This window comes from Aquarana catesbeiana, linkage group LG03 (genome assembly GCF_042186555.1).
Source record: "Aquarana catesbeiana isolate 2022-GZ linkage group LG03, ASM4218655v1, whole genome shotgun sequence".
In the NCBI taxonomy this organism is placed as follows: Eukaryota; Metazoa; Chordata; class Amphibia; order Anura; family Ranidae; genus Aquarana; species Aquarana catesbeiana.
This window is the reverse complement of record NC_133326.1, coordinates 29,901,002-30,045,180: the sequence shown is the minus strand read 5'-3', so window position 1 is coordinate 30,045,180 and position 144,179 is coordinate 29,901,002.

Below are 144,179 nucleotides of genomic sequence, written 5' to 3'. Positions count from 1 at the left end.
CTGTGCATCCCCTATTTGTTTAACGATTTCTACAGAATAGAAAATTATTGATTTTATAAGTTGTTTTTGACCTCTTGCTGAGAGACCACCCACCTTTAAAATCCACTTTTGTGATTACAACGGGTTTCCTGAGATCTAAATACTATTAAAGGGATTATGTAGAGATAATGTTCATATTTTTTCCTTTTTTGCCAATTTTTATTTCCACTTTGTGCCTATCGTACTGGTATAGGACTTCACATTAGGGAACCCTCACTCACTAACAGGACATGTAGAATTCGGAAATCCACAGATGCCTGACAGCAACAAAAGGACCTTGGAGTTTGAACAGTATAAATCAATCAATATAAAAACATCTATGAAGAATACTGGGATGGACTGGACTAGAGATGATGGGTTGATGGATCTACTTTGGTTCTGTGCTTTTTCCTTGGAATGAGGCGGTAATGTTTGATACATACTATGTGGTGAATTACTCTACCCTTTGCAGCTGTTGATAGGAGCCAAGAAAAGCCAAATCTTTCTTGGTGCCAAGTGGATCTCTCCTATAGGCTCCTGCAACGGGAGCAACGATGGGAATAGATGTCCTCAATATTTGGGTTGATGATGACTTTTTACCCTACCAGAGGTCTTTTAGATAGCAGTGCCGCATCTGACCTACACTCACTGTCTGCTTTATTAGGTACATCTTTGCTAGTACTGGGTTGGACCCCCTTTTGCCTTCAGAACTGCCTTAATTGTTCATGGCATAGATTCTTCATGGCATGTTGGAAACATTCCTCAGAGATTTTGGTCCATATTGACATGATAGCATCACAGAGTTGCTGCAGATTTGTCGGCTGCACATCCATGATGCGAGTCTCTATTCCACAACATCCCAAAGGTGCTCTATTGGATGAGATCTGGTGACTGTGGAGGCCATTGGAGTACAGTGACCTCATTGTCATGTTCAAGAAACCAGTGGTGAGATGATTGGAGCTTTGTGACATGGTGCATTATCCTGCTGGAAGGAGCCATCAGAAGATGGGGACACTGTAGTCATAAAGGGATGGACATGGTCAGCAACAATACTCAGGGAGGCCGTGGGGTTTAAACGATGCTCAATTGGTACTAAGGGGACGAAAGTGTGCCAAGAAAATATCCTCCACACCATTACACCACCACCACCAGTCTGAACTGTTGACACAAGGCAGGATAGATCCATGCTTTCATGTTGTTTACACCAAATTCTGACCCAACCATCTGAATGGTGCAGCTGAAATCAAGACTCATCAGACCAGGCAACGTTTTTTACCAATCTTCTATTGTTCAATTTTGGTAAGCCTGTGCAAATTGTAGCCTAATTTTCCTGTTCTTAGATAACAGGAGTGGCACCTGGTGTGATCTTCTGCTGCTGTAGCCCATCTGCTTCAAGGTTTGATGTGTTGTGCATTCAGAGATGGTATTCTGCATACCTTGGTTGTAACAAGTGGTTATTTAAGTTACTGTTGCCTTTCTATCATCTCAAACCAGTATGCTCATTCTCCTTTGACCTCTGACATCAACAGGGCATTTTCCTCCACACAACTGCCGCTCACTGGATATTTTCTCTTTTTCAGACCATTCTCTGTAAACTCGAGAGATGAATGTGTGTGAAAATCCCAGTAGATCAGCAGTTTTTTTAAATACTCAGACCAGCCCGTCTGGTACCATGTGATTGGCTGATTAGCAATTTGTGTTACCAAAGAGTTGAAGAGGTGTACCTAATAAAGTGGCCAGTGAGTGTATTTTCACTTGCTGCTTGGTAAGTAAAGATGACTTTACCATCTGATGTTTCCTCCCTGGGCCTTTTTAGGGTTTTAAATCTCAGAAAGGTAAGCACAACATTAGTAAAATTCACTACATAAAGAAATGGCCCGACCTTTGCAAGAGATACAACCAGCTGCACTAGAAGTAGATTCACACCAGCCTGGTCTGCTGCGGTGCTTTAAATTCAAATGAATTAATGTGCATTGCATTAGGGCTACATTCACACCAATCTGAGTCTTCTGATAGCCGCTCTACATTCACACCAATCTGAATCTTCTGATAGCCGCTCTACATTCACACCAATCTGAGTCTTCTGATAGCCGCTCTACATTCACACCAATCTAAGTCTTCTGATAGATGCTCTACATTCACACCAATCTGAATCTTCTGATAGCCGCTCTACATTCACACCAATCTGAATCTTCTGATAGCCGCTCTACATTCACACCAATCTGAGTCTTCTGATAGCCGCTCTACATTCACACCAATCTAAGTCTTCTGATAGATGCTCTACATTCACACCAATCTGAATCTTCTGATAGCCGCTCTACATTCACACCAATCTGAATCTTCTGATAGCCGCTCTACATTCACACCAATCTAAGTCTTCTGATAGATGCTCTACATTCACACCAATCTGAATCTTCTGATAGCCGCTCTACATTCACACCAATCTGAGTCTTCTGATAGCCGCTCTACATTCACACCAATCTAAGTCTTCTGATAGATGCTCTACATTCACACCAATCTGAATCTTCTGATAGCCGCTCTACATTCACACCAATCTGAATCTTCTGATAGCCGCTCTACATTCACACCAATCTGAATCTTCTGATAGCCGCTCTACATTCACACCAATCTGAATCTTCTGATAGCCGCTCTACATTCACACCAATCTGAATCTTCTGATAGCCGCTCTACATTCACACCAATCTGAATCTTCTGATAGCCGCTCTACATTCACACCAATCTGAATCTTCTGATAGCCGCTCTACATTAAAACCAATCTGAATCTTCTGATAGCCGCTCTACATTCACACCAATCTGAATCTTCTGATAGCCGCTCTACATTCACACCAATCTGAATCTTCTGATAGCCGCTCTACATTCACACCAATCTGAATCTTCTGATAGCCGCTCTACATTCACACCAATCTGAATCTTCTGATAGCCGCTCTACATTCACACCAATCTGAATCTTCTGATAGCCGCTCTACATTCACACCAATCTGAATCTTCTGATAGCCGCTCTACATTCACACCAATCTGAGTCTTCTGATAGCCGCTCTACATTCACACCAATCTAAGTCTTCTGATAGATGCTCTACATTCACACCAATCTGAATCTTCTGATAGCCGCTCTACATTCACACCAATCTGAATCTTCTGATAGCCGCTCTACATTCACACCAATCTAAGTCTTCTGATAGATGCTCTACATTCACACCAATCTGAATCTTCTGATAGCCGCTCTACATTCACACCAATCTGAGTCTTCTGATAGCCGCTCTACATTCACACCAATCTAAGTCTTCTGATAGATGCTCTACATTCACACCAATCTGAATCTTCTGATAGCCGCTCTACATTCACACCAATCTGAATCTTCTGATAGCCGCTCTACATTCACACCAATCTGAATCTTCTGATAGCCGCTCTACATTCACACCAATCTGAATCTTCTGATAGCCGCTCTACATTCACACCAATCTGAATCTTCTGATAGCCGCTCTACATTCACACCAATCTGAATCTTCTGATAGCCGCTCTACATTCACACCAATCTGAATCTTCTGATAGCCGCTCTACATTAAAACCAATCTGAATCTTCTGATAGCCGCTCTACATTCACACCAATCTGAATCTTCTGATAGCCGCTCTACATTCACACCAATCTGAATCTTCTGATAGCCGCTCTACATTCACACCAATCTGAATCTTCTGATAGCCGCTCTACATTCACACCAATCTGAATCTTCTGATAGCCGCTCTACATTCACACCAATCTGAATCTTCTGATACCCGCTCTACATTCTCACCAATCTGAATCTTCTGATAGCCGCTCTACATTCACACCAATCTGAATCTTCTGATAGCCGCTCTTAGCGGCTAGTTGTGGCTGCCGACCCTGTTCACTGTAATCATACATCCCAACATTATGAGATGGGAATTAGGGACACCTACTAGCAAACGTATGTAGGCATAGGACACGCCCCATGCCACACCCCCTTAAAGGAGAAATAACCAATAAAAAAGGTTAATTAAATCCACAAGGGCTTTATTTTTACCACTACTATTCCTTTATATTGGCTTTTAAAATTTACAAATGCAGCAATTTAGACTTTGGAAGAAAGGTTTAGCACTGAGAAACACTTTTTGAAAGATAAAAAGTGCATTTTATATATAACTATATAGATCAGACCAAAATGAGGGACAAATGAGGAGGAAAGAGGGACAGAGGGACATTGCTCGAAATTAGGTACAGTCCCTCGAAATCAGGTACAGTCCCTCGAAATCAGGGACAGTTGGGAGCTATGACTATAATGACAGGTCACTGGGGGCCACAGCTTTCTGCACAGCCAGTCATTATCTGCAGTGATCACTGCTGGGTGCACTTTTTTGTGAATCCAGCATTGATTTCTGCAGTTAAGTGCTGGCTGTGCGGACAGCTACGAATAACCGCAGCCAATGTGACATGTCATTATAGTGAATGGGGCCAGCGGCTGCATCTGGCCTGTAGGCAGGTGCAGTCTACTTTCTCCACTGCAGGTGGAGGTGGTACCAAAGCTGGAGAGGAAGTCGAAAGGAACACAGTTCCTTTATGGTTTCCTTGGTCACTGGGGAAGCATGTCAAATAAAACCAAGGAATTTCCAAGCTCAACTTACAAACCAGCCTGCAACCAACCAAATAGACCTGTCTAACAGTATGCTTTAAAAACAGGGGTTTAGTTGCACACATTTGCAAATACGTGTGTAAGCTGCAGGCCTCGGCAAGGCACCCTGTATCCTGCAGACCCTAACTCTAACTTTGAAGAGTCTCCACAGTGAGAGCACATGTATTCTAATGGATAGATGAAGGGCAGGTGACTGGAGGGAGCCCAACCCTCCTTAAAGGTGCAGGAACACACTGAACACCCAGCACATTGCACTATGGCAGCAAAGGTGTCAGTACGTTGCCTGACCAATATGTCAACAGTACAAAAAAAGGTGACTGCCCCCACCTATAACTGGTCAACTAAACCCCTGTTTTTAACCAATACTGTTAGACAGGTCAATTCAGTTGGTTACAGCTTGGTTGGTAAGTTGAGCTGGGAAATTCCTTGGTTTTATTTGACATGCGTTTGCTCTTCCAGTGCTCCTTGCTGTGAAGACCAGTTATAGGTGAGGGCAGTGACCTTTTTTTTTGTATTCCTTTTTTTGTATCACTGGGGAAGCACCCAATTGGATGCTGCCGCCCCATATGATTCCAGCAGCCATCTTGGGTCAGGCAAAGCCTATTTAGGGCCCTGGCTCCCAGGTTTGGTACACATTTTGCAACTGGGCAGAGTAGGGTAAGGCATTCAGTCATGTTAGGGACAGTACTAGATTCCTGACAAGGAAGGAAAGCATTGGGTCACATCTTTTCTGGACATCCTTGCGACTGGGCACTAGCCTACCAGGCAGGGGCGGATCCAGAGTCTAGTCTCGGGAGGGGCACTGCCATAAAATACGTTTTTTTGTGGGCAATTTATCGAGGAAATGGCTGGTGTTGGCGCTTCAATTATCCCAGCACCATGGTTGTTATTTCTATTAATATATTGTAATATAAAATTTAATGGTTCAACTCACCATAATGCAGAATCAGTGGGAGCCCTGAGCTTGTCACTTGCCACCGTCGCCTGGCACACATTGCGGATTATCACTTGCCACGTCACCTGCCACATGTTGCAGATTGTCACTTGCCTGCCACCAGATGCGGATTGTCACCTGCCACATGTTGCGGATTGTCACTTGCCACGTCACCTGCCACACGTTGCAGATTGTCACTTTCCACGTTACTGGCCACACATTGCGGATTGTCACTTGCCACGTCACCTGCCACCAGATGCAGATTGTCACTTGCCACGTCACCGGCCACACATTGCGGATTGTCACTTGCCACGTCACCTGCCACACATTGCGGATTGTCACTTGCCTGCCACCAGATGCAGATTGTCACCTGCCACATGTTGCGGATTGTCACTTGCCACGTCACCTGCCACCAGATGTGGATTGTCACTTGCCACGTCACCTGCCACACCTTGCACATTGTCACTTGCCACGTCACCTGCCACACATTGCAGATTGTCACATCACCTGCCACCAGATGCAGTTTGTCACTTGCCACACATTGACGATTGTCACTTGCCACGTCACCTGACACCTTGCGGATTGTCACATAGCTGCTAAGGTGGTGTTTTGCTTGCCTCCTTTCAGATCAGGCAGCAGAGAGATAATGTAATCTCTCTGCTGCCCACACTGCCTGTACATTGAAGGCAGAAGTTACTGCAGGGATGCGGGGCAGTGAGAGATGATGTCATCTCTCTGCTCCCCTGCACGCCGGCTCGCTGATTGGCCAGCCGCCCCCACTCACACCACCTAGCCTGCTCTAACCCGCCCAAGCCGCCCGGTCCTCCCGCAGAGCCGCCCGCTCCTGCATCCGTTCGGGGAGCCGCCCGCTCCCGCACCCGCTCGGGGAGCCACCCGCTCCCTCATCCACTCGGGGAGCCGCCCGCTCCCGCACCTGCTCGGGGAGCCGCCCGCTCCCGCACCTGCTCGGGGAGCCGCCCGCTCCCGCACCCGCTCGGGGAGCCGCCCGATCCCTCATCCGCACGCTCTCTCACCTGCCCGCCCGGCCCGCAACAAATTTCTCGGGGGTGGCAATTGCCCCGTTGCCCCCCCCTGGATCCGCCCCTGCTACCAGGCTGCATTCTGTCCCCTCTCAATATACACTGTCACTTTGGCTAGAATCTGCTTCTTCCACGTGGCTGGAAACTATAAGTGCACCCGACTGGGTAGCCTTCCCACCAGGTTTGTTGTGAACTGTTACTGCATTACTTCAATTCAAGTCTTCTATTGCACCTGACTGTGTGAATTATTGCCTCCATACCACACTGCCCAACACCTACAGGCAAATCAGAGTGCAGCAGGAATCAGAAGATTCCTGCCGCTACAATTCACACCAGCCTAAATGGCCGATGTGAATGTAGCCTTAAGCAGTGAATTAATTTGAGTGGGCTGCCTAATGCTCCACAATGGACCCAAAATTGTGTATGGAGCATTTACAACAGCTCAGTGCCCCGGGAAGATGCATTGGCATTTACACCAAGGCATTTAGCATACATTACTGCACCACAGTGGTGTAAACAAGCCCTTAATGTGGACTGGTGGTTGTCAGAGGGGAGATGTTTCTGTACATTTCTCCAGGAAAGCTTTGCAACTTGAAAGTGACAAAAGTCTGCTGGGAGGAACTAAGACTTGTGGGGATGCAGTCCCCAGACACACTGAGCCTGTATTTCAAATTGGCAATGGAACTATACATGCCAACAAGACCGGGTCTCTGTGGAGAGATAGGAGCTTGGGGCAGACATGGTGAGGATGTTGACAGACCTTGCAGCAGGCTGTTAGCAGAACATTTTATCCCTGCATCTGGGGTACAGAGGCGGAGTAGTGGACATCTTGTGATATGTGAGACCACCACTGTTGCCGACTGGTGTCACCACCTGATCACTGGGAGGAGATCATTGGGGGGACACTGCTATCACTGACTTGCTGAGCTGGAATGGAAGTCATCACTCCAGGAGTTGGTGAGAGACTGCTAGATAAGCCCTACCATACCCTATTAGGGAGGACCAGTATGGTCTGCTTGGGACCTAAACCCCGGTTCGGAGAAACTGTATCAGTCAATGACCATGGAAGCCTTTGGATCATATCAGATCAGACATCTAGTGTTTTCAAATTAAGTGTTCAGCAATGGCAGCCTAAATACTTTCTCTGCACTCATTTCTTTTAGGCTGGGTTCACCCTGGATCCGATGCGGCTCCCAGCAGGGGTCCTGTGCGACCTGGTTCACCGTTTCAGGTATGACTTCAGCCCAAATTTTGGGCTGAATTCTGACTTGAAATGAACCAAAAGACGCACAGGGCTCCTGTGCAAATTTGCACTGGAGCCGAATCAGAGAAATGTGAACCAGCTCCTTGGAGAGCTGGTCGCATTCTCCCGCTATTGCGAATTGGATACAGATATCTCGCATCCAATTCGCAATAGTGTGAACCCTGGCCTTAAAGTGCAACTCCACTTTTGTTGAGAAAAAAACATTCCCCTCTGGGTGATAAATGTACATTGCAAGGATTATAACAACATTTGTTGCAGATCCCTACCTTTTGTTATTCTGAAGAAATCACTGTGTGTTTGTCTGTGTCTCTGGGCTAAGTGGGTCTAATGGGAGTGGTTTCATAATTATCAGTCAGCTGTGGCAGCTTCAGAACACCTCTGAGCAGGGCCCTCTTAATCCTCCTGTATCTTATTGTATTATAACCCTTTTATATTGTAAAGCGCTGCGTAAACTGTTGGCGCTATATAAATCCTGTATAATAATAATAATTAAAATAATAATGAGGAAAGCTGCTGGGCCTGCATCCCTTTAGATGAATTCCTATTGGAAAGATCTCACCAAAAATGACATTTTTGTTGCAGGGGATGCCTGAAATCTGACTTGTGTCTTAGTGCAGACTTCTGGGAAAATTGGTGAGCCAATCATACAAGCAGGAAATGATGTTTCTGGGGAGTGGTCAGTACACATTCTGTGTACAGAACACCTCCATGTAGCCATATTGCTTTGCATTTATAGAAAATTACAGCGGCTGCAGATTAAAAAAGGAAAGGTCATTTTTTGTAACATTCAATTACAATATGACTTGTATCGCAATTGTACACGCTATATTATTTTTTCTTTATTTGGCATTTCTTTCCCCCGTGAATGTGGCGTTAACCTTTAAGTTTATTTCCTTGAATAAATATCGCAGTATTGACCTAACAAAGTCAATCAGATTTATACCAGTGCTGGAAAAATGGCAATTACAGAATTAACGATTACTTTGGGGAAAATGCAGATAGTTCTCACTATAGTCTGAAAGATAAATGAGAATCAATAGTTTTTTTTCTCTGATTTCAGCATGTGCATGGTATTTGTAGCAAGTACAAGTTTCTGAACACTAAATTCTACACTGTTGGAAAAGCGCGTCTATTCCTCTGTGTGCCCTGTGCCAGAAAGCTGTATACCACATGAGTAAAACCAATTAAAACAAAACCATATTTTTCAGTAAATGTTTTTACATAGCACCGGCACCATAAATATCAAAAAGCTCTCAGACCTCCCATATGTATTCGCAGCCTCTCTTATGCTGTGTCATCAGTTTGAGAATGTCGGGTGGTGTCAGTTTATGAGCTGCAAATCTTGTTTTCCGGCTATAGAATACATACTTATATTTAAAGCCACCACTGGGCACAATTAACTTGGTAGAACGAGAAGCGCTACCCAGTGCTTTATATAGGAATGATTTTATCTGGGGATGTCTGTGATTATTACATGAAGCAGATGTCTCGTTGAAGCTAAACTGTAAATATAACAGGCACAATTCCTTACGGAAGACATTTATCACTTTTGCTTTTTTTATTATTTTAAGGAATTTTTTTTATACACCTTGCAGGAAAAAAAGGAACAAACGTGTCCTACTGGACTGGCTTAAAAAAGTATAAATTAGATATATAAACATACACTATATTATCAATAGTATTGGGACTAGAAATGTGCGATTCGGTTCGTAACGAATAGATTTTCGTACAAATTTGTTAGTATTCGTACACAAACAAGGGGGGTTGCTAAAAGGGAGGGTGGGACTTTATATGAAGCATGTGACAGCAAGAGGGTAATAGGATGAACATAGAGGAATTTATTGACATAATACTAAAGCATACACATTGTAACCGTAAAATGCATACAGTCAAACAATTCATGCATAATTAAATAAATAAAAACATATAAATGAATGAAATATAACATACATTGTAATGTTCATACAATTAATGGATAGGTAACAAAGGTAAAAAATTAAAAAAATGATTGAATAATGATGACTCAGGATACCACATTAACAAATTCCCTAGTGCACCACAAACAGAGTTGGGTAAAATTAATATTGGAAACAGTAATGCCTGCTGGACCTAAGGCCTCGCTGGACCTGTAGGGGGGGTCAAGATATGATATAGCTGATGGGGACTGATTAGACAGTTGGCCACGGCAAATGATGGCTCAACGCGTTTCGTGGCTTCCATGCCACTCGTCAGGAGCAAGCACGTGTATATCTGAAAATATATAGGGATGAAATAAGCAAAAGGAAAACAAAAAACAATAATAGTAGGGGAGCGTGGTGTATGAGCCCCTGTGGCTGGTATATAAATATACTCACTAGGAAACTGGGCACTGATGGTATGGCGGCGTACCCCGCAAGCCATCCAGGTTACCCCCAACCGGGACCCGAGGAGGGGAGCCCCGCGGGGATGAAAGCAGGCGCCAACCAGGGTAGGCATGGGGACCGAGGGTTATCTAGGGAGGTGAAAGATAGTAAAGGTGAGTGAAGGCAAAATTGTGGGAGAGGAGAGAAAGAGAGAACCCCACAGACATTGTGAGAAGTAGAGGAAAGGCAGTGAAGAACAAGGGAAGGAAAGACAAATAACCGGACGGTGGGTTAAGAGTAGGTAAAGTCCCTAGGGATGGAAATGGGTGACCTTACCAGGTCATGATTTCCCCAAAGTCCCTAAAAACCCCTTCCTTTTCCTGTATGTTAGTATTCGTACATTCGGATCAATTCGAACATCTGAATAGCTGAAAGAACCAAAATACGAAAATTACGAAATTACAAATAAACAAAATAATGAACACGCGAAAATACAAACTTACGAACGGACAAACTTACAAAGATACGAAACTCCAAAACAGTAAAAGAAAGAAAATGACATCTATAACGAATGATTTACATTTCATATTTTCAATCCTTTGTCTGTTCGTAATTTCGTATGTTCGTATTTTCATTTGTGTGTTTGTAATTTCGTTTCTTCGTCTGTTCGTAATTTCGTTTCTTCGTGTTCTCTTGAATCGTTCTTTTGAATGGATAGTGTAAGTGTATCTTAATATGTATGTTCGTAATTTCGTATGTTCATAATTTTCATGTTCTCAAATCGTTCTTTCGAATGGACAGTGTATTAGTGAGTGATGTATCTTACTTCATATCTTTAGCCAATCAGCTTATTAATTTTGTGTCTGAGTCACACTGCGTTCCTGAATCTTTTTAGATTCAGTTGAGGAATCAGGTCTGGTGACTGAGGAAGTGGACTGGAGTAAGTACAGGACCTATTAGAAAAGCAAGCATGAGATTATTATTCTTTATTTCCTACGAAAGTACGAATCAATGAAAAAGGCAATCTCACAAAAGTAACAATTACTAAATTACGAGTAGTGTACCGAATAAACGAAAATTATTATCTAACAAAATTACAAATTTCGAATCAAAGAAAATTAGACTAACAGAATTACGAATAATTTCGTATCAACAAAAAATATATCTGTTACGAAAATGCGAACGAGTCCGAATATAAAAACTCGCGTCTTACGAGATTACGAATCATTACAAATCAACGGAAACTCAAAGAAACAGTTAATTTGGTTTCTTTGGACAGCACCACCCGTTCTGGGACCCCTTGGGATATGTTCTGAGGAGTATTTTGTCCCCTTCCTGTTGTAATCACAAAAACTCTGCATAAAGCACTCCCACTTTATCGCTCTTGAGTTTTTGGTATGCATCATAAGTTGTTTTGACAAATTTTGTTTGCAAACTGTGTTCTGGTGCAGCTGTATTTCATCTCTGTTTCGCCAATGTTTGCTGGGCATGTTGGCCAAATAAACAACCTTTCCTCCAGCCAGAGGGTGCGGCACGGCTTGGAGTATCATTATCACGGGGTACCAGGGAACCCATACCTCAGCAGCTCCTCTGAGGGTAAGCACTGCAAATATTTATTTCACCCTGATCAGTCACTAGGAGGTTTATTCCAGTGATGTGAGCTGGGTCAGGTGATAAATATTTGGGGGGACCTCCTAGAAAGGCTTTGCCTTAAGAGGATGCCAGTGTGAGGTATCCTGGTATTTTCCTCCTGGGTTTCTGAAAGAAGAGACTGTCACTGGACTCTCACATCTGCTGCCTGGAGAGGACACAGTTCAAGGGCCAAGGCCCAAGGATTGCAAGTGGGCATATGTTAGGGCCTTGGAATACAGGAAAGTGGCTACTAAGGGGGAGCACCTTCAGAAGAGTTCTGCTTAGTCTATTGCCTTCTCTAAGCTTAAAAGAGAAGTGCAGTTTTCTGAAAAAAAAAAAAAAAACAATCATACTCACCTAGGTGGATTCTGCATCTGTCCCCCTCCACCTTTAAGACTGAGAACTGAGCTATTAAGGACTGCTCATCGCTCAGTTCTCCATCTTCACTAAGCAAAGAGTGGTGACTGTTGCAAGGGGTGTGCAAGGGGTGAGATTGGCTGGCTCAGGCTTTCAGCAGCTCAGTCAGAGGCTGAGCCAGCTGTTGGTTCAGGCATCTGGGTGGATCCTGATATTAAAGTCGGGTTCTTTCCAGAGCCTACACCAGCTGAGTGACATTAGCCGACAGCAGACTTTAGCCCACTGTCCACTGAATACGGGTCACAGGAGTGCAGAACGAAGTGCACTCCTGTGACCTACAGGAGCAATAGGGCCAAAAGAGCTTTGGCCCTACTTCTTTAAAGAAGAAGTGTTGGCAGCAAGGCTGTTGATTTCAATCTAAAGGTCAATTATTAGAGATAGAAGAGATGGAAGATATGTCTACTAGAAGGCACTACTGAGTAGAGGGAATTTTCTTGCTGCTTTTGAAACCCCTAATACTCACTCCCTTGGATTCTGAGAAAATAAATCTACAAAAAGTAGACAGACAATGTGGTTGTCTGTCTATTGGTCACCGCCAGGTGGGTTAGTGAGTTTTTTTTGGTGCATTTGTAGGCACCCTTCTATTGGTATCGCCAGTAGAAAGGCTAGGAGGGCCTGTAAAATCTGACAATTCCAATGGGGATCAGAGCTACAGGCCTTTTTTGTTGCTGCTTTTGAAAACCCCAATACTCACTCCCTTGAATACTGAGCCAATAAATCTATAAAAAGAAGACAGGCAATGTGGATCTCTGTCTATCAGTCACCCCAGGTGGGTTGGCGAGTATTTTTGTGCATCTGTAGGCACTCCTATCCCTTCTACTGGTATTACCAGTAGAAAGGCTAGGAGGGTCTGTAAAAACCAACAGTTCCTATGGGGACCAGAGCTACAGGCCTTTTATGTTGCTGCTTTTGAAAACCCCAATACTCACTCCCTTGGATACTGAGCCAATAAATGTACAAAAAAAGGCAGACAATGTGGTTGTCTATCAGTCACCCAAGGTGGGTTAGTAAGGAGGGATGAGCCGAACACCCCCCTTTTCGGTTTGCACCAGAACTTGCGAACAGACAAAAAATTTGGGCGAACACACGAACGTCGTTAAAGTCTATGGGACACGAACATGGAAAATCAAAAGTGCTCATTTTAAAGGCTTATATGCAAGTTATTGTCATGAAAGGTGTTCGGGGACCCAGGTCCTGCCCCAGGGGACATGGATCAATGCAACAAAAAGTTTTAAAAACGGCCGTTTTTTCAGGAGCAGTGATTTCAATAATGCTTAACCACTTCATTACAGGGCATTTTCACCCTCTTCCTGCCCAAGCCAATTTTCAGTTTTCAGCGCTGTCGCCATTTGAATGACAATTGTGCGGTCATACAACACTGTATCCCAATGAAATTTTTATCATTTTTTCATCACAAATAGAGCTTTGTTATGGTAGTATTTAATCATCTCTGCGTTTTTTATTTTTTGCACTTTAAACAAAAGAGAAGCAACACTATTTTTTCGTTTTTGCTATAATAAATATATATATTTTTTTTTTTTAAACTAATTTTTTTCCTCAGTTTAGGCCGATACGTATTCTTCTACATATTTTTGGTAAAAAAAAAAGCAATAAGCATATATTGATCAGCAAGCGAAAATTTAAAAAAAAAAAAGTTTTTATTAGAAAAATGTGGCATGTTCACCAATGCCAGGAGCATGGCGGACAAGATGGGTGAACTAGAGATACTGTTGTAAGGAGGATTTGGATTTTGTGGGAATTTCAGAGACCTGGTTCAACAGCTCTCATGATTGGCTGGCAAACATTCAAGGGTATACCCTATATCGCAAGGATAGAGAGGGTAAAAAAGGGGGAGGGGTATGCCTATATATCAAGAATAATGTACAAGCGAATGTGAGAGATGACATCACTGAGGGAGCTAGAGAGGAGTTGGAATCCTTATGGGTAGAGCTCCAAAGGGATGAAGCTAAGGGGAAAATAACACTGGGAGTATGCTATAGGCCCCCTAACCTGAGGGAGGAAGTGGAGACGGATCTCCTATCACAAACTGGATTAGCAGCAAGGATGGGAAGTGTTATCATAATGGGGGATTTTAATTATCCAGACATAGACTGGGCGGAGGGAACCGCGCATTCATTTAAGGCTCGCCAGTTCCTTAATGTCTTGCAGGACAATTTTATGGGTCAGATGGTAGACGCACCAACTAGAAATAAAACATTACTGGATCTACTGATTACCAACAATACAGACCTGATCACAGATGTGGAAATACGGGGCAATTTAGGTAACAGCGATCACAGGTCAATTAGTTTCAGTATAAATCACACAAATAGGAAACATGAAGGGAACACAAAGACACTGAATTTCAAAAGAGCCAACTTCCCTAAACTACAAACCTTGCTAAAAGGCATAAATTGGGATAAAATATTAGGAACAAAGAATACGGAGGAGAGATGGGTTTGCTTTAAGAGCATATTAAATAAGGGCATTAGCCAATGTATCCCATTGGGTAATAAATTTAAAAGAGCGAACAAAAATCCTGGATGGCTTAACTCCAATGTAAAAATGCATATAAAAGCAAAGGAGAAGGCCTTCAAAAAATACTAGGTTGAGGGATCATCCTCAGCATTCAGACTTTATAAAGAATGCAATAAGAAATGTAAGGGTGCAATTAGGACGGCTAAGATAGAACATGAAAGACACATAGCGGAGGGGAGCAAAAAAAATCCCAAGAAATTCTTTAAGTATGTAAACAGTAAAAAAGGGAGGACAGACCATATTGGCCCCATAAAGAATGAGGAAGGACATCTGGTTACAAAGGATGGGGAGATGGCGAAGGTATTGAATTTATTCTTCTCCTCAGTCTTCACGAGTGAATCGGGGGGCTTCAGTAACCAAAACTGCAGTGTTTATCCTCATGACACAACACAGGAAGCACCTCCATGGTTAACAGAGGACGGAATTAAAATTAGACTTGAGAAACTTAACATTAATAAATCACCGGGACCAGATGGCTTGCATCCGAGGGTACTTAGGGAACTCAGTCAGGTGATTGCCAGACCGTTGTTCCTAATTTTTACAGACAGTCTATTGACTGGAATGGTACCAGCTGATTGGAGAAAAGCCAATGTAGCACCAATATTTAAAAAGGGCCCAAAAAACATCCCTGGGAATTACAGACCAGTTAGCCTAACATCAATAGTATGTAAACTCTTGGAGGGGATGATAAGGGACTATATACAAGATTTTAGTAATAAGAATGGTATCATTAGCAGTAATCAGCATGAATTCATGAAGAATCGTTCTTGCCAAACCAATCTATTAACCTTCTATGAGGAGGTGAGTTGCCATCTAGATAAAGGAAGGCCCGTAGACGTGGTGTATCTGGATTTTGCAAAAGCATTTGACACAGTTCCCCATAAACGTTTATTGTACAAAATAAGGTCCGTTGGCATGGACCATAGGGTGAGTACATGGATTGAAAACTGGCTAGAAGGGTGTGTTCAGAGGGTGGTGATAAATGGGGAGTACTCAGAATGGTCAGGGGTGGGTAGTGGGGTTCCCCAGGGTTCTGTGCTGGGACCAATCCTATTTAATTTGTTTATAAACGACCTGGAGGATGGGATAAACAGTTCAATCTCTGTATTTGCAGACGATACTAAGCTAAGCAGGACAATAACTTCTCCGCAGGATGTGGAAACCTTGCAAAAAGACCTGAACAAATTAATGGGGTGGGCGACTACATGGCAAATGAGGTTCAATGTAGAAAAATGTAAAATAATGCATTTGGGTGGCAAAAATATGAATGCAATCTATACACTGGGGGGAGAACCTCTGGGGGAATCTAGGATGGAAAAGGACCTGGGGGTCCTAGTAGATGATAGGCTCAGCAATGGCATGCCGCTAATAAAGCAAACAGAATATTGGCATGTATTAAAAGGGGGATCAACTCCAGAGATAAAACGATAATTCTTCCGCTCTACAAGACTCTTGTCCGGCCGCACCTGGAGTATGTTGTCCAGTTCTGGGCACCAGTCCTCAGGAGGGATGTACTGGAAATGGAGCGAGTACAAAGAAGAGCAACAAAGCTAATAAAGGGTCTGGAGGATCTTAGTTATGAGGAAAGGTTACGAGCACTGAACTTATTCTCTCTGGAGAAGAGACGCTTGAGAAGGGATATGATTTCAATTTACAAATACTGTACTGGTGACCCCACAATAGGGATAAAACTTTTTCGCAGAAGAGAGTTTAATAAGACTCGTGGCCACTCATTACAATTAGAAGAAAAGAGGTTTAACCTTAAACTACGTAGAGGGTTCTTTACTGTAAGAGCAGCAAGGATGTGGAATTCCCTTCCACAGGCGGTGGTCTCAGCGGGGAGCATTGATAGCTTCAAGAAACTATTAGATAATCACCTGAATGACCGCAACATACAAGGATATACAATGTAATACTGACACATAATCACACACATAGGTTGGACTTGATGGACTTGTGTCTTTTTTCAACCTCACCTACTATGTAACTATGTAAATACTCCGAACATTCTTTGAAGACTACAAAGATTTAAAATATGAGCTCCGGTTACACATAGAGTCATGTATATAGGGTACATATACTGGTTATGCTAAAAATTGTCACATAATCGCACAATAAATCGCAAGGAGTGTATGTGTATTACCACTCCAGGCAGTATCATTCATGGTTATAGTAATGCTTGCCAATAACGAAGACCCCGAGACCCCAATGCTATGGAAGCAAACTACGAAAGGAGGACCTAACTTATAAATTAAATATGTCTCTTGGTATATCCGCCAAGTGCTTGTCTGCATCTCTCTAGTTTGTCTTCCCTGAACTGAAGCCCTTGAGAAAGGGGGTATATGAAATAGACTCATTTAAACCAGGATATGAGGTTGCCCCCAATCAGAACGCTGGGATGACCACAGAGGGGACGCAGGACCGCCTCCCCACGGCCCCTCCCCTTGGTAGGCTGGGACTGCAGGCTGTGAACAGCTGATAGTGATAACGGATAAGTGAGTGAGTATAACTAGTGACAGCTTAGATTCAGACAGCTCAGCTGATCCCTGATAGAGTAAGACGGCAACCATCTTATGAGGTAAGCACACATGCAAACAGTGGGTCATGCTGTACTGCTGTGAGCTTGTCTATAAATCCTCTGTATGTTTAATACCCTCTTTTTGGTTTTTTTAAAGGCCTCCTATGCACTTGTCTGCTAGACTTGGTTATCAGACACTGTGCATTTGCCTATAGTATGCCATGGACACCAATAACTTTTCCACTAGGAACCATTAGGTGAGCTTCTTGGTCTTTAGTCTACAGACTAGTGACTTTCACATGTATTCTAAAGCATTTATTTTTTATTTTTGAGCATTAGTTTCAACTTAGATAAAGGTTTTAATTTCATTCCTTCAATCATCCACTTGCACCTGCACATCATCATTTACTCACTGACATTCCACTCACATAGACATACAACATTTACACCATTCAAATGTTTGTCATTTTTTTTTTTTTTTTTCACTTCACAACATTGTCATATACTAATCATTATCCTTTCACATTTTGGCACATTTTCTACATCGCAGGTATTGGGGTTTTTTCATTGTTTTTAAATTTTTAATATTATATTTTTTCACGGGTTTTTTCTTTTTTTTTTTTTTTTTTTCTTTTATTATGCTCTACACTTGGTGTATCACTCATTCCCCCTACACAAGGATGTCCCTATTTTTTCACATTACACTTTTTTTCACTTGGTAAAATAATATTCATCCACACTGTCTAGTTCACATGCACTTTTTTTCTCTTTTTCTTTTTCCTTTTTCTTCATAGCACTCGCACTTTTTACATAGAAGTCTACAATATACCAGTATCATGGTGATATGATAGATTTAATGCAATTACAGTACAGAATGCTGGTATCATATGATATGATAAACTTATTGTAATTATAGTAGGGTTTAAGATATTCATTTACTCTTTCTTGAGCTACACATATAGGTCATGGGGCTTTACACGTCAGAGCAACAACAAAGCACAGATACTCAGTATGCTCAATCCTCTCTATATCTAAGCGAACTAATTTACATATGTGATATATAGTTTTTTGAAAGTTAGATCTGACAGTAAGAAATCCCCCTTTTTTCCACTATGATGCACCTATAGGTGTCCTGCTCTTCACCTGCATCCAAGTGTGGAGGAGGGCTACACATCTGTGATCGTTCGTAAGCCCCACGGGTTGGTCCTGTTTCCCCCTTGGGGTACGGGTAGGGACAGCGGAGTAACGGAGTCCAGCGTCAGAAGAGGGGAACTTCTTTGATCCTTTCAGTTTTTAAGATAACTCCGGTTAAGAGTGTATACGGTACCAAGGGTAAATATCAAGTTATTATGGAATACCTATATTTAATGATGCATGAGGAATATATGATTATATTTTTTCTTTGATGCCTCTACAGAACCTAAAGGACCCCCTGAGGAAGACAATGACCATGTAAATGTCGAAATGCATTGGGGTCTCTGGGTCTTCGTTATTGGCAAGCATTACTATAACCATGAATGATACTGCCTGGAGTGGTAATACACATACACTCCTTGCAATTTATTGTGCGATTATGTGACAATTTTTAGCATAACCAGTATATGTACCCTATATACTTGACTCTATGCGTAACCGGAGCTCATATTTTAAATCTTTGTAGTCTTCAAAGTATGTTCGGAGTATTTTTCTAATAAAAACTTTTTTTACAAAAACTTTTCACTTGCTGCTTAAAAACCCCATGGGGAACTTCCACAATTCTTTTTAGAGAAATATCATTTCAGGGTGTGCAGCCAATTTGCCCCTGGTGTATGGTCAGGTGATGTTAGAGTTTTTTCTTTTTGGGTGGTTAAACACCCCTTCCCCCCTTTTTTCTGACACACAGGAGCTAAAATATGAGCTTGGGTATATTGCATATTCTGTAAAGTTGGATCCATTTATTTATTTTCTGACATATGTTTATACGATTTTATATTGATCTAAGGATAGCAATCTTTCTCCATTTTGTTTCCCCCGCTTCACAAACAAGGTTGACTTTCAGGGTGAGGAATGGACTAATCTTATGTCCGGTTATGAAACCAACTTTGAACGGGGAGATCAGGTACAAACACAAATTACCTCTCTTATCCAGAAATTAGGTAGGATCTTAGAGAAAAAATCCACCCTTTTCTGGCATATTAAAACATTTAACCTCTATATAAAAGAAAAGATTAACCCTTATGGGTTACGTATCCAGATTTTCCCCATCTTTTAATCAATTAGCGAGGAATGTAAAAAGGAATGGGAGAACAACCTACAAAGTTGCTCACAAGTAATGATGACTATCTTGATCAAGGAATATACTAAACAGACAACCCAACTCGATCTACAACTAAATTCCTTGGAGGCACAGTTGACACAATTTAAAAACCATGCACTATATCTAAAGTCACAAACTCAGTTAAAAGAACATCTGGCAGCATATAATAAAAATATTCTTCAAAATAAAGAAACAAAATTCTGGAGGGACAAAACATCCTTCTCAGAGGGTAGAGCCTATAAATGGTCTAATAACAAACATTACATGAGAGGTCGAGCACGTAATTATCCCGAATCACATAGGTCCAATACCAACTCTAGATCCAACTCCCCCCCCCCCCCCCCCCCCCCGTCGAGACACAATCAGGACAGAAGTACTAACAATAGGGGGCGTGGACGTCAAAAAAGAAGCAGAACTAACAGAAGTTCTCTCGAACAAGACTACAAAAAACGCTCGATAGACACTGACTCTGACTATACTCAACAAGGGAATTTCAATGAATTTTTCTCCTACAGCACACAGAGGAGAGGAATCATCTTATACTGCCCCTGGTGAATCCGATTCGTCTTTATCGGATATCCCTATGGCAACAAACAGACCACCAAATATCCCTGAATGCCAGGTATCTCAAAAGCATTTAAACTCCACAAGGGGAGTGAGCTCCCCACAACCGTACAAAACAGGCAGGGGGATGGACGCACATGTGATTCGGCTACAGCACAACCCTTAAATGTGATCAATCTATCTTCACACCCCCTGACGGAGACTGAAACTCGTCTTTTGTCAAGGGGTCTAAGTTTTTGTCCACAACAGAACTTTGACATTTTTGAATTAGTCACGGACTTACACATGTTTGCTCGTAAATTATTGCTTAAATGCTAATATGAATCGAAACCTGTAGAAACAGACACAACTGATTGGTCAAAATATACTATGAGGGAGTTCAAAGCTCTACGAGACCTGACCTTATTGTTTCAAGAGAGCAATTCAGATGACTTGATAGATCAGTTGGATTTAGATAAGTTATTTGAAGAGGTAAATAAATCCACCCTAAACCCAGTAACCCTTTTAAAAAACCATCTACTAAATTTCCTCCTCTACACACCAGTCCGAGCATAGCTACATTTATCAAACAATTAAGGATATCGTAAAAATATCCTGTGGTACTCACATTCCAGACAATCTATCTCTGGAAGAAAATGAAGCTTTAGCATCTTTACGGAGAAATCCGTCAATCGTCAAACCATCGGATAAAGGAGGGAATGTTGTCCTGATGGACAACAAGACATATAGAATCATGTGTCGGAATATTTTAGACAATAGAGAATGGTACAAAAAAATACACTTGATGTATATTACTAAATCTAACCAAGCCTTTTACAATCTAGTTGATCGCGCATATTGCAATGGCACGATCAACAAAGATCTATACGATTTCATTTGTCTCAAACATCCTCGTACCCCTACCTTTTATAGCCTTCCAAAGGTTTATAAAGGCACTACCAACACTACAGGACGACCAATTGTCTCAGGTAATGGTGGAGTCTCTGAGAATTTAAGTCGGGTCATTGACTCGTACCTCCAGCCATTTGTGGTGGCGTTACCTTCTTTTACGAAGGACACCATCCATTTTTTACAAATGATTAACGAGCAAAAAATTTCGGAGAATTCGATCCTTGTCACCATTGACGTTGAGGCCCTTTATTGCTCTATCCCCCATGGGAAAGGTCTTCAAGCAATTGACAATGTATTACAGCAAGGATCAAGATACAACAAGGATCTAAATGAGTTTATCTTAAAGGGTCTGGACCATATCCTTAATAACTACTTTTGTTTTGACGGCTCCCACTACCTCCAGGTGCAGGGCGTAGCGCTGGGGACATGTTGTGCCCCGTCCTATGCCAATCTGTACCTGGGGGAGTGGGAGCGGTCTCTGGTCAGTGACGAGGATCTCGCGATGTACCTGGGCCACTTGACGACGTGGCTCAGGTACATCGATGACATCTTCGCCATTTGGGAAGGTTCTGAGGAAATGCTAATACAATTCTTCAACCAACTTAACATAAATAGTTGGAATCTCAAATTCACCATGAATCATAATGCTAAGTCGGTGACTTTTTTTTAGATGTAAAAATTGAATGTGACATGGAGGGCAACCTAACCAGTACACTGTATAGAAAGAGCACAGCTGGAAACACCGTTTTGCATGCGGATAGTTTCCATCCCGTCCCCCTCAAAAGGTCCATACCATACAGGCAATATATCCACCTGCGAAGAAACTGTTCGGTAGGCTTCAAGAGCGACTTCTCGACCGAGGTTATAGTCGCAACTGTTTGAGAAAATCGTACAACCGTACTCTTTCCCAGTCCCGAGAAACATTGTTATTTAGACCACAAACAAGAAGGAGGAAAGAAGCAAACCCTTCACCTATAATTATACGATACTCACGACAACATCAACAAATTTGTAACATTATCACGAAACACTGGTCCATCCTTACAGATGATGACAAGGTGGGACACTTTGTATCTCCTGTTCCCTCCTATTACTTTTAAACGCGCTATGTCCCTTAAAGACAAGCTGGTCAAAAGCGAATATCGGAAATCCACTAAAAAACACTGCTCAACATTTGGCACTTTTCCTTGTGGACAATGTGCCCACTGCCAGTGGATAAGGAAAGAAAAAGTCTTTACACTCCCAAATGGACGGGTCTTCAAACCCAAACATTTTGTTAACTGCCAGACTCCTGCAGTGGTATATCTAATGTCCTGTGAATGTGGAGCATTTTATGTGGGGAAAACTCGGCAGAAATTTTGGTGTCGAACATCTTAACACATTTATAGTATGGAAATCGGGAACATCTACCTCCCTCTGGGGAGGCATGTGGTCACCAAACACAATTACATAATGCCTAAAGTGACATTCGCCGCACTAGACTGAATTCACATTCCGGCACGGGGCGGAGATTGGAACAAACGACTCCTTCAAATTGAGCAAAAATGGATATACAGATTGGGGGCAACCTCATATCCTGGTTTAAATGAGTCTATTTCATATACCCCCTTTCTCAAGGGCTTCAGTTCAGGGAAGACAAACTAGAGAGATGCAGACAAGCACTTGGCGGATATACCAAGAGACATATTTAATTTATAAGTTAGGTCATCCTTTCGTAGTTTGCTTCCATAGCAACAATCAGGCATACCTAGACATAGCTGTCTTATGTCCTTTTGCAAAGGAATTTGGTGTAACTAAAATACGTGACATACAAAATAAAATAAAAAAAACACACATAGTTCGCCTGTGGATTCCTCTTGAATCCTTGCTAGAATGTCCTCTGTTTGTTCCCCCTCTTTGGAAGTAAAGCCCTTGGGAATATTTCCATAAAAAAGAAAAATAGAGTTGGGATCCATCCCTTTATTTTTGGGTACAGTTGTTGCAATTTATACCCTTTATGTTGCGCTCAGTTGATATATAAATGTGAAAAAATACTTTCTAACTTTGTATAACTCCTGAACATTGAAGCATACTTTTCTGTGTAAACAATGTATATATTTCTGATGTTTTTTTCTTTTTCTCTATTTTTCTTTTTTCCCCTAGATGCTGGATCACCGTCCCGCTCTCTCTCCTGGCCTCTGGGGTTTACAGTTACCAACTCGGCGGCTTCCCGGCAGGGTAGGGAGATGTTTGTTATGTCTCCCCTTGTAGCAAACACCAGTGATTGTTCACAACCACTAGGTGGAGCTTGCTTTCCCTGCCGGCGGCGTTCTGTACACACCACCGGACTGGGACCCAGGCCGAGCGCGAAGACTCTTCGGCTATGATCGGAGATGTGCGGGTTGCGCGTGCGCCTACCTGGTTTCCAGCCTCGTTTCTTACGGCGGAGGTGTCGGAGGTTTCCGGAGTGCTCTGCTTGTCAGAACGCTGGGATGACCACAGAGGGGACGCAGGACTGCCTCCCCACGGCCCCTCCCCTTGGTAGGCTGGGACTGCAGGCTGTGAACAGCTGATAGTGATAACGGATAAGTGAGTGAGTATAACTAGTGACAGCTTAGATTCAGACAGCTCAGCTGATCCCTGACAGAGTAAGACGGCAACCATCTTATGAGGTAAGCACACATGCAAACAGTGGGTCATGCTGTACCGCTGTGAGCTTGTCTATAAATCCTCTGTATGTTTAATACCCTCTTTTTGTTTTTTTTTTAAAGGCCTCCTATGCACTTGTCTGCTAGACTTGGTTATCAGACACTGTGCATTTGCCTATAGTATGCCATGGACACCAATAACTTTTCCACTAGGAACCATTAGGTGAGATTCTTGGTCTTTAGTCTACAGACTAGTGACTTTCACATGTATTTTAAAGCATTTATTTTTTATTTTTATTTCTGAGCATCAGTTTCAACTTAGACGAAGGTTTTCATTTCATTCCTTCAATCATCCACTTGCACCTGCACATCATCCTTTACTCACTGACATTCCACGCACATAGACATACAACATTTACACCATTCAAATGTTGTATGTCTATACAACACTTTTTTTTTTTTTCTCTTTTTCACTTCACAACATTGTCATATACTAATCATTATCCTTTCACATTTTGGCACATTTTCTTCATCGCAGGTATTGGGGTTTTTTCATTGTTTTTTAAATTTTTAATATTATATTTTTTCACAGGTTTTTTCATATATTTTTTTTTTCTTTTATTATGCTCTACACTTGGTGTATCACTCATTCCCCCTACACAAGGTAATATAATATTCATCCACACTGTCTAGTTCACATGCACTTTTTTTTCTCTTTTTCTTTTTCTTTTTTTCTTCATAGCACTGGCACTTTTTACATAGAAGTCTACAATATACCAGTATCATGGTGATATGATAGATTTAATGCAATTACAGTACAGAATGCTGGTATGATATGATAAACTTATTGTAATTATAGTAGGGTTTAAGATATTCATTTACTCTTTCTTGAGCTACACATATAGGTCATGGGGCTTTACACGTCAGAGCAACAACAAAGCACAGATACTCAGTATGCTCAATCCTCTCTATATCTAAGCGAACTAATTTACATATGTGATATATAGTTTTTGAAAGTTAGATATGACAGTAAGAAATCCCCCTTTTTTCCACTATGATGCACCTATAGGTGTCCTGCTCTTCACCTGCATCCAAGTGTGGAGGAGGGCTACACATCTGTGATCGTTCGTAAGCCCCACGGGTTGGTCCTGTTTCCCCCTTTGGGTACGGGTAGGGACAGCGGTGTAACAGAGTCCAGCGTCAGAAGAGGGGAACTTCTTTGATCCTTTCAGTTTTTAAGATAACTCCGGTTATGAATGTATACGGTACCAAGGGTAAATATCAAGTTATTATGGAATACCTATATTTAATGATGCATGAGGAATATATGATTATGTTTTTTCTTTGATGCCTCTACAGAACCTAAAGGACCCCCTGAGGAAGACAATGACATGTAAATGCCGAAATGCATTGGGGTCTCGGGGTCTTCGTTATTGGCAAGCATTACTATAACCATGAATGATACTGCCTGGAGTGGTAATACACATACACTCCTTGCGATTTATTGTGCGATTATGTGACAATTTTTAGCATAACCAGTATATGTACCCTATATACTTGACTCTATGTGTAACCGGAGCTCATATTTTAAATCTTTGTAGTCTTCAAAGTATGTTCGGAGTATTTTTCTAATAAAAACTTTTTTTACAAAAACTTTTCGCTTGCTGCTTAAAAACCCCATGGGGAACTTCCACAATTCTTTTTAGAGAAATATCATTTCGGGGTGTGCAGCCAATTTGCCCCTGGTGTATGGCCAGGTGATGTTAGAGTTTAAGCATATATTGATTGGTTTGCGCAAAAGTTATAGTGTCTACAAAATAGGGGATAGTTTTATGGAATTTTTATTATTTTTTTTTTTTGTAATAGTAATGGCGGCGATCTGTGATTTTTTTTTATTGTGACTGATATTGCGGTGGACATATCGAACACTTTTGACACCATTTTGGGACCAGTCACATTTATACAGCGATCAGTGCTAAACAAATGCCCTGATTACTGTATAAATGTCACTGGCAGGGAAGGGGTTGACACTAGGGGGCGATCAAGGGGTTAACTGTGTTACCTAGGGAGTGATTCTAACTGTAGGGGGAGGGGACTCACAAGGGGAGGAGACCGATCGGTGTTACTCTGTACTGAGAACACATGATCGTTCTCCTCTCACCTGACAGGACGTGGATCTTTACACACACAGATCTACGGTCCTGTTCTGTTATCGGGCAATCGCGGGTGCCAGCGGTCATCGCGGGCGCCGGGCACGCGCATCTGCTCCCAACTGATGCAGCTCCCAGACATCCGGGAAGCCCAGGATGTCATATCATAGTCATAGTATGTGAGGTTGAAAAAAGACACAAGTCCATCATATGACGCCCGCCCAGGATGGGAGATCCCTTCTGCGGACGTCATATGATAATGGGCGGGATGAGAAGTGGTTAAAGTGAAACAATAAATAAATATTCCTTTAAATATTGTGCCTGGTGGGTGTCCTTAGTCTTCCTGTAAAGTAGCGCATCTTTCCCGTGTTTAGAACAATACCACAGCAAAATGACATTTCTAAAGAAAAAAAATTTAATGCAAAACTACTCGTGGCTGTAATGTATTGTCAGATCTCGTCAATTTAGATAAAAATCATTGAAAAAATTGCATAGGTTCCCCCCCCCCCCAAGTCCATTACCAGGCCCTTCGGGTCTGGTATGAATATTAAGGGGAACCCCGCACCAAAATTAAAAAAAAAATCGGTGTGGGGGGTCCTCCCAAAATCCATACCAGGCCCTTCAGGTCTGGTATGGGTTTTAAAAGGGAACCCCGACCCAAAATGTAAAAAAAAAAATGGCATGGGAGTCATAATTCATAACGGACCCTTATTCGCGCATGCAACCTGGCAGGCTCCTCGCCCCCCCTCCTGAACCATACCAGGCCACATGCCCTCAACATGGGGAGGGTGTTTTGGGGTACATTGTGCCCATTGTGGATGGGGACAAGTGCCTCTTCCCCACAACCCTTGCACGTTGGTTGTGGGGGTCTGCGGACAGGGGGCTTATTGGAATCTGAAAGCCCCCTTTAACAAGGGGACCCCCAGATCTCAGCCACCCCCACATGGCATCTCGTACACTGTACCTCTACACATTCACCAAACAAAGTGTAAAAAAAGTAAAAATGACAGACAGTTTAGGACAATTCCTTTATTAAAAATTAAAAAAATAAAAATGTCCATTCATCTTCGATCACAGCGTCTGACGTCCCAGGAAAAAAAAACGAAAACCCCACCTCGATGGGAGGCATCCCGCGACTGCAGCTGTTTTGCATTGACAGCTTTTATATAGCAGAGGGCAGGGCCAACCGGTGATGTATGGGAGTGACCCCGCCCCTTCTGATGTCATGTGACGTCACATAACGTCAGAGGGGGCGGGGTCACCCATTTATGTCACCGGGTGGCCCCGCCCTCAGCTATATAACTGTCAATGCAAAAAGCCTGGAGTCGGCAGGAGCCTCACATCGAGACGGAATTTTTCCATTTTTTTGGAGTTGTCGGACACTGTGATTGAAGACATCGTGGGACATTTTTATATATTTTTATTTTTTAATAAAGGACTTGTCCTAAACTGTCTCCTGTCATTTTTACTTTTTTGACACTTTTTTTGGTGAGTGTGGAGGGGTACAATGTACCCAATACCCATTCACATTGGGGGGGGCCAGGATCTGGGGGTCACCTTGGTAAAGGGGGCTTCCAGATTCCGATAAGACCCCCACAACCACCGGGCAAGGGTTGTGGGGAAGAGGCACTTGTCCCCATCAACAAGGGGTACAATGTACCCCAAAACACCCTCCCCATGTTGAGGGCATGTGGCCTGGTATGGTTCAGGAGGGGGGCGAGGAGTCTGCCAGGTTGCATGCTCGAATAAGGGTCCAGTATGAATTATGACTCCCACGCTTTTTTTTTTTTTTTTACATTTTGACTCGGGGTTCCCCTTAAAACCCATACCAGACCGGAAGGGCCTGGTATGGATTTTGGGAGTACCTCCATACCTTTTTTTTTTTTTTTTTTTTTTTTCCAATTTTGGTGCGGGGTTCCCCTTAATATTCACACCAGTCCCTAAGGGCCTGGTAATGGACTGGGGGGGGGGGGGGACCCATGCCATTTTTTTTTTTCAATGATTTTTTTATCTAAATTGTGGGGAAGAGGCACTTGACCCCCAAAACACCCTCCCCATGTTGAGGGTATGTGGCCTGGCTCTCTCGTCCCCCCCCCCCCACCCCCTTTTCCTGTGACCTGCCAGGTTGCATGCTCAGATAAGGGTCTGGTATGGATTTTGGGGGGGGGGGGGGACCCATGCCTTTTTTTTTTTTTTTTTTTTTTTTTTTTTTTTTTTTTTTTTACATTTTGGCGTGGGGTTCCCCTTAAAATCCATACCAGACCTGAAGGGCCTGGAATGGATTTTAGGCGGGACCCCCACGCCATTTTTTTAAAAATTTTGACGCCCTTTTTTTTCAATGGTTTTTATCTATATTGCCGGATCCGACAATACATTACAGCCGTGAGTAGTTTTAAATGACATTTTTTCCTTTACAAATGTCATTTTGCTGCTTTTATTTATAAAACTATGTACGGCCGCTATGTAAGCAGCCTAACATAGTGTAGGGAGTGGACTCAGCCCCCTGAGCCATGACTGGCCAAAGGCACCCTGCCTTTGGCCAATCATGGCTCTCACAACAGAGCTACAGATTGCAGGTCAGGTGCATGCTTTGACCAATCAGCAACCGTCAATCCACTGCGATCTCGCAATGCATTGACGGTCTCGTCGTTCATTATGGGGCGCATGAATTTCCTGCGAACATCTCATAATGTTCTAAATACGGAAAACGTGCGAACACCCAATGTTCGTGTCGAACTTACGTTGGTCTCGAACATTGGTCTAATCTAGGGTTGCCACTTTTTCTTCAAGTCAAACCCGAACACTATAGCGGCGCACAGCTATTTTTTTTATACACCTATCTTGCTAATAAATAACATAATAAATCATATGAAGTTAATAACAAGAGTTCCCCTTTTACATCTGAACTTGCAGAGTTCCATTTAACTGTCAGCCCGGGTTCACACCTATGCGAATTAGATGTGCGTTTCCGCACATCTAATGCGCATAGCAGGAGAATGTGACCGGCTCTCTATGGAGCCGGTTCACATATCTCCGGGACGGCTGCGGAGTGCACTGCACAAAAACGCTGTGCGTCTTTGGCTCCGTTTCAGGGCCGAATTCAGACATAGAATCGGCCCTGATTCATCCCTGAAACGGGGAACAGGGACGCACAGCGCTCCTATGCGATCCGCAGCCCGCTGTAGTGTGAACCCGGGCTAGGGGGGGACTCTGCAGACTCTGTAAGGGAGAACTCGGGGGGGGGGGGGGGGGGGGGCTCTAACATAAGGAATGCTCTGGGAACCATGATTTAAGGGGGATTGTACGGAGAGGACTCTGATATAAGGGGGAACACTGTAGCCTCTGGTGTAAAGGGGAACTCTGATGTAAGGGGTGCTCTGAGAACCCTGATTTACCTCAGTGTACTCACTCAGAGGCAGGAGAGAGAAGGGGGAGACTTCAGTCACAGACAGGGATGGATGGTGAGCTCACTCACCCCTTGGCAGTCAGCACCTCTCATCCAGATGTATCTGAGGCTGCTGGATTTCAAATTCACAGCCCCAACTTTCGTTTTCTGAGGCACAGTGCTGGGGATTGGATTGTGGGTAGACACAGAGGGGTAGGGGTGGGAGGAAGAGGTGCAGATCGAGTCCTCTCTCCTCTCCCATTCTGTGTGTGTATTTGGGGGGGGGGGGGGATCGTTAGTGTTGGCTTTGGGCAGCATAAAAGAGAGTGTAACAGACACTCTCAGCTTGGACAACTGCAGCCAGCAACCCTGCTGGAAAGCCATAGTCCAGTCTGAATAATTGTTGATGCTTGAATCCAAACCCAAACTGTCCGGGTGAAACCCTAGTCTCGTCCCCATTAGTGAGTGTTTTGGTGCATCTGTAAGCACGCCTATTGCACTCCTATCCCTTCTGGTATCACCAGTAAAGTCTAGGAAGGCCTTTAAAATCCAACAGTTCCTGTGGGGATCAGAGCTGCAGGCCTGGAAATGTTTGAATCTTGATAGGTCCTGCTTAATCGCAACACATTTTTTATTTGTGTTCTGCTTTCAATCTGTTCATAAGCGCAATGTTAATGTTATCTTAGAATGAGCACACTGATACTTGAATATTCTTCAAATTCTAACTTAGCTTGAAAAAAAAAAAGTCTTCTCAAAACAAACCACAGATTGATGCCGGTCCAGACATTTCTCTGTGTTGATTGAAAACAGAAATGGTATAAATTTCAAAAGTGTCCACCGCTTCCTATGGCATCCACAGGGTTATCATCCCTTTCTGAGTTGACACAGCTGTGGTGGAGAACACAATTAAAATTAACTGCTCTCAACTGAAGTTCCCCTTTTTCTATGATACGTAGACATCAGAATACTACTGCAAATTCTAATTGCAACATTATACTCAGTGAATCCCATCTATTCCCAAAACATCTCTTTCCTGAAGGCTTTGGAAGCCATTACAGGCATTCCATAAGGACTCAAGTTCATTGTTTTGCATGAGGCAGAATGCCATGTTTTTTTCATTAAACGTATACACAAGGGAAATTCGATGCTGATCCAACAGGTGTCCCAGGAAAGTATTTCTCCAGCACAGCTATGAAGTCAGATGGATTTAGGGGAAATTGGCCGGGGTCCTCAGTACCTCTCAGCATTCACATCTGCAGCAGCTCTGTTCTCAGGTAAGTCAGCTTCTCACTGAGGAGGCACAAAGAATACAATTGTAATTACCAGACAATGGAGCTCTTGTGTGAAAAGAAAACGTGCAGCTTCAGCAGAGAGCTATTTTTTTCAGCTCTCTGTTCATGTAGTTTTTTTTTTATCTCCTAGGTATATAGACGATCGAAAAATAACAGCAAAAGAAAAGCTGAACATCAGTCTATCTGGCACAACAAAGGCGATTAGGAGGCCTGCGGAGCACAATACCTTCTCCTGAATTGTTCCTTATAAGATAAAGTGATATTTCCAACACTTATTCCCACAAAGACCTTCACTGCGGGTTGCTTGAACAATAGAAAAGTTGGAAGTAATACAGATGCCTTACTGGCAATACAACTTATAACGCACAGACTTCTAGTCATGTCATTTACTACGGAAAACCAAGGAGGCCAATATACATTCCAATAAGTACATACATTCATGGTAAAGCACCTCATTATAGAATGGAAATAACTGATGACAGTATGACATGTAGACAGTTTTATGTAATCAATTAAAATAACAATGGCAAACCACAATATGGCTAGTGTCAGCAATGTACTATTAAGGTTAGTTCCCCATTGACAACGTCACATATGACGAAACGCGTCTGGAGAAGGAGGATACATGCTGACGTCGCCACACTGTCTCGTTGTTTGTAGCCGGCCGTCTCTGCTATTTTATGCGCGATTTTAAATTGAATACAATGTAAGTGCAATGTTGTTTTTTATATAATAAATAATAATTGGGCACTATTACTCTATGGTAGTTCTCTTTTTCTGGGTTTACTGCTGAGTGGGTTGCTGAACTAATGGTCCTGGATTGAGCGGTATCATCGGTGTTTGGATATATCTATGCAGCCATCCATCCAGAGCTTATCTCCACAATCTTCTGTGCAAGCAAAGGCCTTGGCTGGGCTTTAGCCACATGCCTGGTTTTGCTTGCCATCTGGTAAGCGAGTTTTTCTAAAGGTGATGGCATACTTTTGTTGAACGAACTCACTGTGGTGTTAATACTAGAAGAATCTGAATATTATTCCACAATTCTTTGTCATATGAGAGATGTTTTTCATTTCTACAATCAAATGTTTACAAATTGGACTTAATAGCGCGGCTTCTTCCATTTTTATATTTTATTTTTTATTTTATATTTTATCATTTTCTATTAAGGTGGACTGAAACTCTTTTCTAATAGCGGAATACACCACAACGCTCTAAAACAAGGATTTTCAGGTGGGTGGTCTCTCAAAAAAGAAGATCAACACATGTTACAAAAGGATCTCCTTTATTTCATAAATCTATAAAATCAAGGAGGTACAGAAAAAACAATTTTTAAAATCCTTCACACATAGTATGAGAAAGGTTACAGAGCATTAACCCCGTCAAATATATTACTAAATGATGATGTCTCCACCCCACATTGCCAATATGTTGCCAATTATATTGCTACTTAAAGCAGAGTTCCACCCAAAAGTGGAACTTCCGCTTATATGCTTCCTCCCCCCTCTGGTGTCACATTTGGCACCTCTTAGGTCAGGTCCCCTTCCCCACTTCCGGGAGACGGGCCACGGCCTGATCTCCCGGAAGTTCGGCCCTCTTCCCACCGCCATTGGGCCAGTTAGAAAGCGCAGTAGGGAACCAGCAGTGAAGCCGGAAGGCTTCACTGCCTAGTTCCTTTACCAGGAGAGGCGGCGACAGCACCTGGGAGTCAATCCGAAGATCGGCTGGGGTGCCAACATCGTGGGCTCCCTGGACAGGTAAATGCCCTAATATTAAAAGTCAGCAGCTACAGCTGGACCTCCTCTTTAAAGAGACACTAAAGGTTCGATTCTTATTTTTTAAAAATAACAAACATACCATACGTACCTCCACTGTGCAGCTTGTTCTGTACAGAGTGGCCCCAAATGGTGTTTTCTGGGGTCCCCTGGGGGCTCTCCTTGCTCCTCCCCGTCTATGATAACCCCCTGGGAGAAGCGCTCTCCCGGGGGGTTACCTTGTGGGCACGCTCCTGAGTCCTGCATTCGACGTCCTTAGCCGCCGAGTGCAGGACTCGGCCCCGCCCCCGGTGCCCGCGTAATTGGATTTGATTGATAGCAGCGCGATCCATCTATCCAATGAAGAGCCGAGAAGACCGGGCCGAAATCCAGAGCGTTCTCAATGTGGGACTTTCGAGGGCTCAGGTAAGTAAACGGGGGGGCTGGGGGGCCAGTAAGCATTGGATGTTTTTTCACCTTAAAGTGAAGTTCCACCCACTTTTACAACTCTTCAGCATCCCTCACTAAACTGTGCACTGTAAACTAATTTTTTTTTTTTTTTTCAGCACCTACTGTATATCTTCTGTATTCATTTTTCACTTCCTCCTCCCTGGCCGCGGCCCATCGCATAATTTCCTGTTTGCAATGCCTTCTGGGAAGGGGCGGCAACTTCCTCTGACACTGCCGTTGCTATGGAAACCTGACCTGAAATCTATTACACTGCTTGTGCTGCACTGAGCATGTGCGAGATCTGCAAGGATGAGATCCAGGAAGAATTACAGTCTGGCTTCAGATGCCCACACTTAAGATGTCTACAGCCTGCTGTAAGTTTATAAAATAACAAACTACTGCTATAAACTAACAAAACAGACCTTAGTTTACAGACTAACTTTACTAGAATACATTAAGCTTGTGTATTATAGGGGTATTTTTATTTAAAAAGTATAATTTCGTCCGGAACACCACTTGGATGCATTAAGGTGAAAAAACAGGTACCTTTACAACCCCTTTAATGTCGATGAATAATCCAAAGACAAGAACCCAACGCGTTTTGCTCAGACTGGCTTCTTTATGGGAAAAGGGGGTTAAATGTTCTGATTAGTTCTCAGTGCAAAGTAAACCCACTCATAACAGCTGGGATTAAAATTGTAATAAAAACCGTCCTGGGTACAGTATTCCTAAAGCACTCAGTCACTATAAGATTTGTTTTCTGTATTCCGCAAAAAAAATGGTTGATCTTGCTGTTCTCTATCTCCCCCTTCTTTTCATGTCCCCAATTCAGCTAGGGATTTTGAGGCTGTGGTGGCAACTCTGCACATGCTCAGTTTTCAGTGAGTTTCTACGCTGAGCATTTCCTCCCTATCACATCTGAGCAGCCCCTGTGACTACAGAGTCAAACATGTGGGCGTATACACAGTTGTAAATGACAGCCCACTCCCTCCTCTTCCATGTCCACTAACCAATTAAACACAATGGGGGCGGGGAATTTCATGTAGATTAATGGAGGCTTCACCTCCCTCTTATTGGCTCCTGCTGCTGTCAGTCAAAACCTGTGAGCAGAGAGCAGGGGGCTGGGCCGAGTTGGGTTGTATGTCTGAATAGAAAGCAACCCAGCTTGGGAGAGAGCATGCACAAGTGCCTTCATATGAAGCGGCCTCCTATGGGGCACTTGGCGGGGGGGCAGGAGAGAGAAGTTTTGTGTGGAAAAAAAAATGATAAAAATGTAATTTGGGTACAGTGTAGCATGACCGTGCAATTGTCATTCAAAGTGTGAGAGCACTGAAGGCTGAAAATTGGCCTGGGCAGGAAGGGATTTTAAGTGCCCAGTAAGCAAGTGGTTAAAGAAAAACAAATTGCTTTGCATTACTTTAAAAATGAATTGAATAACTTATTGGGTTTGTGGTGCTCAGATCCAGTTTAGTTACGCTTTAATATTGCATTTAATTTAAAGTGAGATGGTCAGCTATTTGAAACTGTTACAACACTGCATTAGGAACAAGCCATACTTATCCAACTGGATGGGTAATCCGCCGAATGATCAGACAGGGGACTGTAAAACAGGGTAATAATGGCAAAGAGCATGTATGCACTGCTATATAATACAAAACAGATTATGAAAGCTGCACAGATATAAAGTCTTCACCGCGATTTCTCTGTGGTTCAATTCAGGATAACGTGTAGTTGCATAGCATAGACTCTATAGAGACTGTATAACGCTAGAAAGCCTAGCTCAGAATCATTAGTTCAGTAAAACAGCATTCCTAACAGTTAAAGTGCAGCTCCACCCAGGGGAAGCTCCGCTTGTTCGCACCCTCCTGCCCTCCACTGTCACGTTTGGCACTTTTTTGGGGGGAAGCAGGTACTAGATTTTGACAGGTACCCACTCCCATGGCGATCTGCCAGCCCCTCCTCCTCCCCCTACTGCCCTCTGGGACACACAGAGGTCCCAAAAGAAGGCAGGACTATTCAGAAAGCGCAGAGCAACTCACGAATGCACAGTAGGAAACTGGCTTTGAAGCCAGGCTTCACTTCCTGTTTCCCTAACTACAGATGCCGGGGCCTGCACCCGAAGAAGATTGACGAATCGGCTCAGGGTGCCGACATTGCAGGATCCTTGGACGGGTAAGTGTCCTTATATTAAAAGTCAGCAGCTACAGTATTTGTAGCTGCTGACCTTAAATCTTTTTTTTACAGTCTGAAACTCTGCTTTAAGTCCAGGGTAGCTTTCATAATAATACAAGCAAGCAGCTGAAGGAATCCCAGGCCCAAGGACTCTCTACTGGAACTGCAGTACTCTGGTAGTCATTAGGGAAAGGCTTTCCACAGTACCTGGGTCTCCTGGAGAAACTGTGTGCTAAAAGACACTAGCCCAGCTGCCTACACGCTGGTTCTGATAGTGGAGGGCTGCTCACCTGGCTGCAGGTCACTTGCCCAGCTACCTCTGCTTCATTACTTGTGGCCTCTTTTAGCTGCAGAAGAAGGGAAGCAGAGACACTCATCTTCCCTGGACATATCAAGGAAATCAGGGAGTTGTGAGAAGAGTTAAAGCGACCTATGCCAGCACCTGGACACTCACCTGATGAGTCAATGGACACTTTGTTACACTTAATCATGGTATATATCTGTCCAAGATTCTAAATCATAACCTTAATGATGTATCTCCTTTGATGCTGCGCTATCTAGCGCACCATTAAGAAGCTTGATGTTTAGCTACTTCAATACCAGCATGTTTCTCCACATCACATTGAGGTGTCTACTTTCCAAAAAGTGGTCATGTGTTTGTACTATCCTAATTTTTTTTATTTGCAATGTTTTATAACAGATAGTAAGAATAGCAGTTGTTTTTATTTATTTTTTTATTAATTGTTGGTCTTTTTCCTTTACGTCATAAATAATATAAAAAAAACACAGCAGTTTAATAAATACCACCAAAAGAAGGCACCTTTCACACTGGTGGAGTCTGCCAGCAGATCTGCCTGCCTAGTGGGGGATCTCTCCAGTGTTTATCTAATGCCGTGTACACACGGGTGGACTTTTCGACTGGACTGGTCCGACGTAACAAATCCGTCGGACAATCCGACCGTGTGTGGGCTCCATCAGACCTTCAGCGGACTTTTTCTGTCGAAAATCAGATGGACTTTAGATTTGGAACATGTTTCAAATCTTTCCGCCGGAACTCCACCGGACCCAGTTCCTATCGAGAAATCTGCTCGTCTGTATGCTAGTCCGACGGACGAAAACCGACACTAGGGCAGCTATTGGCTACTGGATATGAACTTCCTTATTTTAGTCCGGTGTACGTCATCACGTACGAATCCGTCGGACTTTGGTGTGATCGTGTGTAGGCAAGTCCGTTCGTTACAAAGTCCGTCGAAAGTCCATCGAAAAGACCGTCGGACCAGTGGCGGAATTACCAGAGTCGCAACAGTCGCACTTGCGACTGGGCCCTGGCAAATCCCGCCACTGTAAGGGGGCCCTACGTCCGCACAAAAGACTTCAGGTCCAGCACCTGGTGTAGCGGCTGCTGGTTCTCTCACCTCCGATGGCTCCAGTGACTGGCCTTGCAGCGTGTGCGGGGTGTTTCTGTTCCCACATGCTGCGATTACACTGTATGGCATCTCTCCCTCTCTCCCCCATTTTCCCCCCTTTTGCCCACCTCACACTAACACACAGACTGGAGTCCCCTCTCTCTTTTCCTCTGGTCGGATGTCAGAGACAGGAGAAGGAGGGGGAGGAGAATGGACACAGCAATCAGCATCAACAGAACGGGACATGCTGATCTGAGGTTTGTCAAAGAAGAATACTTGCAGGGGGGGGGCAAGTTGTCAAAGAAGAATACTTGCAGGGGGGGGGCAAGTTGTCAAAGAAGAATACTTGCAGTGATTTTGGGGGAAAGGAGGATGCTTTATGTGTTAGGGGGCACTTTGGGGGGGGGGGGACTTGTTAATGGGGGGTCAGAATTTTTAATTAACCCCCCTTCCAGCACAATTTCTCTCCCCTCCCAAAGTGCCCTCTAACACTTAAAGCATCCTCTTATCCCCCCCAAATCACTGCATGTATTCATCTTTGATAACTTGCCCCCTTCCCCCCTCCTTAAAAGACAAACTTGCTGCTATTGAGGGGACAATCATGGTGTCTGGGATCCTGGGCACCTTGCTAGAGATTCAGGGCAATTGCTCCAGGTACTAAGCTAGTGCCCCCTTGTCAGGCAAGTTAGTGGAGCCAAGTGCCTGAACTTTTTTTGGCACTGGGCACCAAGACTCAGGGCTGGTTCACACCACAAATCACATAGGAACGCGCTGTGCCTTCCTTTGCAATTCACATGCCTTTCAGGTGATGTGCGATTTCAGCCCTTTCATTTTAATGGACTGAAACCGTGTCGGTCTGCAATAAGAGCTGTGCATGGGCTGCTGTATAAAACACACAGAAACTGGATCGCATGGTACTGCTGATCAAACATTCTAGTGCAGGCAAACACTGCTTTTGCGACCTGCATTTGGGTTGTCATTAACCCCTTGACACACACAAATATGCGGCCTCTTGGTACCTCGGCCTTGGCACAGAGAGGCCGCATATTTGCATGAATTGTGATCAGTAGCGCTGTACACGCCTTGAGCACCCCCTTATCAGTTACCGACGCCTAACTGAAAGCTCCCAATCACTGCAAGCAATCAGGAGTTGTGGATCACATGACTGCCAGGAGGCACAGTGTGAAGAGGTTAAGTTGACACCCATTACAGATATCTATGGCAGTGCATTTTGAATGCAGTGTGGGAAATGCACACAAAACGCAGGTTTCCCTCACAGCATTCTGGTATAAACAGACCCTTAATTCAGATACACAGGATTTCACTCTTTTTAACGATATATAGCGCCTGCAAAACACTCCAGTGTGAAAGGGGTCTTACTGATAACTGCCTCCTGACTTGGCCCCCCATCGCTGCTAGCCCAATGCTGCCAGTCTGACATTCCAACCGCAATCAGTGTCCCCAATGTGAGCCACTTGCTGTCATAGCTTTCCTCCTGCATCACTGCAGCTCATATTCCTGGGGTCGGCAACGGATATGCTGGTTCTCCTGTCATGGGTGATCTGCTCAGGGTCCGCTCACTGAGCCTGTCAGTAACATCCTGTTTAAAAGCCTTTCAGATGCTGGGAGTGCAGGTCTTACATGCCGGTAAAATCTATCACATTTATGGCAGTGCCTAAATGCAGATGGAACACAGTGGCGGAACTACCAGGGTCACAAAGGTTGCACTTGGGACTGGACCCTGGTGTTCTACCACCATGATGGCAGAAAGGAGGCCGCTGTGAGACCCTAATAAAGGGCCCCACAATGAGAGTAAAGGGATCCAGGCCCAGGATCAGAGGTCAAGGGGGCCCTTCATGGTTTCTTGCAACGGGGCCCAGAAAGTTGTAGTTACGCCTCTGCGTCGGACCTTTGATGTTGAAAAGTCCGCCCGTGTGTACACGGCATAAGAGTTAAAGGGGACAATTCAACAATCTTTTTCAACCAGCGCAAGCTAAAGAATTGGCAGACAAGGATGGAAATGTTTTGTTATTCTAATGGAAATGAACAAATTTCTAATGGTTGAATTTGCATTCGGATAACAAAAATCCTCCCTTTCTTTTTCTACTTCTTTCGACTTTGAGGGACCAAAACTCCAAGCTTCACTCTGGCAATCAGTGGCGGCCGGCCATAAGGGGTGCCGCTCCCCCCCCCCCCCCCCAGTTTGCATGCGGGGAGTGCGACTAACAGCTTTCTATGAGCTCTGTAATTTTTTTACAAGCATGTGATTAGAGCCTGAGGCTCTGATTGTCTTGTAAAAGCTTGGGCACATAGCCTGCTCAACTCGGCGCACCACGCTTATTTTTATTTGCTTTGTGATCACCATCTGTACATATCAGAAGCGATGTTTGTACTTTTTTAAACTTTTCTTACTTCAATAAATTTTTAAATGTTGGATTCATCTGCACTATGTGGAGGCCTTCCTTTTTCTTTTTTTTTTTCTCATACTTTTCATTTTTTCTCATACTTTTTTCTCCCATATATACCATGAACATCGCTATTGAAGTCCAGGTTTTCACGTCACCTTTGGCCTGATGGACTCAGGTCCATGCCCATACCAGTCCATTTGACGGGTTGGAGATCGAGTTCCTGACTGCCGCCTATGCCTGTTTGACCCACCGCCACTGGCATGTGTGTTCACAGCTTAGGGTAAGAGTACCCATCACTTTCCCCTGCTGTTGAAGCACATTCTCGGGTGTCGTGTGCGAATATCACCCTCCTTAATTCAGCTTTTTTATTACTTCTCACAAATTTTTAATACCGTACGATCACGTTTAGGGGATTAAACATGACATTTTGAACTTTACTATATTCAAGTGACTTTTGTGTTGCTATTTATTCAGAATAAGTTTTTTGCACATAGGTCATCATATGTGATAATTCTTTGGCTGTTAGAGGTCAGCATATTTTGTTTGGGTCTCATACCTTTCAGAAGGGGTTATTTCATTACCAGGATCACTTCTTGAATGTGTATGTATTTAGCACGGCACTCATCACAGTGTCATAATACTTTGGTGGTTTCACATTATTATTGTTTCATTTTTTGCACCCTTTGACTGTGTATGTATTTAGCACTCTAGACAGCACTTTATAGCCTGGTTATCATCGCCGGATATCCTTCTGGGGTTCACCCATATATTTTTAGCGCTGCATCCCTTTTGTTTTTTATATTTTATTTTAATTAGTCTTATTGCTGATGCTGGCAGCTGTTTGATATTAGTAGCACAAATTTTACTTTTTTTTTTTAATTGTAAAATGTTGTCCTGGGGGTGCAGAACTCTCCGACTTGTGATACTAGTGAATCCATATTGGTTTCCGCCTTCTTGTCCCAGCCAATCAGGACAGGAGGCGGATCTAAAGAAGATCGGGTTAAGCGGGTGGAAGCCAGAAAAGCTGTGGGGCTGGGTATCAGGGGAGCCGTGACCGCTGGAGTGTTCTGTTTGTGGAGTGAGTGTGGATCTGGAGGGGTTTGTTTGTCACCCCCTCAAAAATGTTTAGCACCAGCCCCCACTGCTGGCAATACACCTCTGGCTTTCATCCACACAATCCTTGATGCAGTGGCTGTCCACAAAGACAAATTTGAGCTTTGCACAAACAGTACCCCGATAGGAGGGGTGGGGGGGCGGTAGAAAGATCTGAAGTTCACGTGCAACATTAGATCACAAACACCAAAATCTTTCTATGAAAATCCAGACATTGACTTGCTATTTGAATGAAAAGTCATTTGAATTTAGTCGAGTCCATAAAGGCACCTTCGAGTATACGAACATGAGATTTTTATACTTTTTCATCCGGACATTCAAATGAACTTCTACAGGTGTAAGGCCAGCATTAGGAATTGTAATTTTTAGATGTTTTCTATAACATAGCAGACCATCACTTTTTCAGGTCCACTTTAATTGATATGGTCTGGTCACTTTTTCATCTTTCTACAATAAAAGTAACCCAATATAGTAGACCAAACGTGTACTATATGCTTACAGTCCATTAAAGCGCAATCTCACCAGCGTGTTTAGAGAATGGACATAAAGTTAAAGCACTAAGCACTCGATTTCATTTGATGATCTCCTAGAAATGACTCATTCTTTCATATTCAAGAGAATCTGATTGCCATAAAATGAGACACTGCATGAAACTGCTTGTAATTCACAGTGATTTGCATAACCAGTCTTTACAACTGTATCTGTTCCTAAGGATCTTTTAAGCTGAAAGCTACAGACATCATGCTGTTAAAAATAATGACTATATTTAACATTCATAAAAGGAAAAGATGCCTCAATAACATTTGGGGGAAAAGGGCAATGACATTTTTGCACACTTCTCCATATAGGATTACCAAGGCCTTATCTAAACTTTACTATTGATGGTCTATGCCAGTGGTTCTCAACTCCTGTCCTCGGGACCCACTAACAGGCCAGGTTTGCAAGATAACTGAAATTCATCACAGGCGATATCATTTGCTGCTCAGTGATTGCAGTATTCTAGTCTGCATCTCCCCAAGGTAATACTTAAATTCTGGCCTGTTAGTGGGTCCTGAGGACCGCAGCTGAGAACCACTGATCTATGCCAAAAAACATCTTCATGGTGTCCCTAAATCTTATAATGTCTAAAGAATTCCTAGGATGTTCTTTATATTAAAGTGGTTGTAAACCCTTACAGACCACTTTCACCTACAGGTAAGCCTAGATTAAGGCTTACCTGTAGGTGCAAGAAATATCTCCTAAACCTGCATGCGCACTCTTGAAAGGGCACGCTGTGCCGCTTCAAGCTGGGGTAATGCCGTGACTGGCGGCTCCTGCGCGCATGCGCAGGAGTGACGTCGCGCGACTCCGGCCAGTCACAGAGCCAGAGTTTGCGGCACTGGAAGGAAGAGGGGTGAAGAATGGACGCTCACTGCCAGTGAGAAAATCGGGACATCGCAGGCTCCTGTGTCAGGTAAGTGATACATAATGGGCTACTATGCGATGCATAGTAGCCCATTATGCTTTACCTTTGCAGTGAAACAAAGAGGAATTAAAACCCATCAGGGTTTACTTCCTCTTTAAAGAATAATTCCAGACCACTGATGTCCCTAGCCTGTGGATCTCTGGTGATACCTGTGGATGGATCCCATCAGTGTGCTTTCTTGTGTCCTTACTGACTCTTGGATCTATGCGTGCCTCCCCACCCCCCGTTTCCTTGGGGGCTGACCACCATTGGAGTGCACAGGCTGGGCTGTTTTTGAATTTTTGCATGGGCTGATTAGGTATATCTCTCAATGGTTTTCAATTTTGCCTCTGAAGAAGGGGAAACCCTTGAAACTCATCTGTCATATACATTAAGACATGGATGTTCTGTTGTTGCTGAAGTCTAAATATTGGCCAATGAACTATGAGGCTGGGTTCACACTAGTGCACATTGGATGCAGGTTTCTCTGCATCCAATTAGCAAGACAGGAGAGTGTCCCTGGCTCTCAATTGTGCCGGTTCACACATCTCTGTGATGGCTGTGGATCGGGTTGCACAGGGGTCCTGTGCATCTTTGGCTCCATTTCAGGTCCAAATTCAGGCAAAAATTCGGACCTGATTCGTTCCTGAAACGGAGAACAGGGACGCATCAGACCCCTGCTGTGAGCCGCATCCGCACCCAGCCTGATATGATATTGACACCAGTATATGTACAGCTATGAGAAGAACTATATAACACTAGATATTCAACCGTATCTTTGATACCTTTGGTATGGTTGACCACACCTTCCTCCTCAAAAAACACCACACCTTTGATCTCTGTGATCATACTCTTCGTTGCTTCTCGTCCTACCTACCCCACCACCCCTTCAGTGTCACTTACAGTTATACCACCTCCTCTCCGCTTCCTTTTTCAGTTGGGTTCACTCAAGGTTCTCTTTTTGGACCTCGCCCATTTTCCATCTACACCTCCCCCCTGGGTCATCGGATAGCCTCCCATGGTTTGAATACCATTTCTATGCTGATGACACCCCAAATCTATCTCTCTACTCCTCAGTTCACTCCATCAGTCTCCACACGTGTCATTGATTTACTAACAGACATATCAGTCTGGATGTCAGCACACTTCCTCAAATTCAATCTATCCAAAACCAAGCCCAAAATATTCCCCTGCCAAACCCTCCCCCCACCACCACCACCACCACCACCACCCACTTGCCCCTTCTCTTGACTCCTCTGTCAAGATCAATGGCACAACTATCAACCCATCCCCACATGCCAGGGTGCTAGGTGTAATCCTGGACTCTAAACTCTCCTTTCGGCCCCACATCCAATCACTGTCCAAAGCTTGCTGCCTCAACCTCCACGATATCTCCAAAATACGCCCCTTCCTAACCAATGACACCACAAAGCTACTAATTCACTCCCTGGTCATCTCTCGCCTCGATGACTGCAACTCCCTCCTCATTGTATTATCTTTCCATAGGCTTTCCCCCTTCAGTCTATCATTAATGCAGCTGCCAGACTCATCTACCTTACCAACCGCTCAGTGTCTGCTACCCCTCTCTGCCAATCCCTACATTGGCTTCCGTTCACCCAACAAATTAAATTCAAAATACTAACAATAACTTACAAAGCCATCCACAACTCTGCCCCCAGCTACATCACTAACCTAGTCTTAAAATACCAACCTAATCATTCTCTTCATTTCTCCTAAGACCTCCTGCTCTCTAGCTCCCTTGTCACCTCATCCTATACTCGCCTCCAGGACTTCTCCAGAGCCTCTCCCATCCTATGGAATTCCCAACCCCAATCTGTTTGACTATCCCCTACTCTATCCATCTCTAGGCGATCCCTAAAAACCCCCTCTCTTTAGAGAAGCCTATCCTGCTTCTACCTAATAATTTTGTATTTTTACTTTCTCCATCAGCTCATCCTCCACAGTTATTTTCTTTTTGTATCACTTGACCCTCCCTCTTAGATTTTAAGCTCTAATGAGCAGGGCCCTCTGACTCATCCTGTATTGAATTGTATTGTAACTGTGCTGTCTGCCCTAACAGTGTAAAGCGCTGAGCAAACTGTTGGAGCTATATAAATCCTGTATAATACTAATTTATTTATTACAGGTACTTTATATAGCACCATCTATTTACGCAGCGCTTTATACATTTGGTATATACATACACATACTAGGGCCAATTTAGACAGAAGCCAATTAACCCACCAGCATGTCTTTGGAGTGTGGGAGAAAACCCACACAGGCATAGGGAGAACATGCAAATGCAAGGCAGATAGTGCCGTGGTTGGGATTTGAACTGACAACCCTAGTGCGGCTAGGAGGATGTGCTAACCACTACCACTGTGCTGCCCAATAAAACAATCTGTTTTATTTGTTTTAATGTTGTTATAATAAAAAGTATGTATATACAGTATATATATATATAATTTTATATATATTTAATTTGGATATATAGCATTGCTATTTTAGGGAAAAAATTTGCCCCCAACTAGTGTCAACTCATCTGACACCTGGAATATTTGGTTGGATGCCACCCTTCTCAATCACATAGCTAGTGAGGTAGGTCTTTCATAGAAAAGAAAAATCACCTCCTGCGTTTTATTAGGAGATTCCATTATTCTGATCAGTTCAGGATGTGTCCCCAGTCTAAATTAGGAAAATTATGTCCAATGGGGCCTCATAAAAGAATAAAAGTTAGGTTTTTACTCTAAAATTTAAGTTGACACAGACACCTGGTGGTACGCTATTTGACAATGACTTTAAACAGTTGTTTTCACATTTATGATATGTTAAACATTATCCTCATGGGCTTCATTTAACAAGATCCTTACATAAAATTATCACTGTGGGACACAAGAGAACCACATGTGTCAGTAATTTCACTTGTGATTTTATTTGGATTACTAGAAACCATTTAACACAGCAACTGGGAGAAGTTATCAACATGTCCATCTGTATGATGGGACAGCCATGTCTGAAATCTGTCTTGGGACTCCGAGTTCCATATTCAACGGACACTCTTAGGTTTAACCAGTCCTGAAGAATATGAAGAGTCCCTGTTTTAACTGCCTTAGGCCTAACCCTAACAAGTCCTGGAACATCTTCTCTTTATATAGCCACTCCCAGATTGCAGGGGTTCCACAGTCTCCTTGCATAGCTGTCCCTGGGAAACTAGTTTTCTGTGCTTCTGAGATCCTAGGCTTCAGAATTCTTGACACTTGCTATGCTGGTTCTGACCATAGCCTGAATTCTGACCACATTTAGTCTTCTCATCTTGCAATCTGTCCTACCATTATTGAGCTTGGCTCATCTTTTGTGCTAAATGAATTTCCTGATGTGATGCTTTGTTCTATGGACTGTCATTGCATTGCTTACCTTGAAGGTTTAGGAGAGTGTCTAGGGGAATGTTTGACCATTCTTCAAGAAAAGCATTTGTCAGGTCAGGCACTGATGTCTCCGCTCTAATTCATCCCAAAGGTATTCTATCAGGTTTATGTCAGGACTCTGTGCAGGCCAGTCAAGTTCCTCCACCTCAAACTCGCTCATCCATGTCTTTATGGACCTTGCTTTGTGCACTGGTGGGCAGTCATCCACCCCCAAACTGTTCCAACAAAGTTAGGAGCATGAAATTGTCCAAATTGTCTTGGTATGCTGACGCCTTAAGAGTTCCCTCTGGAACTAAGGGGCCAAGCCCAACCCCTGAAAAACAACCCCACACCAGAATCCCCCCTCCACAAAATTATTTGGACCAGTGCACAAAGCAAGGTCCTTGACTGGCCTCCATCTCAACCCAATAGGACATCTTTGGGATGAATTAGAGCGGAGACTCATCCACATCAGCGCCTGACCTCACAAATGCGCTTCTGGAAGAATGGTCAAACATTCCCATAGACACACTCCTAAACCTTGGACAGCCTTCCCAAAAGAATCAAAGCTGTTATAGCTGCAAAGGGTGGGCCAACTCAATATTGAACCCTACAGACTGGGATGCCATTAAAATTCATGTGCGTGTAAAGGCAGGCGTCCCAATGCTTTTGACAATATAGTGTATATCCCTTCAATTCATATAAGCATTTAATTGCTGATATAAAGTGTTTTGTGCTCAAGTAAATTTATTTAAAATAAGGTGCCCTGTGAAAGAATGCTTAACATCCAAACATTCAAAATGTTCGCAAAAAATATATTCATCCTCCACTTCTGCTTCAAGTTTTCATCCAATCACTACATGGTAACCTTGACCTTCACAACCCACTCACCAGATATATAGATCCACTGGGTCAATAAACGCTCAATGCCACGAGGGGTTTCCACCACTCCTCTGTTCAGTCTCCCCAAGGGTATTCATCACTCCACAGTTAGATGTTCCAGTACTCCACCAGACCAGACCTCCTCCACCGTGGTAGGTCATTGGACTTTAAGTGGTTGTGCCAGGGCGATTTCATTTTTTAAAGCCAACAGTTACAAGCAGTGAGAGGGGTCTCTCCCCCCATGCCACTTTCCATGGCTTGCTCTGGCTCTCTCGTCCCACTGGGCGACCCAAGCTACCAGCCGACACGTCCGCCGGCTAGTCAGACACCCAAACAAAATCGGGGATGGCTTTGATCGGGTCTCTGCTTTGGTAACCCGGACGTGATGACATTACATCACTTTTGGTTTACCGGGAAGTTAACAGCTCCATTTTTAAAAAAATGAAAGCAATCAAAAACGCCGATCTTGGTGTTTCAAATGCTTTTAAGGGCAGAGGAGGGATTTGGGGCCTATAGACCCCAAGATCCCTCCATAAAGAGTACCTGTCATGTGCCTATTGCTGTCACAATGATTGCTTACATTGACAGCATAAAAATGTAAGCAACAGGGTAAAAATAAAAAATAAATTCATTAAAAATGTAAAACATTTTTAAAGTATAACCCCCCCCCAGCACGCAAAGGCGAACCCGCGCAAACAGCAATCGTCCCAAGCATGTGAGGTATTGCCACAAATGTCAGATCATGGGCAGTAATTCTAGCACTAGACCTCCTCTGTACACCTGTAAAGCCTTTTAAAGCGTCGCCTATGGATAGTAAAATTTACATTGTTTGTCACCGTTGCATGGGTGTGGGCAATTTTAAAGCGTGACATGCTTGGTATCCATTTACTCGGCATAACATCATCTTTTATATTTTATAAAAAATGGGGTTATGTATTGTATTATTTTTTTCAATAAAATTTAAAAAAAGTGTATTTTTTCCCAAATAAATTGCGTTTGAAAAACCGCTACGCAATTACAGTGTGACATAAATAATTGCAAAACCCACTAATTTATTCTCTAGGGCCTCTGCCTAAAAAAATATATATGTTTGAGGGTTCTAAGCAGTGGCGTCGCTAGGGAGTGCCTTTAGGGCCATAGCCCCGAATCTGGGACCCATAGCCCCGAGTCTCTGCAAGGGTCACCAAGGGGAGGGGAGGCTCTCTGGGGATCCCGATGCAAGGGGGAGGCTCTCTGGGGACCTTGATGAAAGGGGAGGCTCTCTGGGGACCCCAATGCAAGGGGGAAGCTCTCTGGGGACCCTGATTCAAGGGGGAGGCTCTCTGGGGACCCCGATGCAAGGGGGAGGCTCTCTGGGGACCCCAATGCAATGGAGAGGCTCTCTGGGGACCCCAATGCAAGGGGGAGGCTCTCTGGGAACCCCGATGCAAGGGGGAGGCTCTCTGGGGACACTGATGCAAGGGGGAGGCTCTCTAGGAACCCTGGGAACCCTGATGCAAGGGGGAGGCTCTCTGGGAACCCTGATGCAAGGGGGAGGCTCTCTGGGAACCCTGATGCAAGGTGGAGGCTCTCTGGGAACCCTGATGCAAGAGGGAGGCTCTCTGGGAACCCTGATGCAAGGGGGAGGCTCTCTGGGGATCCTAATGTAAGGGGGGCTCTCTGGGGATATATACACACACACGTATATTATATACATGTGTATGCCCGCCCATGCGTATGACTTTCTTTACTACGTTGCTATGGGCTCTAGCCCCAGATCTTTTGTAGACCTAGCAACGCCCCTGGTTCTAAGTAATTTTCCAGCAAAATAAAAATACTCATTGTTACATATAAAAAGAGTACCACCCACATAATCCATGCTGTCCCCCAGCACCCAGGTATATCGCTTAGTATTGATTGGTACCGGGTCAGTCGATAGGAAGGCAGGAGCAAAGCGAAAAGTAGCTTGACTTTTAATAATATATACTGTATATAATATAATATATAATAATATAACTATCTGCTCATAGTTTCCTACACATGTCTCTATTATATCCACTTGAAATGCAACCATATGATGAAATACAACTCTTTTAGGTTCTCATCTTGGTAATAGAAAATTAGAGAAAGAATTTCTATATTATTCCAAATAGTAAGAGCAATATTTTGAATGAGGCCACCTGTTTATTATAATGTGTGAAATTGAGCCCTTTAACCACATCTGGGTGGAGGTTAGTTTTTTCCAAATGAGATGCACTTCATGAATCCATCTCATTTGCTTCCATCAATAGTAGTCTTTTATCTTAGTTACTGTAAAGAAAAGAGAAGAGCATCCAATCTGGGCTCACTATCCCCTAAGACTGTGTTTTGTTCTGTCCGTCAGTCTTGATGTATCCGCACTTTCTCTGTTGACCTGTAACTAGGGCTATGCCTTCCAGATGGGGGTTCTTCATCACGTGTTGACCATATGGTGTCATTTTCAGCTTTCTGTCACTAATACACTTTCAGATGACCATAAAATGGATTTTGGGTATCTTCTTCACCTCCCTCCCCTCATTCTCTTTTTTTTTTTTTTCTTTTAATCTTTCCTTTATTCCACTCAACCTTTATCAGTTCTCTCTCGGCACCTTCCCTACCTTTTTCTCTACTCTACACTCTATAATGTTGGCTTTCTGCATATCCTAGCGGGTTAACCTGTTGAATTGTGTGTCCCTCTATAGTCCTCCTTCTTAATTCCTGATTCAAGCTCAGAGCCCCTCCCCATAAGACAATTTACTTTAAATTTTTTACCACCCTTGGTGCATTAGGAGTACAGCTCTTTGCATATGGCCCACACACATAGATATTCATCCATGCATTGATTTTGAGGGACACATTCCACATCCTTACTTAAAGTTATAAAGGCTCAAGGTTTAAATATCTTCATGCATTCTATGCATGAAGGTAAATTATAAACAAATATATACCGCGCTGTCTATAAAAGAAATAAAAAAAAAAAACCAAAAAAAACTAAAGCAGCCAGCACAGCAGTGGATAAAGTTGCAAAAAAGACAAATTGGGTGAAATGTGCAGCGCTTATGTGATCATATAAACCATAACAAATAATATGAGTACAAAAAACGTGAATAATAAATAATGTGCTCAAATATACTCCAAGCAGTCCTCTATTATGACATGTGATGTCTATAAACAGAGGAACTTGTACGTGTGATGTCCAAATAAGAAAAAAGTCAGTGACAAGCTTCAATCATGTGTGGTTTAAGCATATCCTACCGACGCGTTTCGACTTAGAAGTCATCATCCGGGATGATGACTTCTAAGTCGAAACGCATCGGTAGGATATGCTGAGACCACTGTCTTCTTTTATACAAGCGCTTGATTTTACTGCTAAACACGTGAGTGTATTTCCTTTGCATTTCATGTATTCAAATTTCCATACGGAGTTACGCTATATGCCTTATTCTTTCTTTTAATGGTGGGGCTGACTGCCTATATCTACTGAGTCCATCCATACCTTATACCTGTTCGGAGGTCCATCTGGAGGTCATATCTGGATAGGGCATCTGATCCCCTTGGTATATTATACCACAAAGCCTGATTGACTCACTAGGTGTACACCTATTTGAGTTCAATCCCTCTGGTAAGCAGCTTCTGGTGTCTTTGTTGGTGGATCTACTATCAACTGTTATTACATTATACATATTTGAAGTTAAAGACTGTCACTACATTATATCCACATGTGGTTGAGGATTATCATCACACATGATTGAAGCTTGTCACTGACTTTTTTCTTTTTTGGACATCACACGTCCAAGTTCCTCTGTTTATAGACATCACATGTCATAATAGAGGACTGCTTGGAGTATTTTTGAGCACATTATTTATTATTCACGTTTTTTGTACTCATATTATTTGTTATGGTTTATATGATCACATAAGTGCTGCACATTTCACCCAATTATGCATGAAGGTAAAAAACTTTCTGTGTTTAGCAGCCTCCCCAACCCCCCCCCCCCCCAATACTTACTCCTCCAGTGCTGTGCATGGGAGCTTTGGCCCTCCCGGGTCTCTCCCTCCTCATTATCTGAGACAGCAGCAGGAACCATTGGCTCCCAATACTGTCAATCACAGCCAATGAGCCAATGAGGAGAGAGTGAGGTCATGGCTGAGCTGTGCTCCATGTTTGAATGGGTACACAGAGAAGGAGCGAGCCTGTTCAGGTGCCCCCATAGTAAGCTGCTCCCTCCTTCACTCGGAAGGAGGGAGGGGCCAGGAGCTCCAGTGGGCGACCTGAGAAGAGGAGGGTCCAGGCTGCTCTGTGCAAAACCAACTGCACAGAGCAGGTAAGTATACCATGCTTGTTACTTTTTTTTAAACTGCCTTTAATATCACTTTAAGAAGATTTAATCTTTTCTACACATTTGGTTTGAGTGTATTTTTCTACATGCCACATGTAACTCCTTTTAATGAAACATATTTCCAAATGCCTTTACTCTTTAATGCTATAGCCACTGTGAAAACGGTGGCGGTTTCTGAAAACTCAATTAAGTCTTTATGGAAAAAAAAAAAAAAATCTTAGCTAAAATATTGATGATAGATGGCATTGATGCATTTGGTTGTTTTTTCTATTAAAAGCAAGGAGGGTAGTGAAAGTGATTGAAATCTCAAGGAATTGCTGTGTTTGTTGCCAGCATTGAAGGCTAGTACACCTAAGATATTTTTAGTAGGATCAGCTGACTTGTCAAATTTAGCATAAACTTGATGTTTTCATTCAGCTTAAAGATTGAAAACTGTACTAATGCAAAGCAAATGGATGGGGAATTCAGGAGGAAGATCAACGAAAAAATAGCAATAATTTCCAAAATGTTTGTGACCTGTTAATCCTTGGATAATATTTACAAAGGATTCACTATGTAATTCTAGGCTGGACATTCATCCTTCTATATATATAAGAGGGTTCACCCTATGTGCCTATCTGTTTCAAAGAGGAATCGCCCATCAGCATACAAAGTAATAGATTGCAACATAACAGATACATCTAAAGGTTCTAGGTGTAATCCTGGACTCTGAACTATCCTTTTTGGCCCCATATTCAATCGCTGTCCAAATCTTGCTGTCTCAACCTCTGCAACATCTTCAAAATACGCCCCCTTCCTAACCAATGACACCACAAAGTTCCTAGCTCACTACTTGGTCATCTCTCACCTCGACTACTGCAACTCCTTCTTCACAGGATTACATTTACATCGGCAGTCCCCCCTTCAGTCCATTATGAATGCTGCTGCCAGACTCATCCACCGTACCAACCACTCAGTGTCTGCCACCCCTCTCTGCCAAGCCCTCCATTGGCTTCCACTCACCAAACAAATTAAATTCAAAATACTAACAATAACTTACCAAGCCATCCACAACTCTGCCCCCAGCTACATCACTAACCTAGTCTCAAAATACCAACCTAATCGTCCTCTTCGTTCCTCCCAAGACCTCCTGCTCTCTAGCTCCCTTGTCACCTCCTCCCATATCCGCCTCCAGGACTTCTCCCGAGCCTCTCCTATCGAACTCCCTACCTTAAATTGTCCGACTATCGTCTACTCTGTCTGCTTTTAGACGATCCCTGAAAACCCTTCTCTTTAAAGAAGCCCATCCTGTCCCCACCTAACAACATTACTTTTATTTTCTCAGATCATCCCCCACAGCTATTACCCTTTTGTATCACTTGACCCTCCCTTCTAGATTGTAAGCTCTAATGAGCAGGGCCCTCTGATTCCTCCTGTATTAAATTGTATTGTAACTGTACTGTCTGCCCTCAAGCTGTAAATTGCTGCACAAACTGTTGGCAGTTTATACACTGTAAATCCTGTTTATTATTAATAATAATAATAATAATAATAATAATAATAATATTGTGGTATTAAACCCAAAACTGAAAATGTAATATATTGCAGCGCATGGGTGGGAGTCTCGTCATCACAGCCAGGCCGTTCAAGTGGCTGGACAGTTCAAACCCATAAAGAAGGCCAGGAGAAGATGGAAACACCCGGGACCAGCGGGAATGCGGACATCGCAGTGCTGGAGGGGATCGTTCGACAGGTAAGTCTACCATAATATTCTACTTTGCTGCGCATACTTGCATGTGGGTAAGGCTCACATGCCCAATGTAGGACCCTCACGAATGTGCTTGCTAATGCCCAGGCACAGGTGCCACGGGCATTCCCCAAAGATCAGAATTAAGGCGGCACCCCAGCTAGCTGTTGTCCTTGCGCAGTTCCACTTTGTACGTTGAGAACTTTTCTGTTAAGTACTTGCCCCATATAATCATACACCTTCTGTCTTCCAAATGCATCATTTCTGCGGGGACACCGCGGAGCCTGTGTTCCGCTCCACCAGCACAGATCTGATTGCCACCTCACTCTCAGTGAGAATATGAGAATTCCACTATTCACAAAGCGCAGGCCTTTGCTACTAATGAGCCTTAACATGTTGTTTGGATCCACTTCTCTGTCTCTTCCATAACTCTACACTAGGTCCATAGGTTCTTCGAGGTGCCACAATGTCAGTCCCGTGTATAGAGTATCGATCGCCAGAGTCAGGTTCACCAACCCCCTCACTGCCAGGGTTACCGTCTCCTTTGCCAAGGCACTAAACCTTGCGCTGCCTGGCTGCTATAACATCCTTCACCACTTCACTGGTCACCCATGGCAACAGCACTCCACCACATCTCCCGCCAACTCCACAACATGATTAACCCTTTCTTGGTGACCCTTTTGCATCTCCTCCCCCTTTAGCCCTGTTCTTTTACACGCATTGCATGCATCCACCTTATGCCGCGTACACACGGTTGGACTTTTCAGCAACAAACGTCCGACAGCCTGTCCGACAGACTTTCGACGGACTTTTGGCAGACTTCCGACGGACTTTCCAACTAACGGACTTGCCTACAAATGATCACACCAAAGTCCGACGGATTCGTACGTGATGACGTACACTGGACTAAAATAAGGAAGTTGATAGCCAGTAGCCAATAGCTGCCCTAGCGTCAGTTTTTGTCCGTCGGACTAGCATACAGACGAGCGGATTTCTGGGTCCGGCGGAGTTACGACGTAAAGATTTGAAGCATGTTCCAAATCTAAAGTCCATCAGATTTGCAACTGGAAAAGTCCGCTGAAGGTCCGGTGAAGCCCACACACGATCGGATTGTCCGCCAGATTTGGTCCGTCAGACCAGTCCGGTCGAAAAGTCCGACCGTGTGTACGCTGCATTACAGGAACTTTAGACCAGGCACTGAGTAATTCTGGAAACGTTTTACTTCTTTCTACTTCTTGGAAGTCTTGGGTAGTCTAATGCCGCGTACACACGACCGGACTTTTTGACCGGACTGGTCCGACGGACTTTCGACAGACTTCCAACGGACTTTCAGAATGAACGGACTTGCCTACACACAATCACACCAAAGTCTGACGGATTCGTACGTGATGACGTACGACCGGACTAAAATAAGGAAGTTGATAGCCAGTAGCCAATAGCTGCCCTAGCGTCGGTTTTTGTCTGTCGGACTAGCATACAGACGAGCGGAATTTTCGATAGGAACTGGGTCCGGCGGAGTCTCGACGTAAAGATTTGAAACATGTTCCAAATCTAAAGTCCATCAGATTTTCGACCGAAAAAGTCGGCTGCAGGTCCAATGAAGCCCACACACGGTTGAATTGTTCGTCGGACCAGTCCGGTCGAAAAGTCCGCTCGTGTGTATGCGGCATTAGGAGTCTTAGGAGGTGAATATCTCCTAAACCATACGGGTTTAGGAGATATTCATTTTACCTACAGGTAAGCCTTATTATAGGCTTACCTGTAGGTAAAAGTGTGCTAAACAGGTATGCAACCAATTTAAGATTGGAATGCTATTAAAGTCCAGGTGCGTGTAAAGGCAGGTGTCCCAATACTTTTGACAATATAGTGTATATAACACAGTGCAAATCAGAAAAATGAGTCAGAATACACCCAAACAGCACACACCTGCCTACAAGCACATTATAGCTAACAGATCCTGGGGGCCTATTTAAAAAAAAAAAATATGCGGAGATTCCACTTTAAATCAATAGCAAAATGCTGTAAAATACAAGTGGAACAATCATCCAGCAAACAATTCTTTATAAAGAGACCCCCTAAGCTTTTTTTGGGTCTTTTAACCGTTACCTGATTTATTAGCTAACACTTCCAAATTCCTGTTTGATTTATATTACAATAACAAACACATAACTAATTATTGAAACATTAAACAATATTTGCTGGTTTACTTCCAGATGTTCATTTTCTGCTGTAAAAATGTTGTGATTGGGGTCCCTAATGAACCGGAGAGGCATTGTGCAACGTACTGAATATTTATGTTTCTGACAATCAATATTTTCAGTTCTCTCTATATTGGCATTTTTCTTTTCTAAAACACACAATGCATTCTCTCCTTTTTTCTTTCTTTTTTTTTGGTGTTTGCAGCTGGAAGGAGAACGCTGTCAGGAAGTTTGCCGGTTTGAAGGAACCAGGTTCTCTCAGGTGTGTTACTGTTATTGCAGACATTCCTTCCAGAAGAAAACGCACATTTGTAAACGAGACACAGAGGTCACAGTCTGAGTGATTAATGCTGTCATGCTGCTGTCCAAATTACTTACTCCCTGGGGGTGTTTGCAATGAGCAGACCAAATGTGCTCAGCAGATTTCTACAAATCCAAGAGGTTTAGCACAAAAGTTCTGCAAAAAAAAAAAGGAAATTGTTTATTTAAGGCAACTACTGCCGATTTGCATGTCAAATGCAAGAGGGGTTGCCGCCTTTTCTTCAAGTCAAACTCGAACACTTTTTTTGTATAAACTATATATATATATTTTGCTTTTAACCACCTCAATACTGGGCACTTACACCCCCTTTCCTGCCCAGGTCATTTTTCAGCTTTCAGCGCTGTCACACTTTGAATGACAATTGCGCGGTCATACAACACTGTAACCATGTGACATTTTTATCATCTTCTTGACACAAATAGAGATTTCTTTTGGTGGTATTTAATCGCTCCTGGGTTTTCCTAAAAAAAAAAAAAAAAAAAAAAAAAAACCAAAAATTGTGAAAACAAAAAAAAAAGTTTTTCTTAGTTTCTGTCAGTACATTTTGTAAATAAGTAATTTTTCTCCTTCACTGATGTGTGCTGATGAGGCAGCACTGATGGGTACTGATAGGCTGAACTGATGGGCACTGATGAGGTGGCACTGATGAGGCGGCACTTATTGGCACTGATTAGGTGGCACTGATGAGGAGGCACTAATATGCCGCACTTATGGGCACTGATAGGTGGCACTGATATGAGGGACTGATGCGTGCTGATAGGTGGCACTGGTGGGCACTGGGCACAGATAGGCAGCACTGGTGGGCACAGATAGGTGGCACTGGTGGGCACGGATAGGCAGCATGGATAGGCGGCACTGATGGGCACTGATGGGCATTGATGAGTGGCATTGAAGAGCAGCAGTGATGAGCATTGATGGGCAGTAGTGATGGGCAGCACTGATAGCCAGCACCGACTGGCATCACTAATGGCCACTGATTGCTGGCACTTGTGGGCACTGATTGCTGGCACTTGTGGGCACTGGTTGGCACTGATTGCTGGCAGTAGTGGGCACAAAGTTCTGGCACTGGTGGCACTTAGATGTAATCAGGGCACTGATGATCGGTGCCCTGATTACCTCCCTAGATGTCCTCTGTGAGGAGATGCCGTTGATCGGCTCTCCTCTCCTCACACTCTGTCAGTGTGAGGCGAGGAGCGCCGATTACTGGCATCTCCGTGTTTACATGTGACCGGCATGGTTAAAGAGCCACGGCCAGGGCTCTTTACAGGAGGGGGCGCGCGAGAGCGGTCGTTCTGGGCGGCCATTATATGACGACCGTTATTTGACGGCCGGCGGGCAGGAAGAGGTTAAATAACATTTCTAATCATATGAAGTTATGATTAACAAGAGTTAATGAAATAACAAGAGTCCCCCTTTACATCAGAGTCCACAGAGTTCCCCTTTTACATCTGAATTTGCAAAGTTCCCTTTCACTGTAATGGGGGGGACTCTGCAGACTCTGATGTAAGGGAGAACACTGGGGACTCTAACGTAAGGGATGCTCTGAGAACCCTGATGTAAGGGGGAACACTGAGAACTCTGATGTACAGAGAGGACTCTGATGTAAGGGGAAACACTGTAGCCTCTGGTGTAAAGGGGAACTGTGATGTAAGGGGTGCTCTGAGAACCCTGATTTACCTTAGTGTACTCACTCAGAAGCAGGACAGAGAAGGAGTCACAGACAGGGAGGGATGGTGAGCTCACTCACCCTTTGGCAGTCAGCACCTCTCATCCAGATGTATCTGGAGGCCATTCCGAACTGTCCGGGTGAATCCCGGACAGGTGGCAACCCTAACCGCAAGGCATTATACATGGCTCCGAGTCCCAACTGTCCCTGATTTGGAGGGACTGTCCCTGATTTGGAGCAATGTCCATCTTTTCTCCTCATTTGTCCCTCATTGTGGTCTAAACGATATAGTTTGATATAAAATGCACTATTTATTTTTCAAAAAGTTTTTCCCAGTGCTAAACCTTTTATTCAATTTCTAAATTGCTGCATTTGTAAATTTCAAAAGCCAATAAAAGGAATAAAAAGCACTTAACTAATAATGACAGCTGATCAGGTGATGTTAACAGAGACGGTAATCGGCAATTTTTTTTACTCGCGCTGACAGCGTGAGGAGAAGAAAAAAAAGCCGATCACAAGCTACTGCTTCAGGGGTATCAGTCCCGAACAGGGAGAGCCGCTGCCGCCTCATCTGTGCCCACTAGTGCCACCTACCAGTGCAAATCAGTGCTGCCTATCAGTGCCCACTAGTTCCACCTACCAGTACCCACCAGTGCCACCTATCAATGCCCACCAGTGCCACCTATCAGTGCTGCCAATCAGTGTCCATCAGTGCCTAATCATCAGTGTTGCCTACCAGTGTCTATCAGTGCCCATCAGTGCCACCCATCAGTGCCCATCAGTGCTACCTATCAGCGCCACCTATTAGTGCTTTTCAGTGCCCTTCAGTGCCACCCATCAGTGTCATCAGTGCCACCATCAGTGCCACCTATCAATGCCACCTATCAATACCACCTATTAGTGCCCACCAGTGCCACCTTATCAGTGCCCATGAGTGCTGCCTTATCAGTGCATATAAGTGCAGCTCATCAGTGCAGCCTATGAGTGCCCATCAGTGCAGCCACATCAGCACACATCAATGAAGGAGAAAAATTACCTGTTTGCAAAATTTTATAACAAACTATTTTGTTTTGTTTTTTACATTTTCGGTCTCTTTTTGTTTGTTTAGAAAAAAATAAAAACCCCAGTAGTGATTAACCACTTCAATACCGGGCCCTCCCCCCCCCCCTTCCTACCCAAGCCAATTTTCAGCTTTCAGCGTTGTCGCATTTTAAATAACAATTGCACAGTCACGCAACACTGTAACCAAACAGGTGAGGATGGTTACCTTTAATAGCCATTCAAACCCCTTTGTGTCAATTTTTGTGCATGTTATCAGGCCAAAAACTTTTGTAAACTTTTGATCAGGGTAATTTGGGTAGTTTCTGTTGCCATTATGATTTAAAAAGAGTAAACACAGCTGATTGATAATAAATGGCTTCAGCCAAACACTAACCAGGAGTGAAAGAAACGTTTTTGTGTTATCATTCATATTCTCTGAAATGTAGCCAAGAAATCATAAATTCTGCCAGGGTATGTAAACTTATGAGCACAACTGTATATGCAGCACTGATGGGCATTGATAGGTGGCACTGATGGCCACTCAATAGTGGCACTGATGGGCACTGATTGGCGACACTGATGGGCACTGAAAGGCCGCACTGATAGGTACTTATAGGTGGCACTGATAGGTACGTATAAACGGCACTGATGAGCACTGATAGACGACACTGATTGGCACTGATGGACACTGATGGGTGGCACTTATGGGCACTGATAGGTAGCACTGGCAGGCATTACTGATGGGCACTGATTGGCACATCTAATGGGCACTGACTGACATCCCTGGTGGTCATGGGTGGACATCCCTGGTGGGCATCATCCTCGGGGGGCTTCACTGATAATCAATCAGTGCAGACCCCCCCTGTCAGGAGAGCAGCCAATCGGCTCTCCTCAACTCTTGTCTGTCAGTGCGAGTGGAGGAAAAGCCGATAAACAACTTTTCCTGTTTACAATGTGATCAGCTGTGATTGGACATAGCTGATCACATGGTAAAGAGCCTACGTCAAAGTCTCTTTACCTTGAGTGGATATGCGTTGTGTCAGACTGACACACCACACCAACGATCACCGCGATGCACGCGATGGCGGCTTATCCTGCCAGGATGTCATATGACGCCCAGTCAGGATAATGAAAACACTTTCCATGCGTCATTCTGCTATATGGTGGGCGGGAAGTGGTTAAAATACACCAAAAGGAAGCTCTATTTGTGTGAAAAAAATAATAAAAAATTTCATATGGGTACAGTGTTGTATGACCGCGCAATTGTCATTTAAAGTGCGTCATCTCTGAAAGCTGAAAATTGGCCTGGGCAGGAAGGGGGTTTAAGTGCCCAGTAGGCAAGTGGTTAAGGGAGTACAACATAAAAAAAATAAAAACAAAGAAAGAAAGAAAGAAAGAAAGAAAGAAAGAAAGAAAGAAAGAAAGAAAGAAAGAAAGAAAGAAAGAAAGAAAGAAAGAGAAAGAAAAATGCATGAGGTTCCCTCTAGGTCCAGACTGAACCATCGGCTCATCTATATTTAAGACTGGATTCACATTTTTCCTTTGCAACGTTGTACATAACCCTTTTTAACAATGCAGCACACCACAACACGCAGTAAGAGATGAGCTAGGGTTCACTGCAAACCTGGAAGGAAGCTGCCAATGCTGGGCCAAGCAGCTGTGAGTCAGGTATTTCCCACCCTACAGCTGCATGTACATAAAGGTGTAGAAATGTTTGTGACAGTTATGACATCAATGGCAACATGGCTATATTAGGTCAATGCTGAGCATTCCCTCCCCTTTGTGTATTCCCTTCCGCCCTTCCCTCAGTTGATTGGAACATCACTGGCAGCTTCCTTATGGATTCGGCCCAGCACTGGTTCAGACCAAACCCAAGAGGAACTTGGGTCATCCGTACACACAGATAAAGCAATTGCCTTTATACTGGGAGGTTGATTTACTAAAAGCAAATAGGCTGTTCACTTTGCAAGGGAAATTACCCCAGAGCAAATGTGGTGAAGTTTCACGTTGCAAATGTTGCACCCTTTACTTTAGGTAGGTGCTAGAAGTAGGAATTTTGTGAGTACAGGTAAATTTAATCAGGCCTTACTGTAAGCTAGACCTGTTTGTTTTGATCTGTGTGGGCTGGGAGTGGCCTAGAGCAGCAGCAGGTGACTCACAGATCATCTTTCGGTTACCATCCTCTGGCTTCTAGAGGATTCTAGAAGAGAGGAGGGTAAGAGAGGTGGAGATATCTGAAGGTGTCTTAGGGAGCCCTGACCAATGCCCAACTAGGATTGGCAGGGGGCAGGCCTCCTTGAAATACCCAGGGTCAACCCTGCTGGGGAGGAGTTGTCGGGTGGAAGAAGCTGGAGATGGAGCACTAAGTTGTTGGGGCCTTTGAGACACTCCCCAGTCTGGGGGGGTGACCTTGGGCCTGAGGGGTTCGGGTGCAAGTCGGAGCCTAGCTGAGAAACAAAGAAGGATCTGGACAGGAGGCACAGAGAGGAACCGGGAAAGACAACGGGAGCTAGTGTTTCTGGGCAAGTCTCCAGGAGGGAACTGCCAGGAAGGCTGGTGAGTGACATGCACATTTGGAAAAGTTTGGGAGGCATGCCGGAGCACATAGCTCCCAACTGTCCCTGATTTCAAGGGACTGTCCCTGATTTGGAGCAATGTCCCTCTGTCCCTCATTCCTCCTCATTTGTCCCTCATTTTGGTCTGATCTATATAGTTGTATATAAAATGCACTTTTTATTTATCAAAGCGCTAAAGCTTTCATCTGACTTCTAAATTGCTGCGTTTGTAAATTACAAAAGCCAATATAAAGTAATATGAGTGGTAAGAAAAGCATTTGTGGGTTTAACAAATCTTGTTTTTTTGTACAATTCTCCTTTAAGGGGGTGTGGCAAGGGGTGTGTCCTATGCCTGCATACTTTTGCTGATAGGTGTCCCTCATTCCCATCTCAAAAAGTTGGGAGGTATGTCGGAGCAGACTGGGAGAGAGCAGTCTGAGATGGATGTAGAGCCAGCAGGAGAGACTGTGATGTCATGGGCAGTGAAATCGGGCAGCTGCAGTCAGGAGGGCTGGCAGGACGTGAAGAGGACTGACTGGGAGCAGTAGTCCACCATAGGACAGCTAGCACTAAATTACTTTTTTTCCACTATAGTGTTGCTACACTAAAGGGGCCCGCGGTCCTTGCCTGTAAATGGCAGTTGCTAAGGCCTAACAGAGTTAGAGTTGGGTCTACCATGTGCTAGCTGTGCCTGAAACCAAGTATTGTACAGGAGAGAGAGAAACAGTCTACAAATGAGCGTTGTGCTGGAGGAGGCTGGAGCTCTAGAAGAGTAAACAGAGGTTCCAACTGATCATCTTATTGATTCTATTATTGATTCTGGGCATCCCATAATTTCCCTTACCCTATCCAAGTTCAAAATCCCTCAATAAAAATACAAAACAAACATACGGATGGTTCATTGTCTCTAAGGTGAATGGGAAGTGAATGCTGGACTGGGCAGGGTGACAGGTGGACCACAATATCCAGCAACCCCTACGGGGGTACCGCTATACCCAGAATACCCATTCGTGTACAAGGAAATAGAAAAAAAAAGCATTTTTGCTTGTGCATGATTGAGTCATGATTGGGTCTAAAAGGACAATCCCCTTCAAAGTGAACAGTCTATTTGACTTTACTAAATCAACCCCACTGTTGCTTTGCCAAACACCTATATCGCCAGATTAAGTGGTTAGCACTCCCGCCTGGCAGCACTAGAGTCATTGGTTTTAATTTCAACCATGGCACTTCCTGCCTGGAATTTGCATGTCCTCCCTTTGCCTGTGTAGGTTTCCTCCCGGTACTCCGCTTTCCTCCCACACCCCAAAGACATTCTGGGAGGTTAATTGGCTCCAGGGCCGTCTTTAATATTGATTGGACCCTGGGCAAACATTTTCTCGCCCCTCCCCCCATGCACTTGCTCTGAGACATACAAGACTTAAAATCAGACTTAAAATCAGTTTACAGAATCAGATCAGGCAGCGATTGTGATTGGTTGCCAAAGGTTACAATCTATCATTACCACTGACTGGCTGCTAGAGATTACAGCACACATTATGGCTCACTAATTATTTGCTAGAGGTTACAGCACATGACTTCCGCTTGTTGATTGGTTGCTAGAGATTACTGTCCATCAATACTGCTCAATGATTGGTTGCTAGAGGTTACTGGACATCCTTACCACTCACTAATTGGTTGATCGAGCTTACTGCACATTATTACTGCTCACTGATTGGTTGCTAGAGGTTACTGCATATCCTTACCAATGATTGGTTGCAAGAGGTTAGTGCACATTATTACTGCTCACTGATTGGTTGCTAAAGGTTATAGCACATTATCTCCTCACTGCCTGCACACCCCCTCCAATGTTAGGGGGGATTTACACTGACCACCAATATAAAGGGGGATTTACACTGACCACCAGTGTAAGGAAATTCTGCACTTGCCACCAATTTAAAAGGAAATGTACACTGATCACCAATGTAATGAAGAATTTACACTTGCAACCAATGTAATGGGGGATTTTACATTAATAACCAATAAAGGGGGGTTTCTACACTGGCCACCAACCTAAGGGGGGATTTTCACTCACCACCAATTTAAAGGGGGCTTCTACATGGACCACTAATGTAAGGGAGGATTCGAAACTGCAAATGAAAGTTTGGGGTTTTTTTTACCGATTACCAATAAAAGGAGGAGTTTCTACACTGGCCACCAATGTAATGGGGATTTACACTGACCACCAATGTAATAAGAGCATTCATAGTAACCACCAATGTAAGAGGGGATTTACACTGACCACCAATGTAAGGGGGACCTTTACAATGGCCACTAGTGTGAATGATAGGATTGTACACCAAGCCCCAATATAATGAGAAGATATACACTGAACACCAATGTAAATGAGACATTTAGCCTGCGTTCACATTTGTGTGTGTCGGGAACGCATGCAAAATCGCTTTCCTGACACAACAGAAACGTGCTGCCCTTTAGCAGATACACAGGAGTGCTGTTAATTGTTAATGACACCCTCACGCATTTGCTGAGATGTACGTATTCACATGCACCAAAACTCAGGGTGCTGTGGCACCATGTTATTTTGAAAATGGGTTCCACCTCCAATTTGCTTACCTTTGCAGAACAGGATGATGTTGGGTTAATGGCCACAGTTGTAGGCAAGACTTTCCAGCATGCCCCTTTACCTCCCCAGTGGGCAGCATTCAGCAGAAGTGATATTGAATATGACCTCAGGGGGGCATGATATACATATGAATGCTACCTCTATTTACATATTAATGCCGTTGGTCCACCGCTATTTACATAATAATGCTGCAGCTATTTACATATCAATGCAGGTTATTTACATGTAAACATAGGGTCTGCAGGTGAGTCATCTGTACACAACATAAGGGTAGAGCTGGGCAGCATTAGTAACAGAACTACACACTGAGATATTGGGACACAGCACAGGACTAAAACTTCAAGGGACAAATTTAAACTGGGATAGTTGGCAAGTATGAGGCAGTTGCTTTGGGCAGACAACAATGATGGGGCCCAGGGCAGCTGCCCCTTTTATCCTGCCTTAAAAACGGGCCTGATTGGCTCCTGTATGTTACATAGTAGGTGAGGTTGAAAAAAGACACAAATCCATCAAGTTCAACCTATGTGTGTGATTATATGTCAGTATTACATTGTATATCCCTGTATGTTGCGGTCGTTCAGGTGCTTATCTAATAGTTTTTGAAACTATCAATGCTCCCCGCTGAGACCACCGCCTGTGGAAGGGAATTCTACATCCTTGCCACTCTTACAGTAAAGAACCCTCTTTACTGTAAGAGAACCTCTTTTCTTCTAATTTTAATGAGTGGCCACATGTCTTGTTAAACCCCCTTCCGCAAAAAAGTTTTATCCCTATTGTGGGGTCACCAGTACGGTATTTATGAATTGAAATCATATCCCCTCTCAAGCGTCTCTTCTTCAGAGAGAATAAGTATATAAGTCATAACTAATATCCTCCAGACCCTTTATTAGCTTAGTTGCCCTTCTTTGTACTCGCTCCATTTCCAGTACATCCTTCCTGAGGACTGGTGCCCAGAACAGGACAGCATACTCCAGGTGCGGCTGGACCAGAATCTTGTAGAGCGGGAGAATTATCGTTTTATCTATGGAGTTGATCACCTATTAAATGCATGCCAATATTCTGTTTGATGTGTTAGCAGCAGCTTGGCATGGCATGCCATTGCTGAGCCTATCATTTACTAGGACCCCCAGGTCCTTTTCCATCCTAGATTCCCCCAGAGGTTCTCCCCCCCAGTGTATAGATTGTATTCATATTTTTGCCACTCAAATGCATTATTTTAAATTTTTCTCCATAATACCTCATTTGCAATGTAGTTGCAATGTAGTTGCCCAACCCATTAATTTGTTCTTTTTGCAAGGTTTCCACATCCTGCAGAGAAGTTATTGCTCTGTTTAGCTCAGTATCATCCGCAAATACAGAGAAATTGAACTATTTACCCCATCCTCCAGGTCCTTTATGAACAAAATAAATATGATCGGTCCCAGCAGAGAACCCTGGGGGACCCCACTACCCACCTCTGACCATTCCGAGTACTCCCCATTTATCACCACCCTCTGAACTTGCCCTTGTAGCCAGCTTTCAATCCATGTACTCACCCTATGGTCCATGTCAACGGACCTTATTTTGTACAGTAAACGTTTATGGGGAACTGTGTCAAATGCTTTTGCAAAATCCAGATACACCACGTCTACGGGCCTTCCTTTATCTAGATGGCAACTCACCTCCTCATAGAAGGTTAATAGATTGGTTTGGCAAGAACGGTTCTTCATGAATCCATGCTGATTACTGCTAATGATACCGTTCTCGTTACTAAAATCTTATATATAGTACCTTATCATCCCCTCCAAGAGCTTGCATACTATTGATGTTAGGCTAACTGGTCTGTAATTCCCAGGGATGTATTTTGGGCCCTTTTTAAATATTGGTGCTACATTGGCTTTTCTCCAATCACCTGGTACCATTCCAGTCAGTAGACTGTCAGTAAAAATAAACAACAATGGTCTGGCAATTACTTGACTGAGTTCCCTAAGTACCCTGGGATGCAAGCCATCTGGTCCCGGGGATTTATTAATGTTAAGTTTCCCAAGTCTAATTTTAATTCTGTCCTCTGTTAACCATGGAGGTGCTTCCTGTGATGTGTCATAAGGATAAACACTGCAGTTTTGGTTACTGAAGCCCCCCGATTCCCTCGTGAAGACTGAGGAGAAGAATAAATTCATTACCTTTGCCATCTCCCCATGCTTTGTAACCAGATGTCTTTCCTCATTCTTTATGGGGCCAATATGGTCTGTCCTTCCTTTTTTACTGTTTACTTAAAGAATTTCTTGGGATTTTTTTTTGCTCTCCTCCGCAATGTATCTTTTGTGTTCTTATCCTAATTGCACCCTTACATTTCTTGTTGCATTCTTTATAAAGTCTGAATGCTGATGAGGGTCCCTCAACCTTGTATTTTTTGAAGGCCTTCTCCTTTGCTTTTGTATGCATTTTTACATTGGAGTTAAGCCATCCGGGACTTTTGTTCGCTCTTTTAAATGTATTACCCAAAGGGATGCATTGGCTAATGCCCTTATTTAATATGCTCTTAAAGCAAAAATCTTTCCTCTCTGTTCCTTGATCCTTAGATTTTATCCCAATTCATGCCTTCTAACAAGGTTCATAGTTTAGGGAAGTTGGCTCTTTTGAAATTCAGTGTCTTTGTATTCCCCTTATGTTTCCTATTTGTGTGATTTATACTGAAGCCAATTGACCTGTGATCACTGTTTCCTAAATTGCCCCGTATTTTCACATCCGTGATCAGATCTGTGTTGTTGGTAATCAGTAGATCCAGTAACGCTTTATTTCTAGTTGGTGCGTCTACCATCTGAATCATGAAATTGTCCTGCAAGATATTTAGGAACTGGCGAGCCTTAGAAGAATGCGTCGTTCCCTCTGCCCAGTCTATGTTTGGATAACACTTCCCATCCTTGCTGCTAATCCAACTTGTGATAGGAGATCCATCTCCCCCTCCTACCTCAGGTTAGGGGGCCTATAGCATACTCCCAGTAATATTTTCTCTTAGCTTCATCCCTTTGGAGCTCTACCCATAAGGATTCTAGGCATGTGCAATTCGTTTAGTTCCAAATTAGTTTTTTAACGAATTTCGACAAATTTGTTAATTCGGGAATATCCGAATTAACGAAAACCTGTTTAACAAATTTTTTCCAAATATTCGTAAATTCGATAAAATTGGACATTCGTAAATTCGGGCATTCGTACATTCGTACATTCGAAATTTACGAATGTACATTCGTACATTCGTACATTAGTAAATTAGTGAATTTGTAAATTCGAAAATTCGGAAATCTGAAATAATAGTTAACTAATAATAACTTAACTATTAGTAATTACTAGTAACTTTTAAATTATAGGTATTGTAATTTCCTTTCAAATTTGGCTGTTAGTGAACGTAACACATACAAATTTATCCGAAGTTATGAATGATCCGAAAAAACGGAATGGAACGTAATGAATTAATAATAATAAATAACAATAATAATAATAACAACGTTTTATTATTATTATTTATTATTAATTTGTTCCGTTCCATTTGTTTAGATGCAGCATTCGTTTTGGATAATTCGTAACTTCGGATAAATTCATATTTGTTACGTTCACTGACAGTCAAATTTTAAAGGAAATTACAATACCTATAATTTAATAGTTAGTTACTATTTCAGATTTTTGGATTTTCACACTTCGAATTTACAAATTTCCGAATTTTCTAATTTACAAATGTACGATTTTACGAATTTACGAATGTACGAATTTACAAATGTACAAATGTAAAAATGTACGAATGTACAAATGAACGAATGAACGAATGTTCGATTTTATGAATGTACGAATGAACGCATTTACGAATTTACGAATGAACGAATTTACGAATCACGATCATAACAAATGACCCGAAAAACTAAAAAAATAATAAACTAATGAAACGAAAACGAAAATGAACACATTTTTTGGCTGTGCACATGTCTAAAGGATTGCACCTCCTCCCTTGCCCCCTTAGTGAAGCCATCTCTCACATTCACTTGTACATTATTCTTGATATATAGGAATACTCCTCTCCCTTTTTTACCCTCTCTATCCCTGCGATAAAGGGTATGCCCTTGAATGGTTCCAGCCAATCATGAGAGCTGTTGAACCATGTTTCTGAAATTCCCACAAAATCCAAATCCTCCTCGTACAACAGTATCTCTAGTTCACCCATCTTGTCCGCCAGGCTCCTGGCATTGGTGAACATGCCACGTAGTTTAGACCAGTCGCATACTATCCTCTTATTGGGTGTTCTGAGATTGAAACTAGGACTTGTTACTTGTCAGGGCTAGGCTCAGCCCTTCCTTCTTTGAGCTGGCCGCTCAGCTGTCAGCTAATTGCCAGCTCCTACCTCTCCACAGTTACTCAGCTGTTGATGATATCCTGCTCGTCAGTCCTGCCTACTTAAGTTGTCCAGAGGATCTCTGCCTTCGCCTTGGTCAACATCACAAAAACTATCTCCTGGGATCCTGTTCAAGACTTGCTTTGCTGACATCCCTTCTGGCTCCAGATCCTGCTTGCTGTTCCACTACATTGATCCCTGACTTCTGGCTTGGCTGACTATCCGTTCCGGTTACTGAACTTTGGCTATGTTTTGACTACGTTTGTTCTTTTTACTTTTATTATTAAACAAGTGTGATTTATCTGTACTTCTATCTCGGCCTGATTTCATGGTTTCTGACATTACTGTACTTACCTTGGGTTTAACCTACGAACCTATTTGCTCTCGATCAGATAATCAAGGAACGCATACATGCCGCAAGATGTACACTCCATGTGTATGTATGGATGCGAGTTCAGGACCTTAGATTGTAAGCTCCTTGAAGGCAGGAACTGATGTGAATGTACAATAATTACAGTATGTAAAGTGCAGGTCTCTCTTCATACAGCAGCGATGTGCTGTTTTTTTTCTCCCTGCAAAACAGGGAGTAAAAACCGACACATAGCTTAGTAATATCAGCACACAGTACACACAGTAAACATTGTTAGGCACACATTTAACTCCTTGATCGCCCCTGATGTTAACACCTTCCCAGCCAGTGTCATTAGTATGATGATAGTGTACAGTATCTCACAAAAGTGAGTACACCCCTCACATTTTTTAAATATTTTATATCTTTTTCATGTGACAACACTGAAGAAATGACACTTTGCTACAATGTAAAGTAGTGAGTGTACAGCTTGTATAACAGTGTAAATTTGCTGTCCCCTCAAAATACCTTAACACATAGCCATCATTGTCTAAACCACTGGCAACAAAAGTGAGTACACCCCTAAGTGAAAATGTCCAAATTGGGCCCAAAGTGTCAATATTTTGTGTGGCCACCATTATTTTCCAGCACTGCCTTAACCCTCTTGGGCACCAGAGCTTCACAGGTTCCCACTGGAATCCTCTTTCACTCCTCTATGATGACATCACGGAGCTGGTGGATGTTAGAGACCTTGCGCTCCTCCACCCTTTGTTTGAGGATGCCCCACAGATGCTCAATAGGGTTTAGGTCTGGCCAGTCCATCACCTTTACCCTCAACTTCTTTAGCAAAGCAGTGGTCGTCTTGGAGGTGTGTTTGGGGTTGTTATCATGTTGGAATACTGCCCTGTGGCCCAGTCTCCGAAGGGAGGGGATCATGTTCTGCTTCAGTATGTCACAGTACATGTTGGCATTCATGGTTCCCTCAATGAACTGTAGCCCCCCAGTGCCGGCAGCACTCATGCAGCCCCAGGCCATGACACTCCCACCACCATGCTTAACTGTAGGCAAGACACACTTGTCTTTGTACTCCTCACCTGGTTGCCGCCACACACGATTGACACCATCTGAACCAAATACGTTTATCTTGGTCTCATCAGATCACAGGACATGGTTCCAGTAATCTATGTCCTTAGTCTGCTTGTCTTCAGCAAACTGTTTGCAGGCTTTCTTGAGCACCATCTTAAGAAGAGGCTTCCTTCTAAGATGATAGCCATGCAGACCAATTTGATTCAGTGTGCAGCGTATGGTCTGACCGGCTGACCCCCCACCTCTTCAACCTTTGCAGCAATGCTGGCGTTATTTCCCAAAGACAACCTCTGGATATGATGCTAAGCATATGCACTCAACCTCTTTGGTCGATCATGGCGAGGCCTGTCATGAGTGGAACCTGTCCTGTTAAACCGCTGTATGGTCTTGGTCACCGTGCTTTAGCTCAGTTTCAGGGTCTTAGCAATCTTCTTATAGCCTAGGTCATCTTTATGTAGAGAAATAATTCTATTTTTCAGATCCTCAGAGAGTTCTTTGCCATGAGGTGCCATGTTGAACTTCTAGTGACCAGTATGACAGAGTGAGAGCGATAACACCAAATTTAACACACCTGTACCTCATTCACACCTGAGACCTTGTAACACTAATGAGTCACATGACACCGGGGAGGGAAAATGGCTAATTGGGCCCAATTTGGACATTTTCACTTAGGGGTATACTCACTTTTTTATACATATAATAAAATATTTACAAAAATGTGAGGGGTGTACTCACTTTTGTGAGATACTGTATATTATTAGCACTGATCCCTGTATTAGTGTCACTGGTGATGTCAGCGGCAGTTATTCAGCCTCCCTCCAGCATCAGGTAGTGTCAGATTCCCCGCCGCATCATCACAGTCGTATTATAAGTCATTGATTACTGACATCAGTAGTATAAAAGAATAACTAAAAATTCCAGTATCTAGAACATAGTTTGTAGACACTACAACCTTCAAGCAAACCAATCAATATAGACTTATTGTTTTTTTGTTTTGTTTTTTACCAAAGACACGTAGCACAATACATTTTGGAATAAAATGTATTATTTTTTATTGGATACGTTTTATATCAGAAAGTAAAAAATATATATATTTTTTTCAAAATGTTCAGTCTTTTTTCATTGATATCACACAAAACAAAAAACCCAGTAGTGATCAAATACCACCAAAAAAAAAGCTCTATTTGATAATAAAAACATATTTAAAGTGGAGTTCCGGCCGAAATTATATTTTTTAAATAAAAATACCCCTATAATACACAAGCTTAATGTATTCTAGTAAAGTTAGTCTGTAAACTAAGGTCTGTTTTGTTAGTTTATAGCAGTAGTTTGTTATTTTATAAACTTACAGCAGGCCGTGGCCATCTTAAGTTTGGGCATCTGAAGCCAGACTGTATTTCTTCCTGGATCTCATCCTTGCAGATCTCGCACATGCTCAGTGCAGCACAAGCAGTGTAATAGGTTTCAGGTCAGGTTTCCATAGCAACGGCAGTTTCAGAGGAAGTTGCCGCCCCTTCCCAGAAGGCATTGCAAACAGTAAATGATGCGATGGGCCGCGGCCAGGGAGGAGGAAGTGAAAAATGAATACAGCAGATATACAGTAGGTGCTGAGAAAAAAAAATAAAAAATATCCAATTTGTTTACAGTGCAGAGTTTAGTGAGGGATTCTGAAGAGTTGTAAAAGTGGGCGGAACTCCACTTTAAATGTAGTTTGGGTACAGTGTTGGATGGCAGTGCGATTGTCAGTTAAAGTAGTGCAGTGCTAAATAGCAAAAAATGGCCTGGTCATGAAGGGTGTAAAACCTTCCGGAGCTGAAGTGGTTAAATTGGTTTGTTTTGCGCATCAGAAAAGCGCTGAAGAAATCCCAAGATCCCTATTCTCTTTAAAGGAAATCTCTGGTTACAGCATACACTTTCATTTTATAACATCAGCCTTGTAATAGCAATACAGACAATGGTTCATTTTGACAATCCAATATAAGCTTATGTAGTGCACCCTCTTAAGGGCCACAGATGAACTGGGATCCCCCATCCTGCACAGCCAGGCACACCACATTTTCACAGGCACCTCAGAGCCAGAGCACAGTCCATGACTTTGTGTTTGTTATTTATTGAGGGATAATAATTTGGATAGATGGGAGATTGGATGGGAGATTATGGGATGCCCACTTGACTTCAACAACAAACTTCAGGAACATTCTTTCTATGTACAGTCTCTATATACAGCTCCACTCCTTCCTTCAGCACTTACTTGCAGAACCCAGCTGGATCACTGTGAAAATCTGACAGTCACTCAGTCAGATTAGAAGCAATGTCCCATTACAGGCAAGAACCCGAGGCCCCTTGGTTGTGTAGCAAGAATTGACAGTGTCCAGCTTGCATCATTCCTGTGGCTACTGATCCCAACACCACCTCTTCAGGCACTGCCAACCCACCTGGCTGTAGCAGCCCCTTTCACTAGCCCTAAAGGCTAACTTCTCCCCACAGTCCTCCAGACTGCCACTCACCAGCCCACCGACTGACTCTCAGGAGATCTCTAAGAAGTGCTGACCTTCTCCTGCTGTCCTCTCTCCTTGCTTCCGTGCCATCAGGAAGGGCCTCCTCCATGTGTTTTGGCAGGATCCTTCCAGCACCTGAACCCAAGGTCACCCCCCAGACTGGGGGGGCACCCCTGAGGGCCACTGACAGCCTCCTCAGCACTCCATCTCCATCTTCAACCCGACTGCCCCTCTGGCATGACTCATCCCTATTTATGAGGTGACTTGCCCCCCGCCAGCCCTCTACTGGAGATTGGCTGAGGTCCTTATAAATATTCCAAGCAGTTCCTCATTACCTCCACCCACTATGTCTTCTCCTATGTCCCTGAAATAGGGGGAGGCACCAGAGAGGCTGCAGGATGAGTCATCCAGCCCTGAGTCACTGAACCCTGACCCAGATTCACAGCTCAGACTTAGCTCTGAGCCAAATAAATTTACCTACACTAACAAACCTACACTAACATCTAGCACACACGACAGGGTGCTAAGCTTACTTGAAAAATGTCCTTTCTTGTTGTGAGTGCTGCCTGTCTGCTGGCCATCTCTTTGCATGCTTTGCAGCTTCCCCTCAATTTCTAAGGACTACATATCCCATGGTACTCTGTCACCTTCAAGCAAAGATTCCTGTACTGACTCTGCCTCCTGAAACTCCTCCTCTCAGAAGGCAGGCTCTGTGAAATGTGTGACACAGCAGAGCCTACTCACAGGGCATAGTGACTACATGTCACAGAATTCAAGGAAGGAAATGTGATGAAAACTTCACAAAGTAAGTTTACAAACTTCAAGATCATTCAGATTAATAGGAGTAGGCTATAAATAATTGAAACACAATGTGGAATTGAATATAGGATTTTACATTTTGATCATAGATACGCTTTAAACATCAAGCATCTGGGTCTAGAACAGCCTTTTTCAACTGGGGTGCCTTGAGGTTTCTTTAGGGGTGCCTTGGCAAAATGCCTAAGAATTGATCAAATACAAGCCGGTGTGTGGATGAAGGCTGCCTTTTAGTTACACAAAGCCACGGGTTTTCATTGTGCACCATTACAACCTCCTACAAATAAGCATCCTTAATTGTCCCTCCCCTGCCCCTCTACCTCAGCGTTGGGGATCGCATTAGCTAAATGATGGAGAAAAACTGAGGGAGATGAGAAACATTGGAATACTAGTCAGTACCAGTTTGAAAAAGTGTATTTGCTGTGAAAGAATAAATCTCTTCTAACGTTAGGTGTCCTACTTGGACTTGTGGATGTTGCTGCATTATGTAAAAATTATTAGAATAGTTTTTACATTTTAGAATGGGGTAACTCGAGACTGTCCATAATTTTTAAAGGGTGCCTCGGCTGAAAAAAGGCTGAGAAACACTGGTCTATAATCACATAAGGTCATTCGCTCACACCTTTGTTTTTGTGTGTCATGTTCTACTTTGTTATTGGATCGCTTTCAAAGTTTGGAGAGAAAGATCTAAATGTTTATTTTGGAGAATGGCCTCGGTGCTGTGTGGACAGCTTTAAAAATACAAACCATCAAAAACATTTCTTAAAACCACAAAAAAAAAAGACGAATGTTAACAGTGGATTCGGCTGGAGAGGTGTAGGAGAGAGGTAAAGAGGTTGATCGGGTTACTTGTTTTCTTTTTTTTTTTTACTACCACCTGTTTGCTGAACAGTTGGAAAAGTTCTAAAAGACATAAGTTGTATCTGTGACATTTGTAAAGTGACGAGGTTGTAACTGATGGGAATTCTAGCAACTGGCAGCAAGTGAGTGAATGAATCAGCAGTACACTGGGCTGCTAATAACTGGATCTTTCACTGCCATGTAAAGCCAAGCCATGTAAACTACAAATAACTGATCCTGTTTCCACCTTTGTGTTGGGGAACTGTAATGAAATTTGATTTCATTAGCACATGCTCTGCCAGACGGTTTGGCCAGCATTTGTTAGCAGAGTTTATTTGTCAAGGTAATTAATACAATGAAAAAACATAGAAAAGTGATGCCGGAAAAAAGACTGAGTAGTCCATTGAGTCTGCCCGTTTTGGGGTTTTTTTGTATACATGTTTTGTATTTTTTTTTATTTTTGGTTATTTTTTTGTAACTGGATCTTTATTCAGGTTTTTAAGTGATGAAATTTCAAAGTTACTTTTCCATAAAGAAAATATGAGTACACAGTATGGAAAGACACAGTTGGCTTTCAGTTAGCTACAAACTGTTTCAAACTAAGCAGATAGCAGTAAATGTATCGCTAACAAAGTGGCAAGTGCTGGTAGAATTGAAAGAGGAGGTGTTGTCATCTATGTTTTAAGACAATGTCATCTAGAAAACTATCTAGGAAGGTGGTCATGTTGGGTATGCAGATTGTATAGGTAGAATGTGTTAAAGGAATGACAATTCAGGTGAGAGGTAAATATTTAAGCTGAATAAGCCAAGGATCTGAATTTCTAAAGAATTTTGGAGTTTTAGTCTTAGCATGCATGAATTCCATCAGACAATGAGTATTAAGTATAGAGACCACTTCCTCAATAGAGGGAGGGTTAGGAGATTTCCAATTCTTGGTTAATGCCAGATTACATAGTTACATAGTTACATAGTAGGTGAGGTGGAAAAAAGACACAAGTCCATCAAGTCCAACCTATGTGTGTGATTATGTGTCAGTATTACATTACATATCCCTGTATATTGCGGTCATTCAGGTGATTATCTAATAGTTTCTTGAAGCTATCAATGCTCCCTGCTGAGACCACCGCCTGTGGAAGGGAATTCCACATCCTTGCCGCTCTTACAGTAAAGAACCCTCTACGTAGTTTAAGGTTAAACCTCTTTTCTTCTAATTGTAATGAGTGGCCACGAGTCTTATTAAACTCTCTTCTGCGAAAAAGTTTTATCCCTATTGTGGGGTCACCAGTACAGTATTTGTAAATTGAAATCATATCCCCTCTCAAGCGTCTCTTCTCCAGAGAGAATAAGTTCAGTGCTCGCAACCTTTCCTCATAACTAAGATCCTCCAGACCCTTTATTAGCTTTGTTGCCCTTCTTTGTACTCGCTCCATTTCCAGTACGTCCCTCCTGAGGACTGGTGCCCAGAACTGGACAGCATACTCCAGGTGCGGGCGGACCAGAGTCTTGTAGAGCGGGAGAATTATCGTTTTATCTCTGCAGTTGATCCCCCTTTTAATGCATGCCAATATTCTGTTTGCTTTATTAGCAGCAGCTTGGCATTGCATGCCATTGCTGAGCCTATCATCCACTAGGACCCCCAGGTCCTTTTCCATCCTAGATTCCCCCAGAGGTTCTCCCCCCAGTGTATAGATTGCATTCATATTTTTGCCCTCCCAAATGCATTATTTTACATTTTTCTACATTGAACCTCATTTGCCATGTAGTCGCCCACCCCATTAATTTGTTCAGGTCTTTTTGCAAGATTTCCACATCCTGCGGAGAAGTTATTGCCCTGCTTAGCTTAGTATCGTCTGCAAATACAGAGATTGAACTGTTTATCCCATCCTCCAGGTCGTTTATGAACAAATTAAATAGGATTGGTCCCAGCACAGAACCCTGGGGAACCCCACTACCCACCCCTGACCATTCTGAGTACTCCCCATTTATCACCACCCTCTGAACACGCCCTTGTAGCCAGTTTTCAGTCCATGTACTCACCCTATGGTCCATGCCAACGCACCTTATTTTGTACAGTAAACGTTTATGGGGAACTGTGTCAAATGCTTTTGCAAAATCCAGATACACCACGTCTACGGGCCTTCCTTTATCTAGATGGCAACTCACCTCCTCATAGAAGGTTAATAGATTGGTTTGGCAAGAACGATTCTTCATGAATCCATGCTGATTACTGCTAATGATATCATTCTTATTACTAAAATCTTGTATATAGTCCCTTATCATCCACTCCAAGAGTTTACATACTATTGATGTTAGGCTAACTGGTCTGTAATTCCCAGGGATGTTTTTTGGGCCCTTTTTAAATTTTGGTGCAGATGTGTGGCAATAAAGACATGGGATAGGATGGTATGAGTAGTCAGAGGCCAGGAGTCAATGTCTAAACCCAACAGGACCAGCTGTGGAGAGAGGGAAAAAGGGACTGAGAAAATTTGGGATATAAGTCTGGAAAGGATAGGCCAGAAGGAGGCAATTGCCAGGCAAGTCCACCAGATATGTAAGGAGGTTCTAGGATGTCCAATGGATGTTAGAGGTGTTAGGGTAGATCCATGTGAGTTTTGACAGGGCAAGGTACCATTGATGAAGAAACTTCTGGACAGATTTCCAGTGAAGTATATATTTGGAAATTTTTAGTGGCATTTGAAGAACTCGATATCATTGTTGAAGTGAGTAGGTGCGGTTTAGGAGTTGTTCCCAATGCAGCATTGCAGAGGACTTTGGTTTGAGTTTTTGTTAACTTTTTTGTCTGAGTATAGATCTATGTTTGTCCCAAGCATGTTTGAAGCCACTTACTGTTGACTGACTCACTACCTCTGCTGGAAGTTTATTCCAATCATCAACTACCCTTTCAGTTAAATAATACTTTCTAATATTAATTCTGAACTTCCCTCCAGTTAGTTTAGAGTCATGTCCTCGTGTCCTCGTGTCCTTGATTTTGGTTTCATATTGAAAAAACTGCCCCCCTGAACATATTCACAACCTTGGTGTATTTAAAGGATTCAATCATATCTCGCCTTTCCCTTTTTTCCTTCAGACTAAACATATTAAGTTGCTGAAGTCACTCTTGATATGTTTTATTCTTCAGACCTTTAAATATTTTTGTTACCCATCTCTGGACTTGTGCTATCTTATTAATATCTTTTTGTAGGTGAAGTCTCCAGAAGTGGACACGGTATTCTAAATGAGGTCTCACTAAAGATCTATATAGGGGAATCAGGACCTCCTTCCTCCTGCTGGTGAGCCCTCTAGTGATGCATCCTAGAATTCTATTCACTTTTTCCACTGCCTGGTCACACTATTTGCTTATTTTGCAATCATCTGAAATACGTAACCCCAAATTACTTTTCTCTGTAGTGCTGGCCAGCATTGTACCCCCAATGTTGTATTCTCTCAAGGGATTCTTTTTCCCTAGGTGCATTATTTTTACATTTATAAAAAAAAGTATATGCTCACTGAGCTTCTCAATAATGCTGGCCAACTATGGACCAAAGCTTTGACCAACATTCTGAGAATTAAAGTAGAACTAAACTCTCTCCATCAACATGAACTAATTTAATCCTTATGCTGCTACCATTAGTAAACGGTTAGGAAGGTATATTAAATTTACTTGTTTTAAACTTTTTTATACATTTATTCAGTTACTTCCTTGGCCTAGACCAGCATGATGGAGTACATCCCATGAGTCTTTGTGGGCATTTTTTTTTACTTTCGCCTGGAGGGGCTTTCCCAACTAAGCACATCTTCCTTCCCTTCTTCCTTCCTGCATGCCTGAGCTAAGGGCAGATGGATTCCAGGAAGTAAATGCTACACAAATTCTCTGCCCTTACTCAAGATGGCACCTGCTAGAAATTCTAGGGGGTGTTTTTCAAAGCGATTTCTTAACAAAATAAAGCATGGAGACATGAATGGGCGGGGAAGATTGCTTTGAATATTAAAAATTAATCAAATAGAGTTTTCAGTTTGTGGTGCTCAGATACAGTAAAGCTAGCTATAAGCTACCATTCACACCTGTGCGATTTTTCATCCATCATACAAGGAAATCCCATCTTTTCCTATGGTGCCTATTCACCATTAGTGCGACCTAGTGAGATTTTGACCAAATAGACTTTAATGGAGTTGCATTGAAAATGCATGTACAGACAGAAACTTTATAAATTCTGCACTTTGAATGGATGTAGAGAAGAGAAGACTGTAGATAAACAGGTACAATGTATGTAGGAAGATTTTTTTTCATATCTGTGTATCACCTGACGCCAGTCACTTCATTGGGTTTATGTAAGGGCTTAAAATCACTTTAACACAAAAATTACAAAAATAAAAATTGGTCTGGAGTTGAGCTTCAAGCAGTAGAACCTGCCAGTAGCCAGAACATTGCAAAGCAACAGAGACTTCATTGCTCATTCTAGTCATGAGCAGTGGGGACTGGTGAGTTTTTGTTTGGGGGGGGCGGAAAACAACCCCCCCCCACTGTCTGCCGTCCACCAGCACTTACCCCATCGGCGGTTGGATTTGGCAGGCACATCGGAGATTGGCACATCAGGGATCGGGGGCACATCGGGGATCGGTAGGCACATCAGGATCGGCGGGCACATCGGGGATCGGTGGGCTCATTGGACAGGGGGACAGGCTGCGGCGGGCATCTAGCAGCATCTCCTGTGTCCCCTTCCCTTCCGAGAGCACGGCGGCTTCCACTGTGCGTCTCCTCCTTGGCATCCAATAGGATCGCCTGACTGTTCAGTCAATCAGGAAGTGGGTAACAGTGTTAGAAAATCAAATATTCATTTGCTTTTCTAACACATCTGGGTGGGCTCCGAGTGCAATGCTCTGTGCTCCGAGTCCGCCCTATTTAGAAGCCTATTAGAGCCTATGGCTCTAATCAGGTGCTTCAAAAAAACACCCCCGCCGCTGTAATTCACTGAAAGGGGCTGGAATGGCATGAATAAGGGGTGCTATGCATGAATCTATCCATTAACCATATAGGGGACGGTGTGATAGAGGGGGCGGCGCCTGTGCGTCCTTAACCACTTACCAACCGGCCCATAGCCGAATGACGGCTGCAGGGCGGTTGGATAACTCTGGGTGGACGTACTATGACGTCCTCCCAGAATTCCCCTCTCGCGCGCCCCCTGGGGCGCGCACCCGAAGACATCCGTGACCGCCGGGTCCAGAGGACCCGGCGCATCACGGATCCCGGTAAATGGCCGCTGATCGCGGCCGTTTACCATGTGATCGCGCCGTCAAATGACGGCGTGATCACATGTAAACAGAGAGGCGTCATCTGATGACGCCGGTTCCTCTCCTCCCCTCCTGTGTACCGATCGGTACACTGTGGAGGAGAGGGGGATGGATGGATGTCTGCAGCGCTGTGGGCTGGATGTGTAGTGCCCACAGCGCTGCACAGAGACATCCATCCATCCATCCATCCATGCTCAGCCATCCCTACTACTATGCAATGCTGTGCAATACTCTGCAATACCCCCACAATACTCTGCAATGCTGTGCAATACTCTGCAATGCCCCCACAATACTCTGCAATGCTGTGCAATACTCTGCAATGCCCCCACAATACTCTGCAATGCCCCCACAATACTCTGCCATGCCCCCGCCATACTCTGCCATGCCCCCGCCATACTCTGCCATGCCCCCGCCATACTCTGCCATGCCCCCGCCATACTCTGCCATACCCCGCCATACTCTGCCATACCCCGCCATACTCCGCAATACCCCGCCATACTCCGCCATACCCCGCCATACTCCGCCATACCCCGCCATACCCCGCAATACCCCGCCCCCGCCATACTCCGCAATACCCCGCCATACTCCGCAATACCCCGCCATATCCTGCCATGCTGAGCCATGCTCGGCTGTACTCGGCCTCTGTATGTGGCCAGGCTGTGGAAGTCTCACACATGTGGTATCGCCGTACTCAGGAGGAGTAGGAGAATCTATTTTGGGGTGTCATTTTTGGTATGTACATGTTATGTGGTAGAAACATTGTATAAATGGACAACTTTGTGTTAAAAAAAAAAAAAAGCGTTTTAACCACTTCCCGCCCGCCGGCCATCATACAACATCCTTGACTTTGTAAGGAGATATCTGAATGATGGTTGCAGCTACAGGCATCATTCAGATATCAGCTTTTTCAGCCAGCGATTCCCTACACCATGAGAAAGATCATAGCAGCTGTTCCACTGCTTGATCGTTCTTACGGGAGGCAAGAGGGGATGTCCCCCCCTCCCGCGCTTCTACCGACTCACCGCTACGATCGAAGCCAGGATCGTTTTTTTTTTTTTTTTTTTTTTTTTATTTCAGGCTTCCCAGCCTAGAGGTGAGATGTGGGGTCTTATTGACCCCATATCTCACTGTAAAGAGGACCTGTCATGCCATATTCCTATTACAAGGATGTTTATATTCCTTGTAATAGGAATAAAAGTGGTCAAAAATTTTTTTTTTTGGAAAAAAGCATCAAACTAAAATAAATAAAGTAAAATGAACAATAAAAAAAAAAAAAAAAAATTTTAAAGCGCCCCTGTCCCTGTGTGCTCGCATGCAGAAGCGAACGCATACGTAAGTCCCGCCCACATATGAAAACGGTGTTCAAACCACACATGTGAGGTATCGCTGCGATTGGTAGAGCGAGAGCAATAATTTTGGCCCTAGACCTCCTCTGTAACTCAAAACATGTAACCAGTAAAAAATTTTAAAGCGTCGCCTATGGGGATTTTTGAGTAGCAAAGTTTGGCGCCATTCCACAAGCGCGTGCAATTTTGAAAGGTGACATGTTGGGTATCTATTTACTCGGCGTAACTTCATCTTTCACATTATGCAAAAACATTAGGCTAACTTTACTGTTTTGGTTTTTGTAAAGCACAAAACAGTTTTTTTTCCCAAAAAAAGTGTTAAAAAAATTGCTGCGCAAATACCGTGCGAGATAAAAAGTTGCAATGACCGCCATTGTATTCTCTAGGGTCTTTGCTAAAAAAACATATATAATGTTTTGGGGTTCTATGTAATTTTCTAGCTAATAAATGATGATTTTTACATGTAGGAGAGAAATGTCAGAATTGGCCTGGGTGCTCCAGAACGCCTGAAGGTGCTCCCCTGCATGTTGGGCCTCTGTATGTGGCCACACTGTGTAAAAGTCTCACACATGTGGTATCGCCATACTCGGGAGTAATAGCAGAATGTGTTTTGGGATGTAATTTGTGGTATGCATATGCAGTGTGTGAGAAATAACCTGCTAATATGACAATTTTGTGGGAAAAAAAAAAAGTAAAAAAAAAACCTTGATTTTGCAAAGAATTGTGGGAAAAAATGACAACTTCAAAAAACTCACCATGCATCTTTCTAAATACCTTGGAATGTCTTCTTTCCAAAAAGGGATCATTTGGGGGGTATTTGTACTTTTCTGGAATGTTAGGGTCTCAAGAAATTAGATAGGCCGTCAGTACTTCAGGTGTGATCAATTTTCAGATATTCGCACCATAGCTTTTGGACTCTATAACTTTCACAAAGACCAAATAATATCCACCGATTTGGGTTAATTTTACCAAAGATATGTAGCGGTATAAATTTTGGCCAAAATATATGAAGAAAAATTACTAATTTGCAAAATATTATAACAGAAATGAAGAAAAATGTATTTTTTTACAGATTTTTCGGTGTTTTTTCTTTTACGGCGCAAAAAATAAAGAACCCAGCGGTGATTAAATACCACCAAAAGAAAGCTCCATTTGTGTGAAAAAAAGGACAAAAATTTCATAAAGATACAGTGTTGCATGACTGAGTAATTGTCATTCAAAATGTGAGAGCACCAAAAGCTGAAAATTGGTCTGGTTAGGAAGGGGGTTTAAGTGCCCAGTTGTCAAGTGGTTAATGAATAGGCAGCCGCTGGTTGTGGGTGCTATGAAATCCAGGCATCACATCTTACTTCTTGCTGGATATATGACAGTACAGCACTCCACATCTTTTATTTAAAATACAATATTTCTTGGAAGAATAAAGATACAGAAACATTAATCCTCTATAAGACTACATATAGCATTTTGTTTTTTATGTGCAAATTGCTAATCAATGACCTGAATGCCGTAGACGTGCATGGACCTTAGGCAATCAAATTAAAGTGAAGAAAAACAAGACAACCAATATGCCGGAGATGATCGCGTCTTCCGAAGAACATTCTCCATATGGGCATCTTTCTTAATTATTCATAAAGGAAACCTTCCATCTGCACTGATTAATTGTTTATATTGGCAGTTAAGTAAAATGTATATGATTAAACATTTCTATAAAAAAATAACAAGATCAGTCAAAGTTCTGCTCTGTTCTATGAGAGTTCTCTGATTTCATCACGTGTTTGATGTACATCAAAGTGGATTGAGGTTCCAGTGTCTGAATAAATGTTTAGGAGCATCTGCCAGAAAATTGACACGTTATTATACATAAGAGAAGAAGTCTGCACAAATCCATAGGTTGGTTCAGAGAACATGCGGTTTATTTTATAATTTTTTTAGCTTTCGGTCATATGCTCACTTAATATAGGAAACAGATTGTGGCTGAAAGCACACAAATAACATTAAAGCGGACCTTCCCCCTTCTTCGCTACTTCCCTCCACTCCACTCCTCCTTCCATCTCTGTACATAATGCACTCTTTTTTTATACCTTTTTTTTTTGGTAAAAATGTCTGGCCCCGCCTCCCCATGCACACTGCCCTCTGTGCCTCCTGGGATAAGAACGTCACATATCTCAGGAGACATAGCCTTCCATTCAGAAAAGCAGGAGGGGGTGGGCCTATCGACGCATCATTGGGGGGCCCGCCCGCTGAGCCAGGAAGAGCCGGTGGGCCTCCCGGTGACGTCAGAAAGAACATGGATACACGGGACAGAGCTGTGGCCGGGCATGTGAGGATCTCAGCATGACATCGCTGGATTCGCTGGATGGGTGAGTATCTGAAATCTGCAGGTACCACCTTAAAGTAGGGGGGTGTGAAATTAAAAAAACGGGGGATGGCGGGTGCAGGAGCCAATGTAATTCAACCGGATCTTCCTTAGGATCAGTGCAGAGGCAGCCAGGCACACAGCAACATTTAACTCTTTCTGGCTCAATGATCAGACTAGGGTTGGTCTTTTCTGCTTTTTTATTATTGAAGAACTTGGGATGGGAGGAGGGAGGTATGGGATACTCCAAATTTCCTATTTGCTTGTACAAAGACACTTCACTTTCCTCAGCCTCTGTGACTAATCTGTATGCAGGTTCAAATACAGGAAGCATTACTAAGTCCTTCCTTTGGAAGCTAACCCAGACAGGAATCCTGTAGGCTTGTCCACTCAGAGGAATATAGCACACAGTCACAAAAAAAAACTGTGCTTAGGCCATTACTCACAATGTCTCAGGATCACTGGATGCCTCCTTTTGGTGTCCACCAGATACTCTTCAGTGAGCTCCCCAGACCAGGTCTCCAGGAGAGGAATCCCTTGACTAGCTCCAGAAGGGATTCTAAGAGACAGGCCCCCCAGTTCTGCCCCAGCTGGGACCTCGGTGAATGACTGCTGGAACCAGGATAACTGCTGCAGGTGAGGGTAACCAACCCCACCCAAACGGGTGGATTCCTTCCAACAGGGAGAAGAAGAAGGTCCCCCACTCCTCTAAGTCTCAGACTAAACTGTAAATGCCCATCCAGTAACCTTCTAGACACACCTCCCCAGGGGTTGGCTGGAACCCAATAAATATTCAGACTGAGATTTGCCTGGCCCAACCCTATCTGATACAGAAACCTCTGGAAGATATAGGAGAACAAGCTAGCCTGCAGTCTGTAAAACCCAGAGCAGCCAAAAGCAATCAACAGCTGCTCCACAGGGGAGAGCAACCAAACCTGCAGACTGTAAAACCAGAGCAGCCAAAAGCAATCAACAGCTGCTCCACAGGGGAGAGCAACCAAACCTGCAGACTGTAAAACCCAGAGCAGCCAAAAGCAATAAACAGCTTGCCACCCCCACCCAGAAGGATGGATTCCCTCCAACAAGGAGAAAAAGAAGGCCCCTCACTGCTCTAAGTCTCAGGCTATTTATATGCCCCAGCCACCTTCTGGACACACCTCCCCAGGGATTGGCTGCAGCTCAATAAATATTCAGACCGAGATTTGCCTGGCCCAACACTCTATGTTCCAAAAACTTCTGGAAGACGGGAGAGCAAGCAAACCTGCAGTGTGTGAAACCCAGAGCAGCCAAAAGCAATCAACAGCTGCTCCACTGACTACAGATGATCCAAAAAATAACTATATTTGCCCAGCTTCCTAGTAACCTAACTAGGGGGGGGTGCTGTGCTACATCAAATTACAAAACTGGCTTGTGTGGCAATTTTATATTTCCCCTTTAAAGTTGATGTTTAAATATGGCAATTTTTACATACTTACATCCAGAAGCTACTCTGGATGCAACAAGTGTGTGTCCAGGGTTGGTGTTTCTGCAGAGTTTGGCCGCACACAAACTGTCCACAGCTAATGCGTGTTGCTGCGCCTCTGAATGTAGCAATTTATCTGCTGCTGAACTAGCGCCTAAACTGGAAACCACCCCAAAAATATGGCTCTGGTATTTTCGTATATGTGTGTATCTGCATAACTGAGGTGTGAATGGTCAATGAGCTCTACAGTGCTATATAAATTAATTTCATTTATAAATAATGCATAACCTATTTAGGTGTGTGTGCGTATGTATGCACCAATGCCATCTTTTTTACTCCTAATGCACTGTAGAGGGCTGCATCTGGAGGCTGGCGGAAGGGTGTTTTTTTTCTGTAGGAGTGCTCCTTGACTACCAATGACTGATTACTCCTGTCTGCTAGTCCCCTTCACTTACATCACTGATATCACAACTGTTTATTTTGCCAGGTCACACACTTGCCGCATCTCTGTCCTCATGAATAATGCTGAGAGTGCAACAGGGAGTGAGAAACAATACTTAAATATTGATTTATTGAGTTGCAACACCTAAGGTATTGACATCTTGCTTTATTCATCTCTGCACAGCTGGGATATGCTTAACAGTATTAACATGTCAGGCACAGCCTATTCAAAGTCAGTATTCATTTCACGTTCCACTGGCTTAAATAATTCCTGAATTTTTACTGAAATTTCCTCTAGAATTAAAAGCCAGTTAAGCCTGATTAAAAGGAAATGAGTACCTTGATTTTTTTTTTTCAGGGAAAGGGATAAATGGAATTAGTAAATGAGCATTCAGGAAATATTTTATTGCTACAATAATAATACCTTCCAAATAGAGGCAGATCCCTCACCCACTTTAATCAATGATCCGAGATCTGACTATCCCTATAGTGATTAGGGATGAGCTCAGGTGGGTTCAAATACTAAAAAGATACAAAGAGAGAGGGCACACCAGCCTAGGACATTATTTTTAAAACCATTTATTCAAACCAAAAAGTGTAAATGAATTTGCTCACAGACATCCAGACTAGCAAAGCATATCAAATAGTAGCAATCAATTGCTCCAGAGGCTTGGGAGGACATTACTCAAGACTCAAATGGCTTGTGTGTTTCGAAGGCTGTGCCCTCATCCTCAGATCCTAATGGCTTACGTGTTTCGAAGGCCATGCGCTCATCATCAGATCCTAATGGCTTACATGTTTCGAAGGCCATGCGCTCATCCTCAGATCCTAATGGCTTTCGTGTTTCGAAGGCTATGCCCTCATCCTCAGATCCTAATGGCATATGTGTTTCGAAGGCTGTGCCCTCATCCTCAGATCCTAATGGCTTACATGTTTTGAAGGCCGTGCCCTCATCCTCAGATCCTAATGGCTTACGTGTTTTTCGAAGGCCATGCCCTCATCCTCAGATCCTAATGGCTTACATGTTTCGAAGGCCATTACCTCATCCTCAGATCCTAATGGCTTACGTGTTTCAAAGGACATGCCCTCATCCTCAGATCCTAATGGCTTACGTGTTTCGAAGGCCATGACCTCATCCTCAGATCCTAATGGCTTACGTGTTTCAAAGGACATGCCCTCATCCTCAGATCCTAATGGCATATGTGTTTCAAAGGTCATGCCCTCATCCTCAGATCCTAATAGCTTACGTATTTGAGGACCATGCCCTCTTCCTGCCCTCTGAGCCAGAGTTCTGACTCTGAGGAAGTGGGCACAGTCCTCAAAACGCATTAGATATTAGGATCTTGATTGATGCTTTCCCAAGCCTCTAGAGTGGATTGGACAAATTGATTGCTAGGGAGAACATACAGTATAAATGTCACGCATTGTGTCCCTGGGGGAAATTAAAGTGTAACTAAACCCAGAACCTGCATTCACTATATCTGGTCTCCCACAGTACACAGAACATGGAAATGCAGTTATTTTAGTAAAAATACAATGATAAATACTTTTTCTCATCAGCAGTATATAGCAGCCTTGTGACTTCTATCAGTTCCTGGCAAAGCTTGTAGGAGGAATTTTCATTCTCCCCTGATCCTCTGTCTGGACATGTCTGGACAGGGCTGATTGGCCCTGTGCTGATCACATGCACCCTCCTAAGAAAAAAAAACTCTCTAGCAATACACATCAAACTGAGCATGTGCATCCCCTGGCTCTGTAAATATCTGGTTATTTATTTTTTAGAGACAGTGGAAGAAGAGGAGGATTAGAGAGACGGGATCAAACAGATGTTATACACAATGTAAAGGGTTGACTCCTTAGGTTCCAGAGTGAGTATAACAAGCATGCTTTACTGCATATACAGACTGATTTTTACTGTTGTGGGTTTAGTAACACTTTAAAGTTGGGGCCACACCAACGCAACCTAAACATGCTATGCATTTGATCTCTATGTAAGACAACCAAACTGGCAAGCTGAACTTATAGAGAGCAGAGCAGATAGTACTTGAAGTGACTGATGATGGTGGCAACAAATGTCCAAGGGGTGTCTGGGAGGCGGATTTGCAACAGGTCACTTGCTGAGACACTGACGAACAGTTCCTAGTCTGTCCCCCTTTCTCAGGAACCATTCCCTATGCTAGGCACACTGTCCCTATTCAGTGGGTTCCTGTCTCTGATCTAGTCACTACTCAAATGCACGTTGACTGAAGGTGGACAGTGCTCAGGTCATCCAGGGCAACAATGTCCAATCAGACAGTTGCTCCCCTGATGACACTTACGAAGACCACAGAGGAACATGAATTCCCCCATCCTCCACCCTCTCTGTAGGGCTGAAGTCAAACAGCGTCACCTGTGCAGTAAGGCTAAAGTGCATCTGCCCACAAGTGTGGAACAGTTACAAATGCCGTATCCGTAAACGAATGGAACGTAATGAATTAATAATAATAAATAACACTACTAATAATAAAAACTTTTTTTTATTATTATTATTTATTATTATTAATTCCTTCCGTTCCATTTGTTTAGATACGGCATTCGTTATTTCGGATAATTCGTAACTTTGGATAAATACGTATTCGTTCCGATCACTAACAGCCAAATTTGAAAGGAAATTCCAACACCTATAATTTATTAGTTAGTTATTATTAGTTAGTTAATTATTCTTTTTGAATTTTTGGATTTTCTTTCTTATTTTCAGATTTTTGAATTTAGGAATTTTCGAATTTAGGAATTTACAAATTTACGAATTGCGATCATAACGAATGACCCGAAAAAAAAAAAACAAATGAAAACGAAAACGAACACATTTTTCGGCAGTGCACATGTCTAATAGAAACTAAAAACAATGAGTATAGAAATAAAAATAATATTGTTGCATATGAAATGCAAAAAAGGAAATGCAAAAAGAAAAAAATGACAAACTGCCACGAGCATTTCTACGAAAGCCTAATCCCCTGGTAAAAAATTGTTATTCATAATTCATTATTATTAGTTATTGGAGTTCACTTTGAAATACGTTGTATGAAAAAACTAGAAAACATGTCTTAAAAGACAGGAAGTAGGCTTAAGTGGTGAGGATGGAGATTGTGCCATGATAATAAACCTATATGGTAAATTCCAATCGTAAAGGCTTAGTCAGGAATTACAAAAAAGGTAAAAAGGTACAAGGTTCACAGAAGGGAAGAGGACAGAGACCCCCTGCAATGTCTCTCATACCACCAATAATATTCAATACATGAGCGGCGGGAGAGATATTGTGCGAGATAGGGGGTGAAAACTAGTAAAATCTAGGCGTGCTGGTGGAGTAACCTATGAAGATACAATAATGATATGAGTCTATGTACAAGATTCACTAAAGTGGAAAAGATGGTCTTCAACACTATGACAACAATGTGACAACAATGTGACATAGTCCACAGGAACAAGTCACTTTGAGGCAAGATTAACCACTTCAGCTCCGGAAGGTTTACCCCCCTTCATGACCAAGCCATTTTTTACAATACGGCCCTGCATTACTTTAACAGACAATTGCGTGGTCGTGTGACACTGCAGCCAAATAAGATGTAGGAACCTTTTTTCCCCACAAATAGAGATTTCTTTTGGTGGTATTTGATCACCTCTGCTTATTTTTTTAATTTTTTGCGCTATAAACAAAAAAAAGACTGACAATTTTGAAAAAAAAACTATATTTTTTACTTTCTGCTATATAACACATCCAATAATTTTTTTAAAAAAAGATCTAATTTCTTCATCTATTTAGACCAATATGTATTCTGCTACATATTTTTGATAAAAAATCCCAATAAGTGTATATTGATTGATTTGCACAAAAGTTATAGCGCCTACAAACAATAGGATATATTTATAGATTTTTTTTTTTTTTTTTTTACTAATTTACCAGTAATAGCGGAACTGCGATATTGCGGCGGACAAATCGCACACTAAGGGGGTTATTTACGAAAGGCAAATCCACTTTGCACTGCAAGTGCACTTGGAAGTGCAGTCGCTCTAAATCTAAGGGGTAGATCTGAAATGAGGTGAAGCTCTGCTGATTTTATCATCCAATCACGTGCACGTTATTTTCCTTGCATGTCCCCCTCGGATCTACAGCCACTTTACGTCCACGTGCACTTGCAGTGCAAAGTGGATTTTCCTTTAGTAAATAACCCCTAAGTGACACTTTTGACACTTTTATGGGGACCAGTAGGGGTTACCATCAGGGGCGATCAAATGGTTAAATATGTGCCTAGGAAGTGCTTACTATCTGTGGGGAAGGTGCTTGTACCATGGGAATGAAGAGATGCGTGTTCCTGCTTAGCAGAAACACAAGATCAATACCTTCCTTTCTAACAGACCGCCATTCTGCCTCTCTCCCAAGCAATCTGATTGGCTCCCGCTGTGTCCAATAACAGTGGCAGAAGGTCACTGGCAGCATGTGTGCATACCCCAGACCAGGAAGTGCAGAATCACGTACAAGTAGGTGATTCTGCGCAGAGGAGACCCCTCTCCGCAGTAAATGTACGTGGAGCGGTCGGAAACAAGTTAAAGGCTAATGGTAGAAATGTATTCAATCTTGATCTGATGAGATGTGTATGAAGGGATGGTGTTACTCTCCTCAGAAATGGTATAGACTATAATTCAAAACAACTAGTGAATGTACATCAAAATGGCTCAAATGTGCAAAAAATAATAGTAAAACACAAAACCACCCTACAAGTCCACACCCGGGGATGTAACGCACATAAGTGGCAGAGCCTGCTTATCTGACGTCATCCTGCAGCCATCTCGCCAATCACAGAAATGTTGCTAAGATGAATTACCCTACAGCCACCCCGGGCCGGAGACACCATTATTCAAGCTGGAAAGAAATCAGGGACATATCATACTTATCTGCTTTGTGCAAGGGTTTTGCACAGAGCACCCTCGATACTCCTCTTCTCGGGTCCCCCTAGCGCACTGGACTCCTCCCCTCTGCCAAAAGCCGCCATAGCAAGCTGCTTTCTATGGGGGCACTCATGCGTGCTCGCTCCCGAGTCCCACTTTCCATAAGACACACAGAACGGGGCTTGGCCCCGCCCCCATTCCCTCCTCACTGGCTGTGATTGACAGCAGCAGGAGCCAATGACTCCTGCTGCTGTCTCTGAGCTAATGAGGAGGCAGAGAGCTGGGACTGCAGCTGCTCTGGTGCACATAACTGGATCGAGATCGGGTAGGTATTGGGGGGGCTGTGGTGGGAGCTGCACAGAGAAGGTTTTTTACCTTCATGCATAGAATGCATGAAGCATACCTCCCAACTTTTTGAGATGGGGATAAGGACACCTATCAGCAAAAGTATGCAGGCATAGGACACACCCCATGCCACGCCCCCTTAAAGGAGAATTGTACAAAAAAAAAACAAGATTGGTTAAACCCACAAGTGCTTTTTTTTACCACTACTATTCCTTTATATTGGCTTTTCAAATTTACAAATGCAGCAATTTAGAAATTGGATGAAAGGTTTAGCACTGGGAAGCACTTTTTGATAGATAAAAAGTGCATTTTATATACAACTATATAGATCAGACCAAAATGAGGGACAAATGAGGAGGAAAGAGGGACAGAGGGACATTGCTCCAAATCAGGGACAGTCCCTCGAAATCAGGGACAGTTGGGAGCTATGCATGAAGGTAAAAAAAACCTTTGGGCTCTACAGCTACTTTAACCTGGAAAAAAGAGACATTAGTTTCATGGGGATAGTCCCCTAAAATCCCTGGAAACCGGGGACATCTGGTCATCCTAACATATGACCTGACCACCTCAGGTAAGTCATATACTGTCAACTTTTCTAGCCTCTACAATGAAAGGTCTTACAAGTTAGAGGAGATGAGATGGTATCTGCACAAACAGTAGAGTCATTGCCTTGATGCTACTAGAACAAAACATATACACGTAAGAGTATAGGCACTCACAGGCCTTCACAATGGAGACAAGCTAAAAATCGAGAAATTTGATCAGATACAATGATATTTGTCAGGGCACAGCCCACCTTTCTGAAGGTCTTACATATTTTTATCTTTGTATAATCTGCTCCATAAAATGGTGCACAGCTAGGAGTTAAACATGGGGAAAAGTGACCAGGAGTTTATTCTTAAGTCAATTCTTAATGTTGCATCTTCTTTCCAGCTCCAGTTTCCATTTCAGGGTCTTCTGACAACTCTAGTTTAGCTTCACTGTTTGAAGGATTTCACTTCAGTAAATATACTGTACTATAATTACCAGGAACAGAAAATAAAATAATACCTTGGCTCATGTGATTCTCTTCTGTCTATATTGCAAACCTGATTATAAAACTTATTTTTTTTAAGATACTTGAGCTCCCCAAGATCCAGTGTCACTACTGCAAGGATTTCTGAGGAAAATGGTGCTGGAAGGGAGAAGGGCCAATTTACAGGGGGCTGATGTTCCTTCTTAAAGAAGTGAAGATCTCCATTCTTATAAGTAGTTTTTTTTTTTTTTTTCATTTTGGATAGCGTAAGGAACAGTTTTTACCCCTGTCAGAATTTTTTTTGCTATCTGTGTCCCAATGCGCAGATTTTCCTTCACTTCCTGTCCTATAGTCAAACAGGAAGTGAGAGGAAATCCCTGCAAATTAACCATTTGCCTACTGGGCACTTTTAACTCCTTCCTGCCCAGGCCAATTTTCAGCTGAATAAAATGCTGTACCCTAATGAAATTTTTATAATTTTTGAGACAGATAGAGCTTTCTTTTGGTGGTATTTAATCACCACTGGGTTCTTTTTCTAAACAAACAAAAAAAGACAGAAAATGTTGTCAAAAAAAAGTTTCTTTTTTAAAATGTTGTAAATAAGTAATTTTTCTCCATCACTGAGGCTGCACTGATGGGCACTGATGAGGGGGCACTGATGAAGAGGCACTAATATGCAGCACTGATGGGACTCATAGGCAGTACTGATATGCAGCGGGCACCTCTGATCACCCCTGTGGGTGCGCAAGTGCGGCGAAAGAGGGAAGACGTCATATAACGTTGTCCCAGAATGCCTGCCTGCCATCATTTGACAATACGGTGGACAGGAAGCAGTTAAAGAAATTCCTTGGGGACCCCTGGTCACCAGAACTAGTGTCCCTATTAGAAGATTTCCCCTCTATTACTTTTCTGGGGATAACCCAAAATTTGGGGTTTTCTGTTACTTTCACTTTCAATGATAATGGTAAAAAGGACAAATAGAGAGGATGAATCTCCTTAAAGCTAAGTTCCACCCAAAAGTGGAACTTCCATTTATTTGTTCCCCTCCCCCTCCTTTCAGGGGGAGGGGGGGACAGGGACCGGTTTTTGACAGGTCCCCTCTCCCACTTCTGGAGACGGCGCCGTAGCAAAGCTTGGCCCCCCTCCTCCTGCCTCCCCTGCCAGGCCAATTAGAAAGTGCAGCCACTTCGCGCATGCGCAGTAAGGAACCAGCTGTGATCTGAAGATCAGCCTCAGGTGCCGACATGGCGGGCTCCCTGGACAGGTAAGTGTCCACCTATTAAAAGTCAGCAGCTACAGTATTTATAGCTGCTGACTTTGAATTTTTCCTGGGGTGGGCAGACCTCTGCTTTAACAGAGGCACCAACAGCAATAAAAACCTGACAAGTGTACTAATCACTCTTAAATCTAAAACTAAAATTAAAGTTTTGCATTTAGTTATACTTTAAATCAGAAGTTGTTCTTCATTTCAAGCCATAAAGACGGTTATTCCATCCACAAATCAAGGGAGGGGACTCCCACAGCTGAACATTACAACATTATTGAAGAGTTTCCACTTTCACTTGCGATGATTGGAGCCATTCAATTTCAGACACTAGAAGTGTTCTTCCTCCCCCATATTGGAAAGTATCTGTAAATCCAAGTGCAGAAAAAAGGGCAAAGTATTCACCGCAACTTTGATAGATCTACATGTTTGCCAGTCGTGGTGGATCCCAAGCAAGGTTTGATGCCAGCTGTCCTTGGCGATGCATCTACTCTTCTAATGCCCCTCTGTTGTAAGCCCTTTATTGAGATAACATATGTAATGCCACAAGGTCCAGGAAGACAAAACAAGTCACTTTTAGGTTATCCTTTAAACTGCATGTAGAAAAGAGTTAAAAAGAAAATGAATGTTAGACGCACTGTATGTGCCAAAGTTAATTTGCCATTCAGTGTGCATAATATGCTGTGTCTGAAGAACTTGGCTGTTGAAGTAGGTCTAGCCCTGTTGCTCTGAATGTCTCATTTCAATGTGAATTAATGATGTCTGGGTCATTAATTCTTATCCCATTGAAGCACTCATCAGAGTCTCAGTTCTAAGGCTTTATTATGCCCAAATTAACCATTTGCCTTTGGACAAGGCAGCAATATGCTCTTTTAACAAGAAAGTGATTGTTGCAGATATTTTTGCTATTTACTGCATTGTTTCATTTATTTTACTTAAATTATACTTTGAATAAAATATCTTAAAGATTCAGTTTGCTGGCAAATCTCAAACAACTATATATCATTTATGGATCATTACTCTGAACCATTGTCAAGCTTCAGGTATCTTCTAAGGAAACCAGCTACATGACTTCTGTATTGGTGTTCCTAGCTCTCCACTACAACCTCTGAGTCTAAAGCCTAGTACACATTGGGCAAAATGTCAGGTGGCATCGACTGCTTCAATAGAAACCGGCCGACATTCAGCCTGTGTGTACTGGAGTCCATCCATTCGTCCGGAAGGGGCATGACCAAAAAAGGTCTGCCGACCGGATCCCAATCAGCGTTCTCAGCCAATGACTGAGAGCGTTGGCCAGAGTGTTCTGGTGAGCGGGCCACCCCCCTGTCAGAACACAATAGCCCAACAGGGGAGATCGCTGTACTAAAATTGGATAGTTAGAACAGCAGCTCCTCCTGAGCTGTCAGGCTTTTTTTCGTTCAACCCTGCTGGGTTGAGTGGAAAAAAAAACTACTGGTGTGTGCTAGGCTTTACAGCAGGGGTCTCAAACTGGTGGCCCTCCAGCTGTTGCAGAACTACAATTCCCATGAGGCATTGCAAGGCTGATAGTTACAAGCAGGACTCCCATGGGCAGAGGCATGATGGGACTTGTAATTCTGCAACAGCTGGAGGGCCGCCAGTTTGAGACCCATGCTTTACAGTGAGATAAATACAACATACTGCAGAGACAATGAGACCTTCTGATGATGGCCAAAATGTGTGGACATAGGAAATCCTGTGCAGTAATCTTGCCAACAGAATTCCTAATGTGAATTTGTGGCCAGGCTGTGGACATTCAAGTATTTAAAGGGTTTTTTTCACCTTTTCAACAAAAAAAAAAAAAAAGAAGCCTTCTGTTGTGAAATTTAAAGATGAATTGCTCCACAGTGTCTGAAGCTACTTTACTGCTTGCTTGCAATGTTTAATGTGTAATTTGACTTTATCAGAAAAAAAATGTAAAGTGTTACTAAACCTAACCCAGTAATATGAAAATAGTTCATCCCGCCCCCCCACAGTGCCCACAGCTTATGAATGTTCTTTTTACATTAAAATACTGCCGCTATATACCTTTTTGGCTGATTTGTATAGTATACTGATTAAGGTCATTAATATTTGCGCTGAAAGAAATTTGTTTTATGGAGAGGAGGAGTTGCCTAAGCGGACGTGGGAGCTGGGTACCTGTCAAAACTAGGTGCCCGGTCCCCCCCCAAAAAAAAAAAATTACATGCCAAATGTGGTATGTCAGGGGGTTACGAGTCCTTAGCAGTGCATTTTTATAGCAAAAATAGTGACAAAAGTGTCCGAAGTGTCAGCTAAAATGCCGCAGTCCCAATAAAAAACACAGATCGCCGCCATTACTAATAAAAAAAATAAATAAAAATAAAAATACCATAAAACTATCCCCTATTTTGTAGACCCTATAACTTTTGCGCAAACCAATCAATATACGCTTATTACGATTTTTTTACCAAAAATGTATAAAAGAATACATATCGGCCTAAACTGAGGAAAAAATAGTTTTTTTTATATATTTTTGGGGATATTTATTATAGCAAAAATTAAAAAATAATGCGTTTTTTTCAAAATTGTCGCTTTTTTTTGTTTATAGCGCAAAAAATAAAAACCGCAGATCTGACCACCAAAAGAAAGCTCTATTGGTGGAAAAAAAGGATGTATATTTTGTTCGGGTGCTATGTCGCACGACCGCACAATTGTCAGTTAAAGCGACGCAGTGCCGAATCGCAAAAAGTGCTCTGGACAGGAAGGGGGTAAAATCTTCCGGAGCTGAAGCGGTTAAAACAAGTTGTGGCCACAGGCACTGTGGAGCACTTCATCCACTTGTATTACAACAGAAGCACTGAAGTCATCCTCTCTCTTCTCCCTCAGTTCACCTGCTCCCCTCTCCCTGAGCACCTTGGAGGGAATGACCATAAAGGCCGGTTCATACTGCTGCAAATTTTACGCGAATTTGATCCGATCGCCTTGCGAATTTTTGTTGCAAAATCCTTTATGTGTTCTGGTGAATCTACTGCAATTCTACGGCAAATATTGCACTGAATTCGCATCGCACACGGATCAAACTCGCACAGGACCCTTTTTGTACGCAGCTTAGATTCGCAATGCATTGATGTGAACGGCACTAATGGAAAACTATGTTATTTAAATGACTTGCGAATTTGAGCAATCGCAACAGCTCAAATTCGCAATAGAATTCGCAGCAGTGTGAACCGGCCCTAAGTGGGGTAGTTTATTAAAGGGAGAAGTTTATTATCATTTATATTGCATTAGATCAGTGGATTTATGGTATAGTATAAATAATTAAAAAATACCGTACAAAATGATGTTTATCACAGAATTACATTTACAGTTTGTCTAAAACGATAAAAAGGGGGCTACAGAACGAAGGTTACAGAGTGAATGACCACTAAAATATGACAGGTGCTCATACATTTCCACGTCCGTATGGTCTTGCTGTTTCAGAATAAATATAAAATCAGGCTTATTTATTTATAATGCATGCATATTTCTGATGTTATTACTGGTGGGTAGAAGCATCCACATAATGTTGTTAAAAGTTATTTTGGGGTTGCAGTTGGCCCCTGTAAATAGCTCTCACCGCCCAGGAGGAGAATTATACAGGAGGGATCCAAATACCACATGCCAGGCTGCAATGATCCATTCGCAGATCAAGAGAAGAAACTTTAGAAAACATTAAAAGAACAGCGTACCAAAGTGTGATTTCTGTAGCGCGTATCTGTACAACACAATCATACATATGACTGATGCTGGGGGAATATTTACAAATCTAGCTGCAAAATATAATGCTACGGTTAGTTCACCATTTCAGAAAAAAAAGAAAGAAAAGGTAAACGAATGCCGCGTACACACGAGCGGACTTTTCAGCATCAAAGGTCCGATGGTCTTTCCGACGGACTTTCGAACGACCGGACTTGCCCACACACAAACGGACTAAAGTCTGTTCGAAAGTCCGTTGGTTTGAACGTGATGACGTACGACCGGACTAGAATAAGGAAGTTCATAGCCAGTAGCCAATAGCTGCCCTAGTGTCCTTTTTTGTCCGTCGGACTAGCATACAGACGAACGGATTTTTCGACCGGACTCGAGTCCGTCGGAAAGATTTGAAACATGTTCCAAATCTAAAGTCCGTCTGATTTTTGACAGAAAATGTCCGCTGAAGGTCCGATGAAGCCCACACACGGTCGGATTCGATCCGTCAGACCAGTCAAAAAGTCCGGTCGTGCTTAACACCCTGCTCCCTTCTGGATTCACCCGGCACCAAAACCAAGCCCAGCTTACCAGAGCAACGTTTCCAGCACCGTCTGGGACCTTAATGCTGATATCTTTCAGCACAGAGGATTCTGGCTTTGAAGAGGTAAATATGTCAGTAAGGGGTGGTGTGTAGCTAAGAGAGGTATGTTATTAGGGTTACAAGCAGCATTTCATCTCCTTAGATGATTTTAGGTCATCCGTTTACTATGATTAACGCCCAACTCTGGACAACTATTAAATTACCCCTTGCTCTTTTAGGTCTAGGGCAGTGGTCTCCAAACTATGGCCGGGGGCCGAATACGGCCCTTTGCATACCTTTATGCGGCCCTTGGGGCACTATTCCTAACACTGATACAGGGCACTATTCCTCCCACTGACATGATAATGGGGCAATCATTTCTGCACTGACATCAGCAGTGGGCCACTATTCTTCAAACTGACACCAACAATAGGGCACTATTCCTCCCACTGACACCAGTAAGGGGTCATTATTCCTCCCACTGACACCAATGATGGGGCACTATTCCTCCCACTGACAACAATGATGGGGCACTATTCCTCACACTGACACCAATGATGGGGCACTATTCCTCCTAATGATACCAACAATGGGGCACCAATATTTCCCCTAATGCCAAAGATGGGACATTGTTTACTCTCACTGATGCCAGGACATTTTCTACTCCCACTGGCCATGGTCCAGCCCCCTTGAAGTCTGAAGCAAAGTAAACTGGCCCTTTATTTGAAATTTTAGAGACCCCTGGTCTAGGGGAAAAGAAGATTTACTTACCTGATCCTCCACTCTACTAGACTGGTTCCTGCAGCATCTTCTCCCTAATGCTCCAGCGGTCTAAGGTCCTGACATCATCAAGACCAACGCAAGGTTCAAAGCCCTGCATTTGACGTATTGACTCCCAGGAACAGTCCGTCCCCAAAGCGTGGAGGAACTCCATCTGCCCGGAGCAGAGGAGCATCAGGTAAGTAAAACAGTTTCTCCTCTCCCCTAGACAAAATGAGCAAGTAACCCTTAACCACCTCCCGTCCGGCCTGTAGCAGAATGACAGACGGGCGGTGGTTCTGTTATCCTGACTATGACATCCAGCAGGATAACATGCTGGCACGCGCCCGTGGGGGCGGGCAGCGCGGCGATCGGTCTGACACACCGCATCTCCGATCATGGTAAGAAGCCTTTGACAGAGGCTTCTTACCATGTGATCAGCTGTGACCAATCACAGCTGATCATCACGTGAACCAGAAAGTGCTAGTAAACGGCATTCCTCAGTTCACGCTCACAGGGAGGGCCGATCGGCGGCTCTCCCTGTCAGAGCGGGGGTCTGTGCTGATAATCAGCACATTGATTATCAGCACAGCCCCATCAGATGTGCCACCACAGCTGCCAAAAAGGTGCCCATCAGCTGCCAGTCAGTGCCCCCTCAGGTTCGCCTGTCAGTGCCCAATAAAGTGCCAATCAGTGCCAATTAGTGCCTATCACAGTGCCAATTAGTGCCCTACAGTAATACCCGTCAGAACCTCATCAGTACCTCATCATCAGTGCTGCCCATCAGTGCCACCTGTCAGTGCCAATCAGTACCGCCTATCAGTGCCAATGTTGGGTTTTTTTTTCATCATTTTCTGTTTACAGCGCAAAAAAATAAAAACCGCGGAGGTGATTAAATACCACCAAAAGAAAGCTTGTGGGAAAAAAGGGACTTAAATGTTATTTGTGTACAGCGTCCCACAACCGCGCAATTGTCAGTTAAAGTAACGCAGTGCCATATTGGCAAAAATGGCCATAAAGGGGGGTAAATCTTCCTGAGGTCGTGTTTAAAATAGTTCATGTTGATTGAGAAACTTTAGTTCCACGTTGATAATATTTAATTTTTGACTACATTATTTTTTAAGGACAATAACTCAAAAGATAAAAAATGTATACAGCGGTAATGTGTCCTTCTATAAAGTCACAGTGCATCTGATAATGGAACCGCTAAAGCTTGACAAAAAACGCATATTGCTACAATTAGTAAACCTTTGAATACACATGTCTCTTTTTTTAATGGTTCTGTTATAAATGGCCTTGGAAAAACAATAGGACGATAGGACAACTTGGAACTTGGGTACAGGTGTTCATTAGCTTTAGTTGTTATTAAATTCAAGGCTGCTTCTTTTTTTTTTTTTAAAAGGAAAATATCTAGGAGCACATAAGGTCATCTAAGCTGAAACAGGCTGATGGTAATTTCTATGTGGCCTTTTGTATATTTACATCACTTCTGTAAAGCAAAAGAGAATTTTGGCAACTAAAACATCTTTTGTATTTTTGTGCTTATTATTAGGGAGAAGCAAAAAAAAAAATGTCTGGGTACAATCATTCACATAGGGGGAGGGGAATGTGTTGAATCCTGATTGAAGTACACAAAAAAAACAAACTTATTATTGAAGTCTATGGGAAGCAAATCTTTATACCAGTTTTGGCCATTTTTAAAGTGATAATTAGGGATGAGCCGAACACCCCCCGGTTCGGTTCGCACCAGAACCCGCGAACGGACCGAAAGTTCGCACGAACGTTAGAACCCCATTGACGTCTATGGGACTCGAACGTTCGAAATCAAAAGTGCTCATTTTAAAGGCTAATTTGCATGGTATTGTCCTAAAAAGGGTTTGGGGACCCGGGTCCTACCCCAGGGGACATGTATCAATGCAAAAAAAACTTTTAAAAACGGCCGTTTTTTCGGGAGCAGTGATTTTAATGATGCTTAAAGTAAAAAAAAAAAAGTGAAATATTCCTTTAAATATCGTACCTGGGGGGTGTCTATAGTATGCCTGTAAAGTGACGCGTGTTTCCCATGTTTAGAACAGTCCCTGCACCAAATGTCATTTTTAAAGGAAAAAATCTCATTTAAAACTGCTTGCGGGTTTAATGTCATGTCGGGTCATGGCAATATGGATGAAAATCAGTGAGACAAACGGCATGGGTACCCCCCAGTCCATTACCAGTCCCTTTGGGTCTTGTATGGATATTAAGGGGAACCCCGCACCCAAATTAAAATAAGGAAAGGTGTGGGGCCACCAGGCCCTATATACTCTGAACAGCAGTATACAGGCGGTGCAAACAAGACAGGGACTGTAGGTTTGTTGTTAAGTAGAATCTGTTTGTAATTTTGAACATTTTTAACGTGTTTAGCTCCAGCCAAAAAATCTTTTCTAAGCTTTTTGGAAAACATAGGGAAGGGTTATCACCCCTGTGACATTTGTTTTGCTGTCTTTCCTCCTCTTCAGAAGATTTCACCTCACTTTTTTGTCCCAATGAAAAATGTTTTTTGAAAATTTGGGTTTTTTTGTGGAACAAGGATTGGAAAGCATCAGTGGAAAGGAGAACTTGTTTTCCCATATTAACTCTTACAGGAGAGAATTTCCCTTCCTAGGGGTAGATTTCATCTCACTTCCTGTTGTCTCCTTCCGTTTGCAAGTAGGAGTCGTTTGTAAGTTAGATGTTTGAAAGTAGGGTCCTGCCCTATATACTCAGCAGAAATTTGGGCCTTAGGTGTTGCTGTGGCCACAACACTGTAAGCCCTCACAGGGCCCTGCTGTGAAATATTAGATCAAGAATTGTAATTACATGCCCCTGTTGAACAGCAGCTGAAAAATTAGGCCTTAGGCACTGGTGCTGGTGCCACAACACTGCAACCCCTCACAGACACTCTAGTTGGAACGCAGGAACGAGCCCTGCTGCAAAGTATTGCATCAAAAATTGTAATTACACGCCCCTGTTAGACAGGGGCAGAAAAATTGGGCCCTAGGCACTGGTGCTGGTGCCACAACACTGCAACCCCTCACAGACACTCTAGTTGGAATGCAGGAACGAGCCCTGCTGCAAAGTATTACATCAAAAATTGTAATTACACGCCCCTGTTAAACAGGGGCTGAAAAATTGTGCCTTAGGCACTGGTGGTGGCGCCCAGAACCAAAAATGTTCTTACAAGCTATCAGCGTGATGATTGAGGAGGAAGAGGATAATTACTCAGGGATAGTCACTCAGCATCAGCATAGGCAGTCTTTGAAGGGATCTGAGATTTCAAAAAAAATTATTCGGTTACATCAGCATCAGGTGCTTGGTAGCTGGTGGTGATCCAAGACTCATTCATTTTTATGAAGGTCAGCCGATCGACCGAGTCGGTGGACAGACGCACCCTGTGATCGGTTACCACGCCTCCAGCAGCACTGAATGTGCGTTCCGAAAGAACGCTGGATGCAGGACAGGCCAGTAGCTCAATTGCATACTGTGCAAGCTCTGGCCAGTGATCCATCCTCAAGACCCAGTAACCCAGAGGATTTTCGGTGGGAAAGGTGTCCAAGTCTGATCTTGCCCCTAGGTATTCCTGCACCATGTAAAACAGACGCTGGCGATGGTTGCTGGAACCGATCATACCTTGGGGCTGCGGACCAAAAAATTGTCTGAACGCATCGGTCAGACGGCCACCTTCTCCACCGCTCCTTCTTTGACTGACCGAAGCCTCAGCAACACGTTGTCCAGAAACAGGAGTTTGTAACCTCCCAGTCTCTGGGAACGCGTTGCACAGACCTTTCTGCAAGGCCTCCCGAAGATGTTTCATCCTCTGCTCCCTCTGCGATGGCAAGATAAGGTCCGCAACCTTACCCTTGTAACGTGGATCAAGGAGGGTTGCCAGCCAGTATTGGTCCTTCTCCTTGATACCACGAATACGAGGATCCTTACGCAGGCTTTGCAGGATCAGGGAGGCCATGCAGCGTAGGTTTGCTGAGGCATTCGGTCCGGAGTCCTCTGGGTCACTAAGAACGACATGGTCCGCAGCCACCTCCTCCCAGCCACGTACAAGTCCATGTGTTTCTTGGGACTGATCCCTTAAAGACTGCTGCTGATGCTGAGTGCCAGGCTCCACATCCATACTGACACAATCTTCCTCCTCCTCCTCTTCCTCCTCGTCCTCTTCCTGTGTGATCGGCGGGCACGCAGGAACACTGTCTGGATAAAGGGGGCCTTGAGAGCTAAGGAAGTCCTCCTCTTCCTGCCTCTGTTCTGCCTCAAGTGCCCTGTCCATTATTCCACGCAGCGTGTGCTCCAACAGGTGGACAAGGGGGACAGTGTCACTGATGCATGCACTGTCACTGCTCACCATCCTCGTGGCCTCCTCGAATGGTGACAGGACAGTGCATGCATCCCTGATCATGGCCCACTGGCGTGGGGAAAAAAAACCAAGCTCCCCTGACCCTGTCCTGGTGCCATAGTCGCACAGGTACTCATTGATGGCCCTCTGCTGCGTGTGCAGCCGCTGCAGCATGGCCAACGTTGAGTTCCACCTGGTGGGCATGTCACAGATTAGGCGGTTCTTGGGCAGGTTAAACTCCTTTTGGAGGTCCGTCAGCCGAGCACTGGCATTATATGACCGGCGGAAATGCACACAGACTTTCCTGGCCTGCCTCAGGACATCCTGTAAGCCCGGGTACCTGCCCAAGAACCGCTGCACCACCAAGTTAAGGACGTGAGCCAAACAGGGCACATGGGTCATTTGTCCCTGTCGGAGGGCAGAGAGGAGGTTGGTGCCATTGTCGCAAACCACCATTCCTGCCTTAAGTTGGCGTGGCGTCAACCACCTCTGAACCTGCCCCTGCAGAGCTGACAGAACCTCTGCCCCAGTGTGGCTCCTGTCCCCCAAGCACACCAGCTCAAGCACCGCATGGCATCTTTTGGCCTGCGTACTTGCGTAGCCCCTTGAACGCCTACGGAGCACCGCTGGTTCCGAGGAAGAGGCCATGGAGGAAGAAGAAGAGGAGGGGGTGGAGGAGAGAGGTGTGTCACAATCAGCATTTTGGAGGCGTGGTGGCGGAACAACCTCCAACACTACTGCACCTTGTCCTGCATCCTTCCCAGCTGCCAGCAGAGTCACCCAATGCGCCGTGAAACTTAGGTAACGTCCCTGTCCATGCCTGCTGGACCATGAGTCAGCGGTAATATGCACCTTACCGCTGACCGCCCTGTCCAGCGAGGCATGGACATTGCCTTCCACATGCCGGTAGAGAGCCGGAATCGCCTTCCGTGAGAAAAAGTGGCGTTTGGGTACCTGCCACTGAGGAACCGCACATTCCACAAACTCACGGAAGGGGGCAGAGTCTACCAACTGAAAAGGCAGCAGTTGAAGTGCTAGCAATTTTGCCAAGCTAGCATTCAACCGCTGGGCATGTGGATGGCTGGGAGCAAACTTCTTTCGGCGGTGCAGCAGCTGGGGCAGGGAAATTTGCCTGGTACAATCTGACGTCGGTGTACCAAAAGCAGATTGCCCACAAGTACTTGGCTGTGACACACCTAATTCTACACCTTCATTCCTCTCACTGTAGGTCTCAGAGAGGACTGAAGGTCTAGTGGGGTTGGAAATCTCAGCTGATGAGGAGCAAGGAGAGATCCTCTTTGTTCTTTGGTGTGGGTCTTTTAGATACGCTTGCCAACGAACTGCATGGCAGGTCAACATATGTCTGGTCAAGCATGTGGTACCCAAGCGGGAGATATTTTGGCCACGCGAGATACGCTTGAGACATATGTTGCAAATAGCAGCGGTGCGATCTGATGCACTCGTCTCAAAAAAGGCCCACACCAAAGAACTTTTTGAATAACGCGCAGAGACTGCAGCGCCCTGCACATGTGGAGCTTTGGGGTGTGATGCAGTCAATGTGCTGCCCTTAGGCTGGCCCCTGGAGGGCATCCTGCCTCGTTGGTGATGTGCTGCCGCCTCCTCCTCCTCCTCCTCCTCCTCCTCCTCCTCCTCCTCCTCCTCCTCCTCTCTCCTATCAGGCACCCACGTTGAGTCAGTGACCTCATCATCCCCTCCCTCCTCATCACTGGAGCAAACCTGGCAGTATGCTGCAGCAGGGGGAGCATGACTGCCAGATTGCTGTCCTTCTTGGGCACCCCCTCTGTCCGCGCTCATGTTACTGCCTTCATCGAGCTCAGTATCGTCATCAGAGCCTTCCAAACGCTGGGCATCCTCCTGGAGCATGTACCCAACACTGTGGTCAAACAGTTCGAGGGAATCCTCATGAGGACATGGTGGAGCTAGGGAAGGAGTCACTGATGACATTGAGCTGAGGGAAGAGGCCGCTGCTTTGCCAGACAAAGCACCCTGGGCATGGGTGAGAGAGGATGAGGAGGATGAGGACGGCTTGGTCATCCACTCGACCAAGTCTTCCGCATGTTGCGGCTCAACATGGCCAGCTGCCGAAAAAAAGGCCAAGCGTGTCCCATGGCCACGTGCTGATGAGGATGCACCGTCTCCACGACCAGCACTAGACACAGAGCCTGCTTGCCCTCTCTTATTGGCTTGTGACTGTCTGCCTCTCCTTCTTGGCCTTCCAGACATACTAATGGCCTGTAGCTGCACTAAGCTGGGATAGAACACCTGTAATTTTCTTCAAGTAGCTTTATATACTGTAACCAGACAAGCCTGCCTGTCAGTAGGAAGATAACAGGAACGGATCTAGCTGAACACTGTGAGCAGGACGCACTGTACTAAATGTAAATAGTCTAGCTGCCTGACCGTGGTACTAATAGGATCAAATAGAACACCTGTAATTTTCTTCAGGTAGCTTTATATACTGTAACCAGACAAGCCTGCCTGTCAGTAGGAAGATAACAGGAACGGATCTAGCTGTACACTGTGAGCAGGACGCACTGTACTAAATGTAAATAGTCTAGCTGCCTGACCGTGGTACTAATAGGATCAAATAGAACACCTGTAATTTTCTTCAGGTAGCTTTATATACTGTAACCAGACAAGCCTGCCTGTCAGTAGGAAGATAACAGGAACGGATCTAGCTGAACACTGTGAGCAGGACACACTGTACTAAATGTAAATAGTCTAGCTGCCTGACCGTGGTACTAATAGGATCAAATAGAACACCTGTAATTTTCTTCAGGTAGCTTTATATACTGTAACCAGACAAGCCTGCCTGTCAGTAGGAAGATAACAGGAACGGATCTAGCTGAACACTGTGAGCAGGACACACTGTACTAAATGTAAATAGTCTAGCTGCCTGACCGTGGTACTAATAGGATCAAATAGAACACCTGTAATTTTCTTCAGGTAGCTTTATATACTGTAACCAGACAAGCCTGCCGGTCAGTAGGAATTTAACAGGAACGGATCTAGCTGAACACTGTGAGCAGGACACACTGTACTAAATGTAAATAGTCTAGCTGCCTGACCGTGGTACTAATAGGATCAAATAGAACACCTGTAATTTTCTTCAGGTAGCTTTATATACTGTAACCAGACAAGCCTGCCGGTCAGTAGGAATTTAACAGGAACGGATCTAGCTGAACACTGTGAGCAGGACGCACTGCACTAAATGTAAATAGCAGGAACGGATCTAGCTGAACACTGTGAGCAGGACGCACTGCACTAAATGTAAATAGTCTAGAAGATAACAGGAACGGATCTAGCTGAACACTGTGAGCAGGACGCACTGCATTAAATGTAAATAGTCTAGATAGAAGATAACAGGAACGGATCTAGCTAAACTGAATACAGTGTATATATATATATGCAACACCTGGGATGCATATATATACACAATACACTGTAAGTGCAGCTAACTGACTGACTGTTCTGCCTAATCTATCTAACTCAAATCAAATGACACTGTCTCTCTCTCTCTCTATCTCTCAGCACACCGGAACACACACTACACAGGGCCGCCGTGCAGGCGGCCTTATATAGTGTGGGGTGTGTACTAAATGCCCTGAGCCGTAATTGGCCAAAGCCACCCTGGCTTTGGCCAATTACAGCTCTCTCTACTGACAGCGCTGTGATTGGCCAAGCATGCGGGTCATAGTGCATGCTTGGCCAATCATCAGCCAGCAATGCACTGCGATGCCGCAGTGAATTATGGGCCGTGACGCGCCACACGAATTTAGCGCGAACGGCCCATAACGTTCGCAATTCGGCGAACGATCGAACAGCCGATGTTCGAGTCGAACATGGGTTCGACTCGAACACGAAGCTCATCCCTAGTGATAATAAAGTCTTGGGTTCTTTCTTTGTTTAACCACTTGCCCACTGGGCACTTATACCCCCTTCCTAACCAGACCAATTTTCAGCTTTCAGCGCTCTCACACTTTGAATGACAATTACTCAGTCATGCAACACTGTACCCATAAGAATTTTTTGTCCTTTTTTTCCACACAAATAGAGCTTTCTTTTTGTGGTATTTGTTGCGCTATACAGCTGTAAATAAAAAAAGACCGAACATTTCGTTGAAAAAAATTATTTTTCTTAATTTCTGTTATAAACTTTTGCAAATTAGTAACTTTTCTTCATAAATTTTGACCAAAATTTACACTGCTACATATCTTTGGTCTACAAGCTATTGTGCCAATCACTGAAATTTGATCACACCTGATGTACTGATGGCCTATCTCATTTCTTGAGATACTAACAAGCCAGGAAAGTACAAATACCCCCCAAATTACCCCTTTTTGGAAAGTAGACATTCCAAGTTATTTAGTAAGAGGCTAGGTGAGTTTTTTGAAGTTGTCATTTTTTTCCCACAATTCTTTGCAAAATGAAGATTTTATTTTCCTATTTCCAATAAATTGGCAAACAGGTTTTCTCTCACATGGCATATGCATACTTGCAACTACGCCCCAAAACACATTCTGCTACTCCTTCTGAGTATGGCGATACCACATGTGTGAGACTTTTACACGGCCTGGCCGCATACAGAGGCCCAACATGCAAGGAGCACCATCAGGCCTTCTAGGAGCATGAGTTACACATATCATTTCCTGAAAACCCATTACAATTTTGAAGGCCCTAGAGCACTATGACCCCATTTTGGAAAGTAAACACCCCAATGTATATTCTATGAAGCATAATGTGTTTTTGAACATTTCCTTTTTTATCACAAGTTTTTGGAAAATGTGGAAAGAAAATGAAAATGCTTTTTTTACACATTTTTACTCATGGGCGCTGATGAGGATCCACTGTTAGGGTGACACTAATGAGCACTCACTGATGGGCACAGATGAGCACTAATAGAGCACTGTAATGGCACTGATGATCACTTTAGTGGCACTGATGATCACTTTAGTGGCACTGATAAGCACTCACTGACTGCACTGTAGGGCACTGATGAGCACAGATAAGCACTCACTTATGCCACTGATGTGCACTGTAGGGCACTGATGACATTGATAAGCACTCACTGATGGGCCATGTAGGGCACTGATGTGCACTATAGTGGCCTGGATGAGCACTGTCTGTGGTGCCACCATTGGGCACTGTAGTGGCACTGATGAGCAGTGTCGTGGCACTGATGAGCCTTGTAGTGGCACCGTAGGGCAATGATGAGCACTGTAGTGGCACTGATGGGACTGGAGTGGCACTGATGGCACTCTAGGGGCACTGATGGTACTGTAGGGGCACTGTAGTGGCACTGATGGCACTGTAGGGGCACTGTGATGGTACTGTAGGGGCACTGATGTGGCACTGTAGGCACTGAAATGGCACTGTAGGGGCACTGTAGGGGCACTGATGGCACTGTGATGACACTGTAGGGGCACTGTGATGGCACTGATGGGGCACTGATTAGCACTGTAGTGGCACTAATGGTACTCGGGATCATGCCACCTTACGCTGCTGCAGTGTTTCTCTCTACTCACACCGATACAGCGTGTGAGGAGAGAGAAACACCAAAGCAGCGTGAGCTGAACCGGCATGATCCCGGTTTGTTGACAAAGTGATCGCTCCATCATTGGACGAAGTGATCATATGGTAAAGGGCCGCTGTGATTGGCCCTTTACCCTATCCATGATGCAATCAGGAACACTTCTGCGTGCACGCCCTCTTATGGTGGCCTCCCAGAACTAGCCGGCACGCTTTAGCCATCAATTGGCTATAGCGCGGTCAGCAAGTGGTAAAAATAACAAGCATGTTACACTGCTCTGTGTAGTGGTTTTGCACAGAGCAGCCCAGATCCTCCTCTTCTCGGGTTCCTCGCTGGTGCTCCTGGCCCCTCCCTCCTGCTGAGTGCCCCCATAGCAAGCTGCTATGGGGGGCACTCAGCAGGAGGGAGGGGCCAGCTGAGCTGCTGCTCTGTGTGTCCATTCAGCGCCCCCTCTCTCTCCTCATTGACTTAATGACTTTGATTGACAGCAGTGTGAGCCAATAGCTCCCCCTGCTGTGTCTCGGTGGAGGCTCTCATGCAACATTGCTTGATCAAGATGGGGCTCAAGTAAGTATTAGGGATAGGAGGAGCGGTGGGGGCGGCTGCATATAGAAAAATTGATCTCTTAATTTTCCTCCTGCAGCCGCTGAATCCCTGCAGTAGGCATTCAGCGGCTGCAAGAGAAATTTGAAGAGATACTTTTTTCCATATGCAGTCGCCCCCACCGCTCCTCCTATTCGGGTGTACATGGGGACTGCAGAGGCTCCCTGGGGCATGGGGCTGGGTCTCAATTGCGACCCTTGTAACCCATATAGGTACGCCCCTGAAATATACCATACAGTGGGGAGAGGTATTTTTGTGCAGCTTCAAAGGCAATTGAAAACATACAGATCTTTTAAATAACATGCTTGGGGAAGGGAGGATGCCCTAAAGCTGCAGGTTGGGGGGGGGGGGGGGGCAACACTCACTATACTTTATCTATGGAAAAGTAGCATAGGCAACCTTGTACAGGAGATTTGTTAAGACTACATATCACCCACCCTTCTCTTCATTACTACCACGATTTGACATGACAGCTTCCCACTGCCAATGGTTGCTAAGGATGCTGGTGGGCGCAGGCACTGCTGGGTCCTTAACAACCAGTGATGTCATCGGCTCCAGTCCATTCAGGTTTGTAAGAGAGTTTTTGTGGTGGTTGGCTATATTTGGTGCTAAGAGCAAAAGCCCCCATCTCCACTCCTGTCCTGCTGAAACTGAACCCTCACCATCTTGTGCCACATGGTTTAGTAAATCTCCCCCATAGTGTCACTTTGAGACCCAGTTAAAGTTATGTTACAATATAACAGTCCTAACCTAAGCAGCAGTTAAAGGGTTATATTGTTTAGTGTGTGTATTTTTTGACAGCTTTTATATTGATATCATTGAAAAGATACAGAAGAGAATAAAATCTGATTTTGCAGCAACCCCATGACATACAGTACATGTTGCTAGATGTCACTGTTGGAACTCTCAAGCCTACTACACACGTGTGGAATATACAGCGGCATCAGCCGGTTCAATAGAAACCGGCCAACTTCCGGCCGTGTGTACGGCAGTCGTCTGACAGAAGCTGGCCGATGGGTCATGACCGAAAAAGGTCTGCCGACCGACTCCCGATCAGCCAGAGTGTTCGTTCTGGCAGGCTACAAATACTGTAGCTGCTGACTTTTAATATTAGGGCACTTACCTGTCAAGGGAGCCTGCGATGCCAGCACCCCAGCCAATCTTCGGATCGACTCCTGGGTGCTTCTGCTGCCATTCCTGTTAAGGGAACCCAGTAGTGAAGCCTTTCGGCTTCACAGCCGGGTTCCCTGCTGCGCTTTCTAATTGGCCCAGCGGCAGAGGAAGGAGGAGGGGGCCGTGGCCTGTCTCCAGGAGTAGGGAAGGGGACCTGTCAAAAACAGGTCCCCCGTTCCCCCCTCTCCCTTGAAAGGTGCCAAATCTGTCACCGGAGGGGGGAGGAAGCGTATAAGTGAGAGTTTCACTTTAGGGTGAAACTCTGCTTTAAATTTGGTGTTATCACTCTCACTCTCTCATACTGGTCACTGGAAGTTCAACATGGCACCTCATGGCAAAGAACTCTCTGAGGATCTGAAAAAAAGAATTGTTGCTCTACATAAAGATGGCCTAGGCTATAAGAAGATTGTCAAAACCCTGAAACTGAGCTGCAGCACGGTGGCCAAGACCACACAATGGTTTAAAAGGACAGGTTCCACTCAGAACAGGCCTCGCCATGGTCGACCAAATAAGTTGAGTGCATGTGCTCAGCATCATATCCAAAGGTTGTCTTTGGGAAATAGACATATGACTGCTGCCAGCATTGCAGAGGTTGGGGGATCAGCCTGACAGTTCTCAGACCATACGCCGGACACTGCATCAAATTGGTCTGCATGGCTGTCGTCCCAGAAGGAAGTCTCTTCTAAAGATGATGCACAAGAAAGCCCGCAAACAGTTTGCTGAAGACAAGCAGACTAAGGATATGGATTACTGGAACCATGTCCTGTGGTCTGATGAGACCAAGATAAATGTATTTGGTTGAGATGGTGTCAAGCGGCAACCAGGTGAGGAGTACAAAGTCAAGTGTTTCTTGCCTACAGTCAAGCATGGTAGTGGGAGTGTCATGGTCTGGGGCTTCATGAGTTCTGCCGGCACTGGGGAGCTACAGTTCATTGAGGGAACCATAAATGCCAAAATGTACTGTGTCATACTAAAGCAGAGCATGAGCCCATCCCTTCAGAGACTGGGCCGCAGGGCAGTATTCCAACATGATGACGACCCCAAACACATCTCCAAGATGATCATTGCCTTGCTAAAGAAGCTGAGGGTAAAGGTGATGGACTGGCCAAGCATGTCTCCAGACCTAAACGCTATTGAGCATTTGTGGGGCATCCTCAAACAGAAGGTGGAGGGGTGCAAGGTCTATAACATCCACCAGCTCTGTGATGTCGTCATGAAGGAGTAGAAGAGGACTCCAGTGGCAACCTGTGAAGCTCTGGTGAACTCTATGCCCAAGAAGGTTAAGGCAGTGATGGAAAATAATGGTGGCCACACAAAATATTGACACTTTGGGCCCAATTTAGACATTTTCACTTAGGGGTGTACTCACTTTTGTTGCCAGCGGTTTAGACATTAATGGCTGTGTGTTGAGTTATTTTGAGGGGACAGCAAATTTACATTGTTATACAAGCTGTACACTCACTACTTTACATTGTAGCAAAGTGTCATTTCGTCAGTGTTGTCACATGAAAAATAAAATATTTACAAAATTGTGAGGGATGTACTCATTTTTGTGAGGTACTGTACATATATATGAGCTATTTCACAACATTAAACAATTATAATACAACGTGCTATATGTAGGTTATGGCTGTCTCTACTGGATCTATTGAAGCAATTGAAATGATCTATTAACCTATGTTGTCTGCACTTTTACCCTTGTCGTTAATTAACATCAATGGGAAGTCAATGCAGCTTCTGTAATATGCATGAAAACCCATTAAGGAACCACTCTTCAAATAGCTCTTCCATTGCAGAAGTCCCAGTGGCATCATGTTCCCTTCAAGCACCAACACAGAGCCTTGTTGTGTGGAAGATCTCCTGTACTGCACATTATCATGGGTTAGAGGGCAGTCAGTGCAGTCAGGGCAAAACCAGCACTAAATCAACATTCCTATTCCTATAGGAGCTGCTATACACATGCATTGTACACTTTATGAATAAGTATTTCTGGCTGCACAATGTTTTGTAGGAATTTGGTGATGTTTTTGAGAGGGCCATCTGCTTTCAGTTCTGGGTTAATGTGTGCGAGAAGCACCTCACATATTTCATATAAGACATTCTTTGAACTTTTATACAGGATGCTTCTTAGTCCACAAGTGAATGATTGTCATATTGCTTGGGGGACTGAGCACATGACATCTAAATGAGACAAAGTTATAAAAACGATGGGATGTTGAAGAATCTAACACATAACATCTGAATATAAGACAAAATTATAATCTAATCGTCAGAGACCTAACAACTGATATCTGATTATAAAACGAAGTTATAAGGACAATGTGATGTTGAAAGATTAAACGTGACGTGATTATAAGACAAAGTTATAAGATCAATATAATAGTCAATAAGGAAGGATATCTGTGTTAAGACAAAGTTATAAGAATAATGTTATGTTGAAGGATCAAACACATGACACCTGAATATATACTTGGATGCATTGATGCAATCCTTGATGTAAACTCTTTTTCCACATACATTAGATAGGAGTTATGTGTATACTGTTATGTGGTAATTTGTATCTTACCCATTTTTACCATTGCTTATGCTGATCAATCATATGCATTTTTTCTACTTTGTACCTACTTTTTTTGTTACTATTAAAACTTTGAATTTTATATCAAATCAATTTTTACTCTCTTGTGCCCTCAAAGTCCCACAGCCATTGGGGGAAATCGTGTTTTTCCATATTTTAGGGATGTGGCCATACATTCAAGCAGATAATTGCACCTCCAATCTTCTTTGACCTCTGAATATAAGACAAAATTATAAGATCATTGTAATAGTCAAGGACCTAAGGACATCTGATTATAAGACAAAGTTACAGGAATGATGTGATGTTGAAGGACCAAATACATGACACCTGAATATAAGATAAAACTATAAGAATGATGTGATGTTGAAGGACCTAACACTTAACAAATATAAGACAAGGTTAGAAGAACAATGTAATGCTGAAGGACCCAACACATGACGTGTGATTTTTGAGACAAAGTTATAAGAACAAGGTTATGTTGAAGAAGCACACATATGACATCTAAATATAAGACATAATTATAAGATCATTGTAGTACTCTAGGACCTAAGGGCATCTGATGATAAGACAAAGTTATAGGAACATTGTGATGTTGAAGGACCTAATACATGACATGTGATTATAAGACAACATTGTAAGATCAAAGTAATGGTCAAGGACCTAATGGCTGATATTGGCTTATAAGACAAAGTTATAAGAACAATGTAATGTTGAAGAAATAAACACGTGGAGTGAATTTAAGACACTGGACAACATTTTAAGATCAATATAATAGTCAATCACCTAAGGATATTTGAGTAAAAGACTAAATTATAAGAACAAGGTTATGATGAACAACTAAACACATGACATGTGAATATAAGACAAAATTATAAGATCAATGTAATACTCAAGGACCTAAGGACATCTGCTTATAAGACAAAGTTATAGGAACATTGTGATGTTGAAGGACCTAATACATGACACCTGAATATAAGACACCTGGCATATGATTAGAAGACAAAGTCAAATCATGCTCAAGGACCCAAGACAGGACATATGATTATAAGACAAATTTAAAGGAATCATATTACATAGTTACATAGTTACATAATAGGTGAGGTTGAAAAAAGACCATCAAGTCCAACCTATGTGTGATTATAGGTCAGTATTACATTGTATATCCCTGTATGTGTCGGACGTTCAGGTGCTTATCTAATATTTTTTTAAACTATCGATGACCCCCGCAGAAACCACCGCCTGTGGAAGAGAATTCCACACCCTTGCCACTCTTATGCCCTGTACACACGATCGGACATTGATCGGACATTCCGACAACAAAATCCATGGATTTTTTCTGACGGATGTCGCTCAAACTTGTCTTGCATACACACGGTCGCACAAAGTTGTCAGAAAATCCGATCGGTCTGAATGCAGTGACGTAAAACACGTACGTTGGGACTATAAACGGAGCAGTACCCAATAGCTTTCGTCTCTTAATTTATTCTGAGCATGCGTGGCACTTTGTGCGTCAGATTTGTGTACACACGATCGGAATTTAACCGATCGGATTTTGTTGTCGGAAAATTTTATAGCCCGCTCTCAAACTTTGTGTGTCGGAAATTCCGACGGAAAAAGTCAGATGGAGCCCACACACGATCGGAATTTCCGACAACACAATCCGATCGCACTTTTTCCGTCGGAAAATCTGACCATGTGTACAGGGCATAACAGTAAACTTAACAGTTTAAGGTTAAACCTCTTTTCTTTTAATTTTAGTGAGCGGCCACGTGTCTTATTAAACTCCCTTCCGCAAAAACATTTTATCCCTATTGTAGGGTCACCAGTACGGTATTTGTAAATTATTGTAAATCATATCCCTTCTCAAGCGTCTCTTATCCAGAGAGAATAAGTTCAGTGCTCGCAACCTTTCTTCATAACTAATATCCTCCAGACCCTTTTTTAGCTTTGTTACCCTTCTTTGCACATCCTTCCTGAGGACTGGTGCCCAGAACTGGACAGTATACTCCAGGTGAGGCTGGACCAGTGTCTTGTAGAGTGGGAGAATTATCGCTTTATCCCTGGAGTTAATCCCCTTTTCAATGCATGCCAATATTCTGTTTGATTTGTTAGCAGCAGCTTGGCATTGCATGCCATTGCTTATCTACTAGGACCCCCAGGTCCATTTCCATCCTAGATTCCCCCAGAGGTTCACCCCCTAGCGAGTAGATTGCATTCATATTTTTGCCACCCAAATGCATTATTTTACATTTTTCTACATTAAACCTCATTTGCCATGTAGTTGCCCACCCGATTAATTTGTTCAGAGATTCTTGCAAGGTTTCCACATCCTGCAGAGAAGCTATTGCCCTGCTTAGCTTAGTGTCGTCCGCAAATACAGAGATTGAACTGCTTACCCCATCCTCCAGGTCGTTTATGAACAAATTAAACAGGGTTGGTCCCAGCACAGAACCCTGGGGGACCCCACTTCCCACCCCTGACCATTCAGAGTATTCCCCATTTATCATCACCCTCTGAACTCGCCCTTGTAGCCAGTTTTCAATCCATGTACTCACCCTATGGTCCATGCCAACGGACCTTACTTTGTACAGTAAACGTTTATGGGGAACTGTGTCAAATGCTTTTGCAAAATCCAGATACACCACGTCTACGGACCTTCCTTTATCTAGATGGCAGCTCACCTCCTCATAGAAAGCTAATAGATTGGTTTGGCAAGAATGATTCTGCATGAATCCATGCTGATTACTGCTAATGATACAGTTTTCATTACTAAAATCTTGTATATAGTCCCTTATCATCCCCTCCAAGAGCTTGCAAACTATTGATGTTAGGCTAACTGGTCTGTAATTCCCAGGTATGTATTTTGGCCCTTTTTTTCATATTGGCGCTACATTGGCTTTTCTCCAATCAGCTGGTACCATTCCAGTCAGTAGACTGTCAGTAAAAATTAAGAACAATGGTCTGGCAATTACTTGACTGAGTTCCCTAAGTACCCTCGGGTGCAAGCTATCTGGTCCTGGTGATTTATAATGTTAAGTTTCCCAAGTCTATTTCTAATTCTGTCCTCTGTAACCCATGAGGGTGCTTCCTGTGATGTGCCATGTGGACAAACACTGAAGTTTTAGTTACTGAAGCCCCCAATTCCCTCGTGAAGACTGAGGAGAAGAAAAAAATTCAATACCATCGCCATCTCCCCATCCTTTGTAACCAGATGTCCTTCCCCATTCTTTATGGGGCCAATATGGTCTGTCCCCCCTTTTTTACTGTTTATATACTTATAGAATTTTTTTGGAATTTTTTTTGCTCTTCTCCGCTATGTGTCTTTCGTGTTCTATCTTAGCCACCCTAATTGCACCCTTACATATCTTGTTGCATTCTTTGTAATGTCTGAATGCTGAAGATGATCCCTCAACCTCGTATTTTTTGAAGGCCTTCTCCTTTGCTTTTATATGCATTTTTACATTAGAGTTAAGCCATCCAGGACTTTTGTTCGCTCTTTTAAATTTATTTCCCAGAGGGATGCACTGGCTAATGCCCTTATTTAATATGCTTTTAAAGCAAACCCATCTCTCCTCTGTGTTGTTTGTTTCTAAGATTTTATCCCAATTTATATCTTCTAGCAAGGTTCCTAGTTTAGGGAAGTTGGCGCTTTTGAAATTCAGTGTCTTTGTGTTCCCCTTGTGTTTCCTATTTGTATGATTTATACTGAAGCCAATTGACCTGTGATCGCTGTTTCCTAAATTGCCTCGTATTTCCACATTTGTGATCAGGTCTGTATTGTTGGTGATCAGTAGATCTAGTAGCGCCTGGTTTCTAGTTGGTGCGTCCACCATCTGACCCATGAAATTGTCCTGCAAGACATTTAGGAACTGGCGAGCCTTAGGAACTGTGAGCCGTGGTTCCCTCCACCCAGTCTATGTCCGGATAATTAAAATGCCCCATTATGATACCACTTCCCATCCTTGCTGCTAATCCAAATTGTGATAGGAGGTCCATTTCCCTCTCCTCCCTCAGGTTAGGGGGTATAGCATACTCCCAGTATTATTTCCCCCTTAGCTATGATGTTGAAAGATCTAACACAGGATATCTGATTATAATACAAGGTTACAGGAATAATGTGATGCTGAAGGACATAACACATGATACCTAAATATATGACACAGCTATAGGATCAATGTAATAGTCAAGGACCTAAGGACATTTGATCCCAAGGACATTTGATTATAACAAGGAATTCATAGCAGAAAAAATCAAGGAGATTAATCAAACCCCAAGGGAGGTTCTGATCCAGGATAAAATCAAAGATAATAAAGATAATAACGATATACCACTGATAATGAACTACAGCATTCAACATAAGAAAATGGAAAGAATCATCAGAAAACATTGGCCTCTTTTAAAATCAGATAAAACTCTCTGCAACATCCTACCGGATAAGCCTCACTTCATTTATAGGCGAGTCCCCACATTAAGGGATCTAATTGCCAAAAACATCCCAGAACCCCCCAAAAGATTGACGGAATTATCCTTTTTCCAGGGGAAAGGGTTCTTCCCCTGTAAAAGATGTTACGCTTGCATCAATACCCAACAAAATGGGCAAAAGTGTAATAAATTCACAGCAACAAGTACTGGCAATGAACATACTATTAAGGACTTTATATCGTGCAGGACGGAAGGAGTAGTATATGTTTTGCAATGCTCATGCTCACTACAATATATTGGTAGAACCAAGAGGCCTATGTGGAAACGCATAAGGGAACATATCCAGAACATCAAAAAATCTTTCCCTAAGCATAATGTCTCCAGACATTTTGCTATGCACAACAATAGTGACCCCAAACAGTTGAAATTTTGGGCGATTCAGAAATACAAGCCACATTGGAGAGGCTCAAATAAGATAAAGGAACTCAGTAAAAGCGAGTCTAAATGGATATTCCAGATGGGGACTCTTGCGCCAAATGGCCTAAACATAGAATTTGATCTTAATTGCTTCATATCAGATTTTTAATACTCCGTGATACTCTCAAGACATGCCTTATTAATTTTTAAACATTTATTACATATATATTAATTTTTAATTTTTAAATTTTAATTTATATTTTATTTCGTTGGTATTAACTGGTACGTAAATTTATTGTCTCTTTACACTTAATATCATAATAACGATAGTCTATATTTTAGTATTTATTTTAATAAAATTAATTTTTATTATATTTTTTAATATCATAGGGATCATATATTTGATTTTACTGTAAATGAGTGTATAGTATCAAATATTTGGGTTGTGCATGTAGTCAATTATGTGTATCAATTTATTTGGTATTTTAATTTAATTTTTCAATATAATTTTTTTTTGAAACATTGTTGCAATGGCGAACTAGTGGCGCAACAATGTAACCTTAATCTTTTATTTTAATTTTTTTATATTTTTTTATATAATTTTCACTAGTGGATGTGAGTGTAATACGGGCCTATTCAATATGTTGCTAGTAACTACACAATATGGATCAATTGGTATTTTACTTGCGGAAGTACACATACATATTAGTGATTTTGCTATCTATCGCAGTATGTAATGACATGCGATCTGAGGTGTTAACATTGAATGTGTAGTAACACTATTTACCAATGGAGGGAGTTTCGTGACTGCACTAATTAGGTCCATTTTTATGTTCTTATTTTTTATCTGGAAGTGTTCTATATTTGTTTGCAAACCTGTATTTATAAATATATGTTCCCCTTTTTTTGTAAAACAATTAAATAAGGCTTAAGCCAAAATATTTACATGTCATTAGTAGCAGAAAGCAGTATGATGATCCAATGAACACAGCGCTGTCTCCATGGTAACCACAATGCCATAGGACTTAAATACAGAGGCCGTGGCTTCCTGGGTTTATCCTTGAAAAAGTCACGTGTCAGTGATGTAACGCGTGGGAGGAGCTTAGGACGTTCAGTGCTGCAATACACCTGAAGGTTAACAGCAGCTGTTTCTCTATGGGAAACCTCGTCCACAGCGGCTGACTGCAATCTGCTTATTTGAATGCTTCTAATAGACCGGGAGTTTGTGAGTGTATCTCTTGTCTCTGTTTTGCTTATGTACTATCTAGTAAGTTCACTGCACAATGATCTATTTTTTCTTTGCTTGCTTTGCATAAAACCTTTATCCTGAGAGCCGAATCACCAGCAGTATAATTGTTGAAGTGGGATGCAAGAAAAACTAAATATCCTGATACAAACGATCTAACCCAGTGAGTCAATCAATCTGGATTAAGGGAAGGAACTGTTTAATTATTTTTACTTTCTCCCACTATTTATCTCTGCCTGGACATTGTACTCAGAGTGTCATTATTATTTTATTTATACTAACCGTCACATCACCAATTTGAAGATTTTTTTTTGGCATTTTTTTTTTTTTTTTTTTGGTAATTTTTTTTTTTTTTTGGCAATTTTAACACATGTATTAGCACCATAATTATGTATTTATTTTATTCACATGTATGCATTTTTTATTCCTGGATTTAAGCTTAGTCGCAGCAGCATATTGTGCACTATTTATTTAAAGCGCATCAATTTTATACTTAGATCTGATTATAAGACAATGGTATGGAATATGGAAACACTACATAATTAGCAGGTGTGAAAGTGACGACATGTTCTGCATTGAAGGCGGAAGTGATATAACATTCTTTTGCTTTCACTGTGTGATGAGGCACCTAGCTAACAGGTGTAAAACCTTACTTTCATCATTCACTGTGTGCACTGCCAGTAATACGGTTCCTATCAGAGCTTACTGAGCTTCAAAGAGGGCAATTTGTTGGTGCACTTTTTGCTGGTGCCTCTGTGACTGAATTTGCCAATTTATTTGCAGTGTCGCGAGGTACAATATCAAAGGTTATGACGGCATATACAGTTTCTGGGAAAATGTCGTCTGATAAACACATGGTCAACTGACTGAAAGAGGTAAAAGGACATTGCTCAAGATTGAGACCCAGACTTTTGCATGAAGAGTGGTATCCGGTTCCATTATCCACCATCCAAGACTTATATTTGTCAATTCCCAGGCAAATTCAGGCTGTATTGGATGCCACAGGTGGTCCAACACCATATTAGGTAACAATTTTGTTCTTTTACCATACTTGTTTCTATAATTTTGTCAAACCCCTATATAAGAACAATGTGACATTGAAGGACCCAACACATGACATCTGATTATAAGACACGTTTATAGGAATGATGTGATGCTAAAGGACCTAACACAGGACATCTGATTATAATACAAGGTTATAGGAATGATGGGATGCTGAAGGACCTAACAGCATGTTACCTAAACATATGACAAAGCTATAAGATCAATGTAATAGTCAAAGACCTAAGGATATCTGATCCTAAGGACATCTGCTAATAAAACAAAGTTATAAGATCAATGTAATACTCAAGTACCTAAGGACATCTGATCATAAGACAAATTTATAGGAATGATGTGATGTTGAAGGACATAATACATGATACCTGAATATAAGAGAAAGCTAGAAGAATGATGTGATGTTGAAGGACCTAACGCATGGCATATGATTATTAGACAAGGTTATAGGAATGCTGTAATGCTGAAGGACCTAATACATGACATCTGGTTATGAGACAAAGTTATAAGAATGATGAGATGTTGAAAGACTTAACACATGACACCTGAACATAAGACAAAGCTATACGATCAATGTAATAGTCAAGGACCTAAGGACATCTGATTATAAGACAAAGTTATAAGAATGATGTGATGCTGAAGGACCTAACACATGACACCTGAACATAAGACAAAGCTATCAGATCAATGTAATAGTCTAGGAACTAATGACAAGTGATTATAAGATATACTGTATGTACAAGAGCAATGTAACTTGAAAAGGGTATATATAGGGTGCCTTTAAAGTTTTAACACATACTGTACATACTATTTTTTTTTTTACAGATAAACAGTGAATTTTCACACTTTGAATGTCTGTCTCAGACCAAGTTAGGTTTATGATGTAGCACCCTGCCCCTGTTAGGCCTATGTTAGGGCAAATTTAGTTTTTTGGGCTTCAATGTAGTCAGTGGAGCAAGGATCTGTTTTTTTTTTTTATCTGGTCAGGGTTTCTAAGGCTGAATGATTGATTGCTCCTGCATGTTTCTTGAAGGAGCTTCCAGAACATCAAGCAAGTAGGGTCAATCGCACAGTTAGGAATATTTACAATACCTCAGCCAATCCCTGGGAGGGGACACAGAGAAGGTGGCAGATGAAGGTGATAAATATTTGGGAGGCCTTTCCAGAGGATTCTTTTCTTTGTTATGAGGGTTCCAGTTCTCCTGGGGTTATTGCCCCTGAGAAGCAGCAAGTGCAAGATAAAATTTGCAGGTGGGTCTCAATAAATGCTGGGCTAGGGAAGATTTGCTAAGTGATTTTTGCTGGAGGGCACTGTCCTGGAGTTCTGGTCTGGAGAAGGATCTTTTTTTCCCTCACTGAAGGGTGTCACATGTAAGCTGGGTATCAGTCAGCTCCTGGGACATTGTGAGTAAGACCTCCTGTGGGATTTTCATGTGTGTCTGCAGCTATAAGTATTAATGCTAGAAGTTTGTCCTCCTGTTGATTTCTGATACAAATTTAGAGTATCCTGAACCCCTAAATCCCCTCTAATTCTGCAATAAAATTCACAAAAAGACATCCCCTAGACTGAGCCTGTATTGTCTGTGTGCATGGAACTGTCTTTGGTAGGTAGCCTCTGCACTACCTTGGAAGAACCTAATCTATCCTCAGCAGCCCCTCCGAGGGTAAGGGCTACAATATAAACTATCTTTCTTAGACCAAATATAAAAAAGAGATCTGTAGAATTTTTTTTTATCTAATTCATCATTTTAAAAAAAACTCCCATGTGCCCTGAAAAGTATACATTTTCTTGTATGCTTTGACAGAGCTTGGAATAACCTCCACCCCCAAATATTCTAAATACCCAAAATGCAAACCTAAACCCATGTTCATGTGACGCACCAGGTCCCAACTCCTCTATCTTTTTCCCGGCAGATGAGGAGGGCCCTTTTGCAGGTGTCCACATTGCTGCCTGTGTGACATGGATAATTCCTTTTGGCTGTCCAATGATGGGATCCTCTTAGGTTCCAGAAGTGGCATGATGCTGTCACAAAGGGGCAACCATTCATTGTGGGCACAGAACTCAGTGCTGGGTTACTGTTCATTACACCCTAATACAGTTAATAACTATTAAGGAGGGAGGGGGGAAGCTTTGCCCTGATATGGGGTTTTAACACTTCCCCCACTCTAAACAACATTTTAAAAGGGTCTTGGCTTAAGTACACTTTAGGATAATAATAATATTAATGCTAATAAAAATACTACTAATAGTACTAATAATACTACTACTAATAATAATGCTAATAATAATACTTATAATACTACTACTACTAATACTAATAATAATACTACTACTACTACCACCAATAATAATAATTATTATTATTAGTAGTATACAGGATTTATCAAAAGATCATACACAATATGCAAAATCACTGTTTATGGAATGATCACATCTCCATGGTCAACAGAATCATTAAGAGAAAAGATTGTTTGGTGGGTGTTTTTTCCACTGTGGGGACCTGACACTTGATTCCACTATTTCCTAACAATTCCACTCTACACAGAATCCCTCAACATAGGAATTCTTAACCTTTTCACGTAAAAAGGGATGTTCTTATACAGGTAACCATTTGCCACATGAAAATTAGGACTTTTTGTTTAAACATATCTCTCTACCTAATATGCGCTATAAACATGTTCCTTTACATTTCTGTAACAGCCTACAGTTTATTTTTAACAGGGAACACATCAAATTTGCAATTTCTGCAACCATACAATCATACAAAACAGGTAAGTGAAAGCAATAAAAACGAGAAAAAAATGTATTTTTACACAAAAGGCATTAGACCTCCTCAACTAGCAAGTTCATAGGTACCAACATCGTCGATACAACGGTTCAAAAATAGATATGGAACTTTTATTATGCAGCATAAAATTACAATTCCTTGTGTATGGTTATACTGCTGCAGCGCTACACCTGCAGGAGCTGCTGAACAGAAGCCCAGGGTTCTCTTCTCAGTAATTGCATCGCAGCCAGGCACATAGTCACTGTCACTCTGTTGGCTCAATGAACAGTCTAGGTCACATGTGTCAAACACAAGGCCCAAGGGCCGAATGTGGCCCTCCCAGCCAATTCATGTGGCCCTCACATCAACCCCCTCATTTCTGCCTCCATCTTGTCTCAGCAGTCAACAGCAAAGAGGAGTGGGAGAAAAACAAGGTGCGCCAAAACTAAGTGCAGCAGAAGATGCAACGAATGGTATATTTAATTAAAATTAGCCAAATGGCTACTCACACTACTATAAAGACCAATAGGCATATAACAGTATAATACTGTGGTCACTCAGTCGGTCCCCGGTGGATGGTGGTGTGTAGATGTTAACACGAGAGGAGAGGAACAACCGGCCGGACATCCGTCTTGTCTTCTCAGAACCAGCATGGAACACACTCCATAAGTCGCATCGGAAGTGACGTCAGAACATGGAGATAACGTTTCAAAGCATCTGCTTCTTCGTCAGATCTAAATGGCTATTGATCTAAACAGTCTATATAGAGATTCACACGGAGCATTGACCAGAGGCAATAGAGAGAGGGACAGAACTCCTCCTACAGATCCTGCACCTCTCTGTGCAGCCGCAGAACCCTCTTGTCTCATTCTCCACTGGCCTCAGCATTCAGCTGACTCCAGCCCTCCTCTGGTTCTCCTCTGCTTTTTTCTTCACAGCTCTGCCTCCAGCTTCTTCTTGGCAGCTGCACAAGCTAAGGGGGGTGCTCTATGATGTAAGGGTGGGGGGGCTCTTGACTTCTAATGGTGGGGGCTCTTGACATCTGATGTAAGGAGGAGCAGGGTGCTTGGAGAATCTAGTCTTACAGATAATACTGGCCATTTGAGGGCAACCATAAACTGATGATCTCCGCAAGGAAATTGAGTTTTACACCCCTGGTCCAGGTGGTATGCTTTTTCCAATGCTTTATTGTAGAACTTGAACTTGGATAGGATCAGGTGACTGTGAGATACCCCAATAACGTTTAGTAGTGAACTTGAGGATGTTGAATTGTCTTAATCCTGGTTATTGACCTCATATCTCCTGATCTTTAAAGTTAATCTTATATCTCCTTGGTTCCTGTGTACCCTTCGCCTTTTTTTTTTTGCTTCAGGACTAATTTTTGTAAAAATCTGATACAGCAGGTAGAGGGTTTTTTCATGTGACTTCAAGGGCAACATTGATAATACAAATGCTTTAAATAGCATGCCATGGGGATGCCTTGAAGCTGTACATGGTGTTACTGAACAGTATAATTGTCACGCACAGTTACCGCCTTTTGAAGAAAAGGCTTTTTTTCAGTTAGCTGTAGCAGCAACACATTCTTTTTCATCAAACAGTAATAAGCCGATCCAAATTTCAGCTGTTCGTTTGCCGTTGCAAGTAGAAAACAAAAGTTGGAGGACAATTGGTTCCTTGAAGGTGACACCCCAACTGTTTTTTTCATTTTATGGAATAAAATCGGTGTTATCATGGCTGTATGGCAGTAGCTATTATTACAATGTATAATACCCAACTTATTTTATTGCCAAATTCTCTAAAGCAAACTTTTCAGTCAATACTTATAAACGCCTTATCTTCTTCCATGCAGCTTTCCCTGGAAGCATTACCAAAAATCGAATGAAATATTCTTGCAGTATTTAATTTACAACATAAGGTCTTTAAAATACAATGAACCAAATAAGTAAACCTGACGGGACTCCAGACGGCGCTATGCATTATTGATATAATGTGATCGACCTGTGATATAACTCAGCCCTTGAAATGATTTGTATGTGAAATCACATTTAAAATGACTTGATGCATGTTCTTCTAGACAATCTGAATTAAATTACTGTTGGATATTTCTGAAGACTGCCAAGAAAAAGCCACTGTCTTTCCTTCTTTAATTCAACCTTGGAAAAAAAAAAAAGAGCCAGCCCACGTTAAAGGGAAAAAAAAAAATCCTTAATGAATTCCGCAAGATCACAAAAGCCTCATTATGAAAGGCAAGCGATTCTCATACTGTAAATATTCATTTCAGGTCTTACCAAGCTCTTCACACCATGTGGAAGGAAAGCAACAATTAAATTATAATGGCCACTGAATTAATGAGCTGTCTTGCATTGTGGCTTTTACCTTCGTTAGCGTACACGAGCACAACAATTTTCTATCCCCCCCCCCCAAGCCTAAAGCAGGTTGTGTGCTATATACATTATTTCTGTTTTCTGCCATGTTCTGGTAATTAAAATGTTTTGACATCGATGGCTTCATAGCCATGGCGTTTGGCAAAATAGCTGTCAATTGGGTAATTTGTTATAGTAGTAACTGGAAGCTGGGGGGGTGATGGGTTCACAGACGCTTGTTTGGAAATTCAGGAAACCTTATTAAAAAAAAAAGGTCAAAGTGTAAAGTGTTGTCACTTGTACATAATTTACTACAATGAGGTCATATTCTAATACCAGTACAATCGGTGTTTGAAACATTTTCAAGCAATATCAAATTAAAGTCGAACAGATATAAAACAGATATAAAAACTCTAATTAATGACATAGATTAAACTAATGTAACTTTAATAACATAACATATAACCACCAATCAATACAGTTCGATTAAGGAGAGTAAAATAGGTACCCTTTGTCCCGAAAATGCCTTACTGATCAAGGAAGTCTGATAACTCAAATGTAAGCAAAAGGCTTACCTCAGCTGGGTGATTTATCAGAAATTCCCAGATCGTCTCAAGCTCCTCGTTTCGGATTCTCAGGGTCACCTGTAAATCTTCCTAGGCAAAGCTCGCCATCTGACATGGAATTTTATAGATAGGCAACTCCTATCCTCATATTGATTAGTGGTTCCAAATTAATAATAACTACTGCAGTAGGGAACAAACACAAAAGATACACTCTGCATCTTTCCAAATAACTGTTCTGCTTTGTTATGATGCAATTGAAGGTTTTTATACACATGATTATGTAGGTATCACATTAATATTACAATTGTACGTTTATGGTAACAAGGGGCGTAACATAGGCAGTCTAATTCTAATCAGGACTCGAAAGAATGCAAACATGTACTGAAAACATTATTAGTGCCGTGTGTACAGTGACGGCAATACATACAAAATAGAAAACAATTATATACAGAACTTACAAATGTCCATTACATTAGTACCTGGTACAATAATACCGTCCTCCTCAGTGGCATAATTAGAATCTTGAGGGCCCCGGTGCAAGAAACCATGAAGGGCCCCCCTGACCCCCACTCCCCTTCAAAAAATATGATTTTGATTAAAAAAAATTTCAATATATAAAACAGTAAACCATTTCTGTTTCTGATTTCAACTTGCCTTAAAGACAATATTGTAATTAGCGATGGTGGCATATGTGGGGACCTGAGTAGGGAACCAGTTTAACCTGCCTTTTCCATTGGTCCCGGGGCCCTTGCCACTGGTCCCAGGTCTCTTCCCACTGGTACTGGGGATCCCTTCCATCGGTCCCGGGGGCCCTTGCCACTGGTCCCAGGAGGTGCCTTCCCACTGGTACTGGGGATCCCTTCCATCAGTCCCAGGGCCCTTCCCTTCAAGCGCAGGACCCTTCCCTCAGAGCCTGAGGCTCTTCCCTCCGGGGGTCTGGGGCCCTTCCCACTGAGGCCCTTTGCTCCCATCGTGGGGCCCTTTCACATGTTGTGCGGCAGGCCCGCTTCTTGCCGTCTTGGCCCCCCCACGTGGTAGCACAACGTTAGAGCTCAGTCGCAAGCGCAACCTTTGTGACCCTGGTAGTTCCGCCACTGATCCTCCCGTAATTCTCTTTACAGCAGAACTAATGATGTACTGACACTAGGCACAGTGGAACCAAACCATGCCCGAGTTCGATTGTCACTCCTGTATCTAAAGCCAAAACAAACATTTGATATATTGCAGTTTACAAATTCCTAGATGATCTAGACTAGTTGATCTGGCTAGTAAAACTGTTTATTTTCAGCTTTCTTTAATAGGCCAAGCTGTCCAGCAAACCATTTACCACTAAAAGGGGTGCTTACAATGGTCTGCTTTTGTCCATTTAGTTTAAACTTTTAAATAAAAAAAACTTTTCTGTAATTGCTTCCAAAAGTGTTAGCTATAATCAGGCTTTATTTTGATAGTCACTTGTGTAAAGTTAGTCTAAATCCATTGGTCCATCTAACACTACCCTCTCCACTGGTTGGACAATGCTGCTGTCCAAGGGTGGTTATGTTGCTCCTCTGACCCACTGAAAGAGTGAGTGTAGCCATCCTATTGAATGGATCAGCAGGGAAAAAAGGAAAAAAGACAAAAAAAGAAGCAAAATTAATGCAGTTACCACATCGAAGAATTGGTAAGCTGCAATATTTAAATTTTTGTTTTTAAGGTTTAGATTATTACGGGTTGATTCATTAAAAGTGGAGAGTGCAAAATCCGGTGCAGCTCCGCATAGCAAAGTTTTTTTACCTTCATGCATAGAATGCATGAAGGTAAAAAATTTCCTTGAGCCTTTACAACCACTTTAATAGAGTCAAATTTTACAATTGTTTTTGACCGTAGTAATGAGAAAATTTTGAAGGAGCACGATGGAAATTTGTTTCTCAGATGAACAAATTTCTAGCAGTGAACATGGGATTTGTTCTGGATATTTCATTCCTTCCAGAATCATATGTTAAAAGTAAATTACATTTTTAAGTGCTTTTGAATGACATTCGTCAAGTCTCTGATGGCTTTATTGAATGTACTGATAAGATCTTTTGTGCAAAAATCACCCAATGTACGGCCAGCTTAAGGCTCGGTTCACAATAATGCGGGCCGTGCATCCTGCGTTTGCTCGGGCATGGCAGCCCATTCATTTAAGTGGGCTGATGTGCCCTGTGAAACGCACAAAAAAGTTACATGCACCTTTTTAAAAACACAACCGTGGGGAAACCGCATGGCCTTTTTTCCCTGCGAATCCTTCACCCGTGTTTGGGCTGGGATGTGTTGGGGTGCCATTCAGAATGGATGGCAGCCCCGCATGTCTCTCAAGAGCAGTGCGATTCAGCTGTGGGTGGTTGTGGGTGTGGGAATTTATGCGATTCCCGCACCCCCCAACGGGAAAGCACGGGCCGCACTAGTGTGAAACTGAGCCCGAGACTTTGAGAGGGTGGGGCAACACTATTATTAATATTCAGGATTTGCAAAGCGCCAACAGTTTACACAGTGTTTTACAATATAAAGAGAGACAGTACAGACAATACAATAAAATACAAGATGGTCAAGAGGTTTTTCAGGCTTTGTAGGTCTCTGTGACTAAGCTCAATTCTGGTGAAACGCGTCAGTGAAGCATGGCTACAGGCAGGGACTGTCAGTGTGCATGTCCTATATAAACCTTCTTAAAGATTGACATTATCAGTGTGCAGTCATTTTTGTATGGACGGGTCCCTGCAGCCAACACCCTCTTCACTTTGGGCTAAGCGGGACTCGGAGCTGCATTCCACATAGAGTATCTTGCAACAGCTTTGTTACAGTGCACATGTGTTGACATTGAATAGGCAGACAGCAATAGGGTGAAGGGCGAGCAGAGGGATGACCTCATACATGTGCTGCTAATCATGGTCCTGTCAGCAGACTAGGGTGTGTATTTGAACAATCTGCTGCAGTGGAGGTCCAGGGTCTGGATGTGCTATCTGGCAAGGATGTCTGGATGACAAATCTAGCTGAACATAATTACAGATCCTTTGGCAGGTATAACACTTCTTATTTCAGCTGTGTTAATCTGCTTGCCTTGAAAATTAACTTGTGGTTTTATATCTGCCTGGAGCTAAACTTAAATTGTTGTACTATTTGAAAAGCCGATTGCATTGCTATTAGAATTTCACCCATTGTGGAAGATTACATATGCCTTTATTTTTTATATTAACCTTTTTCTATAATGTTTAATGTACTGCATTTTTCTAAAAAGCAAGTATGAAGACATCAAGATTACAGAAACAAGAAAAGAAATGTATGGACCTTTAAGGAACTCAGAAACTACAGTTTACGTTTGTGGAGAAAGGATTGAAAGAGTAAAACTCTCTCAAAGAATGAAAGGACTTTGTGGGCACAACATGAGGCAAGGATAATTAGCATAAAAATGTATTTTACGCAGCCATGCTCGGCTGGGAGGTGGAGACCGGACAGGTGGCCTCACCGGAAGAATGGAGCAACAGGATTACCAATATGCATAAATGCACACATAGGTGTGCGCAGCCTATTGCATTAGGGTGTGCACCCTTAAGCTCAAACACACATGCATGTGTATGTGCCTACATATATATGACCCCGGCACATTGATCTCTCTGCCGGCACAGTGAAAGAGAAGAGCATAAACACTTTTCTTATGGCAGAGCAGGTAAGAGGAAGATCTTTACTATGTTCCTGCTGCTACACAGAGCGATAACACTAATGCGCATGAGGTGATTAGGGTGTGCCTGGGCACACCCAGCACACCCTGTGCGCATACCTATGAATGCACAAGATCGATAGCGGTAAAGGAAACACTGGTGAAACTACATACAAGATGGTAATACACACCATCCAAACTCCACAGATTTTTCCCCACTGTTTCAGAAAACTGCTTTAGAGGGTGCCCTGACAAGGGGACTCATTTACATATATTTTGGAGCTGCAAGGCACTATCTACTATATGGCAGAAGGTATCCTCCAAAGTGACAGAGATCACAGGTGTGTTGACGACTTTGACTCACCAAATGTGCCTATTCTTTGCAGACATTCCTGGCTCCTCCCCCTCGGAACAAAAGCTTGCCCATTCGCTATATTCAGCAGTCCACTGGACTATCGCTTTATTTTGGCGAACCCCTGGGGTACCATAGGAACAGGTTCTTAAATGTATGGCAGCCATAAAACTTATGGAGAAAATATTCCACACCATTATGGACACAATGCCAATTTATGAGTCTAAGTGGAAGTCATGGTCCCCTTAGCTCACCCTGGTCCATTGAGGTTTGCAACGGGCATCCCCCACAAGTAAATGACTTAAATATTGATACTTGAGTATTACCATCCTGATGAGTCTCCCGTAACCTAATTTTTACTGTTACTTTTATATTTTAGGTAATAGATTTAGGGTTTTTCACGATGTTTAGTATTTTGTTTACTGCAGTAGAGTCAGGCTGAAGTTGAGATGTCCACTAGTCCCCTAATGCAGCATGAGGTTCTTATTACTGGGAGGTCTTTCAGGATGTACCAATATAGGTGACAGTTCAACCATCAGCTATACATGATGGCCTTATTTGGGCCTTCATCTTATAGGAACTCACGCTTAATTTTTCATAAATGATTTCATACCCACTGTTTGTTACATTCATTATTCTATGTTCTCTGTAACTAATGCTTACTGCTACTGCTCTTTATTTTCCAATAAAATCGTTTGTATTAAAAAATATATATATATATATATTTTACAAAGGTCAACAAATACCCAAATGAGACATAGAGGCATGGATCCTTAAATAGTTACTGGAGAGTCAATAGATGTACAGTCAGGTCCATAAATATTGGGACATTGACACAATTCTAATCTTTTTGGCTCTATACACCACCATAATGGATTTGAAATGAAACGAACAAGATGTGCTTTAACTGCAGACTATCAGCTTTAATTTGAGGGTATTTACATTCTAATCAGGAGAACGGTGTAGGAATTACAACAGTTTGTATATGTGCCTCCCACTTTTTAAGGGACCAAAAGTAATGGGACAGATTAACAATCATCCATCAAACTTTCACTTTTTAATACTTGGTTGCAAATCCTTTGCAGTCAATTACAGCCTGATGTCTGAAACGCATAGACATCACCAGACGCTGGGTTTCATCTCTGGTGATGCTCTGCCAGGCCTCTACTGCAACTGTCTTCAGTTCCTGCTTGTTCTTGGGGCATTTTCCCTTCAGTTCTGTCTTCAGCAAGTGAAATGCATGCTCAATCGGATTCAGGTCAGGTGATTGACTTGGCCATTGCATAACATTTGACTTCTTTCCCTTAAAAAACTCTTTGTTTGCTTTTGCAGTTTGCTTCAGGTCTTTGTCCATCTGCACTGTGAAGCGCTGTCCAATGAGTTCTGAAGCATTTTGCTGAATATGAGCAGATAATATTGCCCGAAACACTTCAGAATTCATCCTGCTGCTTTTGTCAGCAGTCACACTATTAAAAAATACAAAAGAACCAGTTCCATTGGCAGCCATACATGCCCACGCCATGACACTACCACCACCATGCTTCACTGATGAGGTGGTATTCTTTGGATCATGAGCAGTTCCTTTCCTTCTCCATACTCTTCTCTTCCCATCACTCTGGTACAAGTTGATCTTGGTCTCATCTGTTCATAGGATGTTGTTCCAGAACTGTGAAGGCTTTTTTAGATGTTGTTTGGCAAACTCTAATCTGGCCTTTCTGTTTTTGAGGCTCACCAATGGTTTACATCTTGTGGTGAACCCTCTGTATTCACTCTGGTGAAGTCTTCTCTTGATTGTTGACTTTGACCTACCTCCTGGAGAGTGTTCTTGATCTGGCCAACTGTTGTGAAGGGTGTTTTCTTCACCAGGGAAGGAATTCTTTGGTCATCCACCACAGTTGTTTTCCGTGGTCTTCCGGGTCTTTTGGTGTTGCTGAGCTCACCGGTGCGTTCTTTCTTTTTAAGGATGTTCCAAACAGTCGATTTGGCCACACCTAATGTTTTTGCTATCTCTCTGATGGATTTGTTTTGTTTTTTCAGCCTAATGATGGCTTGCTTCACTGATAGTGACAGCTCTTTGGATCTCATAGTGAGAGTTGACAGCAACAGATTCCAAATGCAAATAGCACACTTGAAATGAACTCTGTTGCTTTTATCTGCTCCTTGTAAATGGGATAATGAGGGAATAACATACACCTGGCCATGGAACAGCTGAGCAGCCAATTGTCCCATTACTTTTGGTCCCTTAAAAAGTGGGAGGCACATATACAAACTGTTGTAATTCCTACACCGTTCACCTGATTTGGATGTAAATACCCTCATATTAAAGCTGAAAGTCTGCAGTTAAAGCACATCTTGTTTGTTTCATTTCAAATCCATTGTGGTGGTGTATAGAGCCAAAAAGATTAGAATTGTGATGATGTCCCATTATTTATGGACCTGACTGTATAATGAAAAACCGTATTGTATCAGATGGTTGGGTCCATGAGCTCCCCCAGGCTAGTCTGTCAACGCTTTTCACATCAAATTGCTTCCTCGGGACAAAAATGGGTAGGTGCTGATATTAAAAAATATTACAAACAAAAAGGAAAACATACATAAATATCAATACTGTAAAAATTATATATGCGCATAAGTATTAGGTATAGTTATGTATATGTATCTTGGAAGAACCAGGAAAGGAAAACAACACATCACATAGACAACATATATCCTTGCCTGATTGGCCTTGAACATCAAATAATGGGTGACACCACATAAAACAAACGGAGAACCAGATCAATCCTTCTAAACAAGTAGGGTACACCAATGAATGGTGTTTTAGTCCCATACGGGACACCTAGACTGGCAGATTATCCACCCTTGGGGAAGACCGAGACAGAATGGTAATTCTATAACGGAATAAATATTCCTCTGTAAGTACAGTAATATACAGATTCAATAATGTAATCATAACTATGTACAGTATATCATCTTACCTAAACAAGATGGAGTATTATAAGTAGATTAGAACTCAATGGAGAGAGCAAGTAGAAAACCATAAAGGTTCAAATGAGAGTGTCTAGGGATACAGTACAAAGAAACACAGAGAAGGGTGCCCCCTTATAGTGATTAAATCCATAAATTATTACATTTCTTTATGAACATATAGATATTGCCTCATAGGTATAGGGGACAAAAAGTTTACGTTTGTATAAAATATGCTAAATAACATGTAAAATAACACACTTACCACTTCAGCTCCGGAAGGTTTTACCTCCTTCACGACCAGGCCATTTATGATATTTAGCACTGCGCTACTTTAACTGGTAATTGCGTGGTCATGCAATGCTGTACCGAAACCAAAATTGATATAATTTTTTTCACACAAATAAAGCTTTTCTTGGTGGCATTTGATCACCATTGTTTTTCTGTTTATTTTTTTATTCTATAAATGAAAAAAGACTGATTTTTTTTTTAAACCCAATATTTTTTGATTTCTGCTATAAAACATATCCAATAAAAAAAATTAAAAATAAAATGTCTTCATAAATTTAGTACAAAATCTCTTATATTACAAGTCTTTGGTAAAAAAAAAAAAAAAAATTCCAATAAATGTATATTGATTGGTTTGCATGTTAGTTATAGCGTCTACAAATGATGATATATACAGTAAGCAGATACTCCCCTTTTTAATGACTTACCTGTTTAATGACTGCTCGGACTTACGACCAGCTCTCCCCAACTGAAGGACACACATCTTGTATTGTACAGTACAGTACAGAATTTTAGTTTGTGTTTTGTACTTATGCAAATTAAAACAATGGTATTACGCTTTTTTTCACAATAAAGTACAGTACATTAATTAAGAATGCCTAAAATATTGATTACTTGTGGCTCCTCGTTTAACGACAAATTCGTTTAACGACCTGGTCACTGGAACGGAACCTGGTCATTAAAAGTGAGGAGTACCTGCACTGGAATATTTTTTTCTATACTAGCAATGGCAGTAACCACACAAATAGAGCTTTCTTTTGGTGGTATTTGATCACCACTGGGTTTTTTATTTTTTATTATATAAACGGAAAAAGTCTGAAATAAAAAATTTAAAAAAACAATACGTGTATAATGATTGGTTTGCATACAAGTTGTAGCATTTAGAAATTATGGTATACACGATCTCACAAAAGTAAGTACACCCCTCACATTTTTGTAATATTTTGTAAATATTTTATTCTATCTTTTCATGTGACAACACTGAAGAAATGACACTTTGCTACAATGTAAAGTAGTGAGTGTACAGCTTGTATAACAGTGTAAATTTGCTGTCCCCTCAAAATAACTCAACACACAGCCATTAATGTCTAAACCGCTGGCAACAAAAGTGAGTACACCCCTAAGTGAAAATGTCCAATTAGCCATTTTCCCTCCCCGGTGTCATGTGACTCGTTAGTGTTACAAGGTCTCAGGTGTGAATGGGGAGCAGGTGTGTTAAATTTGGTGTTATCGCTCTCACTCTCTCATACTGGTCACTGGAAGTTCAACATGGCACCTCATGGCAAAGAACTCTCTGAGGATCTGAAAAAAGAATTGTTACTCTAAATAAAGTCACTGTATATACAGTATCTCACAAAAGTGAGTACACCCCTCACATTTTTGTAAATATTTTATTCTATCTTTTCATGTGACAACACTGAAGAAATGACACTTTGCTACAATGTAAAGTAGTGAGTGTACAGCTTGTATAACAGTGTAAATTTGCTGTCCCCTCAAAATAACTCAACACACAGACATTAATGTCTAAACCGCTGGCAACAAAAGTGAGTACACCCCTAAGTGAAAATGTCCAAATTTGGTAACATTAGCTATTTTCCCTCCCTGGTTTCATGTGACTTGTTAGTGTTACAAGGTCTCAGGTGTGTATGTGTTTTTTTTTAATCAAGTCAACTCATACTTTTGAAAAGGTGAGGGGGTCATCTGAACTAAGGAGCCTGTGCTGAGAGGTATATCCAGGGAGGGTCGGTCTTTACTTAGGGATCTGTGCTCAGGGATGGGGGTCAATTTGTGCAGAGAGGTCTCTGCCAGGGAGGTCGGTCTATGCAAGGTGGTGGAATATATTTTTTGGGATAAAAGGAATGTGGCATGTATGTTGGGTATAGGGGGAGTGCAATCCAATTGTAAGTGCATATGGGCAGATATCATCAGTTGGAATAATATGTATGTGAAAAAGTGTTTCTCGCTTGTATACAAAGAGCATAAAATGGATCTATCATAAAATTCCACTTGAATGTTTCCAGTCTGACAAACTTTTCTAAAGAACTGTGCATTTCACACACCAAGTTCCTAATGAGCGCATCTTATTTCATTTGTTTTAGAACATGCTGCTATTTGTAATTCAGCAACAGATGGGTTATGCTCCTTCATGACCTTAGGAGACCAAATAGCATATGCCTGATGTATATAAAAGATGTAATTTCCTTTTATAGGGTATTTGTATATACATTGTTCCGTACATCATCGATTTATGTGTTTAATTATATGAGCAAATAATAACAGAGCTGATTATGAAGAGCTCTCTAAATCACGCCTGTCATGTAGTAAAATCACTCAAAGTTTAGTGCTGAGCTTTGTTCTCCCCAAGATTGCACCGTTGTGAAAGATAAGATTGTTATTTCTATTATGGCTTTGACTTTTTAAACTGTTTCATAAATCTGGTGGCCGTGAACAGAGCAGTTACATAATTATTAGCAAGATACACAGTGATTTATGTTTGGCCTGAACTGTACATACAAATGAAACATGGGTATGGGTATAAAGAGCATTACTGTAAGCAAAGACCTAGATATTATAATAAGCACATACTAGTTGAGGACTAGGGATAGCTTTGGTTTTGGCTTGGGTTCAGTCCGAACTCATGTTCAATCTGGAAGGAAACTGTCAGTACTGGGCCAATCAGCTGTGGGAGGGGGATTTATTGCTCATGACATCATTATTATGGTTACTGATCACTTCCTTCCAGGTTAGGACCAAAGTCAGGGTCATACCTAGCACCCTCATGCCAGGGTGCTAGGTGCAATCCTGGACTCTGACCTGTCCTTTCAGCCCCAAATCCAATCGCTGTCCAAATATTGCAGATTTCACCTCCGCAACATCTCCAAAATATGCCCCTTTTTAACCACTGAAACCACTAAGCACTTTATCCACTCATTTGTTATCTTTCGCCTTGACTATTGTAACTCCCTCCTCATTGGCCTACCTCTCCATAGGCTATCCCCTATTCAGTCTATTAATGCTGCTGCCGGACTTATCCACCTTACCGACCACTCAGTGTCCGCCACTCCTCTCTGCCAATCCCTCCACTGGCTTCCCATTGCCCAACAAATAAAATTCAAAACACTAACAATAACATACAAAGCCATTTACAATTCTGCCCTGAGCTACAACATCAATCTTGTCTCCAAATATAACCCAAACCCTCCTCTCCGCTCCTCCCTAAGCCTCTTGCTCTTTAGCTCCCTTATCTCCTCCTCCCATGCTCGTCTCCAAAACTTCTCCAGAGCCTCTCCCATCCTCTGGAACTCACTACCCCAATCTGTCCGGCTATCTCCGGGAGGAAATGACCTTGTGCAACATGGGGAGGAGAGCGTGGAGGTACAACAAAGGGGAAGAGGAGATAAGGGATGAAAGGAAGGGGAGGGGTGTCCATAAAAATGGATCCAAACCCCATAGAGTTAAACAGGGTCCACTCAAGTAGTTATATGATCTCCTGGGTTTGGGATTGTGCCATACATGAGATGTATCCTTCTGTAAGGCCCCTTCTACACGTGGCGGGCTCTGTTGGAGTCTGCCTGCTTAGTGGGGAATCTGTCCGCTGATCCCTGCTGAGCGGGGGGGGGTGGCTGGTCTGTGTCCGCTCCACTTATGCAGAACGGACACAGACACAGCCCTCTCTCCTCTATGGGCAGTTGGATGTAAATGGATGTAAATTTTCTCTGGTTTTGTTTTCCATGTTCACCTTTCTTTGGGACTACATGTCCCACCATCCCTATTGCTCTGCCCCGCCCTCCTAGACCCACTTGCAGTCATGCATTGGAGGAGGAGAAAAGGAGAGACTTGCATACAGGGTTCAACTTTAGGTCTTCCTGTGTGTGTGCACAGGCAGGTTATATATATATTACATATATAGCTGTAGTCCTATGCGGGAGCACACAGCCAAGGGTGGCTCTATACAATCCTGAAGGGTGGCTCTATACAATCCTGCAAGGCAAAGGAGCCAACCTGAAAACAGAAAACGGAAACATCGTTGAGCGGACCATCTGAGGCGAGAGATAAGCAAGAGTTTACAGGATTGGAAAGCAGCATAGAGTGGAAGTACTGACATCAGTAAATAAATAGCACAGATATTGATTTGATTTAGTTTTTTATGCACTTTTTAGGTTATTAATTGACAAAAAGTATTTATGACATTTTTTTTTAAAGCATCCTCATTATGCACAAATTACAAGCCTAGAGATAAAAGTCCAAATGAGACAAGTCCATAAAAGTCCATAAATATTCACTCATGCTGATAAAAAGGCACAGACATCCACCTCACTATATATAACTCTAGTGACCATAAACATGTATATGAGTATGTATAAATAAAAGTACAGCGCTAGATAAGTATAGTGCAACTCGTGCAAATAACACAATGCACGTGATATGTGCAAACATCCAAATAGATATACTAGTACAATTTGTGCAGTCAATAATATATGAGCAATATAAGAAAACAATAAAAATTGCATAAAGACTGTGAATAAATTCTAAAACATACAGTATTTCACAAAAGTGAGTACACCCCTCACATTTTTGTACATATTTTATTATACCTTTTCATGTGACAACACTGAAGAAATGACACTTTGCTACAATGTAAAGTAGTGAGTGTACAGCTTGTATAACAGTGTCAATTTGCTGTCCCCTCAAAATAACTCAACACACAGCCATTATTGTCTAAACCGCTGGCAACAAAAGTGAGTACACCCCTAAGTGAAAATGTCCAAAATGGGCCCAATTAGCCATTTTTCCCTCCCCGGTGTCATGTGATTCGTTAGCAAGGTCTCAGGTGTGAATGGGGAGCAGGTGTGTTAAATTTGGTGTTATCGCTCTCACTCTCTCATACTGGTCACTGGAATTTCAACATGGCACCTCATGGCAAAGAACTCTCTGAGGATCTGAAAAAAAGAATTATTGCTCTACATAAAGATGGCCTAGGCTATAAGAAGATTGCCAAGACCCTGAAACTGAGCTGCAGCATGGTGGCCAAGACCATACAGTGGTTGACCTGGACAGGTTCCACTCAGAACAGACCTCGCCATGGTCGACCAAAGAAGGTGAGTGCATGTGCTCAGCGTAATATCCAGAGGTTGTCTTTGGGAAATAGACATATGAGTGCTGCCAGCATTGCTGCATAGGTTGAAGGGGTGGGGGGTCAGCCTGTCAGTGCTCAGACCATACGCCCCACACTGCATCAAATTGGTCTGCATGGCTGTCATCTCAGAAGGATGCCTCTTCTAAAGATGATGCACAAGAAAGCCAGCAAACAGTTTGCTGGAGACAAGCAGACTAAGGACATGGATTACTGGAACCATGTCCTGTGGTCTGATGAGACCAAGATAAACTTATTTGGTTCAGATGAGATGGTGTCAAGCGTGTGTGGCGGCAATCAGGTGAGGAGTACAAAGACAAGTGTGTCTTGCCTACAGTCAAGTATGGTGGTGGGAGCGTCATGGTCTGGGGTTGCATGAGTGCTGCCCGCACTGGGAAGCTACAGTTCATTGAGGGAACCATGAATGAATGCCAACATGTACTGTGACATACGGAAGCAGAGGATGTTCCCTTCCCTTCGGAGACCGGGTCGCGGGGCAGTATTCCAACATGATAACAACCCCAAACATACCTCCAAGATGACCACTGCCTTGCTAAAGAAGCTGGTATAAAGGTGATGGACTGGCCAAGCATGTCTCCAGACCTAAACCCTATTGAGCATCTGTGGGGCATCCTCACACAGAAGGTGGAGGAGCGCAAGGTCTCTAACATCCACCAGCTTCGTGTCGTCATGGAGGAGTGGAAGAGGACTCCAGTGGCAACCTGTGAAGCTCTGGTGAACTCCATGCCCAAGAACATTAAGGCAGTGCTGGAAAATAATGGTGGCCACACAAATTATTGACACTTTGGGCCCAATTTGGAAATTTCTACTTAGGGGTGCACTCACTTTTGTTGCCGGTGGTTTAGACATTAATGGCTGTGTGTTGAGTTATTTTGAGAGGACAGCAAATTTACACTGTTATACAAGCTGTACACTCACTACTTTACATTGTAGCAAAGTGTCATTTCTTCAGTGTTGTCACATGAAAAGATAGAATAAAATATTTACAAAATTGTGAGGGGTGTATTCACTCTTGTAAGATACTATATACACAGTAGAGGACATCCTATTGTTCAGGTCTAATCTTTTTATCCCAGTTCCCCTTCCTTCCTGCCCCCCCCTTTTTTTTTTCCCCTCCCCCCTTTTTCCTCCCCCCCCCTCCCCTCTGTCCCCACCAGGCTTGATTGAATATTGGTTATTTACTTTATACTATCTAAGAATTTATAAAGATGTAATGCCATAGGAGTATTGTTAAGCAAAATTTCTGACACTTACACCACTGTAATAGCTGATAAATAGTGGTTATCGGTTGAAGATAGATCTTATTATCATTATTACTACCACAATGACTGTACTAATTTTTTGTATTGTAATGCTGATTTGTTCAATAAAAAATTTTCTGTTATAAAAAAAGATACTATATACCGTATTTATGGCGCCGGCGTATAACATGCACCCCAAGTTTAGGAGGGAATTTTAAGGAAAAAAACGCTCACAGTCACGCCCAGTCACGCCCTATGATGGACATAACACAGGTCCAATGGAGGGACTGGGCGTGACTGTGAGCGGCACCGAGAAGAGCCGAGAACACTCGGCTATGTGTATCTTGGCTCCGCCGAGTCCCTGCAGTCTCGGCGCTATACTTGAATCTACACACGGCTGTGTATGTCGGCGGCGATCGCTGCGATCGCTCAGATCAAACAAAATTGGCGGGGGATCGGCCTATAACACGCACCTACGATTTTCCCCTGATTTTAAGGGGAAAAAAGTGCGTGTTATACGCAGATAAATACGGTATATATATATATATATATATATATATATATATATATATATACTGTATATACGATCAGGCACACATAGTGCACACAAAGTTGCAGCACAAGGTTGTACATCCGAGCCCTCTGGGGGATGTCCCAGAAAATAAGCTTTGAAAATATAGTCCAGATATGACAAAACCCAATTATTTAATAATTGAAATCGCAACTCTGGATCAGGCAAAATTCAACTTAATTTACATGCCGCTTTTGTTCTTCCTACAGTTAATATCCCAGGGGAAACAAGAAATTGACCGTTTTGCAACAAGAACTAACATCGTAATTATGCATATTGGTTTTATAAAACTGCTATCTATATTCTTAAGCCTATAAAATTTAGGTTATAGGAGGAGAAGCTGGGGAGCGATCAGAGATTATTACATTTCACAGAACATAATCCCAAACCAGTCACTGTAATCTTTTATTTAACATGCATTTTGAGCATAACAGAAGAAAATCAATAACAGGGTTGTTTGCTTCGGAAATATATCCAATTTATTAAAAAATTTCTCAGAAAGAAATTTGTTTTTTAAAAACTGTACAGAGTGTAGCACATATATTACTTTGAACAATATTATTCTGGAACAATGGAAAAGGAGTTAAAGAGGTTCTAAAGGCTCAAGGTTTTTTACCTTAATGCATTCTATGTATGAAGATAAAAAATCTTCTCTGTGCAGCTGCTCCCCCAATTTTTAGCAGAGCCCCATCAGGATCCAGTGATGTGCACAAGAGTCTCGGTTCTCTGGGAACTCTCCCTCCTCATTGGCTGAGACAGCGACGGGAGCCATTGAGAGAGGGGGCAGGGCCGAGCCGCAGCTGTGTTTGTGAATGGACACCTAGGGCAGCGGCTCATGAGTGAGCCTGCTTGGGTGCATCCACAGCAAGCTGCTTGCTCTGGGAGGAGGGAGGGGGCAGGAGTGCCAGCGGGGGACCCAAGAAGGGCAGGATCGAGGCTGCTTTGTGCAAAACCACTGAACAGAACAAGTAAGTATAACATGTTTGTTATTTAACCACTTCAGACCCGGAAGATTTGGCTGCTGAATGACCGGGCCATTTTTTGTGATTCGGTACTGCGTCGCTTTAACTGACAATTGCGCGGTCGTGCGATGCTGCACCCAAACAGAATTGATGTCCTTTTATCCCACAAATAGAGCTTTCTTTTGGTGGTATTTGATCATCTCTGCGTTTTTTGTTTTTTGCGCTATAAACAAAAAAAGAGCGACAATTTTGAAAAAAAACACAATATTTTGTACTTTTTGCTATAATAAATATCCCCATTTTATTTAAAAAAAGCTATTTTTTTCTTAGTTTAGGTTGATATGTATTCTTCTACATATTTTTTGGTAAAAAAAATTGCAATAAGTGTATATTGATTGGTTTGCGGAAAAGTTCTAACGTCTACAAAATAGGGGATAGATTTATAGCATTTTTATTATTATTATTTTTTTTTATTAGTAATTTACTAGTAATAGCGGCGATCTGCGATTTTTATCGGGACTGCAACATTATAGCGGACACATCGGACACTTTTTTTTTTTTTTTTAAATGATTTTTATTAGATTTTGACAGAAAAACAAATTATAAGAACAAGCTTCCGTTGCATGTCACATCTTAAATCAAAATACAAGGGAGAAGTACATATCATAGTTACAGTGATATGTTTTGCATTATAATAACTTGTACACTAGAGTTACATCATCAACTAACTGTAGACTGAAGTGTCTAATATCCGGTCCTACAGAATCCGTGTGATTGCGGCCCTCATGAGTGAGCCTTGGGTAACTCTCTCATTCCACCCCCAGCACCCCTTCATGGGAGCACACTGTGCTGGAGAGCGGGATGGGTTCCATTTACTAATGTCCTGAGGACCTAGAGAGACATTAGCGAAGTATATATAAAAAAAAAAATAAAAGAAATTTTTGGCACATTGACCAAATGATCTTGGTTGCAAAAACAGATTGCCAAACGGGTTACATTTCAAGCTTAAAACAACATAACAGTCCCTTTGGCACAGCTGCTGTTTAGGCATGATGCATAAAGATGCTATTATTCATACGTATACCTCAGGGACTAACTACTAGGTAAAACTTACTACAACAGTTCACTCCAGTGTGCACCCACTGCGGGAGTGAGTTCTATTCATGCCTGCCAGGTATGGAAAGTCAGGGAGAGAGAAATAAGAAAAAAAAAAGAGAAATAAAAAAAAAAAGGGGGTTGGGGGAGAAGAGAAGAGGGAGGAGTAAGAAGGAGAGAGGTGAAGTGCAGATAAGAGAAGAGTTTGGCTGTCTGCTCGGTGCCCCCATTGGTATTAAAGGTCTATTTCTAGTAATTTGGATGTTCTCTTATTCCTATGTATTTGGACCATGGATCCCAAATCCTCTCAAATTTTGCTGAGGTGTCTAGTAAAGAGCTTACTAATTTCTCCTGAGCCATTATCCATGACACTTTCCGTTTAGCTGCTATGAGAGAGACTGAGGGCTTCTTCCAAGCTTTAGCAAGGGTAATTTTGGCTCCCAGGAGAACGAAAAATACTAATTTCTGTAATGATTTTGAGATCCCTGGAATGGGATGGTTGAGAAGAGCTGTTAGAGGAGACTTGGGAATGGTCTTACCTGTTATTTTGGATATGGCGTAAAATATTTTTTGCCAAAAGGTCCTGATTTTAGGGCATTCCCACCATATATGTATCATGGAACCTTTCATGTGACATCCGCGAAAGCAGAGAGGGGAGACCGCGGGATGCATCATTGCAAGCCGGGAGGGGGTCAAGTACCATCTAGTGATTACCTTTAGGCTAGCTTCAATCAGGGAAATATTATAGATGCCTTTGAATGATCGGAAGAAGACCGTGTGCCAGTGATCTAGATCCCATGTGTCCTGTAAATCCCTCTCCCATGCCAGCATGAACGTAGCTTTCTTATCTGTAGCAGCAAGCGAAGAGTAGATTAAGGATATTCCCCCCCTCTGCTCCAGGAGACCCCCACACCATATTTCGTATGGGGTGAACTGCGGTGGTTCAGGTTTCTCAACCCAGATTGATTGGAGAAAGTGTGAAATTTGATAAAACCTGAACCTCTCCGAATTGGGGAGACTCAGATGTTTAACGCAGTGGTTGAGGGAAAACGGCCCCGCTGCGGTAAAATAGTTCCCGATCCGGTACATCCCCCTATCCAGCCACCACTGAAAGGCTTTTATGTCCAAACCCGGGGGAAATGCGGGGTTACGGAAAATGTGCGATAGAGGTTTGCTGTGCGATACTAAGGAAGGGCTCTTTCTGAGAGTGTCCCATATCGTCAGAGATTGTGATAAGGCGGAAGACAAGACCGGGGGCCTAGCCTTTGGTGGGCACCAGAGGAGGAAGTCAATTGTAAATGTTGGTACTGCCTGTCTTTCCATTTCTACCCAATCAGGTCTGGCTGTTTTGGCATAAACTGTTGATATCTGTGCCAATCTAGCCGCCTGGTAGTACCAAAAAAGATTTGGAAGTCCCAGTCCTCCCTTTTTTCTTGGGCCGAATAGGGCGTTTCTCGGGAGCCTATGCCCCTTTGATCCCCAAATGAATTTTACTACCTTGTTTTGGAATGCTGAGAGGTGATCCTTCCGCATAGCGATCGGGAGCGCTCTGAAAATATATAAGAGACGCGGTAGCAGAGTCATTTTTACAGAGTTTACTTTACTGAGCCAGGAAATGTGGTGTGGGGACCATTGTTTGAGATCGGATTCTAATTTTTTGTAAATGGGGGGGTAATTTGCTTGGTATAGCTGTTCAAATTTGGGGGTAAGATTGATTCCAAGGTATCGAATGCTGGACTCGCTCCAAGAAAAGCGGAACTCCTCCTGCAACCGAGACACCAAAGCTGACGGGAGGGACACATTGAGTGCCTGAGACTTGGAGTAGTTGACACACAATCCAGAGATCTGTGCAAAGTCTTCTAGGAGTTTACATAGCACTGGGAGGGAGGTTACTGGTGACGTTATGTAAAGAATGAGGTCATCAGCAAAAAGCCCGCATTTATGTGTTTTTGGCCCACAGCTCACCCCCGCTATGTCCTGATTAGTGCGTATAGCAACCGCCAATGATTCAATCGCTATCGCAAAAATCAGTGGCGAGAGCGGGCAACCTTGGCGGGTCCCTCTAGCTATTTTAATAGGATCAGAGAGTTGTCCTTGTAGTTTGATTCTAGCTTCTGGGCTAGAGTATAGGGAGTGTAGTAACCCTGTGAACCGTGGGCCAAAACCCCATTGTTGTATAATTGAGAATAGGTAAGACCAAGACACAGAGTCGAACGCTTTTTGTAAATCTAGAGATAGCAACATTCCCTTTTGTGCCCCACTACCATCCCAGCCCGATTGCAGGAGGGAGACTACATCCACCGTTCTTCTGATTTGGTCAGGACCTTGCCTTCCCGGGATAAATCCCACTTGGTCCTTATGGATGTAGGATCCAATAAAGGAGGCCAAACGGTCTGCCATAATTTTAGTCATAATTTTTAGATCGTTATTGATCAGGGATATGGGTCTATAGTTGGATACTTCTCCTTGGTCTTTGTCTGGTTTCGGTATTACGGTTATGAATGCAGCGTTCATTTGTGGGTCCAGAGGCTCTCCCTTGGTTTTGAAGTTAATGAATCTAGCAAGATAAGGCGCTATGGTATTTGCATAAGTTTTATAGTATGGTATGGAGAAGCCGTCTGGACCCGGAGCCGACCGCCTCTTAAGATTTTTAATAACCGCTAGCACTTCCGCGGCGGAAACTGGAGCTTCGAGTCTATCTCTGTGCTCTGCCGAAAGGGTAGGAATCGGGAGATTATTCAGGAATTTCGTCAGAGTTTGGGGATTACTTGCCTTATGTTCGCTATATAGATCTGCATAAAATCCATGGAAGGCTTTCATGACCTTCAATGGGTTTGTTGTGTGGGGTTGGCCCGCTAGTTTAATTTTGGGGAAGGTATATGAGCGAGGGCGCGAGGAGAGACGGGACGCCAAGAGAGACCCAGCCCTATCCTTCTGATAGTAATATTTTGCTCCTAGCCATGATAAACTTTTATCCGCTTTAGCTGTAAGAGCTAAGTTTAATTCTAGGCGTGCTGCATCCAATCGGGATACGGGTACTAAAGCAGGGTCTCTCTTGTGCTCCGCACATAATTTTTGGAATTTCTTTTCTAGGTTGACTATGTCTATCCCATGTTCTTTTTTAATTTTGGCTGCTATTTGTATTAATTTCCCTCTTATTGTGGCCTTATGAGCTGCCCATAAGGTTTCCGCGGAGACGTCTGCCGTGTCATTTTGATTAAAATATTCCGTGATGGCCTTTTCAATTTCTACTTTCCAGGCGGGGTCAGAAAGGATGTTTTCTTTTAGTCTCCAAAGGTTGTATTTGCGGTGTGGAGTTTGATTATTTAACAGAACATTTAACAGGGAGTGATCCGACCAGACCGTGTCAGTAATTTGTGATCTTTGGGCTGCCTGGATCAAGTCATTTGAGACTAGCAGATGGTCTATACGAGCATAGGATTGGTGGGCATGGGAGAAATGAGTGTAATCTTTTTTGGTGGGGTTTAATTCCCTCCAAATGTCAGTGAGTCCTTGTGAATAAAACAGCTTAGCTATTTTCGAGCTAGTTTTAGTTGGCGGATGTTTTGGGCGGATGGGGGTTTAGATTTGTCCAGTCCCTGGTCGAAGGCCACATTGGAGTCTCCCCCAAAAATTACAGAGCCTTCAAGCATTGGTCCGAGTGTCTTAAACATTGAGCTAAAGAATTTATGCTGTCCTATGTTAGGGGCCTAGTAAGATACTAGGGAATATAATCTGCCCTCTACGGAACCCTTAACTAGGATGTACCTACCCTCTGGATCTCGTTGGACCTTATGTAGCGTGAATCTGCAATTTTTAGAAATAAGGATAGCAACCCCTCTGGTCTTATCTTCAGCATTAGCTAGATAAAACAATGGAAACTGAGAGTGGATAAAGTTAGGTTTGTACCGGATCGGGAAGTGGGTTTCTTGGAGAAATAGAAGATCAATCTTGCGGGATTTCATAAAATCAAGTACTTTCCTTCGTTTAGAAGGAGAATTCAGCCCTTGGGTATTGTGTGTGGCCACCCTTAATAGGGAGGTCAGATTGTCAGAGTCAGCCATGAAGCAGAAGTAGGGGGCCTACCCCCCATCCCTCAGCGCCTACCTGTTCCAGTTGGAGAGTGGGAACCGAAGTTGGGACCATTAAAACATCCTTTCGCTTCTTACTGGGGGAGTGGGTATAACCCAGCAGACAGCCAACTACAAAAAAATAAATTGTTAGAGAAGATAGTAGAGAAGAGATCATAGAGAGTGGGGAAGAGGGGAAGATCAAGTCCTCTCGGGACTTGTGTGAACAGGGATGGCAACAGAGCACACCGCTCTTCACAGTGGAGGAAATGCCCAAACCCTGCTGACAGGGAGGATTCCTAACCCAGGAAACCAGTATTACCTGGTCCTTGGGATTAATGGAGGTGCAGCCTAACTGCCGCGACCTCGGCGCACCTAAGTAAAATACTGAACACTAAAACTGCTGATCGGATCTAGTCCGACCTGGGGAACCGAAGGGGACCCCGCCCACCCTTTTTTCCCACCTTCCTCCCCTCCCACCCAGGACACATTTCCGGGTGGATGAGGAGGGCTCCCTGGGCTATAGCCCATGCAAAACGAGACTCATTTTTGCGTCCAAGGCATAATATAAGGAGGAGTCATGAGTTCATACTCCGTTACCCTGTGCCTTGGAGGCCTGGGTCATAAAGTGGTGTTAAGGTTCGTGTTGGTTGACATTAAAATACCTAGCTCCAGATAAGTCCCAATAGGATTACCCCCAAGGGACTACCCTGGGACAGAAATACTTGCTTATGGCTTTCTTATTAGAAGAAGATATAGAAGGATGAGGGGGGGGAGAGGAAAAAGGGGACATAACGTCCCCTCCCTCCCCCCCCCCCCGGCCAAAAAATAAAGAAAGTCTCTAGCATAGACCATCCAATGCTGGGATGACCAAAGGGAAAAACAAACCAGCTTTAAAAAGAAAAAATAAATAAATAAATAAATAAATAAAAAAAAGAAAAGTCAACCGAGTTCGTGTAGGAGCCCACAAAGGGAAAAAGAGATCAGGGATAGTCCATCCAACATCTTCTTGACTCGAGGACTCATGGAGGTTTGGCTTCCTTGGGGCGCTTGTATTTAGGTTTTTCCCACAGGGGTTGCAAGGGGCTTGCAAGGGATGGGCGTTTGTATGACCCCGCCGCAGAATTGTTGAAGTCCATTGCTGACTCTTGCGAGATGAGGCGGAGGTCTAACAGGATCCGTTCTCCTTCTTGGAGGCTGCGGA